The 144179-nt window shown below is 41.8% G+C and overlaps 1 protein-coding gene across 2 annotated transcripts; it reads right to left on the minus strand.

The window, feature by feature from the left end:
- Nucleotides 1-23671: 23671 nt before the first annotated feature.
- SLC1A3 (solute carrier family 1 member 3) lies at nucleotides 23672-104331 on the minus strand. Of its 2 annotated transcripts, XM_004017043.4 has the most exons (10): nucleotides 104222-104331; nucleotides 102368-102639; nucleotides 78979-79116; nucleotides 39385-39589; nucleotides 36227-36269; nucleotides 32880-33172; nucleotides 29462-29695; nucleotides 28662-28856; nucleotides 27626-27760; nucleotides 23672-25977 (listed from the first exon to the last, which is right to left on the minus strand). In XM_004017043.4, the coding sequence occupies exons 2-10, from the start codon at nucleotides 102546-102548 to the stop codon at nucleotides 25773-25775; spliced, it is 1629 nt and encodes a 542-aa protein (XP_004017092.1). In that variant the 5' UTR covers nucleotides 102549-102639; nucleotides 104222-104331; the 3' UTR covers nucleotides 23672-25772. The 2 variants fall into 2 exon arrangements, with proteins under 2 accessions (XP_004017092.1, XP_042089791.1); XM_042233857.2 differs by lacking the exons at nucleotides 78979-79116; nucleotides 102368-102639; nucleotides 104222-104331 and adding an exon at nucleotides 78533-78614.
- Between the last annotated feature and the right edge of the window lie 39848 nt (nucleotides 104332-144179).

The following is a 144179-nucleotide window of genomic DNA, read 5'->3' on the forward strand; positions in this document are numbered from 1 at the left end:
CATCTAGCTTCAAGTCAGTTCTGTTGTTGTTGTTTAGTTGCTCAGTTGTGTCCAACTCTTTGCAACCTCGTGGGCTATAACTTGCCACTTCATACGTCCATGGGATTTCCCAGGCAAGAATACTGAACTGGGTTGTCATTTCCTTCTCCAGGGGATCTTCCCAACCCAGGGATCTAACTCACGTCTCCTACACAGGAGGAGGTGGATTCTTAACCACTGAGCCACCAGTTTTATCCCAATGTCCCCTCCCAAATGCCCTTCTGAATTTTGCTTTTCTTTCAGGTGGAGAGCCAGTTATTCATAAACTATTCAATACCATTTATTTATAATACTGGAGTGGGTAGCCATCTCCTTTTCGAGGGGATCTTCCCAACCCAGGGATCAAACCCAGGTCTCCTGCATTGCAGGCAGATTTTTTACTATCTGAACCACTAGAGAAGCCCTGAAAATGTCTTTTTGAAAGAGAGTTCTTGGAATCCTGATGTCAATAGCAAGAGAAGACAGCATGGTATGTTAAATCCACCACCATATTTCCCTAGGGCTTCCCAGGTGGTGCTACAGTAGATTTCCAGTAAATATTTATTGGATGAATGAATATATCTAATGATCCCTTCTTAATTATAAAATCATGAAATCTCTCATCTAGAAGGATTCCAACAACCCAAAACATGGTACAGGCATAAAATATAAATTGCTTCAGGGAAACAGGCAGACAGTTATCAGTGCTGTCAATGAGGTGGAGGGAGAGATAAGGAGGTGAAGGCAACTTCAATGGGGTGTCTTGTGTGTTTCCCTGTCATTCATTACAAGGGAATAAATTCATGTTTCATTTTTTAAAAACATAAAATGTAAGCAAAATAATTTAATATATATCTTAAAATAATTTAAAACAGGTAATTATGACTGTAGAGCCTTAAAGGTTTTTCTAGTGTATTTCTAGGATAAAATCTTGATTATTTAAAACTGACAAGAAGAAGGACCGGAGTCTTCCACTGCACAGCACTTGGTGTCATGATATCATGATTACACATCCAACATTAGGCTTACCCTGTACGGCCATTTTATTGTCAGTTCAGTTCAGTTCAGTCACTCAGTTGTGTCTGACTCTTTGCAACCCCATGGACTGCAGCATGCCAGGCCTCCCTGTCCATCACCAGTTCCCAGAGTTTACCCAAACTCATGTTCATTGAGTCGGTGATGCCATCCAATCATCTCATCCTCTGTCATCCCCTTCTCCCACCTTCAATCTTTCCCAGCATCAGGGTCTTTTCAAAGGAGTCAGCTCTTTGCATCAGATGGCAAAAGTATTGGAGTTTCAGCTTCAACATCAGTCCTTCCAAAGAACACCCAGGACTGATCTCCTTTAGGATGGACTGGTAGGATCTCCTTGCAGTCCAAGGGACTCTCAAGAGTCTTCTCCAACACCACAGTTCAAAAGCATCAATTCTTTGGTGCTCAGCTTTCTTTATAGTCCAGCTCCCACATACATACATGACTACTGGAGAAACTATAACCTTGACTAGATGGACCTTTGTTGGCAAAGTAATGTCTCTGCTTTTTAATATGCTGTCTAGGTTGGTCATAACTTTCATTCCAAGGAGTAAGCGTCTCTTAATTTCATGGTGGCAGTCACCATCTGCAGTGATTTTGGAGCCCAAGAAAATAAAGTCTGACACTGTTTCCACTGTTTCCCATCTATTTCCCATGAAGTGATGGGACCGGATGCCATGATCTTAGTTTTCTGAATGTTGAGCTTTAAGCCAACTTTTTCGCTCTCTCTTTCACTTTCATCAAGAGGCTCTTTAGTTCTTCTTCACTTTATGCCATAACCAGATACATGTTTATTTCAGATTTTCAACACAAACACAAGCGGCTCCCGTTTTTCCTCTCTCCCCACACCCCCCCTTTTCTTCTGCAACAAGTGCAAGACTGTGCTAGGAACCATGTGAGATATAAAGAACATATACTTGGCTCCTTCTTTCAAAAACATTGAGTATTGGCTTGGGAGATAAAATAAATGAAAAGGAAACACATGATCTGTTATAGAAGAGATAACACCACAGGCCCAAAATGTATGTGATTAAGTTCAAAAAGTGTAAACCCATAGGAAATGGTATGAGGTGTCACTGTTGTGCAGATTAAAACAGAGCTGACCGTACAGGTGTAAACAAACCATAACCCTGCTTAACTTGTTTCATTCCCTAATTGAGTGATAACTTCAGTACTAGTTTCCACTATTCTCAAATTGTTACTGTATTATTAACTAACAAGTGTTTATCCTTAACATAAGCAGTGAAAATGGAGTCCTACAAAGTGATTTTTGCCAATAGGGTCCCATTTCTGCTAAAAAAAAGTGGTATGCTCAGACTTAAACTGTCACGAGTCCACACTTCCTGTCACTTGGGAAGATGTCTCTCAGACTGTACCCAATATCACACAGCCAGTAAGAGACAGAGTATGACTTGAACTAAGCAGTCTACCCCCAAAGCTGTAGGCTTTAGCCCTCATCTTCCAGAAAGGGAAGGGAAAACATAACCCCAGTTGTGTATTTACCATGAGTCGGGCCCTCTGTTAAACACTTTTTTTACACTATTTCATTTAACCTTTGTGACAATACTTAGAAATAGCTGTTATAATCCACAGTTCTGTAAATGAGGAAGAAGACAGGCTCCGAGAGGTTAGGATAGGAAAGTTAACTAACATTACATAGCTGGTAAGTAGTAGAGCTGGGATTCAAGTCCAAGTCTTTCTTATTCTAAAGCACATGCATGTTTTATTATTTCAGGTAATAATGATAAACATCTTTCAAAACATAGTAGTGGAAGACTAATAAAAAAAAAAACCCCAGTGTTTGGTGATGTTGAGAATCTATACCCTCTGCTAGTCTTGCTCCATACCGGGCTCGTGTTTGTTAGCAAGTTCACTTCGACGTTTCTCTCCAATCCCTCCCATCTCCCTCTGGCAGCCTCTCCTACCCTGCGGTCTCCTTTTTCTTTCACCCTTCAGTTCCAGATTGTTCTCATCTTTAATTTCCATTAATAACTGTCTGAATGCCCCCATAGCTCTCTCATGATATGTCCTTTTGGCATAAGAACTTGTATGAAAGTAGTTTTGTAGTGTTGTCCTACCCTGAATATCCTGAGGGCAGGAGCTGCATCTCGTTTATTCATCTCTGTTTCTCTCAGCGTTGGTGCTCACAGAGTAGTCGATCAGCAATTCTTTTTTGACTCGACTCCCCCTCTGCTTGCCCACAAACGTCTATAGTAACTCCTCCTCCCCATCCTTGCGTTCCCACCTCTCACTCTCCCACCCGACTCTCAACCTCTCCCAGTTCCCACCCTTCACTCTCAACCTGCAGTGTCCTGAGCTCAGAGGTAACTCAATAAATAAGGCCTTCTGCCATGATGGCCATGTCTTCCATCTGTGCTGTCCAAGATGGCGGCCACTGGCCACTTGGGCCATTGAGCACCTGCAATGTGGTTCGTGCAGGTGAAGAACTGAAATTTGACATTTCATTTCATTTTAAATAAAATTGACTAAGAATTGACTAAAATGACGTTTAAATTAATGTGAAGAAGGCTGAGCGCTGAAAAATTGATGCTTTTGAACTGTGGTGTTGGAGAAGACGCTTGAGAGTCCCTTGGACTGCAAGGAGATCCAACCAGTCCATTCTGAAGGAGATCAGCCCTGGGATTTCTTTGGAAGGAATGATGCTAAAGCTGAAACTCCAGTACTTTGGCCACCTCATGCGAAGAGTTGACTCATTGGAAAAGACTCTGATGCTGGGAGGGATTGGGGGCAGGAGGAGAAGGGGACAACAGAGGATGAGATGGCTGGATGGCATCACTGACTCAATGGACGTGAGTCTGAGTGAATTCCAGGAGTTGGAGATGGACAGGGAGGCCTGGTGTGCTGCGATTCATGGGGTAGCAAAGAGTCGGACATGACTGAGTGACTGAACTGAACTGAACTGAAATAACCACTACCACATTGAATAGTTTCCAAACACGAAACGAACAAGATCCTCAGTTTAAAGCTCAGATTGAAGAACAGGATTTTGCAATAATTCCATGGAAGGGTATTTTGGAAATATAGAAGTGAGAGCTGTACGATTCATTTCTGGACAGATAGTTGCTCATGGTTATTCTCAAGTTGTCTGGAATGAGTTATCATGCAAACTAAACAAGTCATCTGTGGACTAAACATGTAGACACCATCTATTCTCTATAGGGTGGCAGCTCCATTAAAATAACACTTATGGAACTTTTCCAATGGCTCAGTGGTAAAGAATCTGCGTGCCAGTGCAGGGAACACAGATCCGATCCCTGTTCTGAGAAGATCCCACATGCCACAGAGCAACTAAGACCCTGCACCACAATGACTATGTCATGTCTCAAAATTTTTTTGAGCCCACGCTCTAGAGCCCATGAGCCACAACTAATAAGCCTGTGTGCCTCAGCTACGGAAACCCACATGCCCTGGAGCCCGTGCTCTGCAACAAGAGACACCCCCTCAATGAGAAGCCTGAGCACCACAACGAAGAGTAGCCCCACTCTCTGCAACCAGAGAAAGCCCTTGCAAAGCAACAAAGACCCAGTGCAGCCAAAAACACTACTAATAAAATAATTTAAAAAATAACATTCATATCTGTAGGGTAAAATGGGGAGATGCCAAAGTGGTCTTTTACTGAATGGAGTTTGAGATGCTAACTGGAAAAAATTCCTTCTTTCTTCACCCTCTGCATTTCTGTCAAATTTAATTTTCTTGTTTTCTTTTCCTGGAAATCTAGTGACAGTCAAGGATGTATTGCTGGGAGCCAAATGTGTCATTTTAACTTTGGCAGTTGAAGAACTTTGATATTTCTTTCTAGGGGTAATGCATCGCCACTTAGAGAATAGCTAAGTGGAAACACACTCTTGAAAGTAGATTTGTTCTATGAGCTTCCTTCGATTTGTCAAAAAGACAAAAATCTCACCAGCCTCACTTTGTAATCATGCTCTGAAATTACTTGGAATCATCTTTCACCTACTTTTCTTGTCACTGTTACCTAATATGTGTGGCAGGGAAAAAGAAAAGGAACACATTTACAGTTTAATGTTCTGCTTATTACATGTACTGTCAATGCTAATTGTTTTAGGCAAGGTGTCTTATCTTCGATTAAAGTGATCAGTGCCTCTGAGTATAAAAGAAACAGCAGTAGAGTTTCACAACTCTTATTCATAACAGAGTCCTATACTTAACACTTTCCTGTGCTGACATCAATAACTAAGACACAAACCCTGGCTTAAGTTATGATTATCTTCAAAATAGATAAATGGCATGCTCATTAATGAAAATCTTTGAGGTTCCTCTGTGCTCTACCCAGTTAGAAAGAGACATATTAAAAAAAAAAAAACACCTCTCATTTGCAGAGAAGGAAGCTGAGACCACCAATCAACTAAGGGTTTTTACTTTCTCAGTTTAACTGGGTATCAGCAATGCTGAATATTCAACATAGCTTTCAAATCTCAAAATCTCAGCACCATTTTCAAAGCACATCAGGCATCTCATGAAGCTAGCCTTTTGCTCTCGACACAGATCCAACATCTATCGCTTGTATATTTGAGGTTAACAATGGATAATGAGAAAGCAGAAGAGATTTTTATAGTTTCCACAAAATAGGTCAAATAGCAGAAGGCAATGGTACCCCACTCCAGTACTCTACTCTTGCCTGGAAAATCCCATGGATGGAGGAGCCTGGAAGACTGCAGTCCATGGGGTGACCAAGAGTCGGACACGACTGAGCGACTTCACTTTCATTTTTCACTTTCATGCATTGGAGAAGAAAATGGCAACCCATTCCAGTGTTCTTGCCTGGAGAATCCCAGGGATGGGGGAGCCTGGTGGGCTGCCGTCCATGGGGTCACACAGAGTTGGACACGACTGAAGCAACTTAGCAGCAGTAGCAGCAGCAGAAGAAGACTACTTCATTCTTGTCCTGGCCACATGACCAACTTTTTTTTTTTCTGGATTCCTCCTCTCTCTTCACCCTTCATCTCTACGTGGGCAGACCCATCACATCAATGTTATTGCTGGGCAGCTCGAGTTCACAGTCACCCAAGAGGGTCTCAGGGAGAACCTACCATGCACTAGGCCCTTTCTGGAATGGATCTTCAGTCTTCACATCAACCCTGGGGGCAGGTGATGTTTCCATTTCACAGACAAGACACTGAAGCTTAATCAAGTGATGTGAATGGTCTCTGATCTACCTGATGAAAGGGAATGCAAGCTGGACTCAGAAGTCCTGCTTTCCTATGCTTCTAAAGCACCGCACCATGCTGCTTTCCTGTCCAGAATAAAGGTTCACCTCATACGTCTGGAGCCCAGGCCTCGAAGAGCTTCCAAATACCATCTTGTTGGAGAAGCAGAGCCCTGACCTGTGAAATTCCCTGTGGGAGGCAACCTGGCCTGGGCTTGTGTGGTAGGCTGCATTGTGGTCATCCAGTGCTGTTTGGGTCTGATGCCTAGAACCTGTGAGGATGTTCCCTGACACGGTTAAAGGGACTTTATTAACAATCTTTTTAAAAACATTTATTTATTTTCATGTCTGTGCTGGGTCTTTGTTGCTGCACTTGGGCTTTCTCTAATTGCTGCGAGCAGGGGCGTTTCATTGCAATGACTTCTCTGTTTCAGGGCACGGGCTCTAGGGCCTGAGGTCTTCAGTGGTTGTGGTGCTTGGGCTCAGTAGTTGGGGCACATGGGTTTAGTTGCCTGGCAGTGTGTGGAATCTTCCCAGTCAGGGATCAAACCCATGTCTTCTGTATTCAGGAGAGGGAGGCAGGAGGACCAAAGTTACTAGTAGGAGATGTGACAGTGGAAGGAAGAGGTTGGCGTGATGCAAGGAAGGGGCCATGGGCCAAGGAATGTGGATGATGTCTAAAAACTGGAAAAGGCAAATAAATAGATTCTTGCAGAAAACTCCCAGAAGGAATTCAGCCCAGCCAACATCTTGGTTTGAGACTTCTGATCTCCGGAACTGTTGTTGTTGTTCAGTCACTCATTCATGTCCAACTCTTTGCGAACCCATGACTGCAGCACGACAAGCTTCCCTGTCCTTCACCACCTCCTGCAGCTTGCTCAAACTCATGTCTATTGAGTCACTGATGCCATCCAACCATCTCATCCTCTGCCATCCTCTTCTCCTCCTGCCTTCAGTCTTTCCCAGCATCAGGGTCTTTTCTAATGTGTCAGCTGTTTGCATCAGGTGGCCAAAGTATTAGAGCTTCAGCTTCAGCATGAATCCTTCCAATGAATATTTAGGACTGATTTCCTTTAGGATTGACTGGTTTAATTTCCTAGGAGGCCAAGAGACTCTTAAGAGGTTTCTCCAACACCACAGTTCAAAAGCATCAATTCTTTGGCATTTGCCTTCTTTATGGTCCAACTCTCACATCCATACATGACTACTGGAAAAAACATAGCTTTGACTAGATGGACCTTTCTGTCTAGATTTGAAATAGTTTTTCTTCCAAGGAGTAAGCATCTTTTAATTTCATGGCTGCAGTCACCATCTGCAGTGATTTTGGAGCCCTCTGAAAATAAAATCTGTCACTGTTTCCATTGTTTCCCCATCTATTTGCCATGAAGTGATGGGACCAGATACCATGATCTTAGTTTTCTGAAGGTTGAGTTTTAAGCCTGCTTTTTCACTCTCCTTTTTCACCTTCATCAAGAGGCTCTTTAGATCCTCTTCACTTTCTGCCATAAGGGTGGTGTCATCTGCATATTTAAGGTTATTGATATTTCTCTTGGCAATCTTGATTCCAGCTTGTGCTTCATCCAGCCTGGCATTTGGAATTCTAAGAGAATAAAAAGTGCAAAAGCATAAGTTTACATTGTCTAGCTGCTGCTGCTAAGTCGCTTCAGTCGTGTCCAACTCTGTGCGACCCCATAGATGCCAGCCCATCAGGCTACCCCGTCCCTGGGATTCTCCAGGCAAGAACACTGGAGTGGGTTGCCATTTCCTTCTCCAATGCACAAAAGTAAGAAGTGAAAGTGAAGTCACTCAGTCATGTCCGACTCTTGGCGACCCCATGGACTGCAGCCTTCCAGGCTCCTCTGTCCATGTGATTTTCCAGGCAAGAGTACTGGAGTGGGGTGCCATTGCCTTCTCCGTTACATTGTCTTAAGCTACTAAATTTGTAAAAATTTGCCATTTCCTATTGTAGCAACAGCAATAAGGAACTAAGGTAGCTTATTAACAAAAAGCAAACAGTCACCCAGGATTGGGTTGGCTGATTGCAGTCCCCATGTATTGGCCCCGGTGATTCCTGATTTTGTTTTTGTTTTTGTGCTCCACCACAAGAGGGCCTCTTATATCAAGAGTGTCATGAAGTCCTCAATTTTTAAAAAGTTGCTAAAATTGTTTTTGTGTTAAATATATCACGTGGTGAGGGAAAGCCTTTTTCAGGTCGATTGCTCTGCCTTTGAGATCATGGGCTAGTTGGGAGACTGGAACCATGTGAAAGTCTTAAGGAGAAGGGTGGTGAAGACCTAAGTCTTTGGAATGAAACTTGGTTGGAATTCCAACTTCAGTGTTTTTTTGTTAGCTTTGGGACCTCAGCCTAGTTATTTAACCTCAGCTTTCTCATCTGTAGAATAGGGATAATGACAGTAACTATCTTATAGGGTTTTAATAGCAATTAGATGAGACAATTGTATAAAATGGGAGGCGACAGGAACTTCCCTGATGGTCCAATGGTTAAGACTCCATGCTCCCAATGCAGGGGGCCTGGGTTTGACCCCTAGTCAGGGAACTAGATCCCCCATGTTGCACCTAAAGAACTCATGCACTTCAGCTAAGACCTGGCACAGCCAAATAAATAAAAATAAACAAATTAAAAAAAAATAGAAGGCAATAATAGTTCCTTTTCAGAGGGCTAATGTAACTTGGTTTTTTAACAAAATAATTTTATTTATTTAATTATTTTTGGCGGTGTTGGCTCTTCGTTGTTGCAGGAACTTGTCTCTAGTTGCAGTGAGCAGGGGCTAAACTCTAGTTGCGGCGCTCAGGCTTCTCAATGCGGTGTCTGCTCTTGTTGCAGAGCGCAGGCTCTAGGGCTTGCGGGCTCAGCAGTTGTGGCTCCCAGACTCTAGAGCACAGGCTTAATAGCTGTGACACAGGGGCTTAGCTGATTTGTGGCATGTGGGATCTTCCTGGATCAGGGATCATACCTGCGTCTCCTGTATCGGCAGGCAAATTCTTTACCACTGAGCCATCAGGGAAGCCTGTGACTTGATTTTAACCATGTACATCTCTTAGAATACTTTTAGATATCTTATAGATAGTAAGCATTCCCATAAATCTTTGTTACTATTTTAATTGAGTAAAGCAGGCAAGCCATGACGGGAACAAAGTAGGACTCTAGACTTTGAAACACAACTGGTGAATGCCTTACATAAAATGACAGGAGGAAGAAAACCTGTATTTTCTGAGTGCTCAGTAGGTATCTGGAACTTAATATCAAAGGAAAAATTTTGAGGGTTAAATAAAATAAGATACCCCATGCCTAGTGTAGGTTGTTGTTTTCTTATCCTGATTATGCAATGGAGTCTTCCAGAATTTAAGTAGTTTACCCAGGATCCCCTGACCTTGGCATGTTCGAAGTCTCTGTCCTCTCCCTCCAACTTGCTGCGTCTAGCTACAAGTAGAATGGAGGTGAGCCCGGAAGGGTGTGAGGACATGAGGGGTCTGCAGGAGGGCTTCCCTGGTGGCTCAGACGGTAAAGAATCTGCCTGTGGGAGACCTGGGTTTGATCTCTGGGTTGGGAAGGTCCCCTGGAGGAGGGGATGATTACCCACTCCAGTATTGCCTGGAGAATCCCCATGGACAGAGGAGCCTGGCAAGCTAAAGTCCATGGGGTCACAAAGACTCAGACACAACTGAGCGACTAAGCACAGAATAGGGTTAGTACCTGGCTCCTGTTCTGGTCCCTGGCACAGAGTAAACCCTATACATACAAACATGCACGCATATATGCATTCACATTTATATTTTTGTATGTAAATGATGAATTCGAAACGGCCCAACCACTGTGATGCCGGCCTCTTGGTGACCACCAGATGTCAGTGCTAACAAGGAGTTCCTCCTCTTTGTTTTGTTTCCAGAGCCGAAGTGTCTTCATTTGGGAAATCCCATGGACACAGGAGCCTAACGAGCTACAGTCCATGGGGTCGAAAGAGTTGGACACAACTCAGTGATTAAACCACTACCTCCACCGCTGGCAGACACAGCTAAGAGAAATTTAACCTGGTCATGGAGTTCATCTTCTAGTTCATGGGAGCGTGGAGGGATTTTGGAAGGTTGGGTTATAAATATATATTTTAGCGGAGCCTAGAACCTTTGGAAAAAATATATTGGTATAACACTTAGATCTTTAAGATAAAAGTCTAAATCACTGGACTTTTATTGGTAGCTCAGTGGTAATAAACTCACCTGCTATTGCAGAAGATATGGGTTTGATCCCTGGGTAGAGATGATCCCCTGGAGAAGGAAATGGCAACTCACTCAGTATTCTTGTGTGGGAAATCCCATGGATAAAGGAGCCTGGCAGGCTACAGTCCATAGGGTAGCAAAAGAGTCTGCAGGACTTAGTGATTAAGCAACAACAAAGACAGATCAAATCATCACATCCTAAAAAGTATTTGTATTTGGAAGATGAACTTTCCTTGAGGGTAGGCAATTGTGAAAACCAAAGGCACTCAGACCCTTAAATTCAAGAGGTGAAAAAGTTATTGATTGGTGATTGGTTATTGATCAGCAAAGGCTTGGAACTGTAGATTTAAAGTTTAAAATCATGAAATGTAATTTACTCACTATGCAAGCCTATACCTATACATATATAATTGAAATAAAAATTTCCTAAAACAATAGTTTACTACATGTTGGGCTCTCTTGTATTTTCTTTTCTATTCTATTCTTTCATTAAAAAATGCTGGTTGGGACCCACCAAAATGATGACCCACAGTTTGAAAAATACTGATCTATAAGATTATGCCTTAGTATGTTTTAGATGAGGTCCTGGATTTTCAATGCTTGGTCAGAGTTAAATTCTAGGGTTAGAGTAGTCTAAGGGGGAAACCCATGCTTCAGGTATAGATCTGGACTCAGATGGAAAATTTGCCTTAAGTTACTTATCCCCTGAACCTCAACTTTCTTGCATGTAAAATGGATATAACAATGCCTCCTCACAGGACTGTTGTGAGGCACCTGGTATATAACAAGACTTTCAACATATGCCTTTCCCTTCTCTACTTGAAGAGGGTCTTCTTTTTTGTCTTATTTAAAAATTTAAATTATGTTTAATTGATTGATGACTGCTTTACAACATTGGTTTGATTTCTGTCACAGATCAACATGAATTAGCCATAGATGTACAGATGTCCCCTCCCTCTTGAACCTCCCTCCACCTCCCATCCTTTCCCACCCCTCTAGGTTGTTATAGAGCCCTGGTTTGAGTTCCCTGAGTCATACAGCAAATTTCCATTGGCTATCTGTCTCACATCTGGCAGAGTGTATATGCGTCCATTCTACTCTCTCCACTCATCTCACCCTCTCCTCCCTCCCTCCGCCCTTGTCCTTAAGTCTGTTCTCTATGTCTGTGTTTCCACTGCTGCCCTGCAAACAGGTTCATCTATACCATCTTTCCAGATTCCATGTATATTGTATTTGATGGGTTTTATATTATATGTGGCTAGAGAAATTACAATTTAATTAAACTAGAGCATTTCATGTGGAGGGGCCATTAGATCCTAAAACCAGTGCCTGGAAATCCTTAAAAATAGAATGATCTTGTACGAGTAGTTCAGGCATAATCACTCTCAGAGGCAGAGAGCTGGAATAATGCTTCTTAGAGGTTTGGGGAGAGGAAGACATACCCAGTTTACAGTGACAGTTTCACTGGAATTCCCCTGTCTAACTCTCTCCTAGTACTAATCACACAAATGTGAAGTGATTGTAAAGTGAAAGTTGCTCAGTCATGTCCGACTCTTTGCCACCCATGGACTGGAGCCCGCCAGGCTCTTCTGTCCATGGAATTCTCCAGGCAAGAACACTGGAATGGGTAGCCTTTCCCTTCTCCAGGGCATCTTCCCAACCCAGAGATTGAACCTAGGTCTCCCACAATGCAGGTGGATTCTTTACCATCTGAGCCACCAAGGAAGCCTAAGAATACTGGGGTGGGTAGCCTATCACTTCTCCAGGGGATCTTCCTGACCCAGGAATCGACCTGGGGTCTCCTGCATTACAGGCAGACTCTTTACCAACTGAGCTACCAGGGAAGCCCAATCACACAAATACTATTGCTCATTTAATGATTTTTTCCCTGCTAGGATCTGAGCTTGGCTGGTTAACAGTAGGTGCTCAAAATATTGTTGATATTAAGGCAGAATTATGAATGGGCACGTGACTATGGGTCAGACATCCCATTTGGAGAATTCTAGCTGAGGAGCCCTGTGACATGCTGAGGGAGAGCTGGGAAAACTGACTTTTTAATTTGCAGGGTAATAAATACTTATTACCAGGGTAATGTGATTTGTTTTATAATTAACTGCCTGGATTTTTTCAGTCTGCAAGAGCCTCTGAATTATGTCACCCGAGGAAGGGACTGATTTCTTAGCACTTCAGCTCTTCTGAATCCTTGACATAAGAATCCATGTGAACATTGGCAGTGTTTTCTTTTTTAAAAATATTTTATTTACTTACGGTGGGCTGCCGTCTCTGGGATCGCACAGAGTCGGACACGACTGAAGCGACTTAGCAGCAGCAGCAGCAAGCTGGGTCTTCATTGCTGCAAGTGGGCTTTCTCTAGCTGTGGATAGCAGGGGCTTCTCTATTTGCAGGGCATGGGCTTCTCAGTGCAGTGGCTTCTCTTGTTTTGGAGCATGGTCTCTACATACATGGGCTTCAGTAGTTGTGGCTCTCAGCCTCCAGAGCACAGGTCAATAGCTGTGGCTCCTAGGCTTAGTTGCCCTGTGGACCAGGGATCGAACCTGTGTCCCCTGCATTGCAAGGCAGATTCTTAACCACTGGACCACCAGGAAAGCCTGGCAGTGTTTTCTTGTGTTGTAACTGTATCTCTGCTCCCCATTAGGTTATAAATTCCTTGCATCTGTTTTGTGACAGTAAAGCCTCTTGTTTTGTGATTACCTCCTCTACGTGTGCACGATCACTATCCTCACAGCTACCATAGCAAGGCAGATGTTGTTATATCTCCATCTGACAGATGAAGGCACTAAGGCTCAGAGAAAGTGTAAACCTTCCCCAAGTCACACAATTAGCAGACAGCAGAGTCCGGATTCAAACTTACCTCTCTAAAGCCAGAGTTGGGGTACATGATAAATACTCTAAAGCCAGAGTTGGGGTACATGATAAATACGTATTGACCTTGCACAGTTTTGGTGGGAGTGTAAATTGGTTCATCCACTGTGAAAAACAGTGTGAAGTTTTCTCAAAAATTAAAATATAACTACCAAATGAGCTAGCAATTCCGCTCTTGGGTATATACTCAAAGGAAACAAAAATACTAACTTGAAAAGATACATGCACCTTAATGTTCATAGCAGCATTATTTACAGTAACCAAGATATAGAAGCAACATAAGTGTCTATCAATAGATGAATGGATAAAGAAAATGTGGTATGTATATATATACATACATATATATATATATACATTTGGATCCTGGACCATGTCAGTGGGGGCAAGCTTCAGAACACAGAGCCAAAGGAATTATTATGAGAGAGATAATGCCTTAGGGGGAATAGAAATGAAAAACTCGTAAGCTGTCTGAGTCCTCAGTCTGAGGGCCAGAGAGAATGAGAGAGAGAGATTACACACAATCAAGGGAGAGCGAAGGATTAAAGAGAAGGAAGGCAGGGAGGTGGAGAAACGCTCTGAGCTCTAGGAACATCCATAGACTCTCTAAGCAGCCCCTGAAGATTCTTGCCTGGATGGGAATGAGCAGAGAAGGATGCTCCTCATGGCTCTAGCAACTTGCTGGAATTACAGTTGTTACAGTTCAGCCCTCTTTTTGTTGTTTTCCAGTCGCTCTGTCCTGTCCGACTCTTTGAGACTCCGTGGACTGCAGCACACCAGGCTTCCTTGTCCTTCACCACCTCCCACAGATTTGACATGAGTTCTCTTTGGCCTTACTCAGTTCTAGCTATAGATCATTTTTGGAGACTCATGGAATTTTAGAGTTGGGAAGGACTTTGAAGATTATTTGCTGCCATCCTGTGGTAAGATCTTTCTCTTTCTCCCTCTCTCTCTCTCTAGATAAAGCCACCAGGGATACACAGTGTGAAAACAAGAAGAATAATAACATTAATGATAGAGTACCTGGAGGTGATAGTGAACATACTTTGCAATCACTGATGCATGGATGCTGACCAGTCAGAAATGACACAGCAGCAAATACCTGGTGTGGCTGGACTAGACACGGATTTTCAGCTGTGCTCAGCTCTAGCATGTGTGTGTGCTGGCCATGAGATACATGTATGCTGTGTGTGCTCAGTCATGTCCGATTCTTTGTGACCTTTCGGAATGTAGCTCTCCAGGCTCCTCTGTCCGTGGGAAGCTTCAGGCAAGAATACTGGAGTGGGTTGCCATTTCCTTCTCCAGGGGATCTTCCCAACCCAGGGATTGAACCTGCGTCTCCTGCATTGCAGGCAGTTTCTTTACCTGCTAAGCTAAGCATTGCCTAATTAAATCCCCAGAAAACCACCAGATGAGAAAGCATTAAGTTCAGAGAAATGACATTAGTGTCCCAGGACACATATTGAGTAACTAGAAGTGTCTGATTTGAACTTGAGGCTCCTGACTATAAGGCCCTGACTGCTTAATTACTCTGGGGTAACTTGCATCTCAGACAGGCATAGCTGGGCCAAGGTGGGAACAAGGGAGCATCTGTTTGGCGTTTGAGACATGTAGGTGAGGGAGTCCTTTCCATTCTACTTAGAGAGACTTCTTGATTTCACCCAATAATGGCCCCCAAGAGTGTCACTCTAGTTTCTTATTTCCCTTAAGGCAGGAAATGAATAGAAAATGGTGACCTCTTTCCTATGTCAAAGGTTTCCTGTCCTTTTGGGGAGTGGATTTGAAAAACATGTCCATTATTTTTACTTCAAGCCTCCTCTCCACTTCAAGAGGACTCTTAATCAAGAAAAATGGCTGGGGTTGGTTCAAGCATGACCCTGCAGGGGCTGGGGTCCTTGACAGGGTCTGAGCTCTAAGACTCTTCAGCTTTTTCCCCAGCACATTGTTTGTTGCTGTTTGGTTACTAAGTCCTGTCCGACTCATTGTAACCCCATCATCTGTAACTCGCCAGGTTTTCCCAGCATGGATCCATAGTCTTTCCTTCCAGCAAAGGACCCAGGTGACTGGCAACCTGACCCAGGGCAAGTCACAACCTCATGGAGGGGACAACTGGAGGACACTGATGGGGGAGAAACCTATGCCAGACATAAAAGCTTAACGTAGCTTGAATTTGATAAATGAATACATCTTAAAGGGACTTCTTAGTGAAAGTGAAGTCGCTCAGTCATGTCCAACTCTTTGTGACCCTATGGACGCCAGGTTCCTCTGTCCATGGGATTTTCTAGGCAAGAGTACTTGAGTGGGTTGCCATTTCCTTCTCCAGGAGATCTTCCTGACCCAGGGATTGAACCCAGGTCTCCCGTATTGTAGACAGTCGCTTTACTGTCTGAGCCACCAGGGAAGTCCAAAAGGGATTTCTTAGATAGAAGTGAAAAGTGTCTTTGAAAAGACACTGGAAAAATCACCTGAATGAAAAAGAACCCCAGTGAAATTTCCCTAATCACTAAAGCCTCATTTTTCTATAATAATAATTGGTATTATAATCATTACATAATATTTTGGCAGGAAAAAGTTGACAAGGTTTCCTCTTTTGCTTTTCGGAATATATTTTCTGCCAAGCCTGGCTAAGGACACTTATCTGCCTCAAGAAATTAGGATAATTACCGCAGAAAGAAATCAATGGTATTCACGTTCTGATTCTCAACATAAGATCTTATTTCGAGGCAACAGACCTGAGAGCAGGCATTGTGAATTGTCTCAGTTTCCTCATGTCCTTCCTTAGCTTATCAAAACCCAGGCCTGGTGAACTAGACAGTAGGGGTTTCATTGGGAGATTGATGGAGGGAGTACAGGGGGTGGCAGAACCCCACCCCTTCCAGTTATGGGGGTAGCTATTAAAAGAGATGCAGCCAGGACAGAAGTACCTTCTTTAAGAAGCTGGTGTTACCCAAGCTGAGGAGAACTCCATGGGCAGAGACCTCTGTGCTGGGCTGCCCTGTGCCAGCAGAGGGTATTATGGTATGGTTTGCTCACTCAGACCTCTCTCATGTCCTGTGCAGTGTGGATATCAGGCCGACAGCCAGCAGGTCTGAACAGTAACCTTGTGTGTGTGGGAGTGATTTCCAGGGCTGGAGGAAGAACGTGGAGAAGAGAAGAGGGAGCAGAAAGTCTAGGGAATGGCACTGAAAGATGCCAAGTTACCACAGAAGACTATTTAGCTGGGCAAGGACTGGGTTTGTCAACCTGAAGGACCAACAGAGAAGTGAGAGATAAAACAGAGGATCCATGGTGGTTCAGATGGTTAAGAACTCACTTGCAGTGCAGGAGACCTGGGTTCGATCCCTGGGTTGGGAAGTTCCCCTGGAGAAGGGCATGGCAACCCACTCAGTATTCTGGCCTGGAGAATTCCATGGACTGTATAGTCCATGGGGTTGCAAAGAGTTGGACACGACTGAGTGACTTTGACTTCACTTCACTTGTGGGAAAGATCCCAGCTAAGAAGCTGCAGCATGTGGGAGCTAGTTTCCTGCCCAGGGATTGAGCCCAAGCCCCTTGCATTGGGAGCGTGGAGTCTTAGCCACCGGACCATTGGGGAAGTTCCCACCCTGTTTAAATAGTTCTCCAGTCCCTCTCCAGGCTCTTACACAGCTTTATTATCCCTCACAATGATTACAATTTGAGCCTATGTCTTAACAAAATATCACAGACTGGGTGGCTTAAACAACAGAGATTTCATTTGTTCATAGCCTGGAAGCCGGGAATCCAAGATTAGAGTGTCAGCATGGTCAGGTTCTGGTGAGGCCTCTCCTCCAAGCTTGAAGATAGCAGCCTTCTTGCTGTGTGCTCACATGACCTTTCCTTGGCATATGTGTGTGTGTGTGAAGAGAGAGGGAGAAGATCACAAATTCTGTCAAATTAGATCCCTATACTTGTGGCTTCATTTAACCCTGCTGCTGCTGCTGCTGCTGCTGCTGCTGCTGCTGCTGCTGCTAAGTCGCTTCAGTTGTGTCCAACTCTGTGCGACCTCATAGATGGCAGCCCACCAGGCTCCCCCATCCCTGGGATTCTCCAGGCAAGAACACTGGAGTGGGTTGCCATTTCCTTCTCCAATGCGTGAAAGTGAAAAGTGAAAGTGAAGTTGCTCAGTCGTGTCCGACCTCAGCGACCCCATGGACTGCAGCCTTCCAGGCTCCTCCGTCCATGGGATTTTCCAGGCAAGAACACTAGAGTGAGGTGTCATTGCCTTCTCTGCATTTAACCTTATTACCTCCTAAAAGCCCCCAAATGCAATCACATTGGCGCTTAGGGCTTCAACCTATTGGAGGGCCTAGTATTCAGTCCAAGGCATCCTTATAAGTCCACGTTTATTCGAATGCATTTCCACATTTCTTAGAATTGTCTGTGTATTGCTATTCCTAAATTGCCCATGACTGTGCCTGCACATGGCAGGCACTCGATCAATATCTGTACAGTAAACAGATGAAGGGCAGCATCTTCTCCGTTTATCCTTGTGAGACTATAAACAAGTTTATGACTCCATTATGATAACACCTCAAACATGTCCCACTGATCAGGCAGGTGCATGTACTAGCTTTTTACCTGTGTTTCCGATAGAATCTTCAACAAGATCCTAGAAAATAGGAATGATTATGACCCTGATAGGGATGAGCCGATTGAGGTATGCTGAAGTGAATTAACTGGCCCAGGGTCACACAGTTAACAGGCAAGGTCGGGATTAGGACCCTGGTCTGTCAATTCCAAAGTCCATTTCTCTTTAGATTCTAGACCAGTAGTTCTCAAACTCCGATGTGCTTCAGAATCACTTGGAGGACTTGTAAAAACAGACTGCTGGGCTTTTCTGGTTCTGTAGATCCAGGGTGGAATCGGCGAATCTGTATTTCTAGTTAGTTCCCAGGCGATACTGATAGTGCTGGTCCAGGGACCACACTTTGGGAATCCCTGTCATAGACGTACACTACTTTGGGTTCCCTTTTCTTTCAGACCCCTGAACCATCGTCTGTCTCTCTAGCGTTTGCTCCAGTCTCAGTCATGAGTTTCCAGCAAGCGCCCGGTGTTTCCGCCTCGTCTGGTCTGGAGGGGCCCTCCGGAGAGCCTAGAGAAAGACCTCTGCCACAGGGTGGCAGCAGTATTCCAGGTGCCGAGAGTCTGGCCTGGAGCTGGGGGCAGCTCATTAGCGCACCCGCCCGTGGGTTCCCACAGAGTGTGGGCCTGACTGCCTCTCCGTTTCCCCTTGGCAGGGAGCAGGGCGGCTGGAGGGGGCCTGGCAGAGGGGGAGGTCGCTGGCACACAGAGAGGCGGTTTTGTTCTCTGGGAGACCCGGGAGGAAGCTGGGTGGTCCCCTCAGAGTGTCGAATTGTGCCCTTGACAAAACCGCCATGCAGCGCGGGGCTGCTGGGAGAGCCGGGCCTGACAAAAGCCTCGGAGGAGACTGGCAGGGATTGCCTGTACCCCGGGTGCACGCAGAGGCCTGGGCCCCTCCGGCCTGGCAGTTTCTCAGGATACTTGTTTCTAAGGGTGATGGGCCTCCGCGAAACCTCCCTCCCAGAGGAGGTTGGTCTGTGGCATCCTCGGGGAGTTCCTTCCTGATCTGTGGACTCAGATGGAGTCAGGATCCACCTTCCCCTCCTCCAGCATCATCCGTGCACCTCCTTTTTCTACTAAGCTGGTTTTATTCTAGACACCTTAAGAATCTTCCTAAGTGCCATGAGCTGTGCTGAGAATTTTAGAATTTTCATTTATTTAATTCTCATTATATGTTACGGAGGTCTTATTATACTTGTTGATGATAAGGAAAGCTGAAGCCAAGTGTGGTTGGAGCCCCACTCAACCTCCTCTGGTATACGGAAACCTGAGAGGAAAATTGGTGTGGAGAATCTGGGTTTCATTTAACCTCCACGTGTACAGATGAGGACTTACAGGGGAGACTGAAGGTTTAGGTCAAGGTACCACAGTTGGCTAAAAACAGGTCAGGGATTTTCCTGATGGTCCAATGGCTAAGGCTCCAAGTTCCCATTGCAGGGGTGGCCCAGGTTCGATCCCTGGTCAGGGAACAAGATTCCATATGCCACAAATAAGAATTTGCATACCACAACTAAAGATCCTGCACACCTCGACTAAGACCCAGCACAGCCAAATAAAAAATAAATAGAAGAAAGGAAAAAAAAGCAAGCCAGGGACTTGAACTCACATTTCCTTGTCCAGGTAACTACTATCACCATGAAGCCAATAAATTATGTTCCAGGGTTAAGCAAGATAGTTCAGGGACCTTGAAGAAACTGCCCAAGAACTTAGGGTTAATAGTGTGGATTCAGCCAGCACATGTACAGGTTTGGATTCAACCATCACTCTGAAGGCAGCCAAAGGCCTTTAAGTTTGAGAAAGCATGAAGGTATTGATACTTTTAGCCTAGATGTGTTAGTTTCCTAACACATGTGTAGACGTTCTACTTCTTCAGCTAATGGCTCATCATCAGCTTACATGGAATAATTCTTTATTGAAGCCCTGTAGTGCCAAGGCCATGGAATTTGGTGATAGTTTTCAGACTTGTGTTGTTGACAGAACTTTGAGTGCTAAGTTCTCCCCAGATGGATCGTCAGTTCCTTTGGGGGCTGAGATGACTCTTGGATGGTCTTCTTTATTTTTTCCTGCTATGTCTGCAAGCTCCTGGCTGGCTGCCTTCAGCCTTTTTTTTTTTTTTTCTGATCTCCTGAACCTACAGATTTGGAAGGGAAACCCAAAAGTTGTCATCTGACACCATCTTCTGCAAGACCACTGTAAGCTGGCTGTGTGTATGTGATTATTGGGAAAGACTTTACGATTTTTAAGGGGCATATTTTGTGCTCCTTCTGCAGCACCAATTGGGCCCTGCTTTTTAATATCCTTCAGCCTCGGCTGAAAGAAGGGGCTTTTGTGGGAATGATGCCCAACCACAGAGGCTACAGTTTCCTCAGAAGACTTTGAAAAATGCCTCCTTTCCAACTTTACAATAGCTGGAAAATGACGGTCTTTGGATAGTGCAATATGAAAAGAATATGGGTGCGTTTCTAAAAAAGAGCACCCTAAATGAAAAAAATATGTTCACATTGGAAAACTATATGTGAATGCCAAATTGCTCAGCTCTGTAACAGATTACAGAAAATTTCTTATGTTTGGAGTTGGGTAGGGGCAGGGGAGGACAGGAGGAAGGGGTAAGAGAAGGAAAGGGGGAAAAATGAAAAGAGAAGAAAAACAGATGTGAGTCTAAAATATTTCAAGCATGGATAACTGAAACACTATTTAATTTATTTAAGACCATGCAGTGATTTACAAGCACATAATAAGTGATGAAGTCCCCAAAGTAAATAAATAAGAAGAAATGTCCCAGATTTGGGCTGCCTTTCACACATGTTTTTGTCTACAAAGAGAAATTAAAAATTAGGATAATTATTTTAACAATCACACGAACTCTGTCACCTATAATATCATTTCACTGAAGCAAGCATAGTCTTGAATTATTCATTTCACTTGTATGTAGGGTAGCCAAGTTAACTAAAAAATACAGGTTGCCCTTTTATTTTGGGACACACTTACACCAGACCATTATTTGCTATTTAATACTCAAACTAAAACATTATTTGTTAGTATTCAGATTTATCTGCTCTCTTGTATTTTATCTAACAATCCTACTTGAATGTGTATGTTCAATAAAATGAGACTGTTTCCAAGCTGAAGGTTGAGACACTGGCTTTGCAGGGATAAAGAGGGAAGTTTTGCAGGCATAAAGGAAGATGAGCTGAAAAAAAAAAATTCCCATGCCACTTTCTGAGTACCTGTTTTGTGCTTAGGAAACATAAGTGATAGGATGTGAAGATAATAATCTAGAACAAGGTGGTACCAAAAAAGGAAGTGGGAGGAGAAAAAGGCAGGTCCGACAGGGAGACTAAACAGAGAATATCCAGAAAGGAAGAGGCTCCTGGGAGAGAGGACTGGAGAAGTAGGATGACCAGAGGGAAAAGGGAAGTGGGGCGGGGCAGAATTTTAAACCCCTTGATGGCTTTCACATATTGATCTTCCCCCTGCATTGCAGACCTTGGAATTTCATATTGAGCTAATTCAAGCGAGTTCTCCAAGAGGAAGTGCAGTTCCTTCCTGCGAAGAGCTCCGGGCTCCCCCCGGTGGCTATTATGGGTATCGCTCCCCCAGACCCTGCTTCATTTATCCCCGAGTTCTTCAATCTCCCGCTTTCTCTCTTTGAACTCGGCCTTCCTCGAACTTAGCTTTCTCGGCTCTTGCTTCTCGGCTTTTTCTGACGGTTTATTCATTCGGAGTCTGCTTTCGGCTTGACGCCTACCAACGGCTCTGGGCCCCGGTACAGGCCACACAGAGCTGGTCATTGTTGCCCCAGTTCTGGGACCACCCGGGTGGGAGAAGGGGCAGCGCGCCGCCGCGGAGGCCGGGTGACTGACAGCAGCCTCAGGTCAAGGGCCTCGCGGGCCACCCGGAAGGAGCGCGCCTGCCCCCTCTACGCCCTGCTTTGCCCCTTCCAGCGCGAAATGAACCCTTCCTTTCGACCCACGCAATTAACAGCAGTGAAATCTCTATTTTCAACACTCTGTATATGAATAAAGACTTACCAAAAAAAGAAAAAGAAGGGATTTTACTGGGAACGTGAGATTTTTCAGCCTAGGAGAGAAAAATTCTGCTTGGAGAGGGGCAGTGGTGTTGAAGGGATAAATATGGGAAGCACGAATAGACGCTCAACTTCTCACAGTGCTGGATGGTAAGAAAAATTGTTAGGAGTGTGTTTACTCATCAGAAACATTAAAAAAAAAAAGTTGTGAATCTGAAAATTTTCCAAAGTTCCATTTGTGAACAGATCTGTGACAGAGGGATCTATGCCGGCTTCCCCATCCCCGCCGTAGGTGCACACCGACAGGGCTGCCATGTCCCTCGACCCTAATGGCATCTGCAGGTCTCCCACAGGCCGATGACCAGCTTCAGGCGTGGCTGTGGAGGTTGGGGGCGGAGGCAAAATCCAGCTTCGACTGGGACGGGAAGGAAACTGGTGACTGCAGGAAGAAGCACTTCCTAGGGGGGAATTTTTTGTGGCACTTTCCTGATTGCTTCTTTATCCAGAGTCCCATAGATGCGGATTCCCTTAGGGTGGCCAGAGCTGGTTTGATTCCCTCAGGCTGTGGGCATTTCCCCACCCAACCATTCAAATATCATAGATGCCTTGTAAAAAGACTGGTCAAACAGTGATTTGTAAATGTTTCGGTCAAAAGACCCTTTAGAGAAATTGATGGAAATGAAAGATTGCTCCCATGCAGAAAGGCAAATGCCCAGGACTTTTCCTACAATTTCAAGGGCTGTATGAGCTCACTGGTCTTCACATGGATGATCTAAGACAGTGGTCCCTAACCTCTCAGGCACCAGGGCTAGGGTTCACGGAAGACAGCTTTTCCACGGATAGGGTGGTGGTGGTGGGATGGTTTGGGATGATTTAAGCGCGTTACATTTGCTGTGCACTTTATTTCTAATCTGATGCTGCTGCTGATCTGACAGGAGGTACCGTTACTGTGGCCCAGAGGTTGGGGACCCCTGATCTAGGGGTTTTGTAGACCATACTTAAGAGACCCTCCTCTAGGTGGCTGCCACCTGCTAAAGAGGGTTAGATTAGAAGGTCTCCAGACACAACTTTAATCTGGGCATTCCATGGTACTGCCTTTCAGTTCTTTATTAAAAAGCATGACAGAAAAAAAAAAAAAGCAGTTACTCATAATTCATACTTTATGAATAGAACGGTTCACTGGCACATTGGCTGTTTCTGAAATATCCTTTGAGATCTTATTCAGCTCTTTTCACAAATGGCAGCAGTCATCACATAGATAAATCTACCTAATTTGAAGGTCAGACAGGAAATTACTTTTTTTTGGAAGAACCACTGGTGGCATTACACTTTTCTAATTAATCCCAACATGGAAATGATTCACTCTCTTGCAGAAATCTGAATCTGAAACGAACAAGTAAATGCAGGCTGTTAAAGCAAAACGCTTCCCTCACCTCCTCCTGTTTCCAGCTTCAGTTTTAGGAGTTGGGCAGGAAGAGTATGTCCTTTCTGATTTTCTTCTGTTTGGGTTCCCTAGCTGGGCCTTCCAAGATTTTACCTAGTAAAATCTAAAAAAAGAAAAAAAAGCAAACAAACCAAAAAACTGCAAGGCATCCTTCCCAGCATTATCCTGACCTCACTGAAATACTTCCTTGAATGAAAAGTTTATTTTCCTTCAGGGAGAAGAATAATAACAACATGCAAAGATATCATGTAAAACTAATTTTTTTCTTTATTGAAAATACATCTACAAAGTAACGCTTCTCAGTCCACACTGGGTACAAGTGATATGCAGAGCCTGTGATGGGCTGGCGAGAGGGTCATCTCAGAGGATCTGCTTTCCGTAAGAGATGGTTAGTATTAAAAAAGATCACACTGTGTAACAGAGTTAATTTGACATGATTAATTTTTGCTCTACTGGTGTCAGGACAGCCATGGATAATACATTAAGTTTTGTAGTGTATTTCCCAAATAGAATCTTGACATTAAACGGTTATTCCACCACAGCCTAATGTTACCTTTTGTATACATGTAATGCTTGTGATCTATAGAAAAATATCTCTAATTGTGTATCAGAGGATGTATGTCTAGATTTTCAATCTGTTAGCATAATTAAGTCCATTCTTCACCATTTTCAGTCAGAAACTCAAACACAGTTGGTATTGTCTGACAGCTCCCACTTCACATCTTTGACTGCATATTCCTTACAGGGTAAAAAAAAAAATTAATCTCCTCTAAACCTGGTAGCTGCCTTGCCTGAAACTAATGCCCCAAAGTCTTTTTTTTTTTTCTCTTGGAACCATGCTGACATGGCTTCATACCGATTCATCTTCTACCATTTCTCTCATGGACACAAATACAATCAAATCAAACACCACTCCAGCTTAAGATTTTTGTTTCAACACAAAGAAATATCTTGTTTTACTCATTCTGAGAACTTTTGATGAGAGTCAAAAACCTTTTCAAATAAGAGACCACCCACCTGACTCTGGGACCTCTAGTAGAGACAGAGCTCATTCATTTGACTTGTTTAAAATAATGTAAGAAGTGACCTTATATTTTAATCTGCAGACTTCCTTAGGGAATGATTTTTGAACTGAAGAGAAAACGTGTTTCAGGTTTTTTTTTTTTTTTTTAAAAAAAAAAAAACACCTTTTCCTTAAAGATGACTTATAATCTTGGTGTTTTAAAATCCTCTGTTTATAATGTCAACCATGCTCCATTCTTTCCTGGCTGGCTCTTTAGTGTTCCAAAGTAAGACGGGTAAGCACCCTTGCTAATTGATAGTCTTACTTTTTATTTTCTAAAAGTCTATGGTCAGTTGAGGAGTGGTGGGAGACATCCTTCCCAGAAGAGTTCCTTAAATTTGGGAAGAAAGAAAGGAATACGTCCCCTCTTGGGAAGAACTAAGCAGAGTTTCATGAACAACTCCACTCCTGGAATGCCTCCAGTCTGGTGACGTGTAACTGACATTTTGGATACAGGACCTCGTAAACCACACCGCCATCCCCCTACTATTTAGAAACGTTCATTCGCAATGAATGTCTGCTTTGAAAGCCCCATGCTCCGTGGAATGATCCTTGCTACAGAACATTCTGAGGGGAACTGGAGATGTTCTTTCATGATGCCACCTGATGTTTGGACTGGAATCAATCATAAAGGCATCTAAGGAACTTGCTCATTTTATAGATGGGAACACTGAGGCCTAGAGATAAGACTCCATAACTTCCCATGGCCACATGGAAATTTCTCTTTACATGCCTCCTTACAGCTGTGCTAGGTGTGTATTAATACTGCTACTAATAAAATAAGGACACAAATCATAAGAGAAAGGGGGAAAAAAACAACCCTCTTAATATCCAACTAATAACCCATTGCTGATCAATTTGTTTTGTTTTGATCCTAAAACTGAATTGTATTCTGAAGGATTTTTCCATTCTGAACGTTGATTTAAAACCACGATTTTAGTCAACTATTTGAGTCTTTAAATTATAAGATCTATCACATTTACAGGATTGTGTGCCACAGAAACTTGTAAGATCTGTTCAGGACTATTTTTGATCTCAGTACCTTATTAGATAAGACTAACACAAAATGACTTAAAGATTTCAAGGGCGGGATGAAAACTATACATTTTGGCCACTGCAAAATCCTCCCTTGATTTTGGATGAATAGGTCCCAATCCTGTCAGGGCAGGGAGGAGAAGGGAGGGAAGGGGCTTACTGGCGAGAATGAGTTGTAATGAGATGGAAACATTGAATAATGGTTTTCAAACACCTGGAGCTCAAGGAAGTATTTCTTTGTGTTAGTCTACATCTTGGTCTCACTGTCCATGGATTTTTCAATTTCGCTTTCCTGGGAAATCAGCTGATATGGTTTCTTCATTTCATTCTCTTCAATCACTGAGTTACCCATTTCGACATCCCGGTTCTTCAGTTCGTGTCGTGACAAGTGTTCAACAATGCCGGCTCCCAGAGAGTCTCCCAACACGTTGGTGGTGGTGCGAAGGCGGTCCCTGGGGAAGAGCACGGAGGAGTGAAAAGCGAGGCTCCAGTAAACGTCAGGAGCTTTCAGCTCATGTTCTGAACTAGCCAGCTAAGTCACTGGGGGCATCTCTTAAGTTCTGCCTCCCTGTCTCCTTCTATTTAAAATTAATCTTTGGTTCTCTTTCCTTCCTTTTACCAGAAGGTCTCAAATTGAACTCTAGAGACCCCTGGGGGTCCCTAAGGCAAAAACAATTTTCATAATAATGCCAAGGTATTATTTGGCCCTTTCTGTCTCACTTTCTCATGAATGTCTATCTAGTGGAGTTTCTAGAATACTACAACATAACACAAAATATAACAAAAGAGATTGAAGGCAGAAGCAGTTAGTCTTGTATTAAACTAGATTTTAAGGAGATTTTCAAAGATGTAAAATGGTGTCATTCTTTTCCCTAAATTTTTGGTTTGGAAGATGGTATTTTTTCAGAAAAACGTTTTATATGTTAACATGTAATGAATTTATTATTGTAATCTTTAAAAGCATTTAACATTTAAAAAATGCCCAAGTTTTTCTAACATGATGGATATTGATAGATATGACCCATACAGATAAAAAAGTTTTGGGAGTCCTCAAATTTTTAAATGTAAAGGGGTTGAGACTAAAACCTTTGAGAACCACCAGTTTACGCTATAAAAGTCGTCACATCAATCGAGTAGGACTGTGAGGCAGATAGTGGGCCGAATGCTTCCTACGTACCACTGCATTTAATCCTCATTAGCACCACTGAAGACATTCCTGTCTTCATTTTACAGAGGAGGAAACTAGGGTGGCTGGGTAACCTCCCAGGATCACACAGGGGCAGGGCACAAGCCCAGATCCAAGTGACTGTGGATCTCATGCTTCAGTTAATTACCTCCCCCCTCCCCCACCTTATAGTGCCTTGAGCACCCTGAGCTTCAGAGGTCATTGGCTCTAGCTCACAGCGTCTATATAGACTCTAGCACCTACTGCGTCCTTCTAGGCTTTCAACCTGGGCATCCTGGGGAGAGATTCTGAAAGTGGAAGGGAAAGAAGAGGAGTGGAATGTGTCAGTCGTGAGGGTGAGGGGAAAAGGGCAGAGGGATGGGCCCTGGAGGTTAGGGTCTAGGGTACTGTTCTTGGAATTTTCCCCAGAGCCAAAAATCAATTCCACTTAATAACGCCAGCTCTCTTTCCATTGTCTTTGGGGACACCCTGCTCCCTGCGGGGATCAGATGGGAACATCTGCCCTGTATTACGCCATTGGAATGGGAAGCACAAGGAGAAAGTCTGAGCCAGCCTGGGAGGCCCACACTTCTGTCCCGGCCGCCATGGGGATGTGTTGTGCAATTCAGAACTGACTTCGCTGATTTATGTTGACTTTGCAGACAGTGGGTTTCCCAATCCCCAAATGGCTTTATGGAGTGAGAAGTGTAACAGCCAGATGTGCCCTGTGGGCTGATAAGGGGGTGAGTGTGCGTAGAGTCTGGGACTCAGGCTCCAGATAGCCGCCGGGATCAGGCAGGGAGCACAATAATTACAAGCCAAGCTGAGCCTCTTCCTGGAGCCCTTTGGCAGGGGTGCCAGGCTGCCTGGTGTCCTAAGACGACAGAGGGGCCCCCACGACAGCAAGCCAGATGATGCAGTCCGAGTGTACTCACAGGAACCAGTCCACTGCGATGATGAGTGTGATGTCGTCGGTGGGCAGGCCCACAGATGTCAGCACGATGACCATAGTGACCAGGCCTGCCTGAGGAATCCCAGCTGCCCCGATACTGGCAGCCGTGGCTGTGATGCTGTTAGAGGAAGTCCCCAAACAGAAAACCTTTGTTTAAATCTCCCCAAATAGAGAGCAGCCCCTATAAAACATGCACAGTGGTGCTGTCTGACTTGCCAAATTAAGGACACACTTTAGAAAAATGTAAATGAGATTGTTAAAAAAAAAAACCCCACTGAGTTAATAAGCATATTAACTAATACTTATCAAATGCCTATTATGCGCCTCCTGATATGTGAAGCATGGCTTACCTCATTTGCTTCTTGCAACAACCCTTCGAGAGTTGGTCCTACTATTACAGCCTTTTCTAAATAAAGAACCTGTACCTAGATATTGGGTTGGCCAAAAAGTTCTTTTGGCCTTTCCCCTATGATGTTATAGAATACTTCCTCATGTACCTGAAAGTATTCTGTAAGGTCTAAAATACTGTACAGTTACAATAACAATTTATTTCTAATAATTCCTCTATCCAAGCAGAGGATTGTAAGGGATACTGAACTTGTATGGCTACTGTGGTCAGGAAAAAAAAATCAAATTTATGAATTCAAAAGCAAAATGATTTATGAACAAAGTTCTGTAGCACTATCAATATTTTTTACAGAGGCGATGTGAATTTCATTTGTAAGGCACATAACCCGTCTGGAACTCAGTTTGTTAAATATCTATTTGATAGGCTTATGTGACAATGTGAAAATGTTTTATGAGTAGATATAAAGTGGTATTCATAAAGTAATAAGTCTGTGGAAGAGACTGTTCATGGTTCCCTTACATTGTCCCCCTTGTATAGTACCAAGCGTTCTATAGAGTAAGGGACCAGAGCTTGTGTCATCCTGGGTGTTACCTCATCCAGGTGGCCCTGATCACTAGCTCATCACTTAAAGGCATTCTTAAGAAAATGTCATGTAGAATATTCCTTGTACCTGATTGTAATAATCTGTCCAAAGTTCAGTTCGAAGTTGTTAACTTGAGCAATGAAAATGGCAGCCAAGGCCTCATAGAGGGCGGTCCCATCCATGTTGATGGTGGCCCCTACCGGGAGCACGAATCTGGTAACGCGTTTGTCCACGCCATTGTTCTCTTCCAGGCACTTGAAGGTGATGGGTAGGGTGGCGGAGCTGAGCACAGTAAAACGGGACATGTCAGTTGACCATCCTGACATGTGAAGCATGGCTTACCTCATTTGCTTCTTGCAACAACCCTTAGGGAGTTGGTCCCACTGTTGTGCCTGTCTGTTTTAGTACTTTGGACACAGAGTTCCTTCCTCTCCCATATTCTAAATTAAAGGGAACCAAGTCAGCACTACTATAAATAGGGGAGCAGGATTAGGAACAGTGGGTCCTTTCACTGCATCATTTGACAGCTCTTCTGCTTCTAGGTTCCTCCATGAGGCATCGCTTGTGATTACTCTCCAACTCCCGCAAGAAGAGCCTGTGCCGACGCTCTGCCATCTCAGGTAAATGGCAACTGGACAAGGGAGATGAGAGTGGGCAGGAAAGGATAGTTGATTTCTATCTTTCCCCGAAAAGTGTGTATATATCCAGCCATTCCCTAAATCCCAAATCAGTCTGATTAGCATCAGAGTCAAAAAAGCCAATTCATGTGTCTAGACATTTAAAACCTGGAAAAAAATGTACCCTGCCACTCCAATCTGAAGGTTCTGGTTCAAAGTAAGGTTTGAAATATATTTTCTGATAGGAATAAGCCATGGATATATCTATACCTGGAGGAAGTTCCCAGAGCCGTGATGAGCGCTTGCAGCAACCCTCCGATAAAAACCCAGGGGTTTTTCCGTGTTACCAGGAAGTAGAGGAGGGGTAGGACGATGACGGCATGGATGAGCAAGCCCACGATGACTGTCACTGTGTACATGGCCAGCTGTCCCCCGATCACTCCCATGTCTTCCATCTCAACAATTTTCCCTGCAATCAGGAAGAGTATGCCCAGAGGGGCGTACCTATGTAGAAGCAACACACGCACAGTTGGAAGTCTGATTTCCAACAAACTATTCCACAGAAATTACCAAGCGATAAGAGTAAGTAATTGAGAGTTGGTGTCCAAACTTTTCTGCCCAGGATACTATGAGGGCTTCCAGAAATTATGAACTTCCTTCTTTCCTTTTTTAAAATATACATTTAAATATAAATAGTACTTTAGGCTTTCCTCTCACTCAGAATTTCTTTAGGTCACATTTTTTTTTCTTCTTCTTCTCCAAAGCCAAGAAAAACGGTAGGTTCAGAGGTTTTGTTACTTACCTCTTTTTTCCCCTAAATACCTCAGTCGCTTTGGGAGTCCTCAGATGCCATCCACTCTCCGAGCACTCCCTACCACCTCCTGTTCCCCTGCTAAATACCCTGAACAGTCAGAATCTCCTGAACCAATTTCCAGACTTCTGGGCAGGGCAGAGGGGGCAGCATTTTCCACATCAGAGACTGATTCTCAAGTTAAAGCAAGATGTATACCATGCCATTTCAGTGTTTTAGATTTGCAGTCAACTCTCTTTATCAAGGACCACTTTTATCGGTTTTTCCTATATTACAACCTTGTTATAATATTACATACGTGGTATTTATTTATTTTTTACTTAAATAAATGTACTATAAGAGGAAATTATATGTTATAGTGCAAATGAAAAACTAACACCATTTGTGATGAGTAGAAGCCAATTGTAAAATAAATTCACAGCTATCAAAGTTAACAACATGCATGTATGTACCTCCACAATCAGGTTATAAGTGCTCTAGTTAAGCAATTATTGTCCACAGGCTGCTACTGCTATTTGCAATCGTTCTTCTAGGTCTTGCTCTACATCTGAGCAAGAATTAACATCGGAGATATGCAATGGATTGTATACACCGAATCAAGGCTGTGCTGCCTGGCTTTCAACTCTCTTTGTCCGACATATGCTGTAAACTACAACCCAACTCCTATTACCATAAACACAGAAGTCGATCACCCTTCAGGAGAAGGGTCTGTTGGGAACTGTGGAGGACTTCTTTCATATTGAAAAATACAATAGTTCTTTTAAAAGCCCTTTAAAAACACAGGCCAGAAAAGTATAAGAGTACCTGTTTTCAGAAATGTAATAACTCAATGTTGAATGTGCAGGCGAAATGTACAGCTAGAAAAGCTACATGTGAGGTTCATTCAGCAGCCTTTGAATAGACTTCTTTCATAAAAGAGGTGAAAGGTAGAGGCATTTTAATAATATGAAGATAAATGTCCACTTTCAGCCCTGCCAAGGTTTCCAAGGAGGGCCCCCAGCATTTCAACGGGGATGCCTGTGGAGACTGCACTCTGATCATCTTTGTGTTTCTGACTTCATATCCATCTTGTACAAACTCCTGAAAAATGGATTCTCTGGGATTCGGTGGCAATAAAACCTAAGGATATTTTTAATCATGTTGGTGAGTGCTTTTCTTAGAAATGGATGCCTTCCTGCCTCAGGTGCCAAGAGGGAGTCTGGATTTAAAATAAAGGATAAAAGGAAAGCAACCCTCACAGGAGGTTTAAACCGATCACTGGGTTCTTCCCTGCTGGGGAGAGTTTACTTTTCCAAGGTCAATGTTCCTCTGTGGATTTAGTCTTTTCCTTTGTTTCCCGCTCTCAACTTTCTTTGAAGGAAGTTTTGTTACAAATTGTGGCTTGGCTTTCTATAACACTTCCCATGAGTCCCTCATACTAGCTACAGAAGGGCCATTTACACTTCCTTCTTAGGACTGAAGTGGAGGAGAGGAGAGCTCAGTTTTTCTGATGATTCAGGGGCCTCGGCCTTTGCTTTTCCCTCCCCTGGGAATGTGATTCTCACCACTTTGTATAGCTAGCTTCTCCTGGTCATTCAGAGCTCAGCAGAAAATGTCATCCATCTTTTCAGAGGCCTTTCTGTCGCAACCAAGGCAAATTTTAAGCCTCCTCCTCAGTTATTTTTTTTTTTTTATCATACCACATGATATTATATAAAATAAAATCTCATGTTTTATTTTATTTTTTCTCCATAGCACTTGTGACTCTAAGCATATGGTTGATTTGTTTAAGAATATAAGATCTGAACAAATTCCTACTGTATAGCTCAGGAAACTATATGCAATATTTTATAATAAACTATAATGGAAAAGAATTAAAAAAAATGTAAGATCTAGGACATCTTTGTTTTCCTCAGTGCTATATCCATAGTGCCTGGCATTAAATGCTTGGTATACATCACTTCATGGGAAATAGATGGGGAAACAGTGTCAGACTTTATTTTTTTTGGGCTCCAAAATCACTGCAGATGGTGACTGCAGTCATTAAATTAAAAGACGCTTACTCCTTGGAAGAAAAGTTATGACCAACCTAGATGGCATATTCAAAAGCAGGTCCATCTAGTCAAGGCTATGGTTTTTCCAGTGGTCATGTAGGGATATGAGAGTTGGACTGTGAAGAAAGCTGAGCGCAGAAGAATTGATGCTTTTGAACTGTGGTGTTGGAGAAGACTCTTGAGAGTCCCTTGGACTGCAAGGAAATCCAACCAGTCCATTCTAAAGGAGATTAGCCCTGGGTGTTCTTTGGAAGGAATGATGCTAAAGCTGAAACTCCAGTACTTTGGCCACCTCATGTGAAGAGTTGACTCATTGGAAAAGACTCTGTTGCTGGGAGGGATTGGGGGCAGGAGGAAAAGGGGACGACAGAGGATGAGATGACTGGATGGCATCACCAACTCGATGGACGTGAGTTTGAGTGAACTCTGGGAGTTCGTGATGGACAGGGAGGCCTGGCATGCTGCGACTCACGGGGTCGCAAAGAGTTGGAAACAACTGAGTGACTGAACTGAACTGAACTGATAGAGGAGATAATAAAAAATATGTATTGAGTGAATGAATAGCTAATTCGTTATAAAGAAGGAATGAGCAATGGGATGCCATCAGCACTGGAATAAAGGAGTTGACATCTTTCAAAACCAAGGAAGCAAACTAATGAAAAGAGGTTCACGGATATGTTTAAGGCTACTGTCAGCCCAGAAAGTCACTGATTTTCTTATGCTTACCCGGATGAAATCTTTGCAATTGGCCATTCTGCCTGGTGGCATCTTCCTCAGAACAGAACACAAGTTGATGGCAATAAGCATCTTCTATAGAGCATACAGAGCAAATGGAAATACATACCACATGATCACTGCTACCAATCTCATGATGGCTTCGTTGAGAGAATCAAAGAACTCTCGCAGGGCCTGGCCCTGCTCCTTCATGTTTCCAATCACAAATCCGAAGCACATGGAGAAGACAACTAGTCCCAGGGCATTGACCCCGTTCACAGACCCTGGGACTGGGACTAACTCTTCTGTGATCCTCGTCAGAGTCTCCATGGCTTCTGAAACATTGTTTATCACGGCGCCCACGAGTGTTTCATTGGGCTGGATGGGCACTTTAAAGCTCCTCTTCTCATAGTTGGTTTTAAACTTAAACAGAAAAGACACAATAGTGATGAAAGATTATTTTTCTTTTCTTCTTTGTACTTTCTGCTCACGTTTTCTGTAATGATATACATTACCCTGAATTCAGAGAACTGTGTTATAGAAAGTATCTATCTATATCTATCATCTATCTAATCTGTGACAAACCTCTACTACTTCCTCAGTACAGTCACACACACACACACACACACACACACACACACACACACACACTTAAATATACAGCAAATCATAACAGGAAAGAGGTTGAAGATGTTGGAGTAAACATATGCATGTTTCTGAAACCCTAATAAAATGACTATAATAGGCTTTTTAAAAATTAAAAGATCTTCACAACAATCCCTGTATCCTCTATGGGTTCATGTTATGTGCTCACTGGCAAATCACCTAACCTCCCTTTGCTCACATCCCATAGCTGCAAAACAGGGGTCACTGGGCTGACTCCACCTCACAGGGTTGTTGTAATGATCATAGTAAACAATATATGAGATCATCTGATAAATTTTAAAACACAGATTTTAATGTTGGCTAATGATACTCACAAATAAAGCTCTTCTGGAACTAGACTTAGTTGGAGATTTTGGTGAATATTATGGATTTTAATATCCCTAAACAACATTCCTCCAGGTATTCCTGATTGTATCATTTCTTAAGAAGAGGTGTTGATTGGTGAGGATGACAACCCACTTCTCAAGTCTACAGAGGAGTTTCTCTTCTTACTCAGGAAATGGTCTTGAGGCTCCCCTAATTGCCCAGTGATTAGGAATCCACCTGCCAATGCAGGGAACATGGGTTCCATCTCTGGTCCAGGAGGATCTCACATGCTGTGGGGCAACTAAGCCAGTGTGCCACAACTACTGAGCCTGCGGGTTGCAACCAGAAAGTAGCTCTTGCTCGCTGCAACTAGAGAATGCTTGTGAACAGCAGTGAAGATCCAGGGCAACCATAAATAAATAAATAAATCTTAAAAGAAAAAGAGTGAGATGGTCTTTATACCAAAATTTCTGCATAGATGCCCCAGACAGAAGATGCTGACTGTATTCCTGTGGCCATTTGAAACAAACCCATCTCTCTATGATTTTAATAAGAACAGAATTTCTGGCCTTCACGTTGATGGTACTAAAGCACCAGAGAAAGTAATAATCTATGGATGCTGACTGGATCTAGAGTCTAGGGGAAGAAAGCACAGCTGTACATGGAATGTTTGGCCATCACTTTACCAAGGGTATTGGTAAAGTATGGGAGACTTTTTTTGTGCAGTGGGAAACTATCATTTCCAAACAAGGACATGACTAGCTGTCAATACTGTAGACATCCCTAAACAATCAGTGGCATTGCTGGTCATTTTAACAAAGAAACTGGCCCCCTTCTGTCTCCTATTGCAGTCAAATCTCTCTTCAACTGGGGTGCTTATGCATTTTAGTGCACCCCAATTTTAGACTGTCTAGGGTGAATTTTCAATCCCAACTAGCCTTTCCTACACCTCCAACTCTTTTCCCTAAGACAGTTTGTAGCCTACACAGAAATTGCAACCTCACTTGCATTCTGATCTAAGACAAATAGATCTGGGACGATACATTTGCTTCTCCTTCAAAATCGTGTAAGTGCTATCCAAAACCAAATATTGAATACAATAAATCTGCGTGAGTCAGCACCTTTCTGGTGCTGCTAGAAATCAACGTTTTTGAATTCGTCCTGTGCCAGCTGACTAACTGGAAGAATCAGCCCCATGGTGCTGGGGTTGGCTGGCTGGATTGAAAGGGGATTATTATTTATGGTTACAGTTGTTTTGAGTAAAAAGAGTTAGATTTTGCCTTGTCAGCCTTTTCTCTTTAAAGAAAGAATTCTGTTTGAATTTTGCAGTATGTGCAAAATTGACTATTAAAAATGGTCAATACAAATTTTAAAAAGGGAAGAAAAGTAAAGAGTGGAAAACTTGGTCTTTCACGAGGTCAGGGTTTGGTTTTGTTTATTTTACACATCCCAAGTATAAGGGTTAGGGTAAAGTGACACCATCTGGGGAAATGTTTGGAAACTACTATTTAACAACTATAATGTCTAATTGTTTCCCTCTTAATATTTTGGGTAATGAAGCTTTTTAAAAAGATTCATTTGAGGTTAGAATGAGCTTTATTCATTTTATCCCCCAATAGTAAAATGTATTTGTGTGTTCAACACAAAGAGCCAAGGGTTCCTTGGATTTGGTGCTAGAAAGAACTGATGCTCACTACGGCCTCCTGGGAAGTGTCGTATCAGCCTGGATACCGCTTTCCAGGAAGGGGAACAGAATGTAGAAGCAGAAAGATGACAGAATTTGGAATCAGCACAATAGGTTTGAATTCTGGGTCTGGCATTTACTCCTTGTGAAATCGAATGCCTGTTACATGACCCCTCTGAATGATCACAGATGAGTTGCCTCATTGATGAAATGAAGACAATGATACCCATCATATTTATGTGAGGAGTAAATATAACATTAGTGCTTGGCACAGAGCAGACATTCAATACATGACGGTGGCAATCCTTTCTGACATGGTTCCTCCTTTAGAATCCATAAGGCCCTTAACAGACTTTTAAAAAACACAACCCACTGACTTTTAAAATCAAACCCAGAAACTTGAATAATCTCCCTAATCTTTGAAGCAAGTTGTAAATATATTTTATACTGGAGTTTGTGTGCTTGGTGAGCTTTTGTGTATGGGATATGGAGGAAGGGAGAAAGTCTCCTGATTAGCCTTCTTAACAATTAACAGAGACTTAATGAGCCATTTGTATGCAAGACATATAGTGTCTGGCAACTAATAAGCCTTCAATACAAGGGAAGACTCCTCCCTCCCCTCCCTACAAGGAAAGACCCCTCCCTCCCCTCCCAATTCCCCAGAAAACTCTAGTGCTTTCCATCTAGTTGGCAAAGGAAGTGTTTCTTATTGCAGGGAAACAGGAAAAAAAAAAAAAAAGTAAATTCAATTAAAAAGACAGCCACACTCTGTTTGCCAAAGAGGAATTTCAAAGGGGAATTTATGGCTGTAGAGTATTTACCTGTTTAAAGCAAGCTTCCACCAGATTTGGAGGGAACATATTCCTGCAAAGAAAATAATGATCACTTGAAACTTTCCAAATAATAAATTAGTTCCTTAAATACCTGTTCATTGTGTGTAAGGTAAAGATTGCATCCAACTAAGCGGCAAATGGAAAAAGAGAAAGATTTTGGTAGTTTTGAAATGGGATATAGGTCATCCCTAAGTGTGGTCCATGTAGTTCATATTTTTCAGTTTAAGTCCCACATTCAACTCATCTGTCCTTTTTTCAGACAAATGAATTTTAAAAATTCAGACATCAAATCTTGCTCCCAGGAAGAACCCAAGTGAAAATGGAAATGCCTTTTAGCATAAGCATTCTGGTTGACTGGGGCGGGTCATTAAGGGTCATTCAATAGGGGTCATTTTAGTATCATGCTGGGTGTTTAGGAACCAAATGTTCTGAATCAAATGTCATGGTCAGACTGTGGAATTTTATTCTCCACAAAGTCCTCCCAAAGAACACTGGGGGATGAGATAATGACTCTGAATGGTTAGAGCTTCTAGCCCTTTGGTAACCAACAGGGAGATAGATGGTCCACAGAACTTGAAGTTGGGGCCCAGGTGGCAGAATCTGTCACTTCCTCAGACCAGTGTCTGTGCTCATGGTGGGGAAGGAATAAGAGTTAGCACTCTCACTGGGGAGTTTCTAACCAGCTGTGTGACCTTGGGTGACTTGTGGCATCCATGGAGGTCTCAGTTTGCTCATCTGTTAAAGAGGAGATGGGTTTAACTATCACCAGGGCTCCAAGATGGAAGCCTGTGGAGGAGACACGACCTGGGCAGCTGGTCGGAGCCTGAGATTCCAGCAATTGTGAGTCGTCGATATGTTAAGGTTATAAACTCTTGTCTCTTCTCACTGCCTAGACCATCCTGTTCCTTTGTTCTTCCCATCTATGCTCTATTGGTCTGTTTCTATGAACCCTGAGATAAATGTTTAGGAGATTCCAAGATAAATGCTCAAACCAGGTGTATGTGGGAGGACAGGCTAGTCTTGTACTTGTCACTGGGGCAAGGAGGGGCAGAAAAGCATCTGAGAATGACAAGATGTCAGCTCTTTAAACAAGGAGTAGAAATTATACAGAAAGAGAATATAATAAAATACCCCCAGTCCAGACTACCTGAAGGTAAAGTCTCTGAAAAAAATGGTGAAAAGCTTTAATTAACTGTATGAACTAAATAAAATCAGTGTCATCAGGTGCCAACTTGGTATGAACTAAAACAGAATGGCTTATTACCTTCAGATAATTGCCATTAACTCCCTGGAAAAAGCTTTCAAGAGGGGGCTGTATAGTGCTTACACACAGATGCTACAAAGTCACCCGTGGTAGGTATTGAGAGGTGCTGCTGAAGAAGTCCTTTGTTATCCAACTCACTCCTGAACCCACCAGCCACGGACCTATTCCTTGAGACGGCACTGAGTTGCTACGAGGAGCTGCTTTCAAATGGTCAGTGGGGAATCCTAGAGTAGACATCTAGGACTGGCCAGCCAGTCACTCTGCTAATAGGACCATTGGAAAGTAAGGAGGAAAGAGCTAGGTTTGGGAAGACAGCTTGGATGGGCTGCTGGCTGGACTGTTGAGCAGGTGGGACACCTTGAGGTCTGTGCTAGGGTATCTTCCATTTGTCCTTCTCCATCTACCTGCCATCCTGCTCTGTGCCTGCGAGGCTGCCCCCTTGCCTTCTAGCTTCCTGTTGGGTTTGTCCAGTGGGAGGGGCTGACAGATCACAGAGAGCAGTGGGAGAGAGAAGTGGATGTATAGGTTCTTCCAGCTCTCTCTCTTGGCAGGTTGGGCAATAGCTCCCTTCCTCCAAATTAGAGCTCTAGCCCCTGTCCTTGGTGGCCTTTCCCAAGGCTACAGCTTATCCTGAGTTCTAGGAATAGCTCCCTTTCTGACCTCAAAGCAACAGGTGGTAACAAAACAATTTCCTATTGCTGATAGTCCCCGAGTGTCTCACCATCACTTGTAGGTTCCCTTAACCCAGCCCGCACCTTTGCACACCCTGTTCAGTGATCCTTTTGAGCCTGCAACATGCTTCCCTCTAGGACCTGACCCATGCAAAAGCAAATGTGGATAGAGAGCAGGCAGGGAAGTGCCAGGATCAAATTTAGGCTTACTTCTCAGTTCTGTGTAAAACAGACTATATCATTGGGTCTGTTTCAAGTATTAGATAAAACTAATTTGTAATCAGTATACGGTTTGTATATAAAAACAATGCTAAAGAAGTCATCTTTTATTATTGATTTGCCAAATCCTTTCTTCATAAATAGTACAAAAGGAAAATCTTAGGACAGGTGAGATCAGACGATCTCTAAGGTCCCTTCTGGAAATAAATTGTTGTGTATAACGGATGGTGATACAGATCACAAGTTCCAAATTAGAAGAGTCCAATGAACAGGCTATACTTAGGGGAAAAAATAGCCTTAAACAGTAAGACTTGAGAAAGGCAGGTCGAGAATTATTGAAAGGCATTATGCTAAGTGACATAAGTCAGAAAGAGACAAATACTATATGATTATCACTTATATATGTGGAGTCTAAAAAGTACAGCCAACTAGTGAGTATAACAAAAAAAGCAAACTCACAGACACAGAGAACTAGTGGTTATCAGCAGGGAGAGGGAAGGGGGAAAGGGCAATATAGGGGTAGAAGAGCAAGCAGTGTAAAATAAGCTACAAGGATATACTGTACAACACAGGGAATAAAGCCAATATTTTATAAGCAAAGTATAACCTGTAAAAAAAATTTGAATTTCTATGTCGTACACCTGTAACTTATGTAATTGCACAACACTATACTTCAATAAAAAATCATACACACAAAAGAACTATTGATATTAATATTCCAAGATAAGCTGCACAGTTAAGAGGACTGAGTGCTCAGATTGTGAATTCTAAAAGCAGGGCTCCTAAATCTTTATCTTTTCCTTGCTCTTTTTATCTCTTTCACATGAGATCAGAAAACGGATCCTTAATTCCATTTCTGTTACATGTGATCTTCATTTCAAGCCCAGCAGGACTGGTTCAGTTGGATACCTCTTCTAGGGTTTGATCAGCTCCCCCCGAAAGAGGAGAGGTGGTCAAAATATACTCAAAAGGATGGGCTTGCAAGGACGTACCTGATCAAGTCCAGGAAGGCGTCTGCAGCTGTCACTTGTACAATTTTGCCTTCTCTGTGCATGTTTTCCTTTGTGCCCTTCCCAGGATGGATGATGATAACAATGATTATGCCAATCACCACGGCAATGATGGTCGTAGTCATGTAATAGACTACAGCTCGCATCCCCATCTTTCCTGATGCCTTACTATCTAGGGCCGCCATTCCTAGGGAAGGCAAACAGAAGGAGATTTTCAGGAAATCAGTTCAGGGAATTGTCCAGTGGAAGGTAATGGGAAGAGCATTTCCTTTTTCACTCCCCAACCCTCTCCCACCCGGCAATGGGATTTTATACATGTTATGAGAACTTGGCACCAATTTGAATCAGGGCATTGCAAAAGGTGAAGGGAAAAAGCCATAGAATGGCTAGGCACCAGCTGTGTCAGCTAACACGTGATCACCCATTTTCTGGCCCAAGAGTTGATTTCACATGACTCTCTGATGGTTTGAAGGGGCAATCAAATTCTTTCCTAGGTTGCTACTAGTTGGGGAAGCTATGAGTGTGAATTAGTGAGTATGGTGTGTTTGTGTGTGTATGTGTGTGTGTGTGTGTGTGTGTGTGTGTGTGTGTGTGTATGAAGAGATACCTTAAAAAAGGTTTCTGGCAGGATAATCTAAGCATATCTCAAGTTTTGAGCACTCTGCAGACTCACACAGAGTAACTACCATTAAATTTTTTTATAAGAATTATTATTTTACGTATGCACTTGTAAGTTTTTTTTTATTTTTAATGTAAAATTTAAGCTATTATTCTATTCACTTACTGAGATATCCTCAATTTACATTTATAGTAGGCCAAAGTTCTCAAATAGCTTCTCTGTTGTTTCATTTTATCTCATCTCATCAACTGTTTTTAAAAACAGTAATTTTGGTGAGGTTCCTCTCATTTTTGCTCTGCCTTCCTCCACCTTGTCCCACAGGCCTGGCATACCTTATCTCATGTGAAACATTCTTCCCCTCTTTTTCAGGACATCTTCAAAGTCTACCTCAGGCAAGGCATGATCCTCTGTGAGAGAGGAGGCATGATGGTGAATGTTTCCCTAACTGTTCTAGCAAATGGAACACATCTCCATGCCTCTTGGGATGGAAAAAAATTGGAAATAACCCAAAACTCTCAAAAGATTAAGTTTTTGTAATCATAATATGGGCTCTTCTGTTTCATTAACCATTTCCTCATTTGTCTTTTTTCTTTCTCACCCCCAAACTCCCTAAAACACTAAGATTCAATTATAGCATCATCTACTCATAATTAATCAAACTATTTTATTAGGCAAAATCATAATTTTATAAATATATTAAAAGTTTACACTGTAGCTCAATGATCGGTATCAGACTCTAACAGTGGTTCAATATGTAGGTAGTGACTCTGTTTATATCAGTGTATTTAGAGTAAGGTAAAGTATATTGGATAATGTCCATGAATGCCAGATAACTGGCTGGATTTGCCCCCAAATCTTGATAATGGTAATGAGCTTATATGGGAATTGAAGCCATGATCTCCAATTTATAATTTCATGTGTATTTGAATCAAATCATTCATAATTTTCATAATAAGCATGTAGTACTTGCTATATTTTTATTTTTAACAACAATCTATAAGGCAGATTAAAAAGCAATTAAGCAAATTTCTCAGTTCTTAGTTAATACCAAGTAAAATGAAGTGGGAACTTGAGCCCAGATCTTGTGTAACTGAATTTAGTGTACTTTCTGCCCCTGAAAAAACCACCTACAGCTCCCACAAATGAGAAGGCCAATTTTGGTTTTAAGGCAGTGAAGTTAGCTTCTTTCATCCTTGCCCTAGGCTTCTTGAAGCCTAGGGTTAATACCCACTTGTGGGGTTGGCGCCACTTCAACACTTTACCATCATTAGAAATGGGCTAATCTGTTCTCAATCCACGTGGTCCCATCCCCCCAGGTTCATCCGCAGGTCTCCTATGGTGTCTCAAAATATCTTGGCTTTCCTGCGCTTGAAATCATTTCTCCCAGAAGGGGCCCACTCTCTTTCCCATCATTGCCTGAGCTCGTCACCACTGAAGCCTGCAATTCTTCGGCGGGCGAGTGGTGTGGGCACAAAAGGCCGGATATCTCTGCTAGGGGTACCAGGCGGCAGTATTCTCTTCCTCCGAGATGCTTTCTTTCCCTCTCGCCTTCTATTCTGTGGTGCTGTTCCGTTCTCACGCCAACTCTTCTCTGCCGCTCCTGCCCACTACTCCCGACCTATAGCTATTCAGAGAGAGCGCTAAGTGGTCAAGGCACAGCACTGGAAACCAACGTGGCAGACAAAGGGGGAGGCTTAAATCTCCCTCCCTCCCACCATGGGGGAGGGCTGGGGACTGTTCCTCCGGAATTCACAGCTACAGGGCCATCAGCTCTAGGAAACAAAGTTTATAGGTTTGTTTTTTTTTTTCTTTTCTAAAATAAAGTTAATTTAAAAAAGAAAACCAATGAGTATTTACTCCATACTTTCCAACTGTGAAACAGATGACGACAAACACTGAAGCACTGTTTTTTTAGCAATGAGCCCAGAAGGAGAATCGATGGTCAAATGAGAGGCCTCACCAACCTCTGCATATTGACCCTGATCCTGTGAAAGAGAATAAAGCAGCAACTGCTAACGTTTTAGAAAAGGCAGGGGTGTGTGTGGGTATCTTTATTAACCACATCTCAATGGAGATCCTTCTTCTGAAAGGGTCTGGTGTCCCAGACGGGGCTGCTTGCTGACTTCTGCTCTGGGGACCCCAGTGCCCCCTCCCCTCCTCCTTCCAACTCTAACCTCTCCCCTTTTCTCTGAGGAGAGTCTGTCAAACTGAAGGGACCGCTAGAAGCAAAGCCACACACTGTCATCAGGGCAAAGGTAGGATGGGTGTGGGCAATCTGTCACAATACTGGGCTGCAAGAGAACAGCCGTGATGCTGGAGGAGCAAAGGCAATGGAGGAAAGGCTCTGGAAGGCGAAACTCCACACAAGCAGGCTGTCATTCTCCCTGTCTCTCACTCCAACTCTGGGGCATGTCCTTTCTCCAGCCTCCCGAAATTCCAGACAAAGCGCGGCACACAAATGTCAGAGTGTCTGGGCACAAGGGTAAAGCACTAAATCACTTTGTAGAAAAGGGAACTCTGGCAGGAAGTGCTCTAAATGTTTGAGAAGGAGGAAGTCTGCATGGAGCCTCGACATTTTAAAATATATGGAGGAAAAGGGCACTGGGGTGAGGGTGAACGAGGTCTCTTGGGTATGCAGGTACTAGTGGGAGTATGTTATGACAACTATGTGTTCATCTAAATACGTATGTGAGAAACACATTCCAGGGCAAGTAGTAAAGATAATGATCTTAACTGGTCCCTTTTTCTGCATCTGATCTGGGCTTAGCTGAGCCAACCCTATTCAAGATATCCTGACATCTTTATTATGAAAACAATCTGTCATCGGAATTGAGATCCTCTTGAACCCCAAGAAATAGTATACTGCCTATTAATTACAGCTCCGTCATAGTTCTTCCAATTACAATGACATGTTTGTAAGTTTATATGCTTTGTATATTTTGAGTTAACTTTTGTGCTGATCCACTAAATCACTCACCAAATTCTTCCTCTCACCAGTGGCACATCTAATTTCATGACAACTGTATGTTGCAGATATTGTTGATACCATTTTAAAGGTAAAGAGACAAGAGACCAGAGAAGTTAAGTAACTTGCCCAGTGTTGCACAGCTAGTAAACAGTAATGGCAGGATTTGAACCCATACTCAAAGGGAGTACCCTTTCTACTATATCTCAATCCTTATGCACAAGCTAGGAGTCACCCACATTTCATGCGTTTTTATCCATATTAGCTTTCTCTAACTTTATTGCATTTGAGTTCAATGTTGAAATGAGCCATCTGGCTAGAAGAAAATTGCATACGTGGAGGTAACTGTGGAAAAACTCTGACATTCCCCCACCTTGGGGGGAAGTGGACCACACTGGTCACCAGAAGGACTAGCTAGAGCGCAGATCAATCCGTTCAAATTCCTTATCATTCCTAGAAAAAGAGCCCAGAATATGTTCTAATGGAGCATTGAGGATCATGGATATTTGCTGACTGTGGGCACACAGATCTTGTCTTCTTTTCTAAAAACAATCCCATCAAATACCAGTTGTCAACAAAGTAATCAAGTCAACTATACTCCAGTAGAAATTGATTTTTAAAAAGTAATTAATCATTCATGTCTGCAAACCTATTATATGTTTACCCATGAGTTAAGCATCTAAAAAAGACTGAACAAGACATTCTCTAGAATGCAAAAGATTTAGACTTTGCTTCAAACACCTGAATATTTTAGGCAACAGTCACTCTGAAGAGAGAGGAAGAGAGTTTCTTAATGCAAATGGGTCAGTAAGCATTTACCTCTTTATTTATGAAGATAGTGTTTAAGTAATCAGTTTAGCACAACAAAAATGCATGAAATTCACGTTTTGGGGCAAGATGGGGATGGGGAGGGAGTGTTCAATAAATATGTATATGGAACTCTGTAAGTCTATTGTAAATTAGATTTCTTCTGGTATAATATTTGGTATGACTTATTGGATAAATGAAATATGTATTCAGTCAAGTATTAAAGGGTAACATATAAATAATGTCAAGTTCCTAAGGCTTTGCATGGATTTTAGTCTCCCATCTACTAAAGGCCTGTCTTATACATTAATGGGTCTCAGTATATTCCTCCAATGATTCCTGTTTCTGGCTTTGAAATGTGAAATCTAAAGAAGAAGCCTTCTGTTAAGACTGCTCTTTCTACTCACCCTGATGGTGTTTCATTGTTCTTTCAGGGCCACTGGATCAGGCCCAGAAAGAAAGGAAAAGGGAGGGGGTGGCAACTGCTGCCTCAAGAATATTGCTCTATTTTAGTTTTTAGTTTAATTTTAGATATACTCCTTCTCTACCAAGGGTTTCTCAGACACTCATCTAATGAAAGCTGCCTGTTCCTAAGCCTCCTAGAATTTTAAGACGGGCAAACTTATAACAAGGAAATCAAGGATGAGTGGTAGTATATGCCATATTCATTTGAATAAAAGGTAATTTTTTTTCCAATAAGAAAGTTAAACTCTAAAAAATACAATGTACTTCATATTTACAGGCTGAAAAAGGAGCTCTTGGGTCCTAAAGCATCTGCCCATCGCTGGAGCAAGGGCACCCTGGACCCTCAGCACACACAGCAGAAGAAAAAGCTCTAAGGAAAGGTGTGAGGGGGTGGGAGTGAGCATGAAACAAATTGCTTTAAATCTCCTTCTAAAACTATGTGAAGTTTTTTTCCTACCGGAATATTTTCTTCCAGCTTCTTTATAAACTAGATTGGAAAAAAAAAAATAAGTTCGATGATTCTAGGGGTTCTAGAACAGAAGGCAATCTTAGTTAGGTTAGAAATTGTATCATAATTCTGCATCACAATGAATAAGCTGGTTAAAGCCTTAGAATTTAATCGAAGAGTCAATATTTCAAACTACTTAAGGCCAACCTCAGGCATTTTCAGAAGCACATTGTTTTTAAAAAATTGTGGCACAGTGATTAAGATTTCAGGCTCTGAGGTTAGAATACCTGGATGCTACTTCTAGCTCTGGGATGCCCTGTGACCTCTGTAAGCCTCAGTTTCCTTATCTATAGCGTGGGAATGAAGAAAGCTCCCTCTCCCTCCCCCGCTCTTTTATTCTTTGCCATCTTTAACAGGATTCACTCTTACAGATGAGCTTATGTAATTGCTATAGTCCTATCTGTCACACAGTAACAGAACAATGAGCAAATAAATGAAAAACCCAACACATAGATGGGAATGGAAGAGGAGGTGAGGTCGAATAAATGCTTAAGATGCCAGTCATGAAATCAATTTAGTAGGTCATGAGCTAGTATCTTTTATCCTATTAATGAAACAGGATAGAATAGAAAACGATAGTGTATCATGTAGGGTAAGAGGGAAATACTGCTTTGTGAAGTTTTTTTCAGCTGCACGTGTGTATGTCTGTGTGCAGCCAGGTCACAGTGTAAAATACATTTGTATGGTATTTGCAGGTTCTGGTTAAAAAAAAAAAAAGAGTTTGCAAATGCTGGTATATACCCACGTTCAGTTGAGAGTAGAGGCTTGAAAAAGGAGCCATGAGCTACAGTCTTCCCACCCTCTCACCTTGCTTCCATTCCCCTGGGGCTGCCCACCCACTCCACCTAAGACCTCACCCCATCTCTAACGGAGATCAAGGAAATGACGGTGCTGATTGCTGGAATCTGGTCAACTCATCTGAACAGAAATTCTACAGACACTATAATGAAGGGAAAACTTTTAGAAAAGGTATGCTTCATGGAATTTTGAGCCAAGAAGGCTTTTACTTTAATCAGTGATTCTTGGTGAAGAGAGTTAAACCATCTTCCACAAAGAGCTGAGATGATTTTGTGGAATTCACAGTCAATTAAATCACAAATATTCTCACAGAGGTTTTCCCCCTGGCCAATATTTCCTTCCTGTTATGGCTGTTCACAGCATCACAAACCTTGGCGTTTCATTCACCTATGACACCACTTAGTTTTATGAGGTTATTTTGCCTGAGAAGGACAAAGATGCTTCCTAACAAATGTATCACTGGCATATCACTTTGTCAGCCAAGTTGATTTTTTAATTCAATTCTTGAGGCTTGTCAACAAAAGTCTTTTTTTGAGCCCTGGTGTTCACTAGTAGAATGCCATGGAAAGGTAAAAAGGAAACATTCTTTTTTCCAGATTGTTAAATAGGAAATGTAGTGGAACAGACATGATTGTCAGTAGCAGGAAAAGTTATATCATAAGTCACCTTTGATTCTCAGTGTGGTAGGACTGAGCAGACAATCCCTTTTCTCTGGCTATAGTCAGCCTTGAAAATTAACTTTCACAGAAGGGAGCAGAGAGGGGACACAGAGGCCCAGCTTCAACTTCTGCTACCTCTCATGTCCAAGAGTTTCTGGGTCCTTTTCATTAACCTTGGGGTGGGGAGAATCCTTCTTTTGGGTGGGGTTTTCCAGGTGGCACTAGCGGTAAAGAATCTACCTGCCAGTGTAGGAGATGTAGAGTGGCTTCAATCCCTGGGTTGGGAAGATCCCCTGGAGGAGGAAATGGCACCCCACTGCAGTCTTCTTGCCTGGAGAATCCCACGGACAGAGGAGCCTAGCGGGCTACAACTCATGGGGTCTCGAAGAGTCAGATACATCTGAGTGCCCTCCTTTTGGGTAACCAACTGGTGAGGCCCTCCGAATGGTCAAGCTTTGTCTTCACTGCATTGTGCTGTGCTTAGTCGCTCAGTTGTGTCTGATTCTTTGTGACCCCATGAACTATAGCCTGCCAGGCTCCTCTGTCCATGAGGATTCTCCACGCAAGAGTAATAGAGTGGGTTGCCATGCCCTTCTCCAGGAGATCTTCCCAACCCAGGGATCAAACCTGGGTCTCCCACATTGTAGGCAGATTCTTTACCATCTGAGCCACCAGGGAAGCCCTTTTCTGCACTAGTCTTAACCATCCAATACAGCATAACCTAACATCCCAGCCTAACACAGCATATCCCAGCCTAACACAGCCCTGTAACGAATGGTTCCAGTAACTTGGGAACCCATCACATCAACTTCCTCTCTCTCTCAGCGTGGTCTCAGGAAACTCTCAGAAGGCCAGCTCTGAGGTTCACGTCTCACAGGCCACAGCTGCCGGCGTGAGGCCCACGGAGAGGTGATTTAGATACCCATTCACCCCACACACTAGCCCATCCTTCGCTCACGGTATTGGAATGTGCCGCACAATATGCTTTTTTGAAGAGAAACCAGGGAGTCATTCATCTTCTTTATGTGTGCTAAGCAGAGCAAGAGGGAGAGGCGAGTGGGACCCGTGATGAGCCGGGGAGTAGTGATTAGTAACAGCTGACAGCCTCAGACCAAGACCCTTTCTTTGGTTACCTCATTGTAGCAGCCGAGCACAAAGGAATGACTGTCTTCTCGCCAAGACTGGGAAACCCAGGATCACAGAAAAGAGCAGCTAAGAGAAAAAGTGAGAGTTGGGCAGTGGGGGCAAGGAGCTGATCAGATCGACTCTGAGTTAACACCTGTGGAGTCTGGCTTTGAGAAGAGACCTCTACAAGGTGGAAAGATGCACTCCTGGTGGGGAACCTTCAACCAGACCCTGCCAGAAGCACTGATGTGAATGAGGAAAGCAGGTGACTTCCCTCACAGCAGACAGAGCACGCAGAGAGCAGCAAATTGCTCTTGTTTAATGAGAGGAAGTTCTTTGAGGGCCAGAGCTCCAGCCCCCTCTGCCTTTATTCCCCCAAAGAATGATTTACAACCAACCACCGGATGAGTTGTTGGCCATTTCCATAACAGCCCTCTTTCCCTGGGGTTGCCTAACTCACCACGGAAAAGACCTTTATGTTCTGGGCATCGTACAACTTTCTTAGGAAGGTGGTGATCGAGACAGTACGTTTTCTAGCTGGCAGGATGCTGAATGGGACTGAGTTCCAGCACGGGACCAGACTCGTCCCAAGTTAATGAAAGGGCGTCACAAGTTGATGGCAGAACATGTCAGACTCAAGGGGTGCTCTTTCTTCCCAAGGAAGGCCTGTCCCTCACAGGAAAAAAAAAAAAAAAGGAACTGAAAGCCTCAGAGAAACTGAAAGCAACATATGGACATTAAAACCCAAATCCATCTGGCCTGGATTCCCAGAACAGTTGAAGCAGGAGTATGACTCCGGGCCTTGAAATGAGGCTGGGAAGCAGCAAAGAGTGCTGGGGCCAAAGGACTCATACAGACTGTGTGACCCAAGGTCCACCCTCCCTGCTCCAATTCCTTGCCATCAAGAATCTGGAACCATAACCCAACCTGAAATGAACTGAGGTTGAGTCTGTTGCCCGAAACTAAAATTAAGATATTTTTAATATTTCTTTATAAGAAAAAAAAAGAAAGGAAGAATTGTGAGTAAGATATGTTCACCTGGAAGCATGCTTTCTGCCTGCAGTGCAGGAAACCCGGGTTTGATCCCTGGGTCAGGAAGATCCTGGGGAGAAGGGAATGGCAACCCACTCCAGTATTCTTGCCTGGAAAACTCCATGGACAGAGGAGCCAGGCCGGCTATAGTCCCTGGGATCACAAGGAGTTGGACACGACTGAGCAACTTCCATTCATTCACATGCTCACCCGAACTATTTTCTGAATTAAATTCAGAATGTAGAGTCTTAGGTACTACAAAAAAGAATGCATTTCTAAAAATGTAAGTCCATGTTTTGCCCAGTTAAGAGAGTTTTCAAAATTAAGTCTTTGGGGATCAAGTTGGGGTTGAGGAGAAGAGAAAGACAGTGGAGATAAGAGAGTTGAGGGAATGACAGATAAGAAAGACAAGAGAGAAACGGAGACTTAGAAGCCGAGAAGCATGGGATGGAGAAACAGTTCAGAAGGTGCTTTCATCTCAGTCGGCGTATTTCTTGGGCTATGGCCAACACCCACCCCCCCTTTCCAGTTCTGATTAGTTTTCTCAGCATTTAAAAGTTCATCAATTGTTCTTATCTAATCTATCAAGGAATAGTCGCACCCAGGGGGTGGGAGATTGTGCTCCCAACTACCTGACCCAAACAATAAGGCAGTATCACTTCGCAGAGTGAAAAAGACTGTGAACGCTAGAACTGGTTGGCTCACCTCATCTCTGCCTCACAGGTTAAGTCAGAGAACAGTCCCTCCTTGGAACAGGAAAAGCTGCATTTTTGCCCCCAGGGCCAAGGGTGACAATGGAATTGAATTATTCCTGAAATAGTCCACTAGAAGTGGCGCAACACTTTACAGCTTTTTTTCCCTTCTACACAAGGGAGTTGTTTCTGCAAATTCCACTTTAGTTTTGTAGCATCAATTTCCTATTTTGATTTTTTTTCAAGGGATAATTTAGGAATTCCCAAAAAATTCTCCAAAGAAAATTATGGGCAGCCCCTGACATCAGACTTCAGTTATCTTAAATAGACTTCAGGGATCTAAGAAGGTTGTCAAAGAAAAGATGTGGAAATGGCGTTTGGTTGATTTGAGACTGATATTGCATGATTGGTAATATTCTTCTTTAACTTAGACTTTAGGAGTGGATGGGCACATTTAAGTGAAATCTGGTAACACAAAATGGAAAAGAGAGAATATGAACTTGGGATATTGCTGTTAAAACTGAATATGGCATAAAAAGTTTATAAATAAGATTAAAAAAAGCAGCTACAAAACATCGATTTCAAATGACTATTAAATAATTCAAATAACTAAGACTGTCCCATCACAAATAATGGAAAGAGGCAATAAGGTAATGAAGTTCTATTAAGGGCAAGTTACTTCTTTTGAAAGTGGCTATGCTAATTGATTTTATAATTAAAAATTTCTCATTTATTCATGTGTTCACTCACCTTTCATTAAGGATCTTCTCAATGATCTAGCCAAAGACATGATCATTAAGACCCTCATGTATTTAGTATCTAGTAACAAGTAAGACTTTAAAATATATTAATGTGAACAAGTAAAATGCATAGAATTATCCAGCAGAGTGATTTGGAATGGAATTGGGAGGAAAACCAGGAAATTTGTTGGTATATATTGGAAGAAAATGAGAGTGGGCTTGGTTTGAATCCTGGTTCCCTCACTTATTAGCCAGTGACTGGTCAGCCTCTCAGGGTCTCAGTAAATGAGAGATAATAATAGTATTTAATTCATGGGATTGTTTGGAGGATTAAATAAATTCAGCATGTGATGCCTCAGAACATACATATAGCGCATATCTTAGCCATGATGATGGCACATTTTTTGTTTTATAAAAATATTTTTAGGTCTGAACAACTCCTTGGAACACCACTCTAGTTGTGACACAACGGCTTAGTTGCCCAGCGTTATGTGGGATCTTAGTTCCCCGACCAGGTAACGAACCTACATCCCCTGCATTAGAAGGCATATTCTTAACCACTGGACCACCAGGGAAGTCCCAGCTTTGATTTTTTAAAAAAACTGGTGCATAGAGAGAACTGAAATCTGGTTCTTTATAATTCTTTTCCCCCGGAGATAAATTTTAGCTTCTGGAGGAACACATAGCAAATCCGGTCCACATTTATCAGAGACCTTGGTCTTCTTTTCTGCACACTAAATACACATCATTTCTCCAACCGATCTCCATACGGCATTGTTTTCAGAGGTTCACGTGTGCATATGTGCTAAGTCGCTTCAGTTGTGTCCAACTCTTTGTGACTGTACGGACTGTAGACCTCCAGGCTCCTCTGTCTGTGGGGACTCTCCAGGCATGAACACTGGAGTGGGTTGTCCTGCCCTCCTCCAGGGGATCTTCCTGACCCAGGGATCAAACCTGCATCCTCTTACATCTCCTGCATTGACAGATGGGTTCTTTACCACTAGCACCACCCGGGAAGCCCTTTCAGAAGTTCACCAACCTGTAATCCTTCTAAAACCGTCTACCAGTCAGGACCCTCATGCTCTGATCCAAACCTTCATCTCTCAGCTTCATCTTCTGCGAGGGCTACCCTATTCTTCCGGACAGCCTACACTGCTCAGTAGTCCCTAGACATGCCTCGAGTTTTCATGTCTCTGCGTCTTTGCTTTTATGGCTTCCTCTGCTCTTGTCCTCATTTCCTGTGGAAATCCTCCCACCAGTCCAGCTCCTGAATTCTCAGATTATTGCTTCTTGGCTTCAGAGTCAAGCTTTGTTTTACAGTCAAGTGTGTACCTGTCAGGCAGTCCATTAACATTTTTAACTCCTTGAGGCTAGAGACTGGCAAGGTCTTCTTCACATCTTTATCCTCATACCAGTTAGCACATCGCCGGCTCAAAACAGGAGTCCAATAAATGTGTCTGGGATTGGATTCAACACCCTCTTAGTAGCTACTCTGCTTTGTCAAAGGTGCTCCTGAATGTTCTCGGTTCTAAACAAATACTCCCAAGGCAATGTGACCACTGCAGAGTACAGTGAACTATTCATAATTCTACTGAGGAAGCACACGACTATGTTCATTCTTTTTTAGCCACCACATCCTACTGTTGGTTCCCATTAAGCTTTTAGTCGCATGAACGGCTGCCAAGCTCAGTTGCTCCCTATCCTGCGATTGCGCAATTGCCTTTTGAATCTAAAAGCAGAAGTGTGCATTTATCCCCTGCTCAGCTTCATCTTGTTGGTTTCCATCCAGCATTGCAGCCTATTGAAGTCATTTTGAATCATCCTTAGAGGCATATGTGGTAGAAGCTATTCTTCAGGGGCTTATATCATCTCAAAACACAGTGTAGGTGTTTTCTGGGTCATTAAGTCGTTGATTTAAAAGAATGGAACAAGACAGGGTTTTTTTCATAAATATACTTGAATACTTTTTTATAAGTACACCGGGCTTCCCTGGTGGCTTAGTTGGTAAGGAATCTGCCTGCAATGCAGGAGACCTGGGTTTGATCCCTGGGTCAGAAAGATCCTCTGGAGAAGGAAATGGCAACCCACCCCAGTATTCTTGTCTGGAAAATCCTGTGGACAGAGGAGCCTGGTGAACTACAGTCCATGGGGTTGCAAGAGTAGGCCACAACTTAGGGATTAAACCACCATCACCACCATCAGAGTATGTTACCAGGTATCTTTCCAGGTGGCCATGGAGCTTTAAACACTCCTTAGTAGCTAAACATTCAGTCAGTTTCAAGTACACACCACTGTTTCATTAGGTGCTATTTTATTATCAAAGGTATTACAGAAGACTCTGAAATTTTCAGAATAACCAAAATAAATTGTACCAGGAATTCCACAGCCAAATGTTACTATAGAAAGGGATTATTTTTAAAACATAAAAAGATTCTTTGTAGCACAAGGAATTCTTATAGGATACTTTGTGAGAATACATTAAGCTTGACTTTGTAACTTTAGGAAATAATTCTCTTTTCCTAAAAGAATCAATAATATTAATCCAAAAAATTATACATTGATAAATATCTTTCTCTACTAAATGGGAATGTAACATCATGGGGTAGAGATTTAAACAGGACAAGGATTAATACAAACATAAGTTACTCATGTGAGAAATAAATAGCATAATAATTATTTCAGGCTTTAGAAAAGTTCACTGGGTAATTCATTAGCAAACAATCCCAGATGTTATGCTATGTCAATGACACCGATCATTAAAATGTCCATTATTCAAGAGTGTATGCTTTTAACTCATCTTCACTTTTACTCCTCTACCAATACATAGTAGCTTGTGGTTTTCTAAGTTACAGTCCTTCAATTCTAAGTATACATGATGGTCTGTATTTACTGCTATGCATACAGTGGCTATCACAGTAGGGACTCAAAAGTTATTTCGTTGCACAAACGATGAGTGAAAAAGTGCAAATTTAGCAGGTGAGAATAATTAAGCAAATGTACTCGATCCACAAATCAATGAGTTATTCATGTAAAATCTACTAAACTCGTCACTATAACCAGGCCTGAGATGCAGATGTCCAAAGAGTAGTTCCTATTCTCAAGGAGCTCTTTCTTTGAGTTGACAAGTTCTCAACAAATAATCAAATGATCGACCACATGTGACTTAAAAAGTTAAGTGTATACTGCTAAAATGCATTTGTTGCCTTAATGTGCGAAATTTTTGCTCATGTGGAGAAAAGACTTTATTACAGGCAGTAAAATTAAGGCAACAAATGCACTTTACCATTATCAGTCAGTCTTGTACAAATCTAGTGGCCAGAGCTCATAAGAGGTTGCATGGCACCGCAGAGTGCATCTCTGCATGGCATCACTTTTGTGACAAAGAGATCTGAGTTTGAACACAGGTTCAGTCACTTGCTGCCAGGGACACCTTGGGAAGTTTCCTCATTTGAAAATAAGAATAATGACCTTGCATAAGGAATAACAAGTATATGGGTTCAATGCCCAGCATGTCTTTTACACTCAATAACTGCTAGCAATTGTTATGCAGGTCAAATTTCAACAGTCACTGACCAATCAAAGAATAAATCTGCAATCAAGATTATCATTTCATCTCTTTAAAGTAGAAGAGCGTAAACATGATCTGAATGGCAGTACCAATGTTCTCATCCATTTTCAGCTTCAGATGTAAATCACACATTATTTAGCCAATTTTTGAGGAAATACCATGTGCCAGGTTCTGTCCCAGACTAAGCAAACCATGCGGCACTGTCTCTAACTTGCACACATCTTAATGCTATGGAAACTTGATAATCCCAAGGCAGAATCTGCAAACACCCTTTGAAACCACGTCCATTACCAAAAGCCAAAATTAAATGCTGAAGACTGGGGCTAGGTCATGGCTAAGGAAAATGAGTCCCAGAAACCAAGAGGCTCTCAATAATGTACGAAATGACACCACTCGATAGTGGTGAGGCTGGGATGGAATGAAAGCTTCACCGTGAAATTTTGCAAAGTAGTTTAAAGCTTTGCATTAGTACACCAACTTGAAGCCAGTTAAAGTGTTAATTGCTCAGTCATGTCTGACTCTTTGCAAGTCCCTGGACTGTAGCCTGCCAGGCTCCTGCGTCCATGGGATTTTCAGACAAGAATACTGGAGTGGACTGCCATTGCCTTCTCCAGGGGATCTTCCTGAACCAGGGATCAAACCAGTATCTCCTGTGTCTCCAGCATTGCAAGCAGATTCTTTACCCACTGAGCCGTGGGGAAGCCCCATGAAGCCGGTTAAGTTTAGGACAAAGAAAATTTTCCCAATCCTGGGAGGTCATGAGCTTTTTTGGCAAATGAGTTTTCTTTTTCTAATATAGAATATAAGATGACTTTAATTGTTTGAAAAAAAAAAATTAAAAGTTAGCTTCCCTGGTGGCTTTGACGGTAAAGCGTCTGTCTACGACGCGGGAGACCCAGGTTCAATCCCTGGGTCGGGAAGATCTCCTGGAGAAGGAAATGGCAACCCAGTCCAGTATTCCTGCCTGGAAAATCCCATGGTCGGAGGAACCTGGTAGGCTACGGTCCATGGGTTGCAAAGAGCTGGATACAACTGAACGACTTCGGTTGCACTTTTAATTGTTTACCCTGGGTCATCCCCAGTGGTGTTCTTTTTCAGAAACATCGATGAGCTGCAGCGAGCATGTTTTGAAATGACGTGAAAGTTGCTCAGTCGTATCTGACTCTTTGCAGTATCTGACTCTGTACAGTCCGTGGAATTCTCCAGGCCAGAATACCGGAGTGGGTAGCCATTCCCTTCTCCAGGGGATCTTCCCAATCCAGGTCTCCAACTTCCCAGCCCAGGGACAGAACCCAGGTCTCCCGCATCGCAGGTGCATTCTTTACCTGCTGAGCCACCAGGGATCCCACAGAGTAGCTGAAAAGAGGTAAAGTGGCATACAACATGATCTGATCTCTGAAACTGGCTACCAATTAGTGACAGCCCAGGAGTGGTCCTGAAGCTGATGCTCCACTACTTTGGCCACCTGATGTGAATAGCTGACTCACTGGAAAAGATTCTGATGCTGGGAAAGATTGAAAGTAGAAGGAGAAGAGGGCGGCAGAGGATGAGATGGTTGGATGACATCCCCAATTCAATGGACATGAACTTGTGCAAACACTGGGAGATAGTAAGGACAATGAGGCCTGATGTGCTGCAGTCCATGGGGGTCTTGAAGAGTTGGACACTACTTAGTGGCTGAACAAGAATAACAACAACAGTCATGGTCACTGATTCGAGTACCATCAGATGACCTGGGGCCAAGACTTTGGAAATGAATTCTTTCTGAGCAGATGCGAGATCTACAAATGAGGAAGGGCCTTTCACCAGATCCTCTCCAGCAAGGAAGCCAAAGTAGCTTTGCATTTGATGTTCACAGCACTGAAGCAGAGTCTGAGAGCGACAGTAATCACTAACATTAATTCATTGCCTGCAATTCACCAGAGCATGTGCATAGCCACAATCTCAGCTGGGCTCATCTCTGGGTCCCCTGTCATAGGATGGACAAATATTCCTATCACTACCATTATTTCCCACTCCATTGATAAGCCATGAATACCAAAGCAAATGTTCCCCTTAGCTAGTCAGTATGAAAACTAGTCTGATAATTCCAAAGTCTGTGCTGTTAAGAAACAAACAGGGATTACTGTGGGTACATGCAGCCAGAGGGAGCCTCCTGTTCTTTGATTCTCTACTTTGAACTGCTCAGCTAGCCCCTTTTCAAGTTTTCAGGATTAAACACCTTGTCTCTCCACAGAGGAAGGACATCCAAAGCCCAGAGTCTCTGTTTAACAGCTCTGTCACTTCCTTCTTCAGCACCTAGCACAGCTGACTGGAGGAACTCAATACTGAATGAATTAACAAGCTCAGCTAGACAATAGCCACTGTGCATGACTCAGGGCACCAAAGCAATGAGGACACGGAAGGGAATGAAGCGTGAAAACGTATGGCAGATGCTGTCAGGACTATTTACCGCACAGCCAGTGAAAGTGCGGAGCCAGACGAGGTTTGACGTGGAAAATAAAGGAAGTGGTACAGCCCACGCTCCCTGAGAAGTGTCTCAACAGTCTTACTGAGGCCACAACACAAGAAAATGCCTCATGAAGACTTGTGGAATAACTTCCAAGTGAGTAGAGATGTAGAATACTTCAAGTAGGGAAATAAATGTGTAAAGAAAGTGAATGGAGTAACCATCTGCTGGGGATCAGCTTGCAAGATAGGCAAACACGCCCCCTAATCCACCCCTGAGTGTTTGGAAGCATGAGAGCGTTTCTACCAGCTTATCCAACACACTGTGGATTTTCTGTTCATACAAACAGCTTTCCCTAGGCTCCTGGAGGGGCATTAGAAGCCCTTCTGAGGAAGATTCTGAGATTAAAGTTGATTAAGAAGAAAACACAAACATTTTCCTTTTTTCTTGGTGAACCATCCTTGGCTTATTTGAAAGAAATTTATTGAGCACTTATTGTATGCCAGGCTTGGGAAATAAAACCCAGGGCTGGTTTCAATGCTCCCAGCGGCAGGCAGAGCAGTGACGGGGGAGCCACATTCTGGCAGGAGAAGAGAGGAGCACTGGGGAAGGGGAGCGTGGGGACTGTGATAACCTGGAAGCTGGGCTTCTGGCAATGCCTGACTTTGCTGTCGGGACAACTGGAAAAGTACATTTAGAAAGAAGGAGCAATTTTCGTGCCAAATCAGATCTGCCTGTGCATGTTAACCAGATTGGACTCCGAGCACCAAGGATTTAGCAATGATGCCATCAGAACCAATAAATAGGTTAGGAGAGCTCACGGGGGGTTAAGTGTGGAGTCAGAGGTTAGGTATGTCTGTGAGCACATTGAAGGAATAATTCTAATTACAAGACATGAAATAACCCCAAATTTTGAAAACTAGTACCCCTCACCATGCTGCCAAACACTTAGCATCTGTTCAAATCTATTATGAACCATCTCCTTGGGGAGGAACGTGAAAGAATTGCAAGCAGCTGCTGAGAAGTGTGCTAGCGAGGCGTACCGCTTCCATGCAGTAAATTTATGTGTGAACTGACTCATTAAGTAATACCGTTCTGACCACAGACATGCTGCAAAACGGATGAAGAATTCAGTCCCAGGGCACATGTGAGGTCAGTGCCCCAAGGTCATCAAACAATTTAAGAAGCCCATCTTAGAAAATGCATTCTCCACTCATTGCAACTAGAGAAAGCCTATGCGCAGTCACGAAGACCCAGCATAGCCAAATAAACAAATAATTTTTTTTTTTGAAAAAAGAAAATCCATTAAAAAGCAAACTAGCATCTCACATTTGGTTTATGAAGCTGTAGTGATGTTCTCTAGTGGAAGCATTTCAATTCTCAGCACCTTCACCGTAACCATTTCAAAGCCTGCAATTCACGGTAGCTCAATCAGTGACTCTAATTGGACTTTTTGAGGTTTTAACTTTATATTGTCTACTGGTACCTAAGAATTGCTCTTGGTGAAACTTCTACTGGCCATTTACCTCCGAGAGTCACTATGGAAGGAGAATAATAAAGTCATGTGATATGGCAGTGTTAGTAACACACAGATGTATTGGGTTACTGTCTTTTTACTAATCATTTTAGGCCAGTTCTTGCTCCCTAGGTAACTCTGGGAATTCTCCGCAGGCGTGCAGAAGACGTGAATCTAGCTCTTTGTGTCTGTAACTGTATACCTGCTATTGATGCAAAGGATGAAAAGAAAAACACCCAATACACATTGTTCTATTTTTAAGCTGTTGTACTCAGTTGCAGAGGAGAGAGTGATGCCCTTCTCCCCTTGAAAGTTACCGAGAGCCAGTTATTCTGCTGTTGTGTCAATTCAATTGCCAAAAGTTGAAGACAGATGATTTTAAGCACCGAGGGAGAAAGTAGGGGTGTGGGTGTCTGTGTAGACAGGCACACGTACCAGTTGGAGCTGGGCGGGGGGGTTGCAAAATAAATCTTTCCTCACATCCGGAAATGCCTATCAGGGAAGCGAACTAGCTGGCAATCAGAAACTCCATGTAATGCTCACTGTTTTAAACGGCACACACTTTCATGTCCTAGGGCAGAATTGCATGCCGCGGCTTTGGAAGGCACTCTACCAAATATTAACTGAAAAAGTGAATCAGTGAATCTTTCCAGGAAAAGCATGTCAAAGCTCTCTTTGCCTGTTTTTTTTTTTTTTTTTTTAAGCCAACTGCATAAATTGGCAGTACAGTGCAATATTTCTCTAAGTCAGGAGTCCAAATTTTGGCTGTTCTGGTCTGATGCTACTCAAGGACACAATGGAATAGTTTCAGGAGGAGCTGGGTCACCTTAGAATGCTGACCCTTCTTCCCTCTTGTATTAACCTTTGAGAAATGGTATGCAGGGTATAATACCTTTTTTTACATGAAAAATGGAGACTTTCATGTCTTTTTCTAAAATCACTGAAGATTCTCTGGGGTCTCAAAAAAAGCAATTGTTGCCAGCCCCCTCAGGGATGTAGTGTTAAACAAAATGATCTTATGCTTCCCAGAAACTTACAGTTGGCTGGAGGAGGTGGAAAATTGACAGTGGGGCCACTTGATGACACAGGAAGGGTAGGAAAGATTTCTTGGAGGAAATGACATCCAAAGTAAGATCAGAGGTTAAGGAGAGCTTTCAGATAAAGCTTCCAGGCAGACATGGTAGGGGAAAGTCAGTGAGAAATGAGATGGAAAGAGATAAGCAGGAATCATAGAAGACATGCTTACATTCTGACCTTTATTTCAAAAGCAGTGTGGGGAATTATAGCAAGATCATACTGCCTTCATGTAAAAAATCGGGTCAGAAAAGGGCAAGTCTCCATGGGGAGTGTGAGGGAAGGCAGAGAGGCTGGCGATGGTGTTGAAGCTGTAGTTTAGGATTGAGCTGGCGTAGCTTGGACTTGGTGGAGGGGTGTCCACAGTGAGAAGTCGGAGTTAAGGAGGTGGAATCAACAAGTCTGGGCATGGGGGGAGGAGCAGGAGAGGAGGTGAAGTTTCTGATTTATCCGTACCGTCTACATTTCCTTTGATTTTAAAACAACAGCAGACTTTCAATAGTTTTGTACTCTTTCTATATCTAAAATAGCTGATTTCTCCTCCATGTTTGCATTCTTTCACCAGGAATACATTTATTCTACCTGCCCTCACCATCTTCATAATAATGAACCAGCTCTGTAAAACCTTAGTAACTTAAAAGGGACCAGCAGGTCCTTCTCAGGCAGTGAACCAGGCTCAGAATTATGAAGTTTTTACTGTGTCTGTAAGTTTGTTTTGCAGATAATTCTAGTTTGCACACACCTGGGAACACATCCAATAGCTATCTTCCATCTGGAAATAAAAGAAGAATTTTTGCGAGTCTGTAGAATACAATCAGGACTTCCCTGATGGTCCAAGAATAAGACTCTGTACTCCCAATTCAGGGGGCCTAGTCTATGGGGTCGCACAGAGTCGGACACGACTGACGTGACTTAGCAGCACGAAGATACTGTGTAACACAACAATGACCCAGTGTGACCAGATAAATAAACGTGACAAAAAAAGAAAAGAAGTAGCAATCACATGTCAATGGTGGCCTAACTCAAGAGCCTTTGGCCAACTGAGTTTTACCAGTTCCTGAAAGCTGTGGTTACTAAGGTTCTTCAAGTTCTCTTTCCAATACAGACTTCTGGTTGTATCTATCTGTGACTCTCTTGACCAAAAAACTATGGTCTGATGGACAGAGGAAGATGTTAAACAACACCAGGGAGATGTAATCAGCAAAATCCAGAGTATGGAAAACTGATTTTACATGACAAACAATCTGGTCTCTTCAACAAACAAACTGCGAAAGAAAAGAGTGGGAAAGAGAGAGAAAGAGAAAGAACCTGTAGATTACAAGGTTTAAAAGATACGCAAAACAAAACAATCTAACTAACACAACTAGTTAGTTGACTCAAACTAACACACTGTAAAAAGGGAGGGAGAAAAGAAATGGGGATTTTTTTTTTTTTTGGAAACTGATTGGATGATATTAAGAGATTATTGTTAATTTTTAAACAAATGATAATGAGCATTATAGTTATGTTTCAGTTCAGTTCAGCTCACTTGCTCAGTCATGTCTAACTCTTTGTGACCTCATGGACTACAGCACAAAATGCTTCCCTGTCCATCACCAACTCCTGGAGCTTGCTCAACTCATGTCCATCGAGTCGGTGAAGCCATCCAACCATCTCATCCTCTGTCATCCCCTTCTCCTTCTACCTTCAATCCTTCCCAGCATCAGGGTCTTTTCCAATGAGGTAGCTATTCACATCAGGTGGCCAAAGTATTGGAGCTTCAGCTTCAGCATCAGTCCTTCCAATGAATATTCAGGACTGATTTCCTTTAGGAAGGACTGGTTGGATCTGCTTGCAGTCCAAGGGACTCTCAAGAGACTTCTCCAACACCACAGTTCAAAAGCATCGATTCTTTGGCGCTCAGCTTTTCTTTATGGTCCAACTCTCACATCCATACATGTCTACTGGAAAAACCATAGCTTTGACTGCTGCTGCTGCTACTAAGTCACTTCAGTTTTGTCTGACTCTGTGCGACCCCACAGACCGCAGCCCACCAGGCTCCTCCATCCCTGAGATTCTCCAGGCAAGAATACTGGAGTGGGTTGCCATTTCCTTCTCCTAGCTTTGAATAGACAGACCTTTGTCAGCAAAGTAATGTCTCTGCTTTTTAATATGCTGTCTAGGTTGATCACAGCTTTTCTTCCAAGGAGCAAATGTCTTTTAACTTCATGGTTGCAGTCACCATCTGCAGTGATTTTGGAGGCCAAGAAAATAAAATCTTTCACTGTTTCCATTGTTTCCCCATCTATTTGCCATGAAGTAATGGTCCCAGAAGCCATGATCTTAGTTTTTTGAATGTTGAGTTTTAAGCCAGCTTTTCAGTTCAGTTCAGTTCAGTTCAGTCGCTCAGTCGTGTCCAACTCTTTGCGACCCCGTGAATCGCAGCACACCAGGCCTCCCTGTCCATCACCAACTCCCTGAGTTCACTCAGATTCACGTCCATCAGTCTCCTCTTTGATTTTCATCACGAGGCTCTTTAGTTCCTCTTCGCTTTCTGTCATAAGGGTGGTTTCATCTGCATATCTGAGGTTATTGATATTTCTTCCTGCAATCTTGATTCCAGCTTGCACTTCATTCAGCCTGGCATTTTGAATTTTGTTTGTTTAGGGAATGGTTATGTTTAGGGAAACTAATTTTCCTTTTTTTAGGCATACATGACTCCCACAGAAGCCAGACTTTCCTAGCCTGTATCCAGGAAAGATGATTTTCATTGTCATTCCAGAGCTGGAGGTTAGGGTAGAAACAGTGGAAGAGTTTCTCCAATAGTGAATCTATTTTCCCCACCTGCCTCTTCACTAAGAGAAAGTGAAAGGGAAGTTGCTCAGTTGTGTCCGACTCTTCGAGACCCCATGGATTGCAGCCCACCGGGCTACTCCGTCCATGGGATTTTCCAGGCAAGAGTACTGGGGTGGGGTGCCATCACTTTCTCCGTGAGAGAATACTAACACTCTTCAAAAACTTATCAATGAAGTAGAATTTGAGGCAGGTATTTGCAATCCTTTCTCAACCCTGAGAATGACTTTAACAACCACTATGAAATTAGCTTGAGGTCGTCACGGCATGTTGTACAATTTAGTTAAAAACAAAATGATAATATTCAACTATCTTCCAAGTCAGTTAACCTTCAACAAGGAAAGGGGGGATGGTGGCAAATAGTATTCCCAAGGGGAAAAAGAAGTCATGGTTTACTCCTGGCTACTTATCTGTCTCAAGATGATTCACAAATCTTAGAACAGTTGAAGAAAAGACATAATAGATTATCAGATACTAGAATTTTGCCACGACCTTGAGGTCATGTTACATGGGAATCTGACATTCATGTTCCATGGGAACCACTTTGAATTACTACCAATTTGGTTAAGAGTTCATAATTGCATATCTATAAGACCTATTATGTCTTTTCTTCACTAAGAGATGGATATTCCAAATAAAAACTGTAAGGTGACTGACATTCCCAAACTCGACTTTCACATCTGCCCAGCACTTTAATCCTGACAGCAAAATCGATGTTCCCAAAAGCTTGAGTCAAACTTTAAATGCACTGTAGCAATCCATGGTGAATCATTTATAATTTATTATTTTTGGAAAACACATATTTATTCTCAATAGTGCAGGCATATCACCCTCAACAGTTGGGGAGTGGGGGAAATCAGAGCATGTGTCTTTTAGAGTCCTTTTAAACAATACAAGTGTACAAGGCTCCTTCTGTTCTCCCCATACCAAAAAAACAAAGACTAAGAGATTATATTAGCTATTATTAATTACCAAGAAGAGTGATTTTTCTCTCTCAAGGAAGCTGGGACTGGAAAAATTTCGAGAACCACTGATCTGGACTTCCTTTTTGGGTATTTTTTCAAAGTGAAGTCTACCTTGATCATTCAACACAGTCAAGAATTGTTCTAGAACCAATTTGTTGGAATGAAGTTCCTGCAAGAGATAGGAATGCCTTTCGTCTTAACAGACAAATAAATAAGCTGCAGAAAGGCCAGAGCCTTGCTCTTCATGATGCTTTTCTATCTCGATTTTGTCAACCAAGTTAGGACTGTGTTTTTTCTTTGAGAAGCATAGGAATTTAAACCAACTGTCCATTTTTCACAATAGAGAAAATGAAAACCTCAGAGAATCTTTTAGGCATGAGCCAATCAGATAAATGTATTCAGCTAGGATGGACTGTGAATTATTCAACTTTCATAATTCAACATAACAAGGAATATAATAACTATACTGTACAATTAGGGCTGTTCATTATATGTAGCAAAAAAAAAAACCCCAAAACAAAAACACATTATCTAAAAAAAAAATGTTATCTGTAGTGTTTTCTGAAAAGGCTTCTGTTTTCATATTTTTTCTTCTACTGAAATCTTAATAACTCTTGAACCACAGGTCATTAATGCAATTAGAGTCCAGAGAGATCAAGTCCTGCACTTCTCTCTATTGAATCTTTTCACAATGTCTGTGGAGAGAAAGAAAACCAGAGAGATTCACTGTGTCTAAAGATCGGTCGCACAGGGCGGCTGCTTCTTTCCAAGCCCCTTGTCTGGTGAGGCTGCACTGTTTGAAAGTGGACTTTGACTTTGCACTTGGGAAGCTGGGATCAGTAGCTCGGTGTCACAGGAAGGCCAAGAAGTTTATCTATAAGAACCCTGTGACTGTGAACATAGCCCATCAAAGCCATAAATACCTCCCAAGGGCAATCGAAGGTTGTAGGAGCCAAACTCTCAAACGACACAGAGGAGACAGTATGAAGTGTGATACAGAATGCCTTTGGAAATTGTCCAAAGATCTGATGAACTATGCGGCAAAAACAGTAGATCTGATTTAAGAACAGTGTTCCAACTTACATTAGCCATCAGTTATAAAACAAAAAAATGGTTTCTTGACACAAATCTCAAACTTCCTTGAAAAGTCTCCAAGTTAAAATTTTGAAAACTGAGTTTGTTGCTTTGAGTGGTACAGTCCTGACTATAGATAAAATAATCAAACATGTAAACCTTAAAAAATTTCCTTTCAACATTGAGACAGTGCAAACATTAAAAAAAATTAATAACTGAAAGATTTAGCAGAATAAAATACAGTTTCTTGCATGTTTGTGTGCTTGGTCCTCAAAAAATAAAAAGTCAAATGGCAAATTTAAGGCTGATTAAAGTTTTAATTAAAAGAAAATTCTAAGTGATCACATAAAAACATGGAGAATGCTCCTTATAAACTCTCAGCACCCCAAACCCATTTTAGCCTCCTCTACATGAAAGTTGGGATAAATTAAAAACAAGGAACAAAAAAGCCCAGGAAGTTACTGTGATAAATTGCCATAAAAGAAACTGAGCTCTTTTAAAGTATAATAACTGTTGGAACTGCTGCTACCTTTTCTCAAAAACTGTTTTCAGTTGTAAAAATAAAATAAAATGGATGATTGCAGGCTGGATATTTAAGGAAATAGCCTTTCAGTAAAAATCTGACCAAAATCTGACTTTTCCTAATATTGACAAAAATCTCTTTCCATGGAAGAATCGCAGATTCTATCTTATCTTTGGTGTAAGTAAGCCAATGAATAGATTGGCAGGAATAATGTGCCCAAGTAAAATTGATTAAATTCCTTTAATACATTTGATTTCTCTCTCTTTCTCTTTCCTGAGCAAACTTTGGAATCATTTTGAATGCCAAAGGTAATATTCCACTTAACAAAAGATATATTTGAATTTGAGTGTATCTTGATTGAATGTCAAGACCGAATACTTATTTGGAAGGATCAAGTATGCTTTGCTCCAGAGAAATTCATGGCAGCTAATTTTGCCTTTTGTATATTGAAAATAATTAAATTATTTCATTCAAGTCCTTTTAATAAATTGCGTTATGACAGGCATGTGACTGAGAATACAAGTTGGTTAACAGTGAGTGTTAGTTGAGTACTCACAGGACTCACAAAGTATTTTAAGAGGAAAATGGTCAAATTAGATTCTTACTTGGTGCATACAAAAGAAGAACCACATATTTCCAGTGGGGTAATTAATGAAAACCTAAAACTTAGTTATGCAGAGTCATGAAACGTTCTCTGCACCGCCTGTGTGTATGAAGTAAGTAAGCAGAGTTTAATTCCATTGCAACACTCACAAATGTATAGTTTATAATGATACGGTGTCATAAGGAATCTATATTTTACTAGGATAGATATATTTTGGCTAGTGACCCCAGGGTTGTGGACAGAAATGATTTCAACAAAAAATATCCCAAGGGAACAATTCTACCTCTGACCCTTACACTCCAATAGCCCAATAAACATGGATGGATGTAATATAAAATTTAAATTTAAATTCCCAACCATGCCTTTGTTTCCTTCATGTAGCAAAATTTGTACTCCACCAAGGCAAGAACTTTTGTACCTTTAAAGTGTCAAGAAATCTTTTTCTCTCCCCCCAAAATACCTCTTTGGGCATTATTTGTGAGGATGCTTGAAATAGACATACTGAAATAGAAAGTTTTCAAAGACTTAAGAAGCACTTGGAATATTCTCCTTTAAGAGACCACAAATATGAGACCACAGATTGTTTTCCTTCTAATATCCAAACCCATTTCCCAGCAGGGAGGTTAAATTGTCACTGTCAGTGTGTACACACAGATGCACAATGCTGGGCCAGTGTGGCACCTGTGGGGGAGCTTGGCTGCAAAGCTTAATCAGAAGGGAGACGCACTGTCTGCCTTCATGCAGCTTGCACTTGGAGAGGACACTGGCCCAGAGCCACCAAAAGCAAATCACAGGGCTGCAGAATAAAGCCGACACATACCAGAGTGCAGTTTGTCTAACCACAGAGGGGGCAGACATGACTAAACAATGTCTAACATTTAGATTTCCAAAGAGCTTGGGATATTTTGTTTATTTTTTGAGGGTTTTAATCTCATGGCCCTTGTGTGGATTTCAACACAGAAAGGATAATCTGAAACAGCAAAATAAACAGAGGAAACCAACTGTTAGTGAAACAAAAGCCAGCCCTTGTTATCAAGGATAGTCCATGTAATACTCTATCAGTGTTCTTTAAAATTCCAGACTTCCCTTGGTCAGACCAATAATCCATCCTGTCTCTGGCAGCAGCACCAATGTCGCCCTCTGAGACATCAACTTCAAAAGACCCAACAGACTTTAGTTTTCCCTTAACAATATAGCTTGGTTTCTTTAACGGGTGGTCAGTGGCTTATATTTCCCTGACACCAGTCTTTAAGGTTTTCTTTAATAAAACGCAAAGGAATAATTTGTAATTATCCTGCACATTACTTATACATCTATAAGAGTGTATCACCATCAATGCAAGAAATAGCTTGGGCTATAATTCTATTCAGGCATAAAAATGAGCAATAACCAGTACCATAACTAGCTCATCAAACAGAGGTAAAGCTTGTTCCTGGCAATTCAATAAATGAGATGGGAGCTGAATGAAACAACCCCCAAATTATTGAGAATGGTCAGTTGGCAGGCTTCACTTTTGCTTACTGATGGTCGAAAGGCAACAGAAGCCATTCTGCAAAGACACAGCTCAAAATTTGGGTTGGAGGTCTTTTTTTTTTTTTTTTTTTTTAATATTTCTTTATTTGGCTGAACCGGGTCTTAGTTGCAGCATGTGGGATCTAGTTCCCTGACCAGGAACCAAACCCTGGTCCTCAGCATTAGGAGCACGGTGTCATAGCCACTGGACCACCCGGGAAGTCCCTGGATTGGAGGTCTTATGCATGCTTTAAAGGGAAAGATTCCTAAAAGAATGGAACTAAGGGGGTTCTTCTTAAATTCCGCAAGTGCGAACACCTAAGGAAGCAAACCCTTTCCTTCTGAGCTGAAAACAACTGACTTGGAATTATAGCTCATCATGCAAAGAATTAGAATGAATACATAATTCAATAGTATTATAAAAGATCTGAACAGAACTTTCAGCAATGGGGGGCATTCTGTAAATTAAGATGTACCAGGCCACTGAAGCAGCTCATAAAAACCACTTCATACCAGTGAGATTTGTATCAGCACTCCAGTCTTAGCATCTACATTCCTTGGAGGAATCCACAGGATCTCTGTCTGGCTTTAGTCCGTCTCTTCCTCTACCCCCACCCTCACCCCCAACCACCTCAGGGAAACCACAGGGGCCGTTGAAGAATGTCTCAGTTTGGAGAGATTTTAACATTCTGGATAACCCAAGCATCTATACTGCGATTTCCAAATGTAAATCCAGGCGCAGGGAGAAAGCTATCTGATTAAAGCAGTTTATGATGTCCTTTGAAAGCTGTGTGTAAAAACTCTAGCTATGGTAGATTAGATTAATAAGAAACCAAATATTTAGAATATTTAGACAGTATTTATAATGTCTCTTTCAAAAGAACATTAACATAGCACATCTTGTATGACTGATTCATTTTTGCTATACAATAGAAACGAACACGACATTATAAAGCAACTATGCTTCAAACAATTGACTTAAAAATCATAATTTTGGAGTGGAAGGTTACAGGGAGGTTCAAGAGGGAGGGGACATATGTACACCTATGGCTGATTCATGTTTATGTACGGCAGAAACCAATACAATATTGTAAAGCAGTTATCCTCCAATTAAAAATAAAAACTGGAGAAAAATTACATCTACCTTATTTTAAAAAATGTTTGTGTTAAAGATCATATAACATAAAATTTACCACCTTAACTATTTTTAAATGTACAGTTTAGTGGTGTTAAGTATAGTCACATTGCTGTGTCACCTGTCTTATTCTTTTAGTTAAGTTGATTTGTATTCACTATAAAAAAATTAATACAAACAAAAAGTCGTAATTGACGAGTCCACATACATTTTAAAGGATTTCAACAATTATTTTAGTACAACCAAAGATGTAATATTTGAACTTTATCTTTTTTGAAATGGAAAATTCAGTTATAATACAGACTTTTATGACTTCAAAAGTTTTAGCTAAAACATACATCTTCTATAGGTAAAAGTTAAACAACAACAACAAAAACCCCAACAAACCAAAAAAGACATGGTTAGTGTTGGCAAGAATATAGACAAACTGGAACCCCACCATGCAGCTGGTAGGGATGTAAGATGGCACAAATAGCACAGAACAGTCTGGCAGTACTTCCAAAGTTTTAAGGAGAGTTATCATATGTCCCAGGAGTTCCACTCTGAGGTATATACCCAAGAGAAATGAAAACATAGGCCCAGGAAAGTTTACAGCAGCATTATTCATAAGAGCACCCTGCCTGTAACAGGCAAAATCCCCGAAGTCTACCAAGTAATGAATGGATAAATAAAGTATGGGATGTTCAGAAAATGAAATATCATTTGACCATAAAGGGGAATGAAACACTAACATGCACAGCAACAAGGATGAACTCTGAAAGAACTAGTAACAAAGGACCATATATCCATTTATATGGAATGTCCAGGATAGATAGATGCATAGAGAAAGGAAATAGTTTGGTGTTTGCTTAGGGCTGGAGAATGGAGTAACTAGGGGGTGATGGCTAGGGAGTGTGGGTTTTTTTTCAGGGGGTAATAATAATGTTCTAAAATTTTAATGTGATGATGGGTGTACAACCTCATGAATACACTAAAAACCACTGAATTACACACAATAGGGGTAAATTGTATGTGTGTGAGTTACATTTCAGCAAAACTGTTAAAAAAATAAAAACCACTTTGAAATAAAATAAAGCTAAGTCTACCAATACCAAGAAATTATTTTAGGAATGTCATGTAAATAAAAACCGCTCTCTTTCTATTGTAAAATAGGCTTCTATCATTCCAAAGAACAACGGAAAGTAGTGATAGAGGCAAAGTTTGGCAACTAGGATGTTTCTAGCAGTTGAAAGACTGCTACACACTGCTACACATCCATCTTCACAGATGGAAAATGTGCTTCTATGGTGTATACAGCACTTTTCAGGCACTTGACCTCACTTGCTAGTTGTAAATTTAGTGTTCAGATGTTTATTTAATGGGAAATTATATAGTGACGTCAGTCACTTTCCCATAAAACATCTGTTTTCTGCTAAGATCAAATAATGATGCCACATGCCTAATTCAGAGGGGGAAAAAAAAATGAATAAAATCAGTAGATTGAATTCTTTTGATTTTTCACTATAAATTTTTCTTCAGTATTTCTTGCCTCTACTTAGGTGAATGCTAGCAGAAAAAGGACTTAAAAATTATGCATACCTAAATGATATTACAAACTTTGCAACTGTCAATCATGCTTTCATTTAATAGCTTATACTATTCGTGGAAATATGCTTATAGTTTTGTTCCTATACTGCATAAGAGTCATATTTTCTTACAGTAAATGTATTCCTACATCATTCAATATGTAAGCATTTTGAATATACCCATGAGAGTGTTATGAGTTTCCAGTTTGTTATTCTTAAATATGTTTAAGAACTACTACATTAATGCCTGGCTTTAAGCCCAAGTATGCCAAAGGAATGCTTTCAGATATGTCATTAAGTATAGGTCCCAAGATAAGACTACCAAATTCTATTCTAAAATAAAAAAAAGAAGGCAAGATTCTAGTATAAAAGCTACAAGATTCTAGTATAGAAGCTATTAATGTTTCCATCTTATTTTTGAAAAAAACCTCTTTATTTTATATTGGAGTATAGACAATTAATAATGTTGTGATAATTTCAGGTACACAGCAAAACAACTCAGCCATACATATATGTATGTATTCATTCTTTCCCAAACTCCAAAATACTTAGTGTGTAGGTAAGGTATGCTGATATTAAGGATTTTATGGTATACACCAACTCAGGAAAATTTTGCGATATTCTTTAGGAAAGTTAGTTCTAAAATAATTGAAACTTCAGCTCTTAGCACAAATTCCTTTGAGAACAATGTGTTCAAATGATAGCTTAACAAGAAATAATCTATGTGAGATACCATAAAGCACAGAAAGAAATTCTGGAAAAGTTGTAAATTACAAAGAGTTGAGGCAACAGTCAGACCATAGTACTTTTCAGAGTTGGAAGAGCTTTGGACGAAACACACAAAGTTATGTGTGCACACACATACTTGTATTGTGCTACAGTGAAAAATTGTGTCCCCAAATTTCATAGCATCAACATTTTATTGCATTATCTTATACCAGAGATGTATCATGCTCTCAGGAAGCAGATTTTGGTAATTACTGTAAAGCAATGGTAGAGAAGTTTGTACCACAAAAGGAAAGAACTTGGTTGGCAACAATTTTTTAAAGTGACGGACAGCTCTTGGTGTGTGTGTGCGTGGGGGGGGGGGGGGCCGGGCGGAGTAGGACATTACGGAAACATGAAACAAGTTAAAATTATCTTAAAATACCATTCCTGTCTTATGTGTTCATCTGGTATTTGCTTCAACATAATCCAATGGTGGGAAGGCGTATAGGTGGGGGAGGGGATCTAAGGGTACTATAGACGAGACAAGATTTTGGGTATGTATATATTTATATTCGCCCTCAACTGCACTGACAAGTCCTGGTAATATACATGTCATTTCAACAGGCTGAATCTAGGAAGTCTGCAGTCATCTTGCCACCTTGCTCTTCCTTCTAAAACTCTTTCTAAATGGCTAGCCAAGAGCTTCTTCTGACTTGTTTACTTGCCCCCAGCATCACAGAGCTCAGACACTGGCCTCCCTTCATCCAGCGCCCTGTGAGAGGAAACCCCCATGGTAATTTAGGGGAAGTTTCTTCCCTCCGAGAAAAACTCAGATGAAAACTCAAGTAATTGTTTAACAAATTAAACACAAAGACGGCAAAACCTATTTCCCCATACATGGGAGTCCAGGAAACGGACATCTGAAAGCAGTATTAACTGAAAATGTAGATGTTGCTGGGCTAGCAAAACAGGTTGCACTCATGGGTAGTAAACTGGCTTCCATCTGGGGTTTTTGTAAAGATCTTCCGTGTAGAAGCTAAAAAGAAGTTTATCTTGCCTAGAGAAACAAATTTGCACAAAGACAAGACTCGGGAAGCTAGATTTTACACAGGTTCAAAATTGGCTGGATCATTCCAGCAGATCCATCCTTCAGCAGAAAATATCATCACCCCCAAAAGCCTTCTTTCTGCTTATCATGAAATATCCACTAAACACTGAACAAAGAGAAGAGGTACTATCCCCTGAAGACATACAATCCATGACATTGTCACAGAAAGCCTTATCCAGCTATAGAAACTTTTCTCTTTCTGTCTCTATCTCTGTTTCTTTCTGCTGGCAGATACTCCAGCACCTTTTTACTTGGCTTTATGGGACATGCATAATTTATAACTGAAGGCAGTTTTCCCAGTCACTTTCAAGGTAAGCAGTTTTCTTAGCAGAAATCCATTCAAATCAAAGTTAATAAACTGGTTGTCTGTGTGTGTCCTCAAGCACAAATCTCCAGTCAGGATTCATCCTTGCTCTATTGAAAACCATTATCATATCAGCAGAATAAAAGCATCTGTTTTCAGCACCGCCCACAGACCTGCAGTTTCAGAGTGGTTTGAAAGAAATTACCAGATTGGTAACATAAGCCGGGGGTGGGGGGCGGGGGGCGGGGTTTGGGGATCTTATTTTTCTTAGAGAATCAGTTCAGTTCAGTTCAGTCGCTCAGTCGTGTCTGACTCTTTGCGACCCCATGAATTGCAGCATGCCAGGCCTCCCTGTCCGTCACCAACTCCCGGAGTTCACTCAAACTCACTCACGTCCATCGAGTCAGTGATGCCATCCAGCCATCTAATTTAACTTTGAAAGAAGCTTTAAATCTTTCTTTTTTAAATTTTATTAAAGAAACTTTCAAAAATGTCTTACAAGCCGGAACTGATCAAAACTGTAGGCTACCTACCTTGAAGCTGCTGAAATTTCACAGAGAAGAATTCCCAAGTCATAGAAGCCTAAACTTTCTAGGAAAGCTTTGAGCCTGGGGCTTATAATTTTTCAAGAACTGTTCGATTTTTTACCACAAAAACTTCTCCACAAACTTCGTTTCTGAGGGGTTAGGTGACTAGGCTGAAATCCTCTGAGCCGGGGGTCTGTTGCCACTGATGACAGCTGACCCCACCCCAGTCGGTATGAGCAGAGGACTGGGTCTGGTGACTGCCCTGACCTGGTCACGTGACACCTGGAACACTGCGCTCAACTCTGGGAACACAAGGGGACGTGGAAGGCAACCAGGTGGGTGAAGGGCCTAGGAGGACCGGGCACCTGAGAAGAACTGGCAGAAAAATTCGAGGCTGTGCTCAAGTGCTTTCCTGACACTGTCCAAACTGTCATCCTCTATTTCTCCCTGGACCTCACAGGAGACAAGTTCAACTTAAGCTTGGACTATGGACGCACAAAACTTTCAGGCAGCGGCTGCAGGTCGCCTTCCAGGGTGCAGGGCAGGGGGCTGCCACTCTGGGTGCTGGACTGCCCAGCACGTCCTCTCCCTGCCGTCCAGCTCAGAGGGACCTAATCTCCTGCGCCCCTCACTGAGAGCCGAGAGGCTCTGTTCCCAGAGGGAGTTGCTGTGGCTGAAACCCTGTCAGGCGCCTCTTCCCTCTGTGAGGCCACACATCCCAGGGTTACTTTTGCTGGGAGCTGCCCAGGGCCCAACCTCCGGCTCTTGCAGTGTTTAATGGTGAGCCAAGTGTAGGAATAACAACCTAAACAGCTTCTTCTCTGCTAGTAGAGTTGCTTCCTGACTAGGGAGCCTGAAACCTGGGGAGTACAGTTGGCCTCTTTGTCCCTCCCTGGGCTCTTCCTCCCTGGATCACTGTCCCCATCCATGACACTGCCACTGCAAGTCTCCCACCAGACTCTGAACTCCTTAAGTCAGGGGTTTTGTCTTCCTCATTTAAAAAAAAAAAATCTTTTTTTTTTGGCTGTGCCTTGAAGCATTTGGGATCCTACTTAGGTGACCAGGGATTGAACCTGTACCCCCTGCAGTGGAAGTGAGAGGCTTAACCACTGGACTGCCAGGGAAGTTCTGTGTCATCCTCATGTCCTAGAAAAGTGTCTGGTACATTAAAAAAAAAAAAAAAGTGCTTATTGAATGAAATTATTTGTGATGGAAAGGTAGGTATTTTCTGGGACAGCTAGACTTAAATAATTTGGTCTACCTCTTAACAAAACCCAAATCCACTAAAAATAAAGAGTATTTAGTTTCCCAGATTTCCTTTCTACAGGATGCAAAAAAAAAAAAAGCCAGGTGATCTCTTCAGCCCTCAGGTGGGTCTTCCTATTATATCTTACAATCTCTCTGTCTCTGTGGATGTAATTCAGCCTCCCTCCCCATGTTTGTCAACAGATCTAGAGAGAAAATGAAGTGGGGCCAACCTGCTGGCTTCAAGTGAACTGGACCAAAGTTGCTTTCTGGGTGGCTTGTTTCTAGGCTGCCAAGCATTGTGTCGAGACAGACTCCACTTGTCCAATTTTTGATTAGCCAGGAAGGCTCCGCTTGTGGCATATAAGCAGCAAGTAGACTCTGCTGCCCTGTGGATTCCAGGGTGCTGCACACTGGGGCCTCGTTGCTCAGAAAGGACTGGGCAGTTGTATAACCAATGATAATATTTAGAATGATGCAGCCGTAATAAGGTCATCCCGTCCCACACTGCAGGGCAGAAACCAGTCCCTTCCAGTGGAGAGGAAGGAATTCTCCCTGGCTCCCAGTTGCTACTCGATTAACTTCATGGTTTCTTTAATCAACCTTTAATAGGAAAATGATCACTGTGAAGACCACAGACAAATAAAATGTAAGGAATCTGGAGGCTTAGTTACATGCCCCTGAGCTGAAGTGCTCTCTTCTTGTTCTAGAATTTTCACTCATACTCTGTGGACAAGGACAGCTCTTACTGCTGTTATCCTTACCACCAGTAGCTACCAGTAACTGAGCATGTACAACCTAGACAGCACATTAAAAAGCAGAGACATTACTTTGCCAACAAAGGCCCGTCTAGTCAAGGCTATGGCTTTTCCAGTAGACATGTATGGATGTGAGAGTTGGACTATAAAGAAAGCTGAGCACCGAAGAATTGAGGCTTTTGAACTGTGGTGTTGGAGAAGACTCTTGAGAGTCCCTTGGACTGCAAGGAGATCCAACCAGTCCATCCTAAAGGAAATCAGTCCTAAATATTCATTGGAAGGACTGGTGTTGAAGCTGAAACTCCAATCCTTTGGCCACCTGATGCGAAAAACTGACTCATTTGAAAAGACCCTGATGCTGGGAAAGATTGAAGGTGGGAGGAGAAGGGAACGACAGAGGATGAGATGGTTGGATGGCATCACTGACTCAATGGACATGGGTTTGGGTGAACTCCAGGAGTTGGTGATGAACAGGGAGGCCCGGCGTGCTGCAGTCCATGGGGTCACAAAGAGTGGGACACAACCGAGCTGAACTGAACTGAACTGTGTGCCAAGCATAAATCCTCAGAACAGATCCATGACACAGACACCATGAATGAACTCAGTTTACAGAGAATGAAAAGAAGGCTCAAAGACACTCCTCCCCACCACAGATAGATATATTTCCTTCTTCAATGAAATGTATGTGTAGGGGGAAAAGGGAAAGAAATCTACACTCCCTTTTCTTGTACATAAGCGCCTGGAGTATTTCATCAAGGCCTCAGTGATACCCCTCAGCCACGACAATGTATCATTTAAAATAGTAAATTTTTCTTATGTGTTTTGGCTTTCACTTTTGCAAGACCTTCACAAAACCTTCATATGTCCAAGAACCAAAAATCGTCTAGCTCATTGCTTGCCCTCTTGTGTTAAAAGAAATGACAAAACTTTAGATCGTTCTTCTTGTAGCTGTCTTGTCTTTGACAATAAGGGGCCATATTTTGAGGTTCACCATTCACTGTCTCTACTTCTGTTTTCTCAAGTAAGGGAGCCCTTTGCTGAATGGAGCTTGTTGGCTTCACCTATACTGAAGTCCTATATTTCACTGAATTCACAGGTCTACAGATTTGGAAGATCATTTGTCAAAAGGGATGCTTTCCCCTTCCAGAAAACTGGAGACACAGAAGATTTCTTGCAGGGCAAGAGACTGAGCAGGAATCACTCAGAATGAGAAAAGAAAGCACTAGTTTTCTGAAAAGAATCCAAAGTAAGGAGGAGGTGAGGTGGTAGCTATATCTACACAGAGCAACCTGAAATGGAGTTTAACTATTATCTAGTGAATTTAATCAGGGTTAAGTCAGTCAAACCAACTCATATTTCTGGCATGAAATATCCAGTCTGGCTGTCTATCTTGACCAAATCAATAGAAATTGGTGCCAACTCCCCATTTTATTGTGTGGTACGTTGGCACAGATGTATTCCTTTTGTTCAAAAAAATAGGTACTTGAGTACAAATCTAGCCGTTAGGCTTTCTCCTGGCTTCTCTCTGGCAGCTTCTGGAATGCTAATACATACCGAGGATGTTCGGAAGGATTGAAATTTCAAATTTGAGAAAAGGAGAACATGACTTACAGGGTCTCTAGTGCCACAATTCACCAAGAGGGAAGTTCTAAGTGTGAAAATCTAACTTAAATTTCTCAGAGTTTCAGTTCAGTTCAGTTCAGTCGCTCAGTCGTGTCTGACTCTTTGCGACCCCGTGAATCGCAGCATGCCAGGCCTCCCTGTCCATCACCAACTCCCGGAGTTCACTCAGACTTTACATGTGATTAAAAACATACAGAACCAGGCTTCTCTGGTGGCCCACTGGTCAAGAATCTGCCCGCAGGTGCAGGAGTTGCAGGTTGGATCCCTGCTCCGGGAAGATCCCACAGGCCGTGGAGCAACTAAGCTCATGGGCCACAACTATCAACCCAGTAATCCAGAAACTGCGTACACAACCACTGAAGCCCGTGCACGCCAGAGCCCGTGAGCCACAGCCACTGAGCCTGAGCTCTAGGGCCCAGGAACTGCAGCTACTGAGCCCACCTGCCGCAACTGTAAGCCCACCTGCCGAAACCACGGAAGCTCATGCACCCTACAGCCCGTGCTCCACAAGAGAACCCACAACAAGGAGAAACCTACACACTGCACCCGAGGTTTCTCCACAACTAGAGAAAAGCCGGTGCAGCAACGACCACCCAGCACAGCCTAAAATATATTAATTAACTAATTAAAGAAAAAACAACACACAGAACCTTCTAAAACAAAATGCAGGCAATGCAGTAAGGGTTTCATGCATTCCAAGTTCTGTCTGCAAAGACCCTGGGACTGACTTTCGAACTTAAAGAGTGCTGAATTCTCGTGTTCCCAATGGGGGCCGAAAAGGCCAGCATGGCCAGGACACAACACACTTATAACACAGAAGATGGAGAGATTTTCCAAAAGTTGCTTGTTTAGTGGCGTTCAGTAGCTGATTCCATGTTAAGTTAAGCTTTGACAAGGAACTGCCAACAGTGCAATAAGGCAACATATGAAACCCGGCGATAGGCTGATGCATGCACAAGTCTATCAATGCGTTCTTATAATTAATAGCACCGACACTGAAACCTGAGTCCCAGTGTTGGTAGCCTAAGTGTTGGACTGAGCCTGCAGATGTGCTTTGTTTGGCTTCCACTGTTTTGTTCTGTTACCTATGTCAAGGTTTAAAAACATCTAGCTTCTGGACTTCCCTAGTGACCCAGTGGTTAAGAATCTGCCTGTCCCTGCAAGAGACATGGGTTCAATCCCTGGTCCAGGAAGATCCCACATGCTGTGGAGCAACTAAGCCTGTGTGCCACAGCTACTTAGCTCATGCTCTAGAGCCTGTGCTTTGCAACAAGAGAAGCCATTGCAATGAGAAGCCTGCTCACTTCAAGTAAAGAAAGCCTGTGCAGAGCAGTAAAGACCCAGTACAGCCAAAAATAAATGAATTTTTAAAAAATCTAGGTTCTTATCAATTTTTGGATTTCTGGATTCTTTTGAAAAATTGGAAGACTTGGCCCTTATTGACACATGGCAACAACTGGATGGAGTTGATAGTTTTCAGGTCATAATCACCTCCTTTCCTTCCTTTGTCTACACTGTTCTGTAGTCGCTTTCTATTTATCATCACACTCATCCCTGCTACCTCTCCCATTGAAGAGAAATATTTCCCTGTATCCATGACTCTATCAAGTAGGAAAACAAGAAGGAACCTGAAAGGAGAGCTTCATATATGAAGATCCCTCACCTGCTTGGTCACTGGAGGCATTTGAGCTTGCTTTTCCATTCTCAAATATTGGGCCCTCACTTTGTCTTCTCCCAACACATTCTCCAGGAATGCTTCCCAACACATTCTCCAGCAATGCTTCCCAACACACACAGAGATCCTCTTGTGTACATGTAATTTGCAAAAGTCCCCAAAGGGGACCTCCTTATTTACACTGGATTACATGCTGCTTTGGTTTAGAATCACAGCACTTCGAATCATGAAAGAAATTCTTATTGAATCTATCATTCATTCCAGTTGATCATAAGTATCTAAATTATCATGTAGCTTAGAAATTATTCCTTTGAGACTAACACCTTGAAAAGATCTTTAGCAAATGTAATTATGTCCCTTGCCTTAACAGTCCTAGAAAAGAACTGAGATTTTTTTAATGGTCCCAAGTGGTGGCATCCCCAACTTGCAATTAAATTACCTTTTAAGGTTCATTTTATACTGGTTGTTCAAAGTTTAAAATTCCTTTCTCTTTAACACCAGTATCATAAATGTTGATAATTTCTCCAAGGTTTACACACAGTTTCTTTTTAACCAAGCAGAGGGACTGCCTCATAGTGCTGTTGTTTTTTCCCTGAAAAATTACTCAACCAAAGTTCTTATTCCTGCAACAAAGTTGATGTATTAAGTATGAGAAAACACTAGGGAGTTCTACTTCAAAAGCTTGCTAAAGGGAACTAATATTTTCTCTAGTTGTACTGAACAAGGGCTCTCCTCTTATAAAGGGTAACACAGTGGGTTTTTTTTTTTTTTTAAGCACAATTATCAGAAAGCAGAAATCTCTAAACACTGGCCTCACCATTGAAGAGAGAGCATAAAGGAACAGAGGACCCTCAGTTTGCATCCAGGAAAACTGCAGGTACTCAATTCAGACTCTAGCCATAGGGTAGTGGGAAGGGACTCCCTGTTCCACTAAACCAAATGGTGGATATGAGTTCTGTCCTCTGAGTGCTTGCTGCAAGAACTTGCTTCCCAGAAAAACGGCAGCAAATGCATAATAAGGACGTGCCCTCACCTCAGTATGAATGTAGCTTCTCTGATAAGAATCGTGGACGGCTATGATTACCTCTGGTCAGCAATGGGCCAGACCAATTTCAAAAACAAGTACTCCAAATCATCCTGTCTACATGACTGTTTTATGGGCAACTCATCCTCCAATGGGAGCTTTATGTACATGCAATCACTTGTTTGAAGACCTGGGCGAGTGGAAGCTGGCAGAGATCTGCAAGGCATTGGGGGAAAGAAAAGAAACTGACGTAGTTTCTGTTCCAAGTAATGGCCAGCCCTCCAAGGCATGAAGCAGTCAGAATCTTGCCTCAAGACTTTTGAGTTGTTCTATGAAGGTCTTTTTACACAGAGATCTTGAAAGGAGATTATAAACATCCTTGCGAACTCCCTGGGAGGTGAAAAGATGCTGAGAGCCAGCTCACAGAATGATCTGCCTAAGGGTGGACAGTAAGCCAAGGACGGAAAAAAAAACAGGGCTAGTAATACCTGAGGTCTGGGCTTGAGCTACAAACCCAGAAACCATCCTGCTGGGGGTAGTGTCTACGGATATTCCTTCTCCAAGTCAGAGATGTGCTGTGGGGAAAGAGAACAGTGGGCAGGGAGGAACGTACAGAAACATTTTTCTGAAAATTTTAGCTCTGTTCGTATTCACCAATCACACGTACTCTTAAACCGTTTCCCACGCAGGCGTAAATCGTTATTTCGCGTTCATAGAGAATAAGAATCCTATCCTGCCAAGCTTCCACGCCTCGACATACAAGTGTCAACTGACAAAGTGTCTGGATGGGGAAATCTCCCACCCCCTCCCCATTCTCCCACCAGCGTAAAAGGCAACGGGGGTGGGGGACAATGGAGAAGTCATGCGGGTTCACCAGGAAAAGATACAGTGTTGGTGGCAGGAGAGTTGGTGAGTGTGTCGTGGGCATTACCTCTTGATGAGGCTTCCAAGAAGGCTCCCGCTCAAGTCGTGGTGGCTCTGAGAACAAGCATTCTTGCATCAATAGCTAATAGGCTGTCCAACCAGATGTTATCTGGGTGGGATAAGAGGGTGAGAAAACAGACCTGTTGTACGCTGTTGTCAACTACATCGCTGTGGGCAGAGAAGGCTGGTGGTGTAGTGTCTAGCAGGGTGCCTCTTTCGTAGTGAGGCAGACCAGATTACGTGGCGGTTCAAATCCGTTTCCTCTTGTGATTGGTAAAATACGAAAGTTATAATCATTCATGCATTACTGAAGCCTCCTTTCCATCATTTTGAAGGGACTTTTATTTTCTAGAACAGAGCATGCATCCAGCAGAAACCTAAAGCGTTTGTTTTTCTAAGCGATCTTTGGCAATAAGCACACATGAAGAAACAAAACAAAACTGCATAGGGTACCTGTGACAAGACTGGAGATGATGAGTGGCAACACCAGCATCTGTAGCATCCTCATCAGTAGCTCCCCAGGAAAAGAGAAGTACTTGACTTCCCGGTAGCTCATTCTGTATGGTCGGAGGGTAAATCCAAGGATTGTACCTGAAGGAAAAAGAAAAACAAGGAAGAAAAGTTGAGTCTTTCTTGAAAGTGTAACAAGCCTAGAAAACTATGCAAGAATTTGGCTGGTGATCATGCCTGTCTAACAAGAATCAATTTATTTAAGCAGCAAATATTTGTGCTGCTTTGCTGCAAGGGGTGTTGCCTGCCTTTTCAACCATAATCTCAAAGGGTCTGGCAGAATTCAGGGCTTCAAATAGAAGTTAGAGAAAAAACATGTTCCTGGTCTTAGCCAATGAAAAATTTCTTTGTCTACCTTGCAACCAATTTTGACATGGCCCAGGACAAAGACTGGGGCATATCTAGGAAACAAAGGATGTTCCCATGCACAAGGCAATACAGGGGGAACAGGCTTATTATATTCACGTTTCTTTGTAACAACAGATGTTAGAACTGCTGGCATAACCATTTATAAAGGGTAGTATAATTTTGTTTTTTACAATTAAAAAAAAAAAAAAAACTCCTCTTGCTCACACTGTGAATCCAGTTTCATCATCCCCCTATCTACACCCCACACTTTCTGTCTACGTGGTCCTGATATTGCCTTGGCAACTATCCTGGACTTGCTAGTTGCTGGCCAGAGAGGATTTCAAAATTACCACTTTTTCCAAAAATCTTCCCTGAAAAACTTAGGGGATAATAGGAGAGAGAGAAAGCAATTTTTCCCTTAACTTGACTCTGCTCCTGGAACTTCAAAAAATATCAAAATGAAGTACTCTGTGATGCTCTGGTGGTTAAGAATCTGTCTGCCAATGCAGGGGACATGGTTCAATCCCTGGTCCAGGAAGATTCCACATGCTGAGGGGCAACTAAGCCTGTATACCACACCTACTGAGCCCACACTTTAAGGTCCATGAGATCATCTACTGAAGCCCGCACACCCAAGAGCCCGTGCTCTGCAATGAGAAGCATGCACTCTGCAACTAGAGTGTAACCCCCGCTTGCCACAACTAGAGAAAGTCAAGCGAAGCAATGAAGACCCAGTGGAGCCAAAAATAAATGAATAGAATTTAAAAATATTTAATAATTTATATGCAAATCAAATTATGCATGATACCATTGGAAATGTTTAGAAATTAACAAATGTAGTGAATAAATTCACTCCCTCTCCCCTTTCCCTAATTAACTTTCCAGACTCCACCTCAGTTCAGTTTAGTTCAGTCGCTCAATCGTGTCTGACTTCGAGACCCCATGGACCACGGCACACCAGGCCTCCCTGTCCACCACCAACTCCCAGAATTCACCCAAACCCATGTCCATTGAGTCAGTGATGCCATCCAACCATATCATCCTCTGTCGTCCCGTTCTGCCCCCGCCTTCAATCTTTCCCCAGCATCAGGGTCTTTTCAAATGAGTCAGCTCTTCGCATCAGGTAGCCAAAGGATTGGAGTTTCAGCTTCAACATCAGTCCTTCCAATGAACACCCAAGACTGATCTCCTCTAGGATGGACTGGTTGGATCTCCTTGCAGTCCAAGGGACTTTAAGAGTCTTCCCCAACACCACAGTTCAAAGGCATCAATTCGTTGGCACTCAGCTTTCTTTATAGTCCAATGCTCACATCCATACGTGACTACTGGAAAAGCCATAGCCTTGACTAGACAGACCTTTGTTGGCAAAGTAATGTTTCTGCTTTTTAATATGCTGTCTAGGTTGGTCATAGCTTTTCTTCCAAGGAGCAAGCATCTTTCAATTTCATGGCTGCAGTCACCACCTGCAGTGATTTTGGAGCCCCCCAAAATAAAGTCTGACACTGTTTCGACTGTTGCCCCATATATTTGCCATGAAGTGATGGGACCAGATGCCATGATCTTAGTTTTCTGAATGCTGAGTTTTAAGCCTGTTTTTTCACTTTCCTCTTTCACTTTCATCAAGAGGCTTTTTAGTTCCTCTTCACTTTCTGCCATAAGGGTGGTGTCATCTGCATATCTGAGGTTATTGATATTTCTCCCGGCAATCTTGATTCCAGCTTCTTCCAGCCCAGTGTTTCTCATGATGTACTCTGCATAGAAGTTAAATAAGCAGGGTGACAACATACAGCCTTGACATGCTCATTTTCCTGTTTGGAACCAGTCTGTTGTTCCATGTTCAGTTCTAACTGTTGCTTCCTGACTTGCATACAGATTTCTCAAGAGGCAGGTCAGGTGGTCTAGTATTCCCATCTCTTTCAGAATTTTTCACAGTTCATTGTGACCCACACAGTCAAAGGCTTTGGCATAGTCAATAAAGCAGAAATAGATGTTTTTCTGGAACTCTCTTGCTTTTTCGATGATGTTGGCAATTTAATCTCTGGTTCCTCTGCCTTTTCTAAAACCAGCTTGAACATCTGAAAGTTCATGGTTCACGTATTGCTGAAGCCTGGCTTGGAGAATTTTGAGCATGACTTTACTAGCGTGTGAGATGAGTACAATTCTCCAGTCCTGCGGCCACTGCTGAGTTTTCCATATTTGCTGGCATACTGAGTGCAGCCCTTTCACAGCATTATCTTTCAGGATTTGAAATAGCTCAGCTGGGATTCCATCACCTCCACTAGCTTTGTTCATAGTGATGCTTCCTAAGGCCCACTTGACTTTACATTGCAGGATGTGTGGCTCTAGGTGAGTGATCACACCATCGTGATTATCTGGGTCGTGAAGATCTTTTTTGTACAGTTCTGTGTATTCCTGCCACCTCTTCTTAATATCTTCTGCTTCTGTTAGGTCCATGCCATTTCTGTCCTTTATCGAGCCCATCTTTGCATGAAATGTTCCCTTGGTATCTCTAATTTTCTTGAAGAGATCTCTAGTCTTTCTAGTTTTCCTCTATTTCTTTGCACTAATCACTGAGGAAGGCTTTCTTATCTCTCCTTGCTATTCTTTGGAACTCTACATTCAAACGGGTATATCTTTCCTTTTCTCCTTTGCTTTTCACTTCTCTTCTTTTCACAGCTATTTGTAAGGCCTCCTCAGACAGCCATTTTGCTCTTTTGCAATTCTTTTTCTTGGGCATGGTTTTGATCCCTGTCTCCTATACAATGTTACGAACCTCCGCCCATAGTTCATCAGGCACTCTGTCTATCAGATCTAGTTCCATAAATCTATTTCTCACTTCCACTGTACAATCGTAAGGGATTTGATTTAGGTCATACCTGAATGGTCTAGTGGTTTTCCCTACTTTCTTCAAGTCTGAATTTGACAATAAGGAGTTCATGATCTGAGCCACAATCAACTCCTGGTCTTGTTTTTGCTGACTGTATAGAGCTTTTCCATCTTTGGCTGCAAAGAATATAATCAATCTGATTTTGGTGTTGGCTGTCTGGTGATGTCCATGTGTAGAGTCTTCTCTTCTGTTGTTGGAAGAGGGTGTTTGCTAACCCTTGTCCCCTGAAATGTGCTTATTTCATTATTATAAATATTTTAAAAAATTTTGCCCTGTTATTACTAAAACATGTGAGTTATAGAGAAGTACTGAGTAGTCTAGAGGCTAGAGGTTGGGGAAGTGAATACTGTGTAGACACAAGTTTTTCCAAAGGAAGCAATCTTTCCTTTAAGGAAACTGAGCCATCCTAACTTCTTATAAAATGAGGCACAAAGTTCATTTCAGTTGTTACTGTAACTTCCAATTTCAATTCTTGGATTCCAGCAGCAATGAAGTATCCATTTGATCATATACTGTGATATCCCAATCATGAGCTGAATCTATGATATCTCAATTATGAGCTGAATCTATGATATCTCAATTATGAGCTGAATCTATGTTTACTAGAAAATCCAGCTGACCCAGTTTTCAAGACATTCAGAAAAATATTCATTGCTTTCCCTCAGTATAACAGTAACATGTTTGATATAGAAAAGTTGATTGGGAAAAGGTAGAAAAGTCCAGGCAAAACCCTGCCTTTATTTGCTTTGCCATTTAAACAGCAAATAGCTAATGCTTATTGAGGTCTTACTATTTGCTAAACATTGCTGTTAAATGCTTACCTGTATTTAGTCACTAAGTAGTATCCAACTCTTTTGAGACCCCACAGACTGTAGCTTGCCAGGTTCCTCTGTCCATGGGGTTTTCCAGGCAAGAATACCGGAGTCGGTTGCCATTTCCTTCTCCTTCCTTTCCTGGCCTGTATTAGTATATTTAATCCTCAAAAAATTCCCAGGAATTATGTACTAATTTACCACCAATTTGCTCACAGAGAAATTTAATCACAGTGAACTTAAAACATGTCCAATTTCAATAGCTCTTCCATATCAAAGTTAAACAGTCACTGAAGTGGCAGAGCTGGGAGTTAAGCCCAGGCAGTTTGGACTCAGATCTCCTGTTCCTGACTACATTTCATTCTCCTGCCTCTTCAGGAGGGCAGACAACCACTGTTAGTGCTTCTGTGAGTTTCCTCCCAGAATGTTCCCATACAGAGTGAAATATATTGAAATCATGAAGACAATACTTTTCTATATACGGTTACTATTAAACAATACTTTTAAGCCTCATGATAACAGATCTAATGATTGTATCAAAATGTATCTAATATTTTTTTTGTTGTCACTTTGTTGTTTCACATTTTTCACTTTATGAAAAACTCCATTATGAATATATGAAGGCTGGTTTTTATCTAGGAATATTTTGCTTAGCATGGTTCAGGGAAAGGGAACCTGTGCGTTAAAGAATCTGGCTACCAGGTGGGAAGAGGAGAGATTGAGGTGAGAGAGATTAAGATGTATAAACTTCCAGTTACAAAATAAATGAGTCATGGGTATGAAATGTACAGTGTAGGGTAATATAGTTAATAATTATATAATATCTTTAGTAAAATGACAAATAGTAACTAGGCTTACCATGCGGATCATTTTTAAATGTATGAAAATACCTAGATAGTATATTGAAAAGCAGAGACATTACTTTGCCAACAAAGGTCTGTCTAGTCAAGGCTATGGTTTTTCCAGTGGTCATGTAGGGATGTGAGAGTTGGACTGTGAAGAAAGCTGAGTGCCAAAGAATTGATGCTTTTGAACTGTGGTGTTGGAGAAGACTCTTGAGAGTCCCTTGGACTGCAAGGAGATCCAACCAGTCCATTCTGAAGGAGATTAGCCCTGGGTGTTCTTTTGAAGGAATGATGCTAAAGCTGAAACTCCAGTACTTTGGCCACCTCATGCGAAGAGTTGACTTATTAGAAAAGACTCTGATGCTGGTAGGGATTGGGGGCAGGAGGAGAAGGGGACGACAGAGGATGAGATGGCTGGATGGCATCACTGACTTGATGGACGTGAGTCTGAGTGAACTCCAGGAGTTGGTGATGGACAGGGAGGCCTGGCATGCTGCGATTCATGGGGTTGCAAAGAGTCGGACATGACTGAGCGACTGAACTGAACTGATGTTGTACACCAGGAACTAACATAGTGTTGTAGGTCAATCTCACTTTAAAAACAAACTCATGGAAAATGAGATCAGAATTGTGGTTACATGAGGCAGGGTGTGGGCGGAAGGAGAATTAGAGGAAGGTGGTCAAAAGCTACAAACTTCCAGTCATGAGACAAAGAAATACTAGGGATGTAATGGACAACATGATAAATTAACACTGCTGTACTTATACACAAAAACTGTTAAAAGGGTAAATTTTGAGTTACCACAAGGAAAAAAAATTTTTCTATTTCTTCAATTTTTGTATCTGGAAGATAATGGATGTTCACCAAACTTATTGTGATAATAATTTCATGATGGAAGGAGATCAAACCAGTCAAAGGGAATCAGTCCTGAATATTCATTGGAAGGACTGATGCTGAAGCTGAAGCTCCACTGCTGGGGCCACCTGATGTGAAGAGCCAACTCACTAGAAAAGACCCTGATGCTGGGAAAGACTGAGGGCAGGAGGAGAGGGGGACGACAGAGGATGAGGTGGTTGGATGGCATCACCGACTCAATGGATTTGAGTTTGAGCAAACTTTGCCAGATTATGAAGGACAGGGAAGCCTGGTATGCTGCAGTCCATGGGGTTGCAAAGAGTCAGACACGACTGAGTGACTGAACAACAATAAGTCAAATTATTATCTTGTACATCTTTGTGGGGGTTATGGGGCTGAGCTGTGTAGCTTGTGAAATCTTTGTTTCCTGACCAGAGATTGAATCCTGTCTCTCAGCAGTGAAAGCTCAGAGTCTTAACCATTGGGTCACCAGGGAATTCCCACACTGTGTATCTTAAACTTATATGGTGCTGTATGTCAATTATATCTCAATAAAACTGGAAGAAAATAAAGCGTATGACTACCTCAATTCATGCTATTAATCTGCTTCCTCAATGGATTAGCTCAGCGTTTAATTCATTAGTGAATTGAGATAGCTTATTTCCTATACCTCTAGGAACAGAGAGCATTATAAAAAATTGTTTAAAAGAAGCAGAATTTTTGAATGAGGGGAGAAAATAGTATGCATGTTTGTTTTCTTTTGAATTTACTTAATATTTAGTGATCTTGACCATTCCTTCAATTGTATTTTCATCAAGCATTTATTACATTTTGATAGTTTAAGAGTTTATGTATGTGTGTGTATATTTGGTATATATTCTTTATGTAATAGAGATAATTACTCTCTGCCTATATTTAAGATGGCATTTGCTATAACTACTTTCCTAATTTACTTGCCACATATTATTACTTAAAATATATAGGTATTCTGTATATCTGTATATAAAAAAGATGTCTACACATCTTTTTTATTAGATGATCTCTTCAAGAGTTATAAACTTTAATTTCCCTCCCAAGTTTGAGAAATCTTTAATATATTTTTCCTTTTCTGATAGTTCACTTGGTTTTAAAATATTGAACCTTTAATCTTCCTGGAACTTGGTTTGGGGTAAAGGATTTGACTTCAATTTTCATTGTGCATTATTTGATACAGCAGTATTAATAGCAGATAGGAATTATAAAAAGCTCTGTTTATCTCTGGTTTTTTCCTACTTGTTCATATAAAGGTTGTTACTAATTTAAATGCTTTATCTTATAAGCATGTAAATAAATAAATATTTAAAATTTTTACCTTACTTCCAAATCAAATTTACACTGGTATTGCTTATGTTTTGTGACTTTTGTTAAAATGCATTTAAACACTGGTCATTCAGTTGTAACAAAAAATATGCACAGTAAACATGAGAAACTCGCTTTGGTCTTCTGGAATTTGACCATACCAAGCTAGTAGGAATTTTAGATATCCTTCAAGCAACAATTTAAGAAAGCTTGGCTTTACAAGTTCATTTCTAAATTCATGTATTTACTCATGTCTTGATATAATAATATTGCCAAAGATAGGTAGGATCCTGCCTAGTTCAGAAAATTTAAATTATTAAAAAAAAAAAAATTGGCAAGATAGCTTCTCTACTTATGATATAGGTTCTGAGAACAAGAGACAAGCTAGTGTAGATGAAAGAAGGGATTATTCATTCTAAATATCAGGTACATTTGATCCTACTCCCCAGAGTCCAACCATTGCCAACACCGATTCTATTCCGCTCTCAATAACCAGTTCAGCTGTATCCAGTCTCTTTCTTTCTGAGTGCTCCATGTACCTTCTCTTCCATTTAGCCTGCCTAAAGACAGTTCTCTAATGCACCTCTCCTCAGGGTCTTTAAGCATCTCTAAATCGTAAAAGCAGCTGAGTACTAAGTGTTGATCTGCTGAAGATGCTGTGGAGGTACCCAGCACATCTTGGAACCTTCCACAGATCCTCTGACTTGCTGAAGGTCCTACAGTATGGCTATTAGTATCAAGTCACTTTTAAAAATGGTTACACCCAGTCCTTTTTTATGGAATGATTTAACTAAACTTAAATAGAATTTATTCATTAAAGTAGCCTGCCTTTTCCTTCCAGGGCAGACATTTTAATCCTTGGAAACCATCAGTACACAAAGGTAGGAAAGACATGAAAAGAAAACATGCTTCAGATTCTCTCGCTTAATGATAGTCTTGAGCACGTGCAAGATGCCACGTTCTCACAAGCACAGATACCATGGAGGCCACGACTAGCACCACCTATATCTCAGATGAAGACCCAGTCATCGACAAGGTCGGTAAACTGCCAAAACCACAAACCTGTGTAGGTAGATCACCTTATGAGTGGTCAAGTTCTTCAAGGTCAGCTGAGTGGCTGAGCTGGACTTCACACCCAACTCCAGGGCCCAGATCATCACCCACTACGCTGTACTCAGGGCCTCTCAATAGTCATGTCACTGGTGGGTTTGGGGGAGCATGGATACATGTATTTGTCTGGCTGAGTCCTTTCGCTGTTCACCTGAAACTATCACAACATTGTTAATTGGTGATACCCCAATACAAAATGTTTTTGGTGTTAAAAAAAATAGTCATGACACTACTTTAAAGAGCAATATTTTATCTACCTTTTCATTCTATTTTGAATTAGGTTAACTAGGTTAAATATGGAGCTTAAGTTGAGGACAGATTTCATTGAATTAATGAAGTTAATATTTAGCTGTTTTCAATGCATTTGTTACATGAAGAAACAAAAGACATTTTTTTCTTCAGCTTTCTGCTGGGACAGGCAGTTAGAGGTAAAGCCAGAGTGGTGAGGTCAGCCAGCGATCAACATCAAAATCAAGAGGAAATGGTCTGCACGCAAAGATGGCTTTTGGTGGGTAAGCAATTCAGGTTTCTGATTACAGAAATGAAGCCTTTTCTGAAACATGTTCTCACAGCCTGATGCATAGATGTCTCAGCATCCTCTCCACTCTGTCCTTCTGACCTGTTAGCGGGAGAGGGATGGGGGAGCCTACTTCCTTTTGGTAAAGCAACTCAATGCCTCTGCAGAGCTGGGTTCCATTAGTGGGCACTTACTTAAGTACATTGATCTATATTCCCAGAATTAATAAAGACCTTTATGGCCACCAGATCTTCAGTGCAAACGAACAGACCCTTTATTATTGATTACTCTGCGGAAATAACAATAAAAACCAGAAGAACTTCTTAACAGGACTGGTCAGAGCCAAAGCAAAGTTTGCAAAGTTGGCATCTTGGTGACATTATGTAATACATAGATGTCATGAGCAATATCAAGATCACTCATTCTTAGCCAGTAGGCTTACAGCACTCCTGTTTTGGTATTTTAACAAGATTTCTAGAATCTAGGAAATACATTAACAAAGATGTTTACAGGGATGAAAACTAACTGTAGATAGTTAATTGCTATGAACAAAGATGCATTTTCAAAAATATTCAATTCTTTCTCTTAATTGAAGCACAAGAAGGGAGTCCTTCAGGGGCTCACTGTTCTCCCTAGGAAGTCTATATAACAAATACTTCTTTGGAAGATTAAATATCACTTCACTTTCTAAACTAAGACGCTATATGCACCCGGGTACGTCAGAAAGAACACATTCTTAGCTTGGTTTTGAAGGCCAAACACACACAAGTAAAAGCGGAAGACCTGTTTTAAGAATTTGGTCCATATCTAATCTGAAAAAATTACTGAAAACATTAAGAAGTTAGAACATATTTAAAAGTAAAAGAACGAGGCACAATCAGAAGTAAACTAGATCAAGTCACCCAATTTAAGTTTTGGTGGATGCTGGAGTTTGAAACAAAAGTTTTACTAAGATTCCTGCCCTATCTCCAAACTCTGTTTAGAGAGTGGTAGAAAGCCTTCTAGAATTATTACTTACAATGCAAAATTCTCAGAAAGAGATGATGCGCCTTAAAGGCTCAGATGTCAAGAGAATTTAAAGGAGACAGTGGCATTGATCTTGAGAGGAGGACCTCACATTCTGAGGCCAGCTGTAAGAAAACTACCAAAAGCCCACCCAAGATAAGCCAACTAGCTCTTTAAGCATTTACACTGCAAACCAGTCAAAGTGCACTCAAACTCCTACCAAGAAAAAGCTTGGCCTGTAGGTCTTTAGCCAGAAAGACCATGCTGTCTGTAAGATGATTCAAGGATGTAGCAGTAACAACAAAAGTTGATAGTGCACCAATGGTTTTATGTACAAAATGCTACTATTTCCCAGCTATGGTCTTTTTTATTTTTGTAGCAAAAACAAAACAAAACAAAACAAAACCCAAACACACACACAAACAAAAAGTTAGCGCTACTTTGCCTCAAGTTTACAACAATCTAAACAGTGTCAGACTTTATCATTTTGGGCTCCAAAATCACTGCAGATGATGACTGCAACCATGATATTTAAAAGATGCTTACTCTTTGGAAGGAAAGTTATGACCAACCTAGATAGCATATTCAAAAGCAGAGACATTACTTTGCCAACAAAGGTCTGTCTAGTCGAGGCTATGGTTTATCCAGTGGTCATGTATGGATGTGAGAGTTGGACTGTGAAGAAAGCTGAGCGCTGAAGAATTGATGCTTTTGAACTGTGGTGTTGGAGAAGACTCTTGAGAGTCCCTTGGACTGCAAGGAGATCCAACCAGTCCATTCTAAAGGAGATCAGCCCTGGGTGTTCTTTGGAAGGAATGATGCTAAAGCTGAAACTCCAGTACTTTGGCCACCTCATGCAAAGAGTTGACTCATTGGAAAAGACTCTGATGCTGGGAGGGATTGGGGGCAGGAGGAGAAGGGGACGACAGAAGATGAGATGGCTGGATGGCATCACCGACTCTATGGACGTGAGTTTGAGTGAACTCCGGGAGCTGGTGATGGACAGGGAGGCCTGGCGTGCTGCAATTCATGGGGTCACAGAGTCGGACATGACTGAGTGAATGAACTGAACTGAACTGAACTGAGCTGAAAGTATGATCTGGGCTTCCAGGGTGGCTCAGCGGTTAAGAATCCACTTGCCAATGCAGGAGACTCAGGAGATGCAGGTTTGATCCCTGGGTTGGGAAGACCCCCTCAAGAAGGAAAAAGCAACCTACTCCAGTATTCTTGTCTGGGAAATCCCATGGACAGAGGACACTGGCGGGCTACAGTCCATGAGGTCAAAAAAGACTCAGGCATAACATAGCAACTAAACAACAACAACGTGTGATGTAATAAAATCACAAGAGTGGCATCCATCACCTTTGCCATATTCTATTGGCTAAAAGCGAGATCAGTTTCCCCACACCAACAAGCAAGCTTCACAGGGTGATTAATGGTTTGTCTGACCTGTGAAGTCTCTAGGCCTGGCCTCCAGCTGCTGTTGAACAATTTCCTGAACAGAGGAATGATTTAACTCCACAGTGAATCTGATTCCTTACTGTGCTGTGTGAACACAGGAGCCTTCCCTTAGAGACATCTCCTGTCTACCAAACCGTGGTTTCTCTCATGATTTAGGAAACTGGTTCTTGGTTTCCTTCTAGATTCACAAACTAGGCATGATAGCTCTCAATCCCTAATACTCTGACAAGGCAGGTTGTTTTTATTTTTTTTTTTTTGAGTGTGAAAAACAGCAGGTGTGATGCAATAGTAAGATCATGGACTGAAAGTCAGATGCTGTTAGTAAATTATGCAAGTAAACACTTCACTTAAATGATTGAATCATCATAGCAGACATACAGGACTTAGAATCACCATTGTATAGATGGGGAGACTGAACCCTAGAAAGAATAAGCTGTCTGCCCAGGATTACACGGCCAGTAAGAGATGTTGGCAAAATGGGGTTATAGGCTTGGATCTTCCTATTTCCACAGTTCCTACCTTCAAGTCACATAATCTCTGTGCTCTCCTTGCCCTCTTCATTAATCTCCCATTCAAAAATGGGAGAACTAGATCAGAAAGCCAGTATCTAAGATCTTCTTGAAGTGTAATATTCTCAGCTACATGTCCTGAGCATTAGCTTAGCTTCTTTATGAATTCATCTTGTTTCTTCTAATGAATTCTAAAGTCCTTGATAATGCACATGAAACTTGTAGTAAGTCATAAAATGCTTTATCAATTTGGCCATTATGGCTATTATGGTAGGTACGCAACAGGTTGAGAGATTGAATAAAAGCTTCTGTTTTGGAAATTTGTTAGACTGTGGCCAATCCATTTGGAGATGTTGAAGGCCGGTCTTATGTCAGCTTGAGGAAGCTGCTGGACATAAAGCATCATTAACTCACTTTTATAAAGACTCCAAGGCAATACTGGAGAGTTTATCTGCTGGGGGTGGGGGGATTGGGGGTCTGCAGCTCCCTGGCCTTTTGTTTCAGCCCAAACTTGCAGGCATTTCCTGGTGAGAAGCTGCCCTGTGTTGAGTCAACCTTTCGACCTTCCCCCACTCCTCAGTTCCCACATCCTTCAGAGATTTGGGCCCTGACTTGGCTCATTGTTTTGTCCTTTGGTATTTCCTGTTGCTGGAGGTGGGAAATACCTGTTCCAGCCTTGTTCCACCAATGGTACCCAGATAACCAGCCGTGGGTGACGGTCGCCAGGCAGGGTACAGACGCAGACTCAAATCCACATGGCGTGCAGCCCTGGGACCCAAGCGAATTCCAAGAACCCTGGAGTTCTGAAAAATCTGGTGTTTTCTCCTTCTTTTTTAAGACAGAGACTAATATTTATTTATCACTAGATGATCGTTTGTGTCACAGTTCCTGACACACAGTAGGGCTCAATAAATATTAACAAAATGGCATAGTGAGCACAGAATGTCCCAGGGAGAGCAGAGTGGCTTTCAATGCGGTGTGACTTTCTTCTTCAAATTGCAGTAACACAGGCTATGCAAAATGATAATGTAATTTATAAATAATTCTATAGATCTCGTAAATGTCCAATCCACTGTCCCTTTTAAAAAAAAGTCTTTTATTTTAGAAATAGGAACTATAGTCACCAGAATCTGTTGCCTTTATTTCTGGTTTAAATACATATTTTATAACTATATATATTATATTTTATAGCTACATAACTATATACATATATGCTTCCCTGGTGGCTCGGATGGTAAAGAATCTGCCTGCAATGTGTGAGACCTGGGTTCAATCCCTGGGTTGGGAAGATCCCCTGGAGGAGGGCATGGCAACCTACTTCAGTATTCTTGCCTGGAGAATCCCCATGGACAGAAGAGCCTGGCAGGTTACAGGCCAAAGGGCCTGTAAAAAGGCCCCACACAAAGTTGGACATGACTGAGTGACTAAGCGCAGCACATGTACGTATATATTGTGAGCAGAAACTGAAAATAAAATATATTTAAAATTTTCCAAGTTCCTCCTATGCCTTTGCTATGTGTCACATGCTCGCCACGCCACATAAACTGCAAAGTCCACTCATCTTTACCTGTGGCAGCAGTTCCATTGGGAAAACTTTCAGATCTCACAATTTGAAAGAGTAAATGCCAACAACCTCTATGAAGTGTAAGTTATCCATATTTATCAAAATCACAAATGCGTATATCCTTAGTCTCATTAATTTCACTGTAAAGCATGTATTCTATAGACATACTTTACTAAGGTAAAATAACTTTCATCCAAGATAATTCATTATACCATTTGAAAAATGATTTAGAAGAGCTGGAAACAGCCTTTACATTGGGGGTTGTTTAAATAAATTATAATTTGCCCATACAATGCAGCCCTGAAAGAATGGAGGCTCTTTATGTGCCAGTAAGGAATGACATCCAAAGAATGTTGCAAAGTGAAAACAAGCAAAGCATGAAGTGGGCTATATAAACTATGCTACTATTTGGAAAAGACCAAAACAATCAATATGAATTTATTTTCATGCTCATAAAATCACTCTACATACACTGAGGAAACTGATAACAAAGCAAATCTGATCCCTGGGGGAGGGTTTTGGTGGCCGTGACACTTTCATTTCACTTCTGTTCTTTTTGATTTGGGGCAGTGTGATTTATTTCATACATTAAATAACAAAATACACGCACAAAAATGGTCCACAACTACAAAAAGCAATCTGGTGTAATTCTATTTTACATATTTTCTGCTTGATGCCCAGATCTTTCTAAAAGGTCATTCTGGGTCTGGGTCGGCTTATCCTCAATCTATTTTAATAATGAATTTACTTAACTTGGGTCATGGAGAGAGGAGACACTAGTTGTGCTCAGACTTATAGTTGAGTGGATCACTTTTTGACCAAAGGCTCTTTTTCTGGAGACAAGTAAGTGACCCTGAAAACACTATGAACTCAGTCATCTGAGGCTCATGTGCCGATTCACCCAATTAGCTGGAGTTACAAGTACCCCAGAACTGAAGACTCAGAGACTCAGCAACTCAGCAAAGGTATGCTCTTTCCTCATCCACCATGTTGTGTAAAGCATCCCAATACCAGAAATTACAAAGCCCTGGCAAGTTTACTGAATCTCAACTTTAGCATAGGACTACTTCATTTGCCTTAAAAAAAAAATCTAAGACAAAAGTAAAAATATAAGAGAAAAAATATCAAAACCAACTAGGGTCATAGCATCTCTTCAAAGACATAATTTCTTTCTTTCTTTGTCTTCATGTTCATCAACACGATGAAGACAGCAACAAACACAGGGATCTCTGGGGTTTTGCCTTCCTTGCTTTAAAGATGGAATTTCCAATGATGCAATGGATCTAAATGCAGAGGCCATCATCTCAGGGTGAGAAGGGCAGTAATTGTCCATCTCTCCTCTCATTAGGGACAAATGAGCTTCGTCTTACAAGATTCTGAATAGGAAGTCTGTCATTAATAGCCCGCTGTTTTCTCTCTGAGAAGAGACAGCAGTGTGTGGCCTGGAATCATTGCTGGAGAACTGGAGAAGTCTCTTTGGGGCCAAGAAGAATGAAGCTGTCCTCTCAGGAGACAGGGACTCAGTCTTGAAATTCAAAATTCAAGTGTGCCTTTCATCTCACTGCTCCTAAATTTACCTTCAACTCTTTGATAAGCTACACAGGGGAAACCTTGCCTTAATTCAGCCAGGGTATAACTTTCTTTATCTCCTTTTGGGGGTTTTATTTTTTTCTTTTTTCTTTCGAAACAACTTGAGCACATTTTTGATTGGGCCTAGTGATGGGAATATTCTTGGTCTAGGGGATCTGCTCTGGGCTGCTTTGATTGCACTGAAGCTTGATATAAAACTCATAATTTTTATCCTCAGTCAGTACAATGGCAATACTTTGTGTGCTGGAGTGCTCTCTGTGTTTCCACATCTCACAGCAATGATACAGCTCACCTCGCTGCCAGATCAAATACCTGATGAATGATGGCACCCTAGTGTTCCATAAATATCAAGAACTCTAACACCTGGAATGTACAGCTTGGGAAAGACGGGGCTTAAATTCCAGTTGCCTCTTCCAAATAGCGTAGGCTCTTCACAACCTTGTTTACTCTACAGCAAAAACAGACACCCGAAATTTTCATCCTCGGACCTATGATAGGTTAGCAGAAGATGGAAGGTTGGAAGTGACTCCTGAAGAGGTATGCCTCACGTGTGTCCCCGAACATTGCCTAGGAAACACTGGCCATTACCCAGAGTCAGGAACTTGACAGCCAAGAATGCAAAGCAAGTGAAGGCAGCTGCTTGTTAGTTTAGAGAGACTGGCTCAAATGGGTTGGGAGATCATGAGTTCAGGAAAAAGGTCCTTGCAATGATACAGAGTCATGGGCTGCAAACACTCTTATATCTTATTTCATATATAGCTTTAGAGGAAGGCAAATTAGACTTTAAATGATAGAATTGTGGAGCTGGCAGTAGACATTAGTCCAAATGTATTTTGCTGATGGTGGTGCTAGGGGTAAAGAACCCACCTGCCAATGCAGGAGATGTAAGAAACGCAGGTTCGATCCCTGGGTAGGGAAGATCCACTGGAGAAGGGCATGGTAACCCACTCCAGGATTCTTGCCTGGAGAATCTCTATGGATAGAGGAGCCTGGCAGGCTACAGTTCATAGGGTCGTAAAGAATTAGACATGACTGAAATAACTTAGCATGTATGCACGGTGAGAATTTGTGAGGACCAGAGATTTGTTTTAAATCATAAAGGGAGGACTTCCCTGGTGGTTCAGTGGTTAAGAATCCTTCTGCCAATGAAGGGGACATGGGTTCAATCCCTGGTCTGGGAGAAGTCCACATGCCACAGAGCAACCAAACCTGTGGGCCCCAACTACTGAGCCCACAAGGTCTAAAGTCCACACTCCCCAACAGGAGGAGCCATTGCAATGAGAAGCCTGCACACTGCCACTAGAGAGTGGCCACATGAAACGATGAAGACCGAGCACAGCCGAAAATAGAATAAATAAAAATGTTAAAAAATCATAAGGGGAGCTGATGGCAGAGCAGGGTCTGTAAGCAGGACCTTTAGATTCTTAGCACTTTCCTAGCTGTGTTCCAGACCTTCCCAGATACTAATCAGAAGAGGGGATGAACTGGCCATGGACTTACATTGCTATAGAGGGCAAACAGAAAGCGCTCTGTAAAGTGACACAGAAAAATGGAAGGTAGTATTATTATTGCAGGTAATTGTTCTGAACATATCTACTTATTTGACAGCCTACTTTTAACAGAAACAGGTTTGAAATCGCCTGCTCTGATTGCCTTATCTGATTTAACAGAAAGAAGATAGAACCTAGAGATAATCTTAGAACAACATTAAGCCTTACTCCTACTTCAAAACAACCTCTACCAGCTCTGTTAGAAACCAGCAACATTTTCTCCAAGTTTCCAGAACCCTTCATCTTTCCTGACCCCACTCCAATGGGGGCGGCGGGTTGGGGGCGGGTGGTGACAGTTAGTGAATAGTCGACACCAAAAATGGGCTTCCTTGGTGGCTCAGTGGTAAAGAATCTCCCAGCCAATGAAGAAGACATGGTTTGATCCTTGGGTCAAGAAAATCCCTTGGAGAAGGAGACGGCAACTCACTCCAGTACTTTTGCCTGGGAGATCCCATGGACTGAGGAGCTGGACGGGCTACAATCCATGGGGGTGCAAAAGAGTTGGACATGATTTAGTGACTAAACAACAAGCAAGACACCAAAATGCTGGAGAAAAGGAGAAATCAGGGAGGCGATGGACTCTCTGATGGGTCCCCAAGTGCTAGGAACAAAAATGAGCTATTGAGTATGTTACAGCATTTATTGAAACCACTTTTCCAGCAACTTCCCATTTTCCTGAGAGGGGCCTCGGCTGTCACGTACTCCCTGCATTGAGCAAGCTGTGTAGTGATAACGGTTGCCTGGAGATTGCTTTCTGCTTTGACCCAAGAGGCCAGGTGGATCAGGAACAGATAAGGATGGTGTCACTTACTCTGAGGCTTTCATCTCTGCTCTCAGAGCCCTTAACAACTATTAGGTCTCTTCCTACAACTCTCTTGGCTCTTTTCTCTAGCCAAGGAAACAGAAGCCACTTCCAGACCTAAACCAGGTGACTGACTTCTCTGCTTCCAGCTCCCAGGCCTCCCTCATTCCTGGGTCTCTGTCCTCTGACCAAGTAGCATCATCAAACCTGTGCATATTTCCACTTGATGCCATAGCAAAGATGGGAAGCAAAGGCAAAGCGTGGACAGTTCCTACAGACACTCTGTCTGCCAAGCATTTAAGGAAGTGATTTAAGGTTACAAGGTTGCAAATGGCAGAACTGGGATATAAATCTTGGCAGAGAGGTGTTATAATTATTCCATTTTACACGCAAGGAAACAGAGGCTCAGTTCCAGAAGTGGGACATAGCCCTAAGTGTCTGACTCCAGAATCCATAGCTCTGATCCACTCCCCTCTCCAGTCCTGGACTCTGTCCCCACGACAGGAGGCAGCTCCCTGGAATACTTGCAGAGAAGGTGGGCTATGGGGAGGGCTAGGATCAAGTCAGCTAATGCAAGTCACTTATTTGCTATTGCTGTCCCTGACAATTTTTCTATAGTTCTGCTCCCTGGGGGAGAAGATAAAGCAGATAAAAAAGAAAAAAAAAATTCAGGCTCTAATCCCTAATATTCAATCCCTGTATCATTTCTCTAGAGCAGGGCATTGTGGTTCTAGCTCTGAAAGCCTAACCCTTCCAGTTCAGCCCTCTGCCCAGGAAGCCTCCGTTGTGTGACCACAAACAGCTGGGCTTTGGTAACACCAGGAGAGGGCCTGCCTTGGGAGCCACCCTCCCTGAAGCTTCCGGAAGCTCTCTCTCTTCTTCTCTTTTCCAGGAAGTGTTGAAGGAAACAGAAATCCATCCACCATTCTTTGGATTCCTGCTGTTCAACCAGAGAGGAGATGCCCTTCTCTTAGTAAGGTGGAAGGTGTCAGCAGGGGGGCCACTAACTCAAATAGTTGGCTACTTTGGTCCCAAGACCTGTCACTTCAATGCAGCAGCTGATAGTTCACCGCATTGATGAACCTGTTGAGCTAAACTGACTCAGCTGGATATTGTGTTACATGTCCGAGGCTCAGAATAACACTACAGTATTTCTGGGAGATTACTGCTTCTAGTCATAAAGAAGGGCCCTAGAGTTAATACTGCTCTCAGAATAGACTCACCTACAGAGTAGCTTATGTTGTAGAATAACCTGACTCACTGATCATTATTCATTTACCTTCAAAGACAGAGCCTGTCTTCACTGGGCCTGGAGATGGTAAGGCTACCATCCAAATCTCTGTGAGCCTGTTGCACTGTATTTCCCCTGCAGTGGCAGCCTGCATCTCAAACTCAGTATGTCCAAAACTCAGCTTATTATTTCCCCCATCTTCTTCCTGTATTCCACCGTGACAGGTGGCACCATTACCACTCAGGCACCCAAACCAGAAATCGGACGATTCACCTGCAGGCCACTTTGTCTGTCAACTTACATGTAATCAACCACCAGGACTCAGGAGTGACCCTTGTTCAATCTCTCCTTTCCACGCCTCGTGCTGATGTGTCAGTGCACATCCTTAGGTAACTGTTGTAATAAAACAAGAATGAACATGTCCTGAGAGCAGAGATGAGCACCCAGAACACTGTGGTGGGTAAGAATATGAACCTGGAGACAGAAGAGTGGGTTTGAAACAAGGTCAAAATGCATGAACCGTGGTCAAAATGCGGCTGACCTTCAGTTTCCTCATCTATAAAATGAGAATAAAAATCTCTCCCTCCCTGGCTTACTCTAGCACTGCTTGGCACCATGTAAGTGTTCACAATATATATTATACATATAATGATAGATGAGGAAACTGAAACTTGAGAGTAGCTAAATGCCTTATTTAGGTTCACACAGTGATTAAGTACAGCAGGCATATGAACCCAGATCTATCCTTCATCAAAAGCCACAGTTTAAAAAAAAAAATTATTCCACGTGGCACATCTAGGGCTCCAAATGTGGTTGTTAATAATACAGTAGAATCTCTAAAGTACCAACACAGGAAGACCTCATATATGATACAGCACTGTATATACAATATGATCTCATTTTAAAGAATGCTACAAACTCCTCTAATACTGTATCTGAACCCTGTATATCACTTTGTCATCTCATGTTTCATCCATCTCTTCTACTGAATGACTGGAGGGCAGAGATGCCTCATCTCAAAGCACAGGGCCAGATATACACTATCCAATATTTGTGAAATCACTGAATAACACTGAATCTTTAGAAAAATTAACGTATTTATTCAGCAAATAATAGATCACAGTAGGTAATGTGTGAATGTGGTATAAAGCATTTATTAGCATCATGCCATAGCCAACTGAGCTAATCAGCCCTTAAAACATTTAAAGTATACAAAAACTTATTTAGGATAAAGTAACATTCCTTCCATCCTACTCCCCACCTATCCAAATTCTACCCCAAGAGGCAGTCATGGTGGCTCATATCTTGCACGTCCTTTCAGAGATATTATTGAACTGCACTCAACTTTAGTGCAATTGAAATTTATTGCCAAAGAGTGTCAGGGAATGGTGGGAAATGTAATATACACATTCAGTCAGCAGGTTTTCTTTTTTAAAAAGTCACCAATTTCTCTCAAAGTCACATAAAGAATAGTCTAAACATTAACATTGTGTGTGTGTGTCTGTCTGTCTTAAGACCAACAGCAGAAAAATAGGTGCTGTATTTGTGAACTTCCTCAGGTAAAACCACCATCTAATTCTCTGCAACTCTATTTAAAGATTCCCTCCCCTTGAAGCTGATCTTAAGACCTATTTCTTCATAATTCTTTGGCCTGAGATTTCACTTTATTGTCTCTTCATTCCCTGTCCATGAAATGAGTAACACTCTGTGATTTGACCATGACAAAGGATTTTCCTTTCTTTCAGGGAGATGTCTGAGGTCACTCTAACACAACTGACCACAGCTGAAAATGAGAAAAGGCTTCCTGGAGAAAGAAGGACAGTAACCACTTTTCTGAGTATGGCTTTTGTCAGACAGCTGTCTGCAATAGCCCGGGAAGACACTTCATCTAATGCTCTCATGATGAACTATCCTAAAGACATCTAGCACTTGGCGCTGCCTTCTCTTAGGTTGCTAACCTGCTCCTGTTACATGGGCTTTGCAACTTGGCACGTTCAGACTTTTGATATCACTTAGAAATGACATCAAATTGTTCATGTAGTTCTATGCCTATGTTTGTAGAGGAATTGCTATGGAAATATTAATATTTACAATTCTCTACTTTTTTGAGCTATGGATTTACAGGTCTCTACTCTTCCTCTCTTTTTCTAGTTTCTATTTCCACACACTAAATGAACATTTACTTTACTTCAAAAAGGTAAAATAGATTGGAATAAAAAATTCACCCCAATATGATGGTTTTTCCACTCTTTCTTAGCAAAGGCAACCAAGACCTAAGAATTTGAAAACTAAGTAATAGCTATAGTTCTTTTGTCTCATTTCATCTTTGGGGAAAGAAACTATTTTCTTCTTTCTTCCTAGCAACTTCCCAGTCTTTTCTCATGCTGTAGCAAATAATTTGAGCAGACATGCACAGACATGTCCTTTTCCTAATATTTCTTTAAAGTTGATGTAGACATGCACCAGTGACAAGCTAAATTCATGTTTTCACTCTATGGAAGAGGCACCAAGAGATAACCGAAGCTTCTTCCTTCTTTCCTAAATCTGTTTGCTACTAAATTGAGATTCCAAGTCTTTGGTGTAGACTCAGTGGTCTCTCTGACTGTCAATGAGCTCTTTTTATTTGTTTCTTTGTTAGTGGCTTCTTCTCCTTACTTCTACCTCCTCAGTTTCCATTAGTAAAGCCAACACCGAGGGCAACCTGCCAAGCTATCTACCCCAGCTCAGCCAACTCATCACAAATCTCACAAATTGTAGGAACACCTCATTGGGCTAGGAAATGATCCCAGAACTCAAAGAGAAAATGGACTTTTAAATCTGGGATTATCTTCCTTCTATTAGAGATTTTATTTCTTTTTAATCACTTAAGAACTTCCTTCTCCATCAATCAGCTTTCCAAGCTCAGGTTTTTATCACTTTTTATTTCTCTTTTCTTTAAATGAAACACTTCTGTCATAGAAATTGAACTCTTGTATTTAGAACACCATTTTGAATCAGTGTTTCTACATCTTTTCCAAACATACACCAGTATCACTAAGCTCTATTATTATATGGATAGGGTTACAAAATAAATGGGTTAAATTAATGATAGGCATGCAGCTTAATCATTTGTAGGAGAATTATACATTTTCTGCTGAATTTAACTGAGTAAATCATACAGCAAAATTACAAGGCTATGTGAATGCATCTAGCATTGCTTGGTAATTGGCTTCTACCAAGACACGCCAGCATTTTTCTTCCTGGCAACTCTCATAAGATATAAACTAGTAAGGAGAGCAGAGAGGCAAGATGGCAGAGTAGTTAAGAGAAATCACCTCTGGCTCTAGACAGCCTGAGTTTCCCTTCCAACTCTAACATTTATTAGTTGTGTGATGTTGGCCAAGTTGCTTGATCTCTCCATGCTCAGTCTCCTCAACTATAAAATGAAGATCAGAGTCATTATACACAGTCTTCACAGGTTTGTTTAAAGATTAAATGATCTAAGCAAAACACCTAGAAAGTAGCTGGCATAGTGCTGTATAAATTCACTGTTAGTATTATGCAGCTATTAGTTGGCTTGACAATGACTGTAATTCATTGAAAATAACGTATTTTACATCAACCGCCAAGACAGTGACACAGCACTGAAATACCTCTTCCAGGAAGGTACTCAAACCTGGCAACCTAAAGAAAGCCATTACTTCTCCCAGTCAGTCAAGACGCTTTCCCTTGGAACATCTCTAGAATTAACTGAATGCTCATTAATCAACAACAGTTACTAAAAGGAGCCAATGATACTGAAATGGAATGTATCTAAAGTCTTGTGACAAACTACTCTTCTGCTATATTCATATTTGTTTGTGATCTAAGAATCCCATTTTGGGGGATAAAGTTACAATTATATTTACCTGCTACAGAATTTCTTAGTTGTTTTGTCATTGCCTCTTATATTTGATGGAGATTTTAGCAAACTTCAAGTTAGAAATTGAAACCTCTTCTGGTGGCAGATTTAAGCTTTGTTTTTTTGTTGTTGTTGTTTTTTAACAGCATGGCATTGGCTTATCTGTTTACTAGCCTAAGGACGTTTATATTGGTTCAGCCAAAAATCCCAACTATGGAGTTTCTTCAACTACATTTTATAGGAAGATTAATGCTACCCACAGGTAATGAACTGTAATTTCAGATAACAATAAATCAAGCAAAACAATAATGTTTCATTTATACAGATTGATGTCAACAATGTTAAATTAGTATGAGGCTAAAATGTTTCAAAAGAGTTATAGCCATTTATGTCAGGCACTTAGAGGCAATGAATGAATGAGAGATCTGTGTTAACATTTTCCAAAATTTACCTTTCCCAGTCACTGGATGAGAGAGAGTGCAAACAAAAAAAGATTCTAAGTCTAAGAGTTGATACTCAGCTTCAAGTCAGTATCAGTTAGAATATAATTACTATCAGGGACCTGTGTCTCAATTTGGGTATACTAATTGTGTAAATTAGCTTTAAATGAAAGTTACATTGTATAACGATCACATTTTGGCCAGATCTACCGTGCTTGCTTGTTTTTAATTGTTATTTGACCGCTCAGGCCTAATGATTAAATTATCCTCTCTTATTCTTACATAAGATGGAAAAACATTTGATGTATTTCCCTTCTCCACACAATCAATTGATTTGCATAATGCCTAAGGGTGCTTCTTCAGATTCCCACATGTTTATCAAAGTTCCAAACGTGCCAACAGACTGTCATGAAAAGGAGAAAAAAAGAGAATCTTCCAATTCAGAGGAAAGCCTGGGCGGTCCTTTTGAATACCTACAATCAGTTCATCTGATAATTTTCCCAGGCAGTCAGATGCCCCAGAGAAACAAGATCCAGTTGTTTTTTTTTTTTTTTTTTGAAAGGGGGTTTTATTATCAAATGACTTACCCACAATGACTGCAGTGACCGTGAGCAGCACAAATGCATTCCGAAATAGGTAACTTTTAACGTCCTCTTTTGTGATGTTCTGCACTTTCTTCTTGGCCAAGAGTGTGCGTTTACGGACCCCTTGCTGGAATCTCTCCATCCTGCCTCCCAACCTGGCCTCTTCTCCATTGCTTTTCGTCATATTTTACTTCTCTAGAGTGTCTCTGCTTTGAACTTCAGTGTCACGAAATCAGCCCCAGAAAGCCAGTCCTCTTTGGTGTTAAAGAACACAACTAGACAGGAGAGAAAGAGACAAGAATTACAGCCTCCAGGGGTGAAAAATCAGGACTGCCTCACACCAGGGGAAGCTGGCAAACTACATGATTTCACTAGGAGTCAAGGGCTGGAGAGCGGCAATGCCAGACCTCAGGGCTCGGATGTGGATATCTTACTGAACCATGTGTGAGACATGTGCATAAATCCAGAATATATGAGCAGGAACTTGTGTTACATTTTTTAAAATTTGTCCTTCCCTCTCCAGTGAAGCTATAAAAGGGCTCATCAGAGCTGGGTGTGACGGAACAACACCTACCCCAACCCGATCCCCTGGAACCTAGCTGGGCGCCTTACACAGGATTCACCCTCAATAAAGGTCCAACTGAATTAAATGCACAGGAAACGCTCAATAACTATGCTGAATGGCTTATGTTGTATACACAGCAAAGGCATAACTAGCTCAATAAAATGAATTAAGATGTGATTTCAGTCAGAGGTTTCTGTTATATATAATAAAGTAACTATTTTCTTCGTTAAGAAAAAAGTCACGATAACATCCAATAGTAAATATGCTTATGAAAAGAACGCAAGTACCCACAGGCCCTGAGAAAGAATGACTCTTTTTAGCTTTTTTCACGAAATGAGCAAAGTGGGCTGGGCACATTTATAAATGATCTGAAATCATAATTCATTTACATTTCTGTCACAAGTAGAAGTACAAAGTAGCATTTATCTTTGTGGCAAACATGCTGAAGTCTTCTAAGGAAACTATCACCCACTTCTCTGTATTTTAAAATTTAGGATTTCTACAACAGATGAAGAGATGAGTCCAATTTTCATTCCAAACATTACAGTTAGTGTGGTTTCCAGTTTCTTTAAAGTGCTCCTAGGTTATTCAAATATATCTAAGTAAATCTCCCCTTGGTAGAAATAAGCTCTTTTGAAAGATCAAGAAATTCCTCCAGCTGTTTTACAAGATTTCTAATCCATAACCTTTCCCACAATAAATCCAAGTAAAAAGCAGTGGTGCCTGTGGACGTGTGTATCTGGCGAACAGCCAGCGTGTGCGTCCGTGGGGGAAGTAACTAGAAAGCGAGGGACTCCTCGGAAGCTTTTGGCAAATTCAAGTGCGGGGCGGGTGGGGGAAGCAACCCTAACAGCTTTGACGTTTAAATAAAACTGCAGGTTGGGGTCAGTGGTAATAAGACGTACAGGTCGTTCAAGACTTCATAACAGATAAAACGTTTAGGGAGAAGTAAAGCAGAGGAGACGCGAGAGACCAGATTTTTTTCCCCTCTACTGATCTCTCATTCCCTTTACCAGTCACTTTTAAACAGACCAGCTCAGCCTTGATTCTTTTCTAGCGCCGGAACCACAATCTGCCCCCAATCCACCCTGAATGACTCAACTCCAAATTAAGAGAGGACGCGGCGTAAATAGACACCACACGCTCCTTGCATTAAATCACTAACATGGACTTTATCTACCAAAATGGCTAGCTTTTACTCTCGCTACTCCTCTGCCTGGGAAACAAAATACAGGGGCAGAGAAATGGAATGAGAAATTAAGCCCAGCAGGAATACAGGACGTCAGACTTACCTTTTTCGTATTTTGTAACGGGTAGAAGATACCCCAGGCAATGACAAGGTGAATTCCCAGCAGGTACGGCAGAGCAACAGAACGCAGTGAGCGAGGCGTGCATGTGCTCTGAAACTGCAAATTACTATCAGGGCAACTTAAGAAAAGGGGCGGAGTCTGTGCCCGGGAAAGGGGGAGTGGGGAAAAATGAAAACACCACAGGGAAGGAGGGGAGAAACCCGAGGTTTCTGGAATATTGATTAATCTTGGCGCACCAGAAGCCTGCTTGTTGGCTTTGTTTTGCTCCTTAGACCACTTTGCCGCTTTGTCAGTCCACTTTCATTAGAAATGCAAAACCGGGACCAGGAAGAATTGAAGAAAAAAGCGCACACACACTCAGAAAGCTTGAAGTCTTGATTAGAACGTTTCAAAGAAGAGATTTCTGGAGCTAAATTTAATTATCTCACATTGTTACTGGTTTCCTCCCCTTAAGGAAACACGAGTGTGCTCTTTTGCCTGGTTGTACACTATTATGAAAGAGTCCCTCTTCTTAGAATTGGAGAAATAACTGACATTTCTTGGGAAGACCCAGAAGGCAATCAAATATGGATTAAAAAAAGTGCTATAATGCTCTAAACTTGACTAAACTTACTCAAAACACAAGATGAGACATGCCTCTATTTTAGCAGTTAAAACTCTGTTATAACACATCTAATTTAGCTCAAATTGTCTGATGGCAAAGATTTAAAAAGGTAAGAAACACAGAGACCAAGATCTTTGCTAGACTACTAAAGTAAAAAGCATTTTAAGACCAAGAGTATAAATGCACACTTGAAGTTTCGTAATTTCAAAAGATAAGTTTGCTATGCAGACAGATGCCTCAATTTTAAAGGATGCTAAATGTCCTCTACACCCCCACCTGCCCCATCGTTTTTTAAGAATTAGAAAATTCTCAAGGAATTGAGATTGTAACTTGCACTTCTAGTCCACCTTTCTTAAGAAAGAAAACAGATCGTGAAAATAGATTTTTAAAAATTAAAAAAAAAATTTTTGAGCCTGACTCAACTCCAAAACTTAGAATTTGTTTAGCAAGAAGAAAAATGTTTAATAGAAACAAAACTCATACCAAAAATTACAGCCAGAGTTCTGTATTCCTGTTTATTAAATCTCATATTCCCCATACAAAATCCACTTAATTCTTACGTCTGTTTTCCAACAAGAAAGTATGTCTTTTTCTCTCATTAGCAAATCCAGGGAGATTCTGAAGGTATGTCTCCTGCCAAGTCTCAACTGTTGCATGTTTATACTTTTTTGAACATCTCCTGGTTGGAAAGCAATGGTGAATCATGTAAATGCTAAAAGTATAAATTAGCAGCAATTACAACAACTTTTAAAATTGCATCATTCTAAGGGTTTATTGAAAATATATGCTCTTGGCAGTCCCAACCCCCAGCAGTCTTTCTCTTTCTTTTATCTCCTAGATCACTTAGCATCTGTATCACATAGTTTAACATTTAATTACAAGTCTCCTACCACTCTTTTCTTTTAAAAAATCCTGGTAAAAATTCTGGCTTCTCAACTAAATTGTAAGTTCTTTGAGAGCAAGAATGGGTTTTATACCTGATACACAGTAAATATTAAATGTAACTCCTATGAATAAGTGACATAATAACACTTGGCAACAAACAAAATCGCTTTTTATGTCTGGCCTAGGCGCCATTTCTCAATGCCTTGACTACATTTTAAAGCATTTATTTACTACGCTAAGTCCTCTGTGAGCCATGGATTTAAGACTAACTTGTCCACATTTCTTGTGGAAATGTCTTGTATTTCAGAGAACTTAAAAGAGAAATCTTTATATAATTTTAAATGGAATTTCAAGCCAAGTGGCATTTCCATCTTTTATTTCTGGTTGTTTTGGAGTAGGGGACAAGAAAAGGGATTAGAAAACCATACTTTGGTTAGTATAGAGATGAGAAGGCTCTAGTGCCCTCTCTTTATTCCTTTTTTTAAAATCCCCAAATCTTAGTTAAAAATCATTTCATTATTTTAGTTAGCACAGACATTATAGGAGTCTGGTGAACCCCAGAGAAGGGAAGTAATTCACCAGTGAAAGTTTTGTTGGCTATAATAAAAACCTAATGAGAAAATGACATGCAAAGAGTCTCAGTTCAGAGTTCATCTGAATTACAAGGGTGTAGTCTGGGGGAAGTATTAGGAATTACTACCTTTAAGTACCACTTTCTCTTTTGGAAAGCTATAGCAATAATGCCCTCGGGACAACTTGGGTTTACTCAACACATATTTCTTCCTTTTCCTGTATTTTATAAATAAGACCCTTGAGCCTTCAAACATTTTTTCCTTCATAGAAATACTAAATAAACCAAACAGCAAGAAATTATGAACAAGTCTCTATATGTATTTTATTTAATGCTACTGTGGGTAGGAGACACAGGACCAGGAAATCATATTAATTTTTCTATTCCAGAGTTAAAAAAAAAAAAGATATGGCAAATGCTATTTCTTTTGAAAACTTTCAAGAATTTTCTTTGAACATGCTATTATAAAGTATGTTGTAGGTGAATTCATTGAGGTGGTGGGAGGTGAGGGGAAATGTCACAATAACAAGAAACAACCAAATCCAACCTATCCTTGAATGTCCATTAGTTTGAAGTATGACGTATTAGTAAGTTTTGTAACATAGTACAGAACCATCAAATTTCAGCATTCAAGATAAGGGAATTCTGGAATTTGAGGAAGAATGTGATTAGAAACCCTTTTAACTTTTGTTGAATAGTTTTCACTTTAATTTGTAATTTCATGGGAGATTTTGTCCATTCTTGTTCAAATAGTTTACATTTTAGGATTACCATAAGGAATGTCAATTTTCCTTCCACAATTTGGGAATTGTAGAATATTAGGACAATGAAGGGGACTTATTTAACTCCAGTGAAAGTACTAGAGGTAGCAGGCATAAAAATAGTGCTTATGGTAGCTGGTCTCTCATTTTATCTTAATTTTTTTTTTTTTTCCTTTTGAGCCCGAATGTAAAAAGCAAAACAACAAAAAGTTGGTGGTGAATTCTGGTTAGGTTTTTAACAGATTGGGTTTATCTTGAACCTATGTGAAGCCTGAAAGTCCCGATTTTAGTGGGCGGCTAGGCTTCCCTGGTGGCTCAGAAGGTGAAGAATCTGCCTGCAATACAGGAGACTCGAGTTTGATTCCTGGGTCAGCAAGATCCCCTGGAGAAAGGAAAGATTATGCACTGCAGTATTCTTGCTGGGAGAATTCCAGGGACAGAGGAGCCTGGCAGGAAAGTGTCCATAGGGTTGCAAAGAGTTGAACAACTATAAGTAACCTTTATCATAGTCACTCATTCAACAAACCTTGAACAAGTGCTGTGCTCCAAAAACCAGCCCTTTTTCTCTAGGAGGCCACAAACACATCTGTAATTATTATTCAGTGGGCAGTGGGAGCGGCCCACAGAAAGTTATGGGAACCCTGTCCTGAAGCCTTATTTTCCAGGTCTTCCTCTGAGACTCAAAGACTCTTGGAGAAGCTATGCCTAGCTCAATGTTATTCTTACTGTGCGTGTGCTGTGTTAAGTCGGTTCAGTGGTGTCCGACTCTTTGCGATCCTATGGACTGTAGCCTGACAGTCTCCTCTGTCCACGGGATTCTCCAGGCAAGAATACTGGAGTGGGTTGCCATGCCCTTCTTCAGGGTAACTTACAGAAGAGCCAGAACACTAGGTTAAAAAACCTTGAACTCTACTCCCTAAGCAAGAGGGAGCCACAGGATTTAATCGTTGGAGTGATTTTAGGTTTAGATTGATGCAAAACTTTTAAGGGAACAAGACTTGAGTAAGGAAGCCAAGGAGACAGAGGAGCCTTTACAAACTGGAATGATTTACACTCACATTTAAAGATAAAAAAAGATTACACTGAACAGTACAGACAACCTCAAGGTATGGAGGTTCAACAGACAGGCTGGAATTAAACTGAGACCACCTGTCCTAGAGGTAATTCCCTTCCAGATCTCTGGGCCCATCCATTTCACTCTTTTTAGTTCAGTTCAGTTCAGTTCAGTTCAGTCGCTCAGTCGTGTCCGACTCTTTGCGACCCCATGAATCGCAGCACGCCAGGCCTCCCTGTTCACCACCATCTCCCGGAATTCACTCAGACTCAAGTCCATCGAGTCCGTGATGCCATCCAGCCATCTCATCTTCTGTCGTCCCCTTCTCCTCCTGCCCCCAACCCCTCCCAGCATCAGAGTCTTTTCCAATGAGTCAACTCTTCTCATGAGGTGGCCAAAGTACTGGAGTTTCAGCTTTAGCTCCTTTTAGTTACCAGTGGGTTTCTCTAGAACATTCTAATGTTTTGATCCCTGAAGAAGTTTAAGAAGCAAGGGCAGATGCCTAGGGAATTCTACTATAAGAGAAAAAGAACAGCAGGACTCCCCCTCAATAAATCTAGAGGTGGCAAGAAATTATACCAACCACTTTATCCCAAGTTAGCTAAGAAGAGTTGGACACAATGATGGTTTACAGAAATGTAACACATTCTCTTCATCCTAAAACTAAAGAGGGTCTGCTTTTTAACGAAGATTTCACAAGCCTTATTGCTATTAATTATGACTCATATTGTGAAATGGCTCCCTTCCCAGTTGTTCGAAGTGAGCCAAACCTCCACAGGACCAGAATCTTGGTGTAATTGGAAAAGATCGGGTAGGTCAGTGGGAATTAAAGCTTTCCGCAGAGTGTTAGCAATAATGATAGTCCACATTTTTACAGGGCTTTATAGTTTTACAAACACTTTTACACACATTATCTAATTCGATCTTTGAGATGGGGCTTTGTGGAACATTCTATCATTACTGGCCCTGTATATCCAGATGTTGACATGGAGTTTCACAGGGATTTAGCAATTTGCCCAGGATTACAGTCAGTGAGTGACAAGAGCTCTTAACAGTTCTCGGAAGTTTGGTTTCTCATCTTTTTCCAGAAGAAGTCCTCAGTAGCTTTCATTAAGACAAAGAGAAAAGAAAGTAAAGAACATTAAAAGGAATGTCCACCATCTGTTGTTTCTTCTGGAAAGTCAACCCCAAACTACTGTTCTTCCTTCTCTTCCTCCTCAAATCTTGATAGGGTTGACTGCCCCTTCTATGTGCTCCCAAGATTCCTGGGGTTTAAATTTCCAGAGTGATTGCCACCCTGTTCTGTAATTCTCTCTTTCTAGACTGCAAGCTCTTTGAGAGCAGAGTCTGTCTTTACAGCTACTGCACACCCAGTCACTAATACAGAAGGTTGCTTGGTTAAGAAGTTATTACATGAATAAATGGACACAGCACAGCCACAAATATGAAAAATTATATCAATCCATCTCCGGTGCTAAAACTTGAAGAAAAGGATCTCAGAAAACATCAAACTTTAAAAGGAGAAGAAGGAATTCCCTGGCAGTCCGGTGGTTAGAACTCTACCCTCCATCACAGCGGTCGGGTGACATGGCCAAAAAAATAAAAAATAAATCCAAGTGGAGCTGCTCTAATGGAATGGATAGGAGATGGATGTCAGAACCTATTTCAGTGTCCCCCTCCTCTCTCCCTCAGGGGAGCCCCTCATCAATCCACAGATTTGAGGCATCATCTTTGAGAAGAAGGATGAATGAGGAAGTCAAGTCAGCTTGTTCCAGGACTCCTTAGGGCCAGGTCCAGGTTTAGAATTTAGATGCCCCATTCCTGCTCCCATCATATTTTTAATCACTAAACCACCAAATCCTCCCCTTCCAAATTTGCATGTCAGCTGTAAAATGAGATTGGTGGTGGTTTACTCACTAAGTCATGTCCAAATCTTACGACCGTATGGACTTTAGCCTGCCAGGCTCCTCTGCCCATGGATTTTCCCAGGCAAGAGTACTGGAGGAGGTTGAATTCCCTTCTCCAGGGGATCTTCCCAACCCAGGGGTCGAACCCTCATCTCCAGCATTGCAGGCAGATTCTTTACAGAATGAGCCACCAGGGAAGCCCAAAATGAGGTTAGACTACGTTACTTTGCTCAAGTCGCTTTCCTTTTCAACGTTCTATGACTCTAAATCTTGTCATGCCAGTAATAGGCTTGCCCCATTCACTTTGGTCTATTTAGTTAAGGACACAAATTTTTATATGCACTCAGTGATTACTGGCTTCTCATTAGATTTCTCTGCCACAAATTAAACACAAACATATAAACAGTCACCAAAGGAAGCTTATTGAAGGGCATGGGTTTTATGAAGCACAGCAATGACATGAATCTTTTATAAGTGTTTGCAAGTATAGAATCATAATTACAGCAATCAAGACAGATACACATTTTTTGTAAGGAAAAAAAGTAATTATAATTTAAAAGCACACAGCTCAAAGTTGCCATCACAAAAACGACTATTATAGCAACTATTTCGCATTTGGACATTTTTTTGGCAGGAGGTCTGGGCATTGTTTATTGTGAGTCAGAAACAGGCACTGAGAAAATATGCAAATTTTTTAAGCAAGAGAAAATGCAGCTTTGAGTTGAGAAAACAGGGTGAATGGTGGAAACTGTCTGGGTCTTGCACACAAATCAATCTTAGCGGCTGAAATAATTTTTGGTCATCGGATGCTGTGAGAGTAATTTGGGGTAAGGTCAGAATAAAGTTATTTCATGCTTTAAAATGCACACTGCGCTGTGCTCAGGAGTTGAAGTCCATCTTCTGCTAATGTCAGGTCTATAGGCTGATTCTAAAGTGAAAGACCAAAGAAGGAACCTTTAGAATGCTACCAACCCCATTTTCCTGGGCTGGGCAGGGAGATTGCTGTGGCCTGGTGAGGTAGTTCACCTTGGGTCACAGAAGTGGGAAAACCAAGCCTCCCCCCTCATCCTGCTCTTTTCTCACATAGGACCACACCTGCCAAAATGAAATGACATTCTCACAGGATGACCTGTTCACTCCTGTCGATAGACCTCAGTTATAAAACAATATTTCTATCACTGTTGCATGAGTTCCAGTAAGTTCTTCAAAAATCTCTTAATACTGGGACTTCCCTGGTGGTCCAGTGGCTAAGGCTTCCTACTCCCAATGCAGGGGGCCCAGGTTCAATCCCTGGTGGGGGAATTAGATCCCACATGCTGTAACTAAGAGTTGGCATGTTGCAAATAAATATCTTGTATGCTGCAACTGAGAAGATCCTGCATGCCACAACTAAGACCCAGGACAGCCTAAAGAAATAAATATTAAAAAAAAAAATCTCTTAATATCCACAGGTAAAACTTCGGGAGATAATTTAGTCTTGGAGAAACATACACTGAGGCTGGGTTCAGGTTGTGGAAGCTTGGGCAAATCCTGGGACTAAACTAAAGGTAAGACAGAAACTAGGTTTCAGACTTTTTTTAACCTGATAAAGTTAATTCATGTATGGGCCCACATCACACATTAAAACCCAAGTCAGCCGTCACTGTCAAGGAAACCTAACGTACCAACTCCAAATCTCCAACTCAGGTTTAGCTAGCTTGTGTGCTAAGTCACTGCAGTAGTGTCCAACTCTTTGCAAACCTATGGACCATAGCCTGCCAGGCTCCTTTGTCCATGGGATTCTCCCAGGCAAGATTACTCAAGTGGGTTGCCATGTCCTTCTCCAGGGGATCTTCCCGACCCAAGGATGGAACCCAAACCTCTTACATCTCCTGCATTGGCAGGCAGGTTCTTACCACTAGCACCACCTGCAAAGCCTTAGCTTACCTTCCTAGAAAATAGGACCTACCAGCCTCATAAGGCCTTCAGGCCAATTGGCCCTGTTTCAGCGAGGCCTCTTCTAAAGCTCTACAAATTAACTTTTGCCCAAAATCCCCCGGGAAGGGTGCTCCACTGCTTATGATGCACTGTGTTTCCCTAGTCCTTGGATAGTTTTCACTTAAATAAACGACATCAAAGTTATTTCTAAATTGTATTATTTTTGTCATTTGATAAACACTTTGTTATCAGCTTCCTGGGTTTGATTCCTGGGTCAGGAAGATAACCTGGAGAAGGCAATGGGAACCCACTCCAGTATTCTTGCCTGGGAAATCCCATGGACAGAGGAGCCTGGCGGGCTACAGTCCATGGGGTCGTAAAAGGTAGGACAGGACTGAGCGACTTTCACTCACTTGTTCAAATAAAATCTCATGATGGAACAAACAGTAATATCACACATCAGGGATAAGCCTAATGTGCAGGTGGGATGCCCAGAGCCTCTGGATTTGCCCTCCCTCTGGCATCCCCTCCCTTATCCCACCACTAGCAAGTGAACCTGAGTGGGTTCCCAGGGCAGGATATGGAAGTGACTGTATCAGGTAACTCAAAGTACTCAAATTCTAAGAAAAGCACTCTAATAGGATAGAATAACTTCATAGCAAAAGACAAAAGCCTTAAACTCTAAGGACCCCAGATTTTTATTTGTTTTTGTTTTTGTTTTTTTAGGACCCCAGATTTTTAGTGATGTTTCAATTAATAAATCTTACAGAGGTATGGCTTGTTGTAGTAAATTCAGCCATAGGTGAGATCTCTGGGAGTATGTTTTGCAGATCTCAGGCCCAGGCCTGTGGCCAGGGGATGGGAGGGGATGGTGGGTGGTGATAAGACAGACTGGACTGAGCAATGGGTCATAATTTTTATGGCCATGTAACCTTGCTAAGCCCCAGGATAGATGAAGCAAATGCCAAATTAATGGTTTGCCCATAGTCAACGAAGTGAACACCAAAGTCAGCACCTGAACCTGGTGTTCACACTCCCACCAAACATTTTCAGAGAAACATACAGTGAAAGCCTAATATGGGTTTGACTCACTTATGAGGGAGGTATTTTCAGATCCCATGTTAGAAAGCTATGCTGTCCAATATGGTTGCCACCAGCAACCATATGGTTGCTATGGAGTGCTTTAATGTGGCTAGCACAAACCGAGATGAGCTGTAAATGTGAAAGTGAAAAGGGTTAGTTGCTAATTGTTTCTGACTCTTCACAGCCCCATGGACTGTATAGCCTGCCAGGCTCCTCCATCCATGGGATTTTCCAGGCAAGAATACTGGAGTGTGCTGCCATTTCTTTCTCCAGGGTATCTTCCCTACCCTGGGATCAAACTTGTGTCTTCCACATTGTGGGCAGACTCTTTACCATTTGAACCACTGGGTAAGTGTGAAGTATATATTAATTTTGAAAATTTAATCCCAAAAATGTTAAGTATGCCATTAATAGTTATTCATATTAATTACATGTTTGTAATGATAATAATTTAGATATTGAGTTAAGTTGTTGTTTAGTCACTAAGGTGTGTCTGACTCTTTGTGACCCTATGGACTGAAGCATATCAGGCTTCCCTGTCCTTCACTATCTTCCAGTTTGCTCAAACCCATATCCATTGAGTTGGTGATACCATCGAACCGCCTCATTCTCTGCCAACCCCTTCTCCTCCTACCCTCATTCTTTCCCAGCATTAGTGTCTTTTCCAGTGAGTCGACTTTTTACATCAGGTGGCCAAAATATTAGAGCTTCAGCTTCAGCATCAGTCCTTCTAATGAAAATTCAGAGTTGATTTCCTTTAGCATTGACTGGTTTGATCTCCTTGCAGTCCAAGGGACTCTCAAGAGTCTCCTCCAGTACCACAATTCGAAAACATCAATTCTTTGGCACTCAGCCTTCTTTGTGGTCCAACTCTCATATCTGTACATGACTGCTGGAAAAACCGTAGCCTTGACTATACAGACCTTTGTTGACAAAGTGACATCTCTGCTTTTTAGCATGCTGTCTAGGTTTGTCATAGCTTTTCTTCCAGGGAGCATGCGTCTTTGAATTCCATGGCTGTAGTCATCATCTGCAGTGATTTTAGAGCCCAGGAAAATAAAATCTGCCTCTGCTTCCATTTTTCCCCCCTATTTATTTTCCATGAAGTGATGGAACTGGATGCCGTGGTCTTTGTTTTTTGATTGTTGAGTTTTAAGTCAACTTTTTCACTCTCCTCTTTCTCCATCATCTAGTTAAAGAAAATATATTAAAAATATATTTAAGAATTTCACCTGTTTCTTTTAGCTTATTTTCATGTAGCTAATAGAAAACTTAAAATTACATATGTGACTTGCATTGGACAGCACTGTTATAAAGTGATTACTCTTTACAGAGGTGTTCTTAGACTTGGCAGCACTAGCAAGCTCTCCAGTCCATTTTCTCTCAATTTATTTAAATAGATTAGCATGTGTTGAAACTATTTTGGTCTCTGCACAGAGGTTTAATGCTATGGTAATAGTAATAATAATAAAACAGCTACCATTTATTAAATCTTTTCTGTGTGCCAGGCCCTGTGCCAAGTGCTTTACATTTGCCTCATTTACTTGTCACAACAACCCTATTGTTACTAAATTTTATTATTCCCACTTTCCCAATGAAGGAATTGAGGTTCTGAGAGAATGAGCACCCAGCCAAGATCACAAGCTGGTTAAGTGGTTGGACTGAGATTCTACCGCAGCCACTTGCTTTCAAAGCTCAGGCCTTTGAGTGCCACACAATTTTGCTTTGAGAAAGAACACTCCTGATGAAAATACTGCCTTCTGAATTCTACAAATTCCCACAGGTCTGAAGACACTGAAGGGAAGTCCGAATACACAGAGAAGGACAAAACGGTTGCAGTCCTCAAGGATCTTACCATATTGTACAGAGGACATATGCACAGCGAGAAAGATGACTATATAAGGCCTGATGAGATTGAAAAATTAAACTCTCTAGACACACAGGAGAGATTAATTTCAGTTTTTTTTTGGGGGGGGCGGAAATGGCAGGTTGCATGGAAGAGGCAATATTTCAGAAGGAACTCTACAGATGAAATTTTTTAAATACAGTTAGGAAGATCCCCTGGAGAAGGGAATGGCAACCCACTCCAGTATTCTTGCCTGGAAAATTCCATGGACAGAGGAGCTTGGTGGGCTATGGTCAATGGGGTCGCAAACAGTGGGACAGGACTGAGGGTCTAACACACACACACACACACACACACACACACGCACACACACACACACATAGGAATAGCTCGGGAGAATCTTTCAGGTGGCAAAACCAAAGAGCAAAGACACTGCATGGACTCCAGAGAAGCTATTAAAATATGGCACAAGTGAAAGACAAGACAGAAGAGGTCGAGTATACCATTTTATTTTTAATATATTTTTGACTGTGCCGGGTCTTAGTTGTGGCATGCAGAATTTAGTTCTCTGGCCAGGGATGGAACCTGAGTCCTCTGCATTAGGAGAGCAAATGCTTAGCCGCTGGACCACGAGGGAGGTCATACTGCATTTAGACAAGTAGAGAGTGAGAAGGTAGAAAGACCTTGGATACTTTGTTTTATTCTTTTTTTTTTTTTAAACTGAAGTATAGTTGATTTACAATATTGTGTTAGTTCAGGTGTATAGCAAAGTGATTTGGTTATATATATATATGTACATGTCTATATACATATATTCATTAAATTTTTGTTGTTGTTGTTATAGGTTACTATAAGATATCTGTGGAGCCTTATACCAAGGTCGCAGGTGTGGAACCGTGTACCATAGGATAAAAATCTCTGGAACTGATCAAGCTCCATAGCAATTGTTGCCATGAGCTTCCGGATCTAAACCAACCAGTTCCGTGACCCTATATTATGTAAAATACCCACCCTACTATCCACCCTATAGCATCCTAACCAATCACCTAATGCCACCATTCCAGTAGGAATTTTCTGTCTCGAGGCTATAAAAATTGGCTGCAAGCCTGGGAGAGCGTTCAGCTCACCCTTGAGCCACCCTGCTATTCTAACAGCATCTCTCACTCTAGTAAACTTTAGTCTCCTCTCATTCTGCCTCATGTCTCAAAATTCTTTTCCAACTCTCACACAGACTGTGACAATATTGACTATAGTTCTCTGTGCTATGTAAATGTAAATGTGTGAGTCACTTAGTCGTGTCTGCCTCTTTGTGACCCCATGGACTGTAGCCTGCCAGGCTCCTCTGTCCATGGAATTATCCAGGCAAGAATAGTGGAGTGGGTTGCCATTTTCTTCTCTAGGGGATCTTCCTGATGCAGGGATCAAATCCAGGTCTCCTACATTGCAGGCAGATTTTTTACCATCTGAGCTACTGGGGAAGCCCTGGTGCTATACAGAAAAATAAATCCTTGTATTTTATTAATTTTATATATGGTAGCATATATCTGTTAATCCCAAACTCATTTATCCCTTGTCCACCTCTACTTTCTTGACAAGCATTTCTTGGGTTGAATAAAAGTCTTTTCAAAATCAAAGATAGCTTTGTACTAATGCAATTTGTAAAACCCTCAAGTCTTTTTCTATAACCAGGCCAATCACACAATAGCACCAACTACCACAAAATCAGACCCTAAGACCTTCAGAGAATCACCCATCTTCAAGAATCAAAAGGAACTGTGTATCCAAATGTAACAAAGATGCCACAGAAGTGATCTCCTGGTGACCCACATTCTTTCATATTCCAGGATCTTTATCAGTAGAAACAAATGCCTTCTCACCTATGCCCCTGCCTCAGCTCCACCCCAACTCAATAGTTCAGTTCAGTTTAGTTCAGTCCCTCAGTTGTGTCCAACTCTTTGCAACCCCATGAATCACAACACGACATGCCTCCCTGTCCATCACCAACTTCCAGAGTTTATCCAAACTCATGTCCATTGAGTCGGCGATGCCATCCAGCCATCTCATCCTCTGTCGTCCCCTTCTCCTCCTGCCCTCAATCCCTCCCAGCATCAGTCTTTTCCAATGAGTCAACTCTTCCCATGAGGTGGCCAAAGTATTGGAGTTTCAGCTTCAGCATCAGTCCTTCCAATAAACACCCAGGACTGATCTCCTTTAGGATGGACTGGTTGGATCTCCTTGCAGTCCATGGGACTCTCAAGAGTCTTCTCCAACACCACAGTTCAAAAGCATTAATTCTTTGGCGCTCAGCTTTCTTCGCAATCCAACTCGCACATCCATACATGTCCACTGGAAAAACCATAGCCTTGACTAGATGGACCTTTGTTGGCAAAGTAATATCTCTGCTTTTGAATATGCTATCTAGGTTGGTCAAAACTTTCCTCCCAAGGAGTCAGTGTCTTTTAATTTCATGGCTGCAATCACCAACTGCAGAGCCCAAAAAAATAAAGTCTGACACTGTTTCCACTGTTGCCCCATATATTTGCCATGAAGTGGTGGGACCAGATGCCATGATCTTTGTTTTCTGAATGTTGAGCTTTAAGCCGACTTTTTCACTCTCCTCTTTCACTTTCATCAAGAGGCTCTTTAGTTCCTCTTCACTTTGTGCTATAAGGGTGGTGTCATCTGCATATCTGAGGTTATTGATATTTCTCCTGGCAATCTTGATTCCAGCTTGTGCTTCTTCCAGCCCAGCATTTCGCATGATGTACTCTGCATATAAGTTAAATAAGCAGGGTGACAATACACAGCCTTGACATACTCCTTTTCCTATTTGGAACCAGTCTGTTGTTCCATGTCCAGTTCTAACTGTTGCTTCCTGACCTGCATATAGGTTTCTCAAGAGGCAGATCAGATGGTCTGGTATTCCCATCTCTTGAAGAATTTTCCACAGTTTATTGTGATCCACACAGTCAAAGGCTTTGGCATAGTCAATAAAGCAGAAATAGATGTTTTTCTGGAACTCTTTTGTTTTTTCGATGATCCAGAGGATGTTGGCAATTTGATCTCTGGTTCCCCTGCCTTTCCTAAAACCAGCTTGAACATCTGGAAGTTCATGGTTCTCGTATTCCTGAAGGCTGGCTTGGAGAATTTTGAGCATTAATTTACTAGCATGTGAGATGAGTGCAATTATGCGGTAATTTGAGCATTCTTTGGCATTGCCTTTCTTTGGGATTGGAATGAAAACTGACCTTTTCCAGTCCTGTGGCCACTGCTGAGTTTTCCAAATTTGCTGGCATATTGAGTGCAGCACTTTCACAGCATCATCTTTCTATAGGCCTCCCTGGTGGTTCAAGCTATAAAGATTCTGCCTGCAATGCAGAGACCCCCGGTTCAATCCCTGGGTTGGTACCCTGGAGAAGGGGATGGCTACCCCCTCCAGTATTCTTGCCTGGAGAACTCCATGGACAGAGAATTCTGATGGGCTATAGTCCATGGGGTCACAGAAGTTGGACCCCAAAACATACTCAGGTCAAAATCGTGGTTTCTTTCGTCTCCATTACAGGAAAGACTGTTTGGGGGCCAGTAGATCCACAGAAGGATACTAATTGTCAACATTGAAGGGGCAGACAGAGAAGACTAGAAAAAGTAGCTTTTAACAGCATGTAGAAGACAGTGAATAATTTTATTAGATAATCTGTTGGAATCCCTCTTGGATTAAGTTAAGTTTTCAAATGTAATTTTTAAGACAGAACTCACTGCCCACTTCCTTGACAGGGAAGATGGAGTTTCCCCTCCCACTGCTTAAATCTATTTTTCACCAAATTCAATGTGACTCAAAATTGCCTGTCCAACTTTCAAAATCTTGCAGGACATTGGAGCCACCAGATGAGGCCTATTGTTATGAAACAGTTAAGTGATTAAAATGTAGTCCCAATCTAATTTCAGCCCAGGGTTTGTCTCTAGGTTAAAATGTGTGGTGGTGAATTTAGGGAAAGGAGTGTTGCTGAAGGGTTAATTTATCTCAGGTTAAAATGGAAAGAGTGACAGACTTTATTTTCTTGGGCTCCAAAATCACAGTGGACGGTGACTGCAGTCATGAAATTAAAAGACACTTGCTGCTTGGAAAAAAAGTTATGACAAACCTACATAGCATATTAAAAAGCAGAGACATTGCTTTGTTGACAAAGGTTCATATAGTCAAAGTTGTGATTTTTCCAGTAGTCAAGTATGGATGTGAGAGTTGGACCATAAAGAAGGCTGAGAGACAAAGAATTGATGCTTTTGAACTGTGTTGCTGGAGAAGACTGCTCAGAGTCCCTTGGACAGCAAGGAGCTCAAACCTGTCAATCCTAAAGGAAATCATTCCTGAGTATTTATTGGAAGGACTGATGCTGAATCTCCAATACTTTGGCCACCTTATGTGAAAAGGTGACTCATTAGAAAGACACTGATGCTGGGAAAGATTGAAGGCAGGAGGAGAAGGGGATGACAGAGGATGAGATGATTGTATCACCAACTCAGTGGACATGAGTTTGAGCAAACTCTGGGAGAAAAAGGACAGGGAAGCCTGACATGCTGCAGTTCATGGGGTCTCAAAGAGTCAGACATGACTGAGTGACTGAAGAACAAGAACAAACCACCTTTTGCACCAGCCTTTCACTACAAATGGGGGCTTCCCTGGTGGCTCAGAGGTTAAAGCGCCTGCCTGCAATGCGGGAGACCTGGGTTCGATCCCTGGGTCGGGAAGATCCCCTGAAGAAAATGGCAACCCACTTTAGTATTCTTGCCTGGAGAACCCCATGGATGGAGGAGCCTGGTGGGCTACAGTCCATGGGGTCGCAAAGAGTCGGACACGACTGAGCGACTAATAGTACCATCACCAGGACCAATCAAATCCTACTCCTAGAACATGGTCAATGTATATACGTCAATCCTGAAGATATGCCTATGGCATTCTTTTCACCCACTTGGAATATCTGGCTTTCTCAACTTCTTATCGCAGATAATTTATTGTTTCTTTGCTGGTTTTTTAGAACTGTTTTCTTGGGTCTTCTGGATAAGATTGTTGTTATTGTTGTTCAGCGGCTCAGTGGTGTTCAGCTGTTTGCGACCCCATGGGCTGCAGCACACCAGGCTTCCCTGTCCTTCCCTATCTCCCAGGGTTTGCTCAGACTCGTGTCTGTTGCTTCAGTGATGCCATCCAACCATCTTATTCTCTGTTGTCCCCTTCTCTTCTTGCCTGCAATCTTTCCCAGCATCACGGTGTTTTCCAATAGACTGTAACTTGGTGTTAAGAAATTTTATTCTGCTGAGGAAAACTCCTCTCAGTCTTAAGAACTGTATCATCCATCATGCTTGCTGTGCTATTCACCTCACAATAAGTTCTCTTTTTTATAACCAATGATATCTTCATACCATCAGATTTAAATATATGCGTGGAATTAACTAAAAAAAAAAGATGTGATTAGGGTGAGAAAAAGGAAAAGAACAAACAAGACAAGAGAGTGGACAAGGGCACAGACAATCTTCAAAAGGGTAGAAACTGGCTATGCTGGAAGCTGGGGTTTTGATTCTCATTAGGAAGTCATTGTGAACCAGAGGAAGACTCCTCTCTGACATTTTTCCTAAAAGGTTGATGTGACTCGTTCAGTTTCCTCAGCTCCACCAGTAGATTTCTGGTAGATCTCCATCACTGTAGATTTCTCTGTCTTATTCTAGAACCCCTTCAATCCTATGGAAAGCTTAAACTTGCTAACATGTTTACATTAAATTTTCCCCTCTGAAATTTTTGAGGATTAAGTCTTCAAAATGCATTTTCTTTACCAAAAAAAGTAAAAATTATAAAGGAAAATGTAAGTGTTGCCCTTCTATACTCCTTTGCATCCCCAAACCTTGCTCCATCCACATCCAAAAGTTTATTTACTTTTTAAAAAAATAGAAGCATGGTTGATTTACACGTTGTGCCATTTTTGCTGTACAGCAAGGTGATTTAGCTATATATACATACGTATTCTTAAAAATTTTTTTTGCATTATGACTTCCCACAGGATATTGAATGAATTTCCTGTGCTATACTGTGGGACCTTGTTGTTTGTCCTTTCTTTATCTATTAGTTTGCATCTGCTAACCCCAAACTTCAAGTTTATTTACTCTTTATGCAACACATTTCTGTTGAGTCCCTACTCCATGTGTGGCACTGTTTAGGTGCTGTGGATAGAGTGGTGAAGAAAGGAAATGAGGTCTGGATGCTCCTGGAGTTTACATTCTAGCAGGAGAGAGAGCCTCAACAAAGAAATGCACATAGCTTCAGGAAGGGGGTCTGGATCTCACTAGAGAGATAGGAAGCCACTGCAGGGCTTAGCTTAGCACAGAGGGGTGAAGTAGTCTTCTTAAAAATCAACTCTAGGACTTTCTTAGTGGTCCAGTGGTTAGGACTCTGTACTTCCACTGTAGGAGACCTGTGTTCCATCCTTGGATAGGGAACTAAGATCCTGGTACAGACAAAAAAAATCAAACTCTGGCTGCTGCACGGAGAATGGTTAATAGGGTGAGAGACTGCTAGAAAAGCCTCAAGGAAAGATGATGGTAGCTTGGATTAAGGTGACTAACCAGAGAGATGATGAGCAGTGGATGTCTTTTGAAAGAAGAACTCTCAGTCTTTGATGATGTTTGAATGAAAGGTATGAAGGTTAAGAGGGTAGTGAAGGATGGAATTAAAGTTTTTGACTTCAGTAACTGCATAAATAGAGTTTAACTGAAATGGGTGGAAAGCTGAAAGTTTTGGTTAGGTGTAGGGAATGGAAGAGCTTTTTTGGATTCTCTCAGATCTCCAAATGCAGATGGCCGGGTGGCAATGGCATTCAGGAGAGATGGAAAGCCGGCATTCCATATTTGTTACACACACAGAATTAAGAGCTCCAGCTCTGCATGGGCATGCCAAGGGAGTGCATGGGTGTGCATGGAGACAGAGCAGAAAGATTCATAACAAATGGAATAACTAAAAACTAAATAGTTCAGTTTACTTTGCTTAACATTATACATGCTAGTACACCGAACACTATTACAAAGTTATAGTTATATCTAGTTATATCTAGTGGACTCTCTATTATTCTCCTTCAAACTGTTAGCCAAATATTTCATAAGCATGTATTGGCTCAAAAAGGATGACACCAAGGTTTTTGGCCTGAGAAACTGGAAGACTGTGGTTGTAATTTACCAATTTGGGGAAGAGCGGGAACAGACTTGTGTGCAGTGTGGGAAGGACAGGAAATCAAAAGGTAATCAAATGGAGATGTTGAATAGGCTGTTAGATATAAGAGAAGGAATTCAGGGGCGAGGTCTGGTTGGAGATTAGATCTGCTGTTATCAAATTCTAGATAGTGTTTAAAGCTAGGGCACAGTTTGATACTAACAACTTGGGTTTTGTCTCCACAGGGTGTGAGTGTAGCTAGAGATAGCTAATCAAGAATTGATAATCAAGGAATGGGCTGGGGGCTCTCCAATACCCAGAGATGGAAAAGATATGGAGGAATGGGAAGAGAGCCCTCATGGTAAGGGAAGAAAAAGCAGAAGTATGGTTTAATGTGCCAAATTATTTTAAACAAGTACTTAAAATACCAGTTAGTCACAGATTCTTTTGAAATTTAATGCAAGCGTAGAATTTGTTGTTTGGTCGAGAAGTCGTGTCCAACTCTTTTGCGACCCCATGGACTGTAGCTTGCCAGGCTCCTCTGTCCACAGAATTTCCCATGCTAAAATACTGGAGTGGGTTGCCACTCCCTTCTCCAGGGGATCTTCTTGACCCAGAGATTGAATCAGAGTCTCCTGCATTGCAAGCAGATTTTTTACCACTGAGCCACCTGGTCTTATTTACACGGCCTCTGTATTTAATTCTAAATCTCCCCAGGATTGTATATACTTGCCTGCTTAGAAAATAAATATGTCATCCAAAGGATTTGAGAGTTGCTTTCTCAAAGGGATATTTTGGAATTATGTTTCCAGCTAGACATTCCTAGCTAATCAGTGTGGCACGTTGACCAGAGATTTCGGCTAGGTGTGATATGGGAAGCAGCAGATAGCAGGGCTTGGCTTCTCAACTCCTGACTGCCATGCTGTGAGATGCTGTTTAAGTCTCTGTCATGGACTATCGAGATCTTCCCGTGGAATTCTGAACCTGGGGTTGGAGGAGCTGTCCAAAGGGTCTTCTATGCATAAAACCTAAGTGTCCATGAACTTGGATGTGAAAAATATTACAGTTTTTCTTTAAATCCTTTCATTAACTTTTTTGGGAGGGGGCTGCACTGGGTCTTTGGAGAAGGCAATGGCAACCCATTCCAGTACTCTTGCCTGGAAAATCCCATGGGCAGAGGAGCCTGGTAGGCTGCAGTCCGTGAGGTCACGAAGAGTCAGACATGACTGAGCAACTTCACTTATGGGGTCACACAGAGTCGGATATGACTGAAGTGACTTAGCAGCAGCAGCAGCAACCCACTCCAGTACTCTTGCCTGGAAAATCCCATGGACGGAGGAGACTGGTAGGCTGCGGTCCATGGGGTCGTGAAGAGTCGGACACGACTTTTTTCCACTTTCATGCATTGGAGAAATGGCAACCCACTCCAGTGTTCTTGCCTGGTCAGACGCCACTGAAACAACTTAGCAGCAGCAGCAGCAGCACTGGATCTTAGTTGCCCTGCAACAATGTGGGATCTTATTTCCCTGGCCAAGACCGAACCTGGGCCCCCTGTATTGGAATGTGAATTCTTAACCACTGGAACACCAGGGAAGTCCTACTTTCATTAACTTTTAATTGAAATTCAGCAATTCTTTCACTTAAGAATGTAGGCAACAAGCCATATTAATATTAGCAGTACCTGGACTTTGTCACTGACATAGATAGCATTATATCACCTTACAGTTGTTTCAGATAGCTCAACAGTACTTCAAAACTGCAGTAATTATTAGATTGGACACTGTATCTTTCTCATTGTGTTAGTAGAGAAGCGTATATACATACAATTGAATTTCAAAATAATTGGTTCCCTTTGTAATCTTTTGCATTATGCTAATGTATTTTTTATTTAATCCTGAGAAGGGACCTCATAAGATTGCCAGAGGAATAATGGTGCAGAAAGGTGGAGAACTTCTGTTGTCTCTGAATTTGTGTGCTGAACTCTTACGATATACTTCCCACTTCTTGGCACAATACTACTCCTAAAGACAGAGTGATGATATTTTATGGGACATCTTGAGGCTTTGGTCATCAACATTATCATTATTTATGGTGTTTTTTCTCATCTGAGGCTTGAAATTTTAAGCAGTAAGTTTGCTATTGTTACTTTTATTTCATGGCTTCTGGTTTTAAATATTTCTTTAAAAGACTTTACCCATTCTAAAGTTATAAAAGTACTGTAATCTCCAAGATTTTCTTCCAGTGTTTTAATAGGGTTTTTGCTTTGTTTCTCATCTCAGTCAGTTGAGTTGCTCAGTTGTGTCCAATTCTTTGTGACCCCACAGACTGCAGCACAACCAGGCTTCCCTGTCCATCACCAACTCTCAGAGCTTGCTCAAACTCCTGCCCATCAAGTCGGTGATGCCATCCAATCATCCCATCCTCTGTTGTCCCCTTCTCCTCCTGCCTTCAATCTTTCCCAACATCAGGATCTTTTCCAAGGAGTCAGTTCTCCGCCTCAGGCGGAGCTTCAGCTTCAACATCAGTCCTTCCAATGAATATTCAGGACTGATTTCCTTCAGGATTGACTGGTTGGATCTCCTTGCAGTCCAAGGGACTCTCAAGAGTCTTCTCCAACACCACAGTTCCAAAGCATCAATTCTTCAGTGTTCAACTTTCTTTGTGGTCCAACTCTCACATCCATACTGGATGTGACTACTGGAAAAGCCAAAGCTTTGACTAGATGGACCTTTGTTGGCAAAGTAATGTCTCTGCTTTTTAATATGCTGTCTAGGTTGGTCATTGCTTTTCTTCCAAGGAGCAAGAATCTTTTAATTTCATGGCTGCAGTCACCATCTGCAGTGGTTTTGGAGCCTAAAAAAATAAAGTCTCTCACTGTTTTAATTGTTTCCCCATCTGACTGCCATGAAGTGATCGGGCTGGATGACATGATCTCCAGTTTTTGAATGTTGAGTTTTAAGCCAATTTTTTCACTCTCCTCTTTCACTTTCATCAAGAGGCTCTTTAGTTCTTCTTCACTTTCTGCCATAAGGGTGGTGTCATCTGCATATCTGAGGTTATTGATATTTCTCCTAGCAATCTTGATTCCAGCTTATGCTTCATCTAGCCTGGCATTTCACATGATGTACTCTGTATAGAAGTTAAGTAAGCAGGGTGACAATATACAGTCTTGACATACTCCTTTCCCAATTTGGAACCAGTCCATTGTTCCACGTCTGGTTCTAACTGTTGCTTCTTGACCTGCATACAGGTTTCTAAGGAGGCAGGTACAGTGGTCTGGTATTCCCATCTCTTTCAGAATTTTCCACAGTTTGCTGTGATTCACATAGTCAAAGGCTATGGCATACTCAATAAGGCAGAAGTAGGTGTTTTCCTGGAACTCTCTTGCTTTTTCGATGATCCAACAGATGTTGGCAATTTGATCTCTGGTCGTTCTGCTTTTTCTAAATCCAGCTTGAACGTCTGGAAGTTCTCGGTTCACATACTGTTGAAGCCTTGCTTGGAGAATTTTGAGCATGGCTTTGCTAGCATGTGAAATGAGTGCAATTGTGCAGTAGTTTGAGCATTCTTTGGCACTGCTTTCCTTTGGGATTGGAATGAAAACTGACCTTTTCCAGTCCTGTGGCCACTACTGAGTTTTCCAAATTTACTGGCATATTAAGTGCATCATTTTTCAAGATTTGAAATAGTTCAGCTGGAATTCTATCACCTCCAGTACTTTTGTTCATAGTGATGCTTCCTAAGGTCTACTTGACTTCCCACTCCAGGATGTCTGGCTCTAGGTGAGTGATCACACCATCGTGGTTATCTTGGTCATGAAGATCTCTTTTGTATAGTTCTTTGTATTCTTGCCACCTTTTCTTAATATGATCTGCTTCTGTTAGGTCCATACCATTTCTGTCCTTTATTGTGCCCATCTTTGAATGAAATGTTCCCTTGGTACCTCTAATTTTCTTGAAGAGATCTCTAGTCTTTCCCATTCTATTGCATACTTCTGTTTCTTTGCACTGATTGCTTAAGAAGGCTTTCTTATCTCTCCCTTTTTTTTTTTTTTTTTGGATCTCTGCATTCAGATGGGTATATTTTCCTTTTTCTCCTTTGCCTTTCTATATTCGTCTTTTCTCAGCTATTTGTAAGTCCTCCTCAAACAACCATTTTGCCTTTTTGCATTTCTTTTTCTTCAGTGAACAAAGCAAACACAAATCCTTTCATTCATAGACCTTACCTTCTAATGAGGTTGATCATAGTTTATTCAACCAACTTCCTAATGATGAATGTTTAGTTTTCAGTCTTTTGCTATTATAAACAATGCTCTAATAAATACTTTATACATATCATTTGACATATATAAATATATTGATAGAATATAATTCTAGAAGAGAAATTTCTGGGTCAAAAGGTATGTACATTTCTAACTGATATGATCAAATTATTCTTGGTGGAGGATTAATTAATCAATTTATACTTCCAAGGATAATGTATTAATAGTGCTGGCTTCTCCACACATTGTTCTATGTAGGTTTTTTTTTTAAATTTTGTCCATTTAATAGGCAAAAAATGATAAATCATTGTAGAGTTATTTACATATATCTTCTAATGAATGATATTGGGATTTTTCTGATGCTTAAGAGCCATTTCTATTTCATATCCTTTGCCTGTTTATCTATTGATATCTATTTATCTTTTCCTGCTTACATAGAATAGACGTATTTTTAGGAAATGTTGGTCTTTTTTTCTGTGATTTAAGTTTCTAATATTTTGACCAGTTTGTCATTTAGCTTTTGATTATTGATGGGTTTTGCTGTACATAAATTTTGAATTTTAGGCAGTTGAAATAATCAGTCTTTCTTTTTGTGATTTCTGAGAAGTTTTATGGTACTTAAGATTATGAAAGGACTCCGGTGATTTCTGCCTGAATTTTTGTTATTTAATTTGTTGAATTTAAATATTTAATATACCTGAAATTATCTTGGCATAAAGTAAGGGCTCATTTTTTTCCCCAGACAATGCTCCAACACAATTTATTAGGTACTTTTTCTTTTCTCTATTGATATTAAATGTCATCGTTGTGACTACATTTCCACATATGTTTATGCCTATGTCTTCCTTGGGGGCTCAGTTGGTAAACAATCTGTCTGCAGTGCAGGAGATGCAAGAGAGGCAGCTTCAGTCCCTGGGTTGGGAAGATCCCCTGGAGAAGGGGAGTGGCTACCCACTCCAGTATTCTTGCCTGGAGATTTCCATGGACAGAGGAGCCTGGCGGGCTATGGTCCATGGGACCACAAGCAGTCAGACACCACTGAGCGATTAATGCTTACATTCCTACTCTGATCCATTGATCTGTCTGCAGCTTCAGTGTGTCAATACTACAGGTTTAATTATTGTATCATCAGACTATCAAGACATTCTTTCACTATTTTTGTTTTTCACAATTGTCCTAGCTATTCTTGCTTGCTTATTTTCCTACATGGACTTTAAAACCAGCTTATGCATTCCAATATTTCTTCATTTTTGCTGACATTTCCCAGGAAGCCCAATATATAGCACATCTTTTCTCTGTCCAGGTTATGAACACAGTAAGAAAAAAGGTAAAGAGGCAGGCATATGGGAAATAAAAAGACACCCTTCATTAGAGACTACAGCTGAGTTGACAGTGTACCTATAAATGTACCTCCAAATGGCCCTATGAACTGATTCCAGGATTAGGCGGATGTGCTCCTGAGCCGCAGGCAACCTTGGTTTGGGGACGGTCTCCCGAGGTGGGAGTTGTCCAGGTAAGACTCTCAGCACCTTGATTCCACGATCCTTGTGGCCCACCAAAAACGTAGGAATGGAGCCAAAAAGGTCTACTTTGTTCTTCCCTAATTTGCCAGAGAAGAAGGAGGAGTGAGTGAGAAGTAAAAAGAGGCCTTGAAAATGAATCCTCCACAAGCAAGAAAACTGAGTCTTTCCCTTCTAACACTTTGATGTTGGATGGAGTAAATTATTATTCCACTTTTTAAGGTGAGGTAGAGAGTACACAGAGATGTGAAGAGACACAGAAACATCCATTTTCTGCTTCAGTTCACTCCATATGCAAAGCCCTGGTGGCCTGAAACAGATCCCCTCATTTAATCCCCTACATTAATTCTTAAAAATTTGTGTATTTATTTATTTGTGTGTGTCAGGTCTTAGTTGAGGCATGCAGCATCTTCACGGCCTCACACGGGATCTTCCCTTGTGGTGCAAAAACTCTAGTTGTGGCTCACAGGCTCCAGAGCACGTGGTCTCTGTAGCTGCAGCGAGGACTCTTTGTTGCTCCCCTGACATGTGGGATCTTAGTTCCCGAACCAGTGATAGAACCTGGGTCCCCTGCATTATAAGGCAGATTCTTAACCACTGGACTACTAGGGAAGTCCCTCTTCTATGTTAATTATGTTGGTATTTTCCCTCACCCCAATGTAAACTTAACAGAAATCATAAAAATGAATTTCCTCATTGGTTTTTATTTTTCCTCATTGACATGATTTATAGATAATACAGTCTCACAGGCAAATAATCCTCAATCCAACCTCGCATTGCCTCCGTTTGAAATTTGGACATTGAACTCAATTTTTTTTCAATTTCAGGAGAGCATCATCTATCTTTCTTGGCACTATCACATAGCTTGTTTCTGTCTGACTCTTATCTCAAATTAATTAACTCTGAAGTGATGCCAACTTCCATGCATGGTTCCCTCTATGTCGTGTGTTTTTCCTATCCTTGATGGTATCTGTGGGATTATTTCTGTGGACCCTAAAACAAGTATTCTTGCCTGGAGAAATCCATGGACAGTGGAGCCTAGCAGGCTACAGTCCATGGGTCAGAAAGAGTTGGACATGACTGAGCAACTATATAGCAGGTATAGCTAAAACGGAAGCAGAAATACCCCCCAAATCTTCTCTGACTTTCTGAAGTTGAAGCTGCCTTACACTCACCCCACTCCCTGGGATCTGGTTGCTCTAAAACTATCACACATGATGCATCAAGCATGCCTCTTCAGTGATCACTTAGCTCTTCCTAAGGCACATGCTCCTCTAGGTGATGGGTCAATCTTAGCCCTCTGGCCCCTGCACCACCCCCCCCCCCCCCCCCCCCCCGAGACACTGACTCTATGCAATTCCACGGCAGGGACATTATATCTAAACATATGTTCTGAAACAAAATACTGCTTACTTTTAACCAGATATGTTAACATGATAGGTTCCCATAAGAAAGAAAGAATAATCTTAAATGTGTATCATTACTGAAATCAAAAGAGAAGAATGAATTTGCTTGAGAATGTACTGATGAAAAAGGATTCAGCTTTATTATGTAACCTCCTAAAGAACTAATAAAAGTCATCATTACTACAAGCTTTTAGGGTGTTTCTCTGTGTGTGGATGGAGGTTTTTTTTTTTTTTTGCTAATTCATTCTCTGTCTTAGTCCTACTGAGTTCAAGCACACTCCATCAGAGAGCTTGTTAATGTTCATCACAGCATCTGTGTTGTATTTTGGGAGGTCCATGGAACTTAATTAGAAAGAAAGTTGGCTTTAATTTCTTCTTTTAGTCCCCCCACTTGAACAAATAAAGACTGGCTGTTTGAAGACCCATTTGAAAAAATCGTTTTCAGTTTCCTCTTGATTTGTGTTTATTGCTAAAAGTTTTCCCAGGGGAGGGCTGAAGGCAACGCTAGAACAGTTCAGGCGTTCTCTTCTATTCCTTTTCTATCGCAGAGCTCCAGATAAGAGCCCTGAAGAAGGGAACACATTCAGCCCTCACAGCAGGATGTCAGTGCTTTATAATAACCTCTCTCACAGCCCCAAGCTCTCAGCACTATTCGCTTTGTACTAGTACCCTTGACACCACACAAAGGAGACTTTGAACGTCCTTGGACCCCACATCCCTGCTGAGACCCCAGGATGCAGGATACTGCCCAGCAGTCTTCAAAAAGCCCCCTAATTTTATTTTTGTTTCTGATTTCTAGGTTGGAGTCTTCTGCTTGAACAAGGGGAAGAACAGCTGTGTAAATAAACACAGATGAGTACAACTGGCTGTGTGCTGTCCCCAACTGCCTACTCCACTTACATAGGCTCTCTGCTGATTGCAGGTAAGATGCATAAGGACATGGACCCAAAGTACAGCACTATATGTTATTCTTCAGAGAGAAGATTGTCTGGTATTAGCAACTGGGAGAGCTTTCTATATAAAACAGGAATGCAGGGCTGCTGGCTAAGCAGAAGCAGTTAACTATATCATCTGATTGTAGTTAGGAACTTCCAAAAAGCCTGCTTTCCTAAAACCAATTGATACTTATTCAACAAACATTTATTGAATATCTACGACATGAGAAGCATGTTTCTAAGTGTTTATGGGGACTCTTGGCAAACCTCAGTGAGGTCTGTCTATGCGTTTAAGGCTGTGCATCAGAGGAAATGGATAAGCAGTGATTAAAGGTATAGTTTCTGAAAGCAACTGTCCTAGGCTTGAGTTCTAACTCCATTATCTACTAGCTGTGTGGCCCCAGGCATGTTGCAAACCCCTTCTGAGCTTCAGTTTCCTCATCTCTAACATTATTTTCCCATGATATTATTGTGAAGGTTAAATGATGCAATGCACAGTGTCTGCTACTTGATAAACTCTCAATATAGAGATTAGCTATCATAGTAGGTAGGATATGGATTAAGCTACAATGACAAGGAGACTCCAAAATTCAGTAGTACAGAATAATATAAATGGATTTTCTCTATTTGAAGCTAAGAGGTTTGGGACTATAAAAATATTTCTGCCATTTTCAAAATATAGTTTCATCTCTAAGGCAAAGATGGTGGCTCCAGCCCTTGTCCCATCCTTGCAAGCAAGAAAGGGAAAAGGCTAGGGGAGGGCATGCTTATTCCTTTCAAGGGAATAAACTGGAAGTGGCACATTCTGTTTCTGATTACATGCCATGTGCCAGAACTCAGTCCTATGATTGCATCAAGCTGCATTAAGAGAGTGCTTAATTGTAGTGTCTGGCTGGCCACGTGCTCAGCAAAAACTCATGGCTTCCGCTGTGTGAAATGGTTGGCCATGAACCGTCTCCGCCATAGCTATCACTCTTACCTAGCTGTAGGATCAATGACAATTGTGTTGTGTGAGCCTCAGGAGATCACAGGATAGATGGGGTAAGAAAAAACATTTTCAGTGGAGGGAGAGCTTGAGGGCATCAACGAGGGGGCATGATCAACATACTGAGAAGTTCAGATTATTGGGAGCATAGCACGTAATAGCAGCACTATGTGGGAAGAAAAGCCAGACCAAATGTTAGCAGCAGACTATGAAGGGTCTGAGACAATTGGCTGGTACTTTTCAGGCAGTGAATGAAGAGATAGTACAGCTTTCTTTCTTTCTTTCTTTCTTTTTTTTTAGCAGGAGAGGGGGAAAATAGAGGATGTGGTTTGAGAACACATACCTGACAGCGTTGAATAGGCAAGGATATGAATGGTCAGTTGGGTAAGTCATTTCAATAAGTCAGTGATGAGATTCTGAGGGCCTGAACTGGGCCAAGGTGACAGCCAGATTTGTCAGATGGAGTCAGGTTTGGGAGGCACCTTCTGGAATAGAATCAAAACTATAGATAACTGATTTGAGTATGGATATGGGGAAAATAGGTCAAGAATGACTCAAATTTTTCAGCCTTGATTTTAGTCAGGAAGATAATACTATTAGCAAGGACACAGAAGCAGGGCAGAGGAGAGAAAGAGCTCGGATGGGGTAGTGTTTTGTGAGCCAAGAAAGGAGAAAGCTCGGTGCCATCTTCGTAACTGAATTTAATTTTGGGGGGTAATTGTTTGATGTCTGCTGTAGACATTAGAGCATGTGACATTAGAGCATGTGTAAACTTAGTTATAGCTGCATAACAAACCGTCTCCAACATTGTGGCATAAAATGAAAACTTATGTACCATTGTTCTTCATGGTCCCAAAGGTTGACTGGGCTCAGCTAGGTGATTATCACTCAAGATCTCTCATTCAGTTATAGTCAGACAAGGTCTGGAGTTAGAATCACTCGAAAACTCACGTCTGGTGGTTGACAGTGGCTATCAGCTGAGACTATTGGCCAGAACACCTCTATGTGACTGTGACCTCTCCACATGGCCTCAGTTTTTCACAGAATAGTGACTGGTTTTCAAAAACACTCATCCTAGAGAAAAGCAAGGAGAAATTGTACAATATTTCTGATAAGGGCAGAGTCACACAGTGACATTTCCACTGCATTCAATCCATTAGAAGTGAATCAGTAAGCCTGTGCTAAGGGCTTGATGGGAGGACTGTTGAATTTGTGGACGTGTTTTAGGTTATCATATCTGTGAGGACAGGGGCCCAACCTGAATCATGATATTTTAGGGGAAAAGAAACATATTGGGTAGTCAATGAAAGTTTGTTGAACAAGTGAATGAAGAGAAAAATCAATGTTTCAGAGCCATAGAGGATCCAGGTTAAGAACTGTAAATACTGGCCCTTACTGTAATCATGTACAGATGTGAGAGTTGGACCATAAAGAAGGCTGAGTGCCAAAGAATTGATGCTTTTGAACTGTGGTGTTGGAGAAGATTCCTGAGAGTTCCTTGGACTGCAAGGAGATCCAACCAGTCAATCTTAAAGGAAATCAACCCTGAATATTCATTAGAAGGATTGATGCTGAAGCTGAAGCTCCAATAGTTTGGCCACCTGATGTGAAGAGCTGACTCATTGGAAAAGACCCTGTTGCTGGGGAAGACTGAAGGCAAAAGGAGAAGAGGGTGGGCAGAGGATGAGATGGTTAGATAGCATCACCGAGTCAATGCACATGAATTTGAGCAAACTCTGGGAGCTAGCGGAAGACAGGGAAGCCTAGTGTGCTGCAGCTCATGGGGTCACAAAGAGTTGGGCATGACTTAGCAACTGAACAACAACTGTTTAGTACTAGCTATCCACCTATGAAGCCATCACTTCTACATGAGAAACTTGATTTTTAGCAGCTGCCACTAATACCACTGGGAGCATAAGAACATCACAATTACTATTTATTGGGCCACTGGCATCCAAACTGAGATAATTATAATCTAAGCTCTTCCAAAAATGGAATATCATACCAGGAGGATTTCAGGGTTTTTGAACATAAGCCACCCATTCCTCTTGCTTGGCCCTGGAATATACCTTTTTCTGCTCCAAACTCTGATATTTTGGTTTGTTTGGCCTCACTGTGCATGTGAAAAGTGAAAGTGAAGTCGCTCAGTTGTGTCCAACTCTTTGGGATCCCATGGACTGTAGCCTACCAGGCTCCTCCTCCCATGGGATTTCCCAGGCAAGAGTACTGGAGTGGGTTGCCATTGCCTTCTCCAGGAGATCTTCCCAACCCAGGGACTAAATCCGGATCTCCCACATTGTAGGTGGATGCTTTCCCATCTGAGCCACCAGGGAAGTACTGTGCATGGGGCGCCTGAACTTGCATTCGACTGAGTAGAATAAAGGTATTAGATTTAATGCTCATAACTCTAAAGCCATGCTGGTTTTATGTATTTTCGGCTGCACTGGACCTTCATTGCCACGTGCGGAGTTTCTCTAGTTGTGGTGAGTGGGGGCTACTCTTTGTTGCAGTGTGTGGGCTTCTCATTATGGTGGCTTCTTTTGTCGAGAAGCATGGATTCTAGCCAAGTGGGCTCAGTAGTTGTGGCACATGGGCTTAGTTGCTCCATGGCACTTGGAATCTTCCAGGACCAGAGGTCAAACCCATGTCCCCTGCATTGGCAGGCAGAGTCTTAACCACTGGACCACCAGGGAAGTCTGACATGCGTGTTTTAATTAAACCAACAAACTTAAACTAGCTTTTAATTACTGAAGATTATCCTAGATCATGTGAACTTGAAAAACATTTTAATTAGTTTCTACATTTTTAAGAGTGTATGTGATTAACATAAATGCTTGTTTGTCTTTAAGCCTATAAAATAGAGCTTTATACAAATTAATTTTGGTAATACCTTCCTATGGTAGAAAAATATCAGACATCTATAAATAAACACATAGACATACATAAACATACAGACCCAAACAGAGATCTTATAGCTTTTGTTTTGAAATTGTAATCATAGGATGGGCATGATAGTACAAAAGTCACTAGTTTAAAAAAGAACAGGTAGATCCAAACTGTGTTTTTGGCAGATGGAATAAGTTAAGATTACCTTTCCTTTTTTTTCTGATAAGAATTACCCTGGTTCCTGGAGAAAACCAGTGGAATACTTATCAAAAGGAACAGAGAAAGAATTTCCACCAGGAAGGACTTCTGTTTCCTAAGTCCAGACTTTTTACAGTATCTGCAAGTCTTTTGAGCTGAACAGAGGAAGTTAGAAGACGGATAAAAATAGATAGATGGGCTTTGAATTGTTTGTAGAGTCACACTTCTGTTCTTGTATAAGACTGTACTTATCTTACAAGACTCAGTTTGTAAGATAAGTGCTGTTGATTTTAATTCCTTAAAGAACTGGGTTGAAACCTGACTGACACGGAGGTTGCCTGGTAGCTCTGTTGTGCTATGCTTGGTTGCTCAGTCATGTCTGATTCTTTGTGACCCCATGGACTGCAGCTTGCCCAGATCCTCTGTCCATGGGGATTCTCCAGACAAGAATACTGGAGTGGGTTGCTATGCCCTTCTCAAGGAGATCTTCCCAACCCAGGAATAGATCCCAGGTCTCCCACATTGCAGGTGGATTCTTTACCGGCTGAACCACCGGGGAAGCCCAAGAATACTAGAGTGGGTAGCCTATCCCTTCTCCAGAGGATCTTCCCGACCTGGGAATCAAACTGGGGCCTCCTGCATTGCAGGCAGATTCTTTACCAGTTGAGCTACAAGGGAAGCCCTGCCCAGGAGCTAGTCATCTTCAATTTGCTTCTTTATATTTGGTAGAAGATCGTCAACAATGATGAAAAACAAAAGATGTCTGTGTTCTGGATTTAGATTTCTGGGTTCCAGATTGAGAACTGGATCTGGATTCATGTGACCCCATGGCCTGCAGCATGCCAGGCGTACCTGTCCTTCACCATCTCCCAGAGCTTGCTCAAACTCATGTCCATAGAGTTGGTGATGTCATCCAACCATCTCATCCTTTGTTGTCCTCTTCTTCTCTTGCCCTCAATCTTTCCCAGCATCATAGTCTGGGTGGCTCTTTGCATCAGGTGGCCAAAGTGTTGGACCTTCAGCCTCAGCATCAGTCCTTCCAATGAATATTCAGGGTTGATTTCCTTTAGGATTGACTGAGTTCACAGAATCTCAGCTGCACGTGAATTGAAACTCATATTTCTATCCAGCCATATTTTTGAGGCCCCTAACCTACAATTTTCAAGTCAAGCTCTTAGGACACAAAATGAGACAAATAAGAAGTCAACAGATATTGCTGGCTAAGGATCAACAACCAACAGGTACCCAAAAGCAAATTCACAGGTCACAATTTAAAGATCTAATTCTTACATGTGTGTGTGTGTGGGTTTTTTTTTTTTTTTTTTTGGTCTGCCAATCTAAAAAGAAAGGACAACATGACATTTTACCTTCTCTCTTCACCTGACCTGACAGATAGAGATCTAGGCGAGAATTCCAAGAATTCTTGGGTAAGAATTCTCCCCCTTTGCAGGCTTCTGCCAATTTCCCCAGGATCCCGTCTGCAGGTTCTGGAGCAAGTAGGCTGTCCTAGGGGTGTCATCCTGGTCACCAGAACCTGTAGAGGAGGAAAAATAATTTTCCTTCTACCTTTTGTGGTCAATGGTTGGCTGAGACCCCTTTCTCTCTAAGGACACCTTATGAATGGATAAGCTTATCTAGATCAAAATGTATCTACTTCATATAGCACATTCCCGTTGGTTACCTATTTTCCAGATGGTAGTGTATATGCTTCCATGTTACTCTTTCCATTCTTCCCACCCTCTCCTCACCCCACCTCCCACCCCTGGCCATGTTCATAAGTCTGTTCTCTATGTCTGCGTCTCCACTGTTCTTTATATGACTCAGGAAACTCAAACTGGGGCTCTGTAACACCCTAGGTGGGTAGGAAGTGGGTGGGAGCTTAAAGAAGAAGGGGACACACGTATACCTTACGGCTGACTCTTGTTGGTGTATGACAGATGCCAACACAATATTGTGAAGCAATTTTCCTTCAATTAAAAATTTAAGTTTTGGGGAAAAAAGTTCTTCACTTTGGCCATTATAATTCAAGTTATCTTTGGTAAGTGTAACCTACTTGTTCAGCTTTAAAACAAAATTTTATTCAACCAAACAGCCTCATCTGTCCAGTTTCTAAGTGGCACCTCAGTATGAGCCTAAACCCAGTCCAATTACTAAGAAAGACCTAGTCCAACCCAGACTGGATTCTAAATTGAACTCTTGTCACTTTTGGGTCTTAGCCAGGAAAAAGAAATGCTTGCATGAAATCTGAAAACTCATAATTCAAAAACAGAGGAACTAGAATGCTAGAGGGACTTACCCACCACCTCCAAGGGCTCTAAGAAAGTTGGCAGGTCAAGCGGCTCCAAGCATACCTAAGTCTGGTTGCTGTTTGCTCCTGAGGGGCTTCTCCTGGCGGATGGGTGGGGGGAGTCTTCTTAGATTCCCTCTCCTGATACCAGAACTGTTAATAAACTGAGGCAAGATAAAAATTTTAAGAGTTTATGTGAGCAAAAATTGATTTGAAACAGACACCCTGCAATCTAAAGGATCTTCAAGGATCTGTCTTTATAGGCAGAGAAGAGCTTCAAGGATCTGTCCTTATAGGCAGAGAGGAGTTTCAAGAATCTGTCTTTATAGGCAGAGAGCAGCTTCAAGGATCTGTCTTTATAGGCAGAAGGGAGCAGGAAGAAGGAAGTATGAAGTGAAAAAGCAGGTTGGTTTCCTTTAGGAAATGCTATGTGTCAGTGCCTTCAGTCATTTCTGACTCTTTACAACCCTATGGATTGTAACTTGCAAGGCTCTGCTGCCCATGGAATTCTCCAGGCAAGAATACTGGCATGGGTTGCCATGCCCTCCTCCAGGGGATCTTCCTGACCCAGGGATTGAATCTGTTTCCTGTGTCTCCTGCATTGCAGAAGGATTCTTTACCACTGAGCCACGAGGAAGTACTTTAGGAAATGTCAGGGCTCTATAAGGCAGATTGCCTAACTAGAGCTGATCAGGTGATTCTTCTTTTCTTTCAGTTGCACCAGGTCTTAGTTGAGGCATGAGGGACCAGGGATCGAACCTGGGTCCACTGCGTGGAGAGTGCAGAGTCTTAGCCACTGGAGCACCAGGGAAGTCCCGATTAGGTGATTTTGATTGATCATTTCTGGGAAAGTCAAGACTATAATTAAGTCTTAGTTTGGTGGTGGCTCAGATGGTAAAGTGTCTGCCTACAATGCGGGAGACCTGGGTTCGATCCCTGGGTAGGGAACATTCCCTGGGGAAGGAAATGCCAACCCATTCCAGTACTCTTGCCTAGAAAATCCCATGGACGGAGGAGCCTGGTGCAGGCTATTGTCCATGGGGTCACAAAGAGTCGGACATGACTGAATGACTTCACTTTCATTTTCGATGACATGAGGCTTAGCATAAGTGACTTCATTTTAGGCCTGTTGGTTTGTTTGTTTCTGGAAGGAAATTCTTCTTTTGAGTTTTTTTTCTTTGCTACACAGCGTGGCTTGTAGGACCTTAGTTCTTCAATCAGGGATTGAATCCAGGCTCTTGGGAGTGAAAGCACTGAATCTTAACCAATGGATGGCTAGGGATTTCCTTGCTGTCTTGTTCTTAACAGAGGCAAACCTAAACCATAATCCTTCATCCTGCAACAGACTGGTTTCAGCTTTTACCCAAAGGTAATATGTTGGTGTAGTATTTTCTTTCTGCTGTATAACAAATTATCAGACTCGGGGGCTTAAAGGAGAAGGAAGTGGCAATTCACTCGAGTACTCTTGTACTGGAGAAGGAAATGACAACCTACTCCAGTATTTTTGCCTGGAGAATCCCAGGGACAGAGGAGCCTGGTGGGCTGCTGTCTACAGGGTCGCATAGAGTCAGACACGACTGAAGTGATTTAGCAGGAGCAGCATCAAGGGCTTAAAGCAACACTCACATATTAGCTTATTGTTCTGTAGGTCAGAAGTCTTGAGATCTCTGCTCCGTGTCTTACAAAACTCAAATCAAGGTGTTGGTCAGACTGCACTCTCAGCTAGAGCTTGGGGTCCTCTTCCAAGCTCATGTCGTTGTAGGAAGTCCTGTTCCTTCTGATTATGATGCTGGCTGGGTGATGTGGTTTGCTGGCTGGTTGCCCAGGGGCCACTCTCAGAGGTGAGAGACTGCCTACCTTCCTTGTCGAATGGCCCCCTCCAGCTTCAAAGCAAGAATGGAGCTTTTCACCCTCATTCAGTCCCTCTCTTGTGCTTCCCATCTCTCTCACTTTCTCTGTCCCCACCGCCAGACTCAGATTTAAAGGGTGATTAGGTCACACTCGTCTGGTTAATCCCCCTATTTTAAGACCAACTGATCTGGGAACTTGATTACATCTGAAATTTGTGTTTGAATAACTGAGAGTTCACAACAGTAGTGTCTGAATAACTGGGAGAAGCTGCATGAACACCAAGGCTAGGAATCTTGGAGGCTCTTTGAAAAAACCTGCCTCCCACAATGGGAAATTCCCCATAGGAAGGTGTATGGGTGGTTCAAATGTTGGAAAACCAAAGTTTTACGATGTCCACCGGCAAGAAGGAAGACAAACACAGACAGGAAAACTAAATGGTAAGCATCTGAGGGGAATTCCCTAGTGTTCCAGTGGTTAGGACTCCTGTCTTTCATTGCCAAGGGTCCGGGTTTGATGTCCAGTCAGGGAACTAATATCTCACAGAATGAATGGCACATCCCCCAAAAAAGTTTCTAAAACTGAAATTATAAATTCTACTAGGAACTAAAAAGAGATGGGAAAAAAGAGTTGGAGCAGTATTGAAAACCTGGCTGAGATGCAGAAAATGGCAATAGATGCTCTTGATATGATTAATAGTTTCTTAAGTAATTAACTGTAGCAATGAATATTAAAAGATTAAGTTGGAGGAATTAAATGGAAGTGTGCACAGCACGGGAATTAACAAGGCAAGTGGAGTGTGGTCATGGAACCAAAGGATCATGGTAAGGGCATCTGAAGGGAAAGGAGCTGGAGTCTGAATTCTTTATCTATAAAGTAAGGGCTTTGCAGTGGGTAATGTCCAACTCTTAGCTCTATAGCATCTACAGTTCTATATTGTGGCCATAGGGTCCTGCTGAGTTGGAAGGCAAGGGGAGGATACTTCAAACAGTAGGGACTGAAAGTCATGTTGAGGACAAAGACTAGGTTCATTGGGATTTGATGGAATAAGAAATGTAAGGGTAAGAGAGTTAGGTAAAAAGTTGATTTTATGTTATTTCCCATAGAATTTGAAAACTTTATAGCATTATACTTCCTTCCCCTCCTCCCTTTCTTTGTTCTATTATTATGATCGATTTTACTTCTTCATATGGTACAAACCTCACAGTACTTTTCTGGGGTTTGTTTTAAAAGTTAACTATTATTTAAGGACTTAAAAAATGAGAAATAAATGTCTTCTATATTTATCTCCAGAGGTTTAAATTTCCATCTGAAGTTATCGTCCTTTAACCTGAAGCACTTTAACAATGGCAATGAGTTTTCTCAGGTTCTGCTTGCTTGAAAACATCTTTATTTAAACTTCATTTTTGAAGGTTTTTTTTTTTTTTTTAAATGATAGAATTCTAGGTGGACTTTTTTTTTTTTAACCCTTTAAACTTAAAAAAATGTTAGTTCATTTCCTGGTTGGATCTTTTCATTTTCCTTTAATAGAAGAGTGAATAGATTTGTTCTGTCATGTAATTAATTTATTGGCAGAGTGTCTTCATCATTTTGAGGCTTGTTTTTAAGCTTTATTAAAGTAAATCTGAAGTAGTTTTTACTCTAGGTTTAGTTTGGCCTTAATGCTATGGGGTAGAAAAAGAATTATCCTGAATATTTGGTGAAGTTTCTGTTTTCCTTTGATTGGTCTCCTTTTGTATTACCCTATACAGGCACAGACTTTATCCAATCAAAGACTCAAGGAGATTCCTAAAGCTACATCTCTGCATGCATAGTCCTTCTCTCTGCCTTACAAATCTCAGCCACCTCAGCTCACTTCAACTAATGTCTCTTGTGGGCTTCTGAGGCAGCACAGTGGTAAAGAATCTACCTGTCAAGCAGGAGACGAGGGTTCAATCCATTGGTCAGGAAGACGCCCTGGAGAAAGAAATGGCAACCCACTCTAATATTCTTGCCTGGGAAATTCCATGAACAGAGGAACCTGGTGGGCTACGGGTTATGGGGTTGCAACAGAGTCGGACACGACAGTGACTGAACAACAACGATGTCTCTTGCATTCAGTGAAACCACTCTGTGGTACCTACTGTGTCTGGAGTCTAACAAATACCTTCAGAGAGAAATGTGGTCATCATAGGGGTTATTCCATTTATTTCTTTTTTCTTTGGAGTTACAGTTCTCTCTTGCTGGTTGTCCATCATCTAAAAACAATTGTTTCATATATATTGTCTTCTTTCTTTGGTTATTTGAGGCCTGGGCACTGATCTGGTACTCCTTAATCTGTCTTTGGCAGTGGTGGAATGACCACATTAAGGCTATATTATTAATATATATTATTAATATATTGCTGTTGTTGTTTAGTCACCAAGTCGTGTCTGACTCTGTAGCCCGCCAGGCTCCTCTGTCCATGGGATTTCCCAGGCAAGAATACTGGAGTGGGTTGCCATTTCTTTCTTCAGGGAATCTTCCTGACCCTGGGATTGAACCCATGTCTCCTGCATCTCTTGCATTGGCAGGCAGATTCTTTACCACTGAGCCACCAGGGAAGTCCTGAGTGTTGGATTAGGGCCTTTAAAATAGGAGGCAAGTTTTTCTTAGTTCTCAGTTGAATGCAATTAGGTGACAGAATGCAGGTTGCCTTCCAGTATCTATTCTCCCCTTCTTATTAATAGGACCATAATGTTTAGGTAGGGATTAGCCACTTAGAATATAGATTTGTTTCCAGCCTCTCTTGTGGCTTGATTTGGCTATGTGATAAAATTTTCTTTGAAGAAATCTGAATAGAAGGCTTCTATGGCACTTTTTGATAAGCTTTTTAAAAGGAAGAAGAGAATGACACTATAGTTTTTCTCTGCTTCCTTCTGATGTTAGGCTGGCATGCACACTTGATGACTGGAGTGCCAGTTGCCAACTTGGACGATGAGGGGACTTGGGGATGGAAGCCAGTGCCGAAGATGACAGAGCAGAGGGATAAGATCCTGGGTCTCTGATGACTCTGTACAGCCCTGGAACACCTACTTTAAGCATCTTTGATATGAGAGAAAATAAACCTTATATTCTTTTAAACCATTCTCCCCTACCCCTACCCCCCGAGATGTGTGGCTGAATCTATTCTTCCTTTTTTTTTCTCTTGAATTTGTTTTTATTTTTATTGGGCCATAAGGGATGGGTTGGGAAAGATCTCTGCAAGTTATGCCCCACTGGGGAAAAGTCCATTCTAATTTTCTTGGGACAGCTTTCGGAGCTCTTTCTTTTTCTTGGAGCCACTGCTCTTGCTGGCAGCATCCTCTTCAGGCCCCCTGCTGAGTGGCTCCATCTTGGAAGAGAATTTCCTCTTTTTCTTGGGGACCTGCTTATTTTCTAACTCTTCAGGGTCACTAACTGCTTCCTCTTTGGGGAAAGATTTCTTCCTCTTGGGAAGACTTTCACAGCCAGCTGTCTCTTCAAGATCACTACTAACAGCTCCTCCTTGGAAAAAGATTTCTGTTCTTGAATTTGGAGAAAGAGAGAGCTAGGCCTTCCATTCTATTCTCCTGAGGAGCCTGGGGCTTTTGCTTTTCCTCTTCTTTAGGTCTTTGGCTTGCTTCCCACACTCCTCTGGGTACCACTGCTGTTTTCTGAAGATGCCGGAGCAGTCAAAGACAGCTTTTCCTTTTCCTGCCTCTCTTTTCTTTTCTTTTCTTTCTTCTGTTTCTCCAGCTTCCTGGTAATTTCAGCAACCAATTCCTCTGCCTGAGCTGTTGTGTCCTTCACAACAACCAGATTCTTTCATGGAATCTCTCTAGTCTCACAGAAGGACAGTTGCTCCTAAACTTGTTCTCAAAGTTTCTCCCCAAATACACAGGTGGATACCTCAGAGAAGCAATCAGTTCATGAGGCAAGATGGCATTTGCTTGCCAGATTTTAGCTTCTGTTCTTGGCAGCTGCTCCACCAAGAGGTAGAGTGGAAAATGAGTCCATATTTCGGGGTGTTACCCTTGGTCTTCAGGGCTCTGTCCCTTTGCTGAGTCCAAGGGATCACTTAGACACCAGGACTGGAATCTGATCCAAATTAACAAACTTTCTTAGGGTTTCAGTAGTAGGTATAGAAGACTGCCACTGTACATCAGGTGAAGATCACAGAAAATCCAGGTCTACTCCTCTCCTTTTTGTTTATTGCTATGATTCCCAGGGGCTGACAAGCAGTGACAGGCTCAAGGAGGCGGATGGGATGCAAGGAGGTGCAACTGACCTGTCCGAGGCTTGGATCTGAGAGACTGAAGCTGTATTTCTGGCTAAACCACGCTTTGACTATGGTCTTCTGAACATCACTTTCAGTTTCTTCATAAGATAGAGTTGGATAAAATTATTTCACCTGCTTGCCATATAGAGTAGTTATGAATATCAAATGAAAGAACAAATCTGAAAGCATTTACAAAAAATAAATTGTTTAATTTTATTGTTTGTATAGTCATCCATGATATGAAACTCATCTTCTACTCTGCTCATCTGAACTTTCTTAAACTTCTTTGCAAAACACTTTACGGCAGACTTTCTTTTTTTAAAAAATTAAAAATAAATTTATTTGGCCATTCTGGGTCTTTGTTGAGACTTGTGGGGTCTTTAGCTGCAGCATGTGGGATCTAGTTCCCTGACCAGGGATTGAATCCCAGGCTGTCTGCATAGGGAGCGCTGAGTCTTAGCTACTGGACCACCAGGAAAGTCCCTAAGGCAGAATTTCTTTTCTTTCCCTTCCTTTTTTTTTTTATTTTAAAGACTTGATGGAGAGAACCCTGCTTCCCAAGATAAAGTAAAAATATCCTGAAAGTAGATTTTAAAGTCTCTGTGTTATTGTCTTTGTTATGTCTGTGTTATGTCTCTAGTCATTGTTTTGCTACCCATGGTTAGGTGGTCTGTAAACATTGTTGTTATAAGAGTTAACGAGAGAGTCCTGGCTGGAACTGTCAGCTTATTGATTTGTTTGGATGAGATCTTCCATGATATGAATATCTGAAGAGACAAGGTTCAGGGACTGAGTCCCGGGACACTACAGCCTTTATGGTTGTCAGCTACAAATTGGCACTTGCCGTGGGTGCTTGCCATCTGCCTCTACAAGGATTAAATCCTGTGCTGCTGCAGCTAGTGACCTTTAACACCCACTGGAGGAGTTCAAGGTGAAGAGCAGAAATGAGGCACTCTGTGCTCTGGGAAAACTGGCAGCACAGGTCTTCAGTTTGTTAGATATTCTCAGGAGCTGATATTATGAGCTCAATTCTTATAGTCCCTCGTATCTACAAAAGCACTAAAATCCTTCATTGTGACAGCTGTTTCTTGTGACCAACAGAAACTTCATGAAACCAGCAGAAACTTTCTAAAAAATAAATATGCTAGATTGCACGTACTTCTCCTTTATCAAAATCACATGTATGCTGTCCTTCCCCACTACCTCTTTGGAGTAGTTTCTTAGACCTAGCTGTCTCCCTGGCTGCAGTCCTCATTTTGCCCCCAAATAAACCTTAACTTGAAACTTTCACATTGTGCATCTTTTTTTTTAGTCAACAGGTTCAGGTTGAGGAAGAAGATAGATAGATCAAAGGAGATGGAGAACTGATTCAAATGTATTCTTTTTAATGGCTGAGTAATACTCCATTGTGTATATGTACCACAGCTTTTATATTAAAAAAAAAAAAAGGAGATGGAGAAGAAAGTGGACTCTGAGATGCTTGCCTAACTGCCTGCTTTCCTCCTTGGACGGGCTTTTATGACTATCTCTGGGGCGCCC

This window comes from Ovis aries, chromosome 16 (assembly GCF_016772045.2).
Source record: "Ovis aries strain OAR_USU_Benz2616 breed Rambouillet chromosome 16, ARS-UI_Ramb_v3.0, whole genome shotgun sequence".
Taxonomy (NCBI): domain Eukaryota; kingdom Metazoa; phylum Chordata; class Mammalia; order Artiodactyla; family Bovidae; genus Ovis; species Ovis aries.

Coding starts and splice junctions, on each gene's coding strand:
- SLC1A3 (XM_004017043.4), bottom strand. CDS start 102,548: ATGACGAAAAGCAATGGAGAAGAGGCCAGGTTGGGAGGCAGGATGGAG. Junction 39,590..78,978: donor CATCTCCAGTCTTGTCACAG/GTACCCTATGCA, acceptor TGCCTTCCCTAG/GAATGGCGGCCCTAGATAGT. Junction 27,761..28,661: donor GGACAGATTATTACAATCAG/GTACAAGGAATA, acceptor TTCCTCTAACAG/CATCACAGCCACGGCTGCCA.